The sequence below is a fragment of the Geotrypetes seraphini genome, chromosome 8, assembly GCF_902459505.1.
Source record: "Geotrypetes seraphini chromosome 8, aGeoSer1.1, whole genome shotgun sequence".
NCBI classification, from domain to species: domain Eukaryota; kingdom Metazoa; phylum Chordata; class Amphibia; order Gymnophiona; family Dermophiidae; genus Geotrypetes; species Geotrypetes seraphini.
In genome coordinates, this window is record NC_047091.1 from 47,185,569 (window position 1) to 47,329,747 (window position 144,179).

A 144,179-nucleotide genomic window follows, 5' to 3' on the forward strand; every position below is an offset into this window, starting at 1 on the left:
TCTTTCCCTTTCTCCCGTCCCTCGTGCAGCAGAACCCTTGATCACCTTCCGCTGCCACACAGCCAAACCGCTGATGACCCTCCATCCTTACCTCCCAACCGATCCCTGCTGACCGCGACCATAAATACCTTGCTGCAGAGGAGTGTCAGGCCAGCAGCACTCACAGGCTACTTCGCAGCCTTCTCACACAGTACACAGACAGCCCCAGCGAAAAGGCCGCAAAGCAGCCTGTCAGCGCTGCTGGCCTGACGCTCCTCTGCAGCAAGGTATTTATGGTCGCGGTCAGCGGGGATCGGTTGGGAGGGAAGGACGGAGGGTCAGCTGGGGTTTGGCAGGTCAGCTGTGCAGCGGGGGCGGTGTGGGGGAAGCACAGCTGCCTATGACTAAGGCTTATTTTCAAGGGAAGGGCTTATATTAAGACCTACCCGAAAATCATGCTAGGGCTTATTTTCAGGGGTAGGTCTTATTTTCGGGGAAACACAGTATGTGCTTACAGAAAAAATATTACCTCATAAGGGCTTTTCTGCATCCCTCTAGTTTCAGCTTAGTGATGCCAGGTCTAAGGAAAAAAGAAAACAATTTTGGTACAGAGCCAAGCTTCATATATTGATCTCTCAAAACCATTTTTAAAGTAAAGCATTTATTTTTGACAGTGCAATAGTAAAAGTTGTGACCCCAGCCATAAAGAGAGAAAGGAAAGTGAGGTTACTGAACTGACTGAACAAAATATCAATGCTGAAGATGATCCAAATGCAGCACAGGTCAGTCCTAAAACTGAGATAAAATCTGAAAGGTTTAAGAAAACATATCAACTTACTGAAAAGGCACAAGAAAATTATGAAACTGGAGGAGAGAGATACCTTTTTCTTTTGGACAAGCTTTTGTGAAAGTGGAGCAAGATATGCTTCAGGTTTTAACAAAGTGTAAAGCTGGCAGACTTCATACACCACAATTCCAGTTAAGTTATAAGCAATACCAGAAGAAGTTAGATGAGTGCTGTTGATTCCCAAGTAGAATAAAACACAGAAAAAAAAAGCTCAGCGCAAAGAGACAGGCAACAAGCTACAGATCTGTCACACCAGAGAATTGGAAAACAAAAAGGAAATCCAACACAATCTGCAGTGAGGTAGAAACAGCACAAAGGAAAACAAGAAAAAACTGCAGTCAAACGTACAAGATGCAGGCTATGTTTATTGTATCAATTATTGAATACGGTTAATGTTACCATCTTTTGACAAACCAAGGGACCCGACACGGTCCATGTTTCAGTTAATACGCCTTCATCAGGGGTCCTAACAAATGGAAATAGAGATGGCTAAAGATATGCATGAACAAATATATGAATATTTAGACACCTGAAAGGTAGTGTGCTTGAAGACAAATACAAAATGGTGAAAATAAGCACAAAAAGAAGAAAACAACCCCAAGTGATATAGGTGAAATATAGTGCATATGTGTATGGTATGGATAATAGACATGATAATGGAAAAAAACAGTTAAGTTTGAGTTGAACTACCAAGGGCTCCTTTTACAAAGGTGCGCTAGCGTTTTTAACACACACACCGGATTAGCGCGTGCTACCCAAAAACTACCCCCTGTTCAAGAGGAGGCAGTAGCAGCTAGTGCGTGTGGCATTTTAGCGCGCTATTCCGTGCGTTAAGGCTCTAACGCACCTTTGTAAAAGGAGCTCCAAGTTGTGAAACTACAGGACAAATTGAGACTAACAAGGATATGGACATAAAACATGCTAATGCAGATCGTGAACTTAAAGTGAAAAGAATGTGAGACAGAATCGTAGAGCTTGAGGACCTACCCAGGTTGACTAGATATCAAATTAAACCGCAAACAAAAATAAACTAGAAAAATAAAAGCCAAAAATTCATAAACATATATATACACCAATGTAAAAGATAAAAACAAAAATTGATTACTTTATTGAAAAGAATAAGTTATTATTATATATATATGAAATTCATGTAAAAAGCACAGGGGAACTAACCATACCCGGAAGAGATGTGATAATATAAAAATATAAATATATAAAAAATATGTAAAAAAACGGATCAATGCAAGCTAAATATCTACATAAATCTTAAATAAAACTGACCAGGGAAAAACCTGCATTCAAAATGAAAAATATTATAACATTGCTCGTGGCTAAAAGAAGAGAAAAGAAAAAAAACATAAATATCAAAATTAGGTAGTGACAAGTATGGCACCAGTTGAACAGAAAATGGAGGAAGAGAAAACCTATAATTTGGAAACCAAGCAAACAATCAATAAGTCATACGCGTAGAGAAATACTTGGTCAGAAAGCGCATGCTTAAGGACATGAACAGCACAAACTTAAGGCGGTGTCTCACAGTAAGTTGGTGTATTACAAATGAGGGCCAGCCGAAGACACCAGAGAATTGGAACAGATGCAATTAAAAACACTTTAGCACCTCTAGACATACTTGTAGATCAGGGGTGCCCAATAGGTCGATCGCTAAGGCAAAGTGAGTCAATCGCGGAGCCCATCCCGGGCTTCATGATAGACTCACTTTGCCTTGGCGATCTACCGGGCCGATCAGCCTTCCTCTCCCCGATGTCAATTCTGCCGTCGGAGAGGAAGTTTGGGCCAGCCAATCGCTGCCTGGCTGGGCCGGAACTTCCTCTCTGACGGAAGAATTGACGTCGGGGAGAGGAATGCTGGTCGGCTTGACGCAGGGAAGCAGGGAGAGCTTGGGGCGGTGGCGGCGGCTTTGGAGCCTGTTACTCGATGGCGGCGGTGGCGGCTTGGGGGTCTGTTCCCCGATGTTGGCAGCAGTGGCTTGGTGGAGGGCAGGGAGAAAGAAAGAAAGGGGGCAGGCAGGGAGACAGAAGGAAAGAAGGGAAACAGAAAAAAAGAAAGGGGGTATGAAGAGAGAAAAAAAGAAAGAGAGGCAGGGAATAAATAAAGGGCAGGGAGAGAGGAAGTAAAAGTTGGGGGAGGGAATGAGGTCTGGAAGAGAGGAAGCATACAGGCTGAAAGAAGGGAAGAAAGATTGCATGCACAGTCTGAAGAAGAAAGTGCAACCAGAGACTCATGAAATCACCAGACAACAAAGGTAGGAAAAATGATTTTATTTTCAATTCAGTGATCAAAATGTGTCTGAATTTATATCTGATAAAAGGGATGGAAAGCCTTTCATACGCTGAGAGATTGGAGAAACTGGGTCTCTTTTCCCTGGAGAAGAGGAGACTTAGAGGGGATATGATAGAGACTTATAAGATCATGAGGGGCATAGAGAGAGTAGAGAGGGACAGATTCTTCAAACTTTCAAAAAATAAAAGAACAAGAGGACATTCGGAAAAATCAAAGGGGATAGGTTCAAAACAAATGCTAGGAAGTTCTTCTGTACCCAACATGTGGTGGACACCTGGAATGCGCTTCCAGAGGCCTTAATAGGGCAGAGTACGGTACTGGGGGTTTAAGAAAGGATTGGACAATTTCCTCCTGGAAAAGGGGATAGAAGGGATTACTGCACAGGTCTTGGACCTGTTGGGCCGCCGCGTGAGCGGGCTGCTGGGCACGATGGACCTCAGATCTGATCCAGCAGAGGCATTGCTTATGTTCTTATGTTATCTGCTGTCTATATTTTGCACTATGGCCCCCTTTTACTAAACCGCAATAGCGTTTTTTAGTGCAGGGAGCCTATGAGCATCGAGAGCAGCGCTGGCCATTCAGCGCAGCTTCCTGCGCTAAAAACTGCTATTGTGGTTTAGTAAAAAGGGAGGGGAGTATATTTGTCTATTTTTGTATGGTTGTTACTGAGGTGACAGTGCATAGAGTCATCTGCCTTGACTTCTTTGAAAAAACTCCGGAATAGGAATGATAATTAACATTTTCTCAGCGTATAGTGTGCTTTGTGTTTTTTTTTAATTTTATTGTTGGTAGATCATTTTGACTTGGTCATTTTAAAAGTACAGTGGTGCCTCACACAACGAACTTAATTCGTTCCAGGAGCAAGTTTGTTATGCGAAAAGTTCGTTATGTGAAACGCGTTTTCCCATAACAATACATGTTAAAAAAAATTATTCGTTCTGCAGCATAAAATATGCTAAGATGACATAAAAAAAGATAAATTTGTCAAAATGGTGAAAATGGTGGTCTTGCTGAGGCCAAACTCTTTGACGAGGTCACACTGTTTTACCCCACATTCACTCCTTCTAATTATTTCCCGTTTCATTTCAACAGAAATCACCTTCCTGCTTTTTTTAGAAGCCATGATATATAAAAAATATTGAGTTTATCTTAAAAGGACGACTGCCGTGATACGTGCGTGCGTGCGTGATTTAATTCGTAATGAAGAATGATTGCCGCGATACGTGCTTAAGTTAAGCGCAGTGACTAACGACTGCCTGCAGTGCCTGCGCGGAAGGATGCAATACATCGGCAGCGATCGTGGAAGCTTGGGCGACTTCGTTGTGTGAAACGAAGTTCGTTGTATGAATCATGACATGAAGTTCGTTGTGTGCAGCGTTCGCTGTGCGAGGCGTTCTTTATGCGAGGCACCACTGTAGCTCACAAGCCCAAAAAGCTGTAGATGATTAAACTTGTCAAAATCCTCAACATTACATGTCAAAGCCACTCATACTAATCCAACATAAATTCAGACTGCAGAGAAGACAAGAAGCAGCTCTGAAGCTAGAGAAGCTCAGACCAGAAGAGGTCTGCTCATGTGTCAGGTTCACTGGAGAGCGAACCGTGCAGTCGGTTGGGGCGTGATTCCTGTCGCCCTCATTTGCATGAGGGCACTTCGTGAATCATCCCCCCGGCCGCGGATTAGTTCGGATCGCTCAAAGTACTTAATAAAACCTTAGAATCAACCAAAGATGGCACATCCAATGACACCACACAAAAGGTTTCATTTTTATCCATTGTGGAAATTATCAAAGATTCAACACTATGTCTGGTTCTAAAACCATATTGATGACAATTTAGTAGGCTGTCTTGCTCCACAAAGTCCTGTAATTGTTTCTGTACCACCTTCTCAATGATTTTCCACACAAAAGGCAGCACAGCAATTGATCTGTAATTCCCCCAAATGGACACATCTAAATTATTCTTCTTCAATAATGGTTTAACTAGCTGTTTTCAATACATCAGGCATAATACTGGTCTCCAAAGATCAATTAATAAGTCAGTGAAGGCACAACTCCCTCACCTAACTGTTTCATTATAGATAGAGAGCACGGATCAACTATCGATCTTGTAGGGCATAGAGAATGTAAACATGTCTTTACTTCAGCCTCTGAAACCTTAGCAAATTCACCTCATTTCACATACTTTACCTGGATCTCATCAGTTTTTAAATTTTCAGTTTTTAACAAATTTCTTTGCAACACAGTAATTTTTTGAACCATAAACTGGGCAAACTGTTCTGCGTCTGGTCCAAAATTCTCATTATTAACAGCGGCCCTTCAATCAAATATTTCACAGTTGCAAACAATTATTTTTGTCTATTAACTGCCTGTTTCACTTTCTCACTATAAAATCGATTACTTTCTATTTTACAGAACTCATGATATTCATATAACTGGAAACTAAAATTATCATAGAAACATATAAATATAGAGCACTTGTCTTTGACCTAGGGGTCACCGCGTGAGCGGGCTGCTGGGCACGATGGACCACTGATCTGACCCAGCAGCGGCAATTCTTATGTTTTTATGTTCTTATGATGGCAGATAAAGGTCAAATGGCCTATCCAGTCTGCCCATCCACAGCATCCACTATCTCCTCCTATCCCTAAGAGACCCTACATGACTATCCCATGCTTTCTTGAATTCAGACACAGTTTTTGTCTCCACCACTTCTACCAGGAGCCTATTCCATGCAACTACCACCATTTCTGTGAAAAAAATATTTCCTTAGATTACTCCTGAGCCTGTCACCTTTCAACTTCATACCTTCAATTATTCAGTGTGCCACACACTCATAGGCTGTTGCCAAATTGAAAAATACACTAAATTAATAGACTGTGGAACTCAAGTGTCTGCTGGTATCACCTTTAGAACAAGTCTCGGTGACTGACAATATTGCAGACTATCATCGGTCCAATTGTCTATTTGTTATATTTCTAAAAAGATTTGTATTTTACTTTTGATTTTATAAATATTTTTCTTATATATAAATACATGATATTGGTATTGCTATGCATCCTTAGTTCAGGTCTTATCTATTACTTAATTTAAATGTAACTTCTTGACCATCTGTCCAGGGTTGTTATTACAACTTTCAACTTCATCCATATTCAATGTTTTCCTCCAAATACTTTCACACTTTCTCAGTTTTCTCCTTCATTCTTGTATGTATTCTGCCATCCAAGGACGATGATCCATATTCTTACAAGATTTAACTTTCTTCAAAGGAGCAATATCATCCAAGGTATTATACCACTCACTCATCATACCTGTCACACTAACATCCACATTCAACTTCTACAACAGAGGTAACCATTTATTTCTCCAGGCTTGTATCTCAAACCTTGGATGAATCTCTGCAAAAGCTCTGTCACTCATAGATTTCACTAATCCATCATCCAATAACATTGCAAATTTCACTAAACAGTGATCCAACCAAACTATAGGTTGTACTTCAGGTAATTGACACAGTTTATCTTTTATTTCTAGAAGTAATAAAACTAAATTTAAAATATGCCCTGAACAATGTGTTTTTTCTTTTACTATCTGAACTAAAGGCAATGCTTCTAGCATTTGAAACAGTTCATAATCCCTTTTCCTAAATTGTCTTCTTCTAATCCCAACAGAATATTAAAATCTCCCAAAACACAGGGCACTGCTGTGAACTTTACAAAAAGGGTGCCATGTCTCCTCCTCCCTACAGCTCCCTTATAGGTGATGGTGAGCCCCCCCAAACCACCTCCAGAATCCCCTAGACCCACTTATCTACCACCCTAATAGCCCTTATGGCTTCAGGAGCCACTTATATGCCAGTAAAAAAGAGTTTTGGGGGTTTATAGAGTAGTGCACATGTTTAAGTATCATTGCAGTGATTACTGGGACTTATGGGCATGAGTCCTCCTCTCTATGGGTCTCTAACCCACCCCCAAGATGACTTAAGCTGCCTCTGGGCTGGACAACTAGGCTTTCCTATGCTAGGTGGCCAGGTGATGATGGTCATGGAGGCGGAATTTTAAAGTTGTGAATAAAAGTTTTATGGGGGGGTTGGTGATCACTGGGGTAGTATGTGGGGGTCTGTGTTATGTGTTTTCAGTGCTTATCTGGTGAGTTTAGGTTGGGTTTTGTGACTTAGACCATGTTTTACATGTCACAACGTCCATGTTCCGTCTAGGCTTTGTTGTTAAACTTTCGGTTATACATGCTGTAGGACTAAGTCTGAGCTGGCCCACATCCTGACCAACTCCCGCCCTCGACACGCCTCCCGAAACGCCCCGTTTAGCTTTGGACGTTGAGCGGCACTATGAAGGTTTCATTATCGGTGCTTGGACGTTTTTGAGACATGTTCGTCCAAGTGCTGACTTAGGCTGGTTTTTGGACGTTTTCTCTTTTGATTATGAGCCCCATAAAGTTCTTATATCTACCTGTAGACCCATTAAAAGCTCCATCAAGAGAGAACAATCTGTTTCCAATTTCCCTGGTAAACTATATATAATACAAAAAAAATACAATCCCATTAGAAATCACTACATGCTCTATAAAACTCAAATTACCTTCTGATATTTTTTTTTAAATCCCAAATTCTTTCTAGAAAATACAATAACACCTCCAACCCTTTTCCCTATTCTGCAACCCCACTCCCTACTATAATCCCTGGGACAACCCTGTTGAACAAGTACTAAATCAGACACTAAAAGTCACAATTCTGTAATGCATAAAACATCAAATTTTTCATCTTCTAGCATATCATAAATTATAATGATTTTGTTCTTTATGGATCATACATTAATTAGATGTACTTGAAATAACTTATCTTGTATAACATCTTGACCAAATATATCTATTTCACTTTAAACCCTAGGTAGTCCAGCAATTGCACATTTACAACCAGAAACGCCAGTCAAATCCCCATACCTACACCTTCCAAGAATAACTGGTATACATCTCATATTACTACAAAATTCCCAAAACCAAAAGCCAGATGCAGCAACCTAGGTACTAGAGATAATTTTAATTACAGGTTACAGATCACTAAGTAAGGGCTAAAACCTTGCCTATAGATTTTATACAGAGCTTTATAAGCATGCAGAATTCAAAGACTGTGCCTGAAGCAGAGATGAACTCTGGCCTACATTTGCTCCTCAGCAAGAACTGCCTGTAACTCACTTATGTTATATAACTTGGACTAATATTGCATCATAGCTCTTTTGCACAGAGCATGCACTAAGGGCAAGATGACCCTCCAGCCACTAAAGTGCCAGAACTCTCTGAATGCCTCCTGCAAGGAGCCAAGGTTTCCAGAATTGCAACCTGAGGTGACATCAAGGAGATATTTCTGAAGATGCTCAGGTCAAGAGGTCAGACCAGAGGTTAGAGAAAACATCTCATCTCCAAAGTTAAACCCGCTGACTGAAGGGTATAAAGGAGGGTCTAATTGTTAAGGCTGTCTGACTTATGAGCCTGGTTCCAGAAGCCTGCTCCTCAGGTCTGGCCCTCAAGTCTAATCCATGAGCTTGATTCTTGAGTCCAATACCAGAGGATAGATGCCAGAGGCCAGAACCTGTGGATAGATCTGGGCTGCAACTGTTCCTTGGCTCGCTGCTGAGCTCTTCTCACCAGACTGTGCTAACAGCAGATCAAAAATTTTATGTTTGAGTTCTTTCAGTACCCTGAAGTATATACCAACTGGTCCAGGTGATTTATCATTCTCTAACTTGTCAATTTGACTCAATACATCTTCCAAGTTCACAGAGATTTCTTTCAGTTCCTCCACATTGTCACCCTTGAAAGCCATTTCTGGTTCAGGTAGATTACCTACATTTTCTTCTATAAAAACCGAAGCAGTCTCTCTGCTTTGGTGTTATCCTTTCTCAGTGCCCCTTTTTCTCCTTGATGATCTAATGGTCCTATAAATTCCCTAACAGGCTTTCTGCTTCTAATATGTCTGGAAAGGTTATTACTGTGATTTATGCCTCTGTGGCAAGTTTCTCTCATCACCTTCAGTATCAATGCTTTGTGTCTAACTTGCCAGTGTATATGTTACTTCTTATTTTCTTCATTTGGATCCTTTTCCATTCTTTGAAGAAGTACTTTTGGCTCTAATAGCCTCTTTCATTTCACCTTTTAACCATGCTGGCTGTCGTTTACCTACATAAGAACATAAGAATTGCTGCTGTTGGGTCAGATCAGTGGTCCATCATGCCCAGCAGTCCCTCACGCGGCGGCCCTCTGGTCACAGACTAACGCCCTAACTGACACTAGCCCTACCAGCGTACGTCCTTGTTCAGCAGGAACTTGTCTAACTTAGTCTTGAATCCATGGAGGGTGTGTTCCCCTATGACAGACTCCGGAAGAGTGTTCCAGTTTTCTACCACCCTCTGGGTGAAGTAGAACTTCCTTACGTATGTGTGAAATCTGTCCCCTTTCAACTTTAGAGAGTGCCCTCTCGTTCTCCTTACCTTGGAGAGGGTGAACAACCTGTTTTTATCTACTAAGTCTATCCCCTTCAGTACCTTGAATGTTTCGATCATGTCCCCTCTCAATCTCTTCTATTCGAGGGAGAAGAGGCCCAGTTTCTCTAATCTTTCACTGTACGGCAGCTTCTCCAACCCCTTAACCATCTTAGTCGCTCTTCTCTGGACTCTTTCGAGTAGTACCGTGCCCTTCTTCATGTACCTCGACCAGTGCTGGACGCAGTACTCCAGGTAAGGACGCACCATGGCCCGGTACAGCGGCATGATAACTTCTCCGATCTGTTTGTGATGTCCTTTTTTATTATTCCTAGCATTCTGTTCACCCTTTTCGCTTCCGCCGCACATTGCGCGGATGGCTTCTTTGACTTTTGTTTACATGTTACATGTTAATACATGGTATACATCTGATGAAGTCCTAATCTTTGTGGCTGATCCATTTAGCTTATTTTTAACAGTTTTCCTCATTATATCATAATCTCCTTTCGAAAATTAAATGCTGCTACAGTAGATTTCCTTTTTGACTTCATTCCAGATATTAGCTCAGATTTGATCATGTTGTGATTACTTTTTCTGTTACCTCTTATACTATGCCCTGAATTACCGGTACACTAAGGACTAGATGTAAAATCGCTCCTCTCTTGTTGGTTTCTGGACCAATTGCTTCAAGAAGCAGTCATTTATTGTGTTTCACCGAAGACCAGGGTCTTGCAGACAGTCCAGCTGACATTCAACGTGAGTTAGCCAGCTGGAAACAACCGCTGACTGGCTGGAAAAAAAACACTGACTGGATAACTCACTTATTTGTGGCTATCCAGTCATTTTCAGTGGCACTTAACTGGTCAAGTGCCACTGAAAATGACCACTTAGTGCAGAAGTGCAAGTCAGCTATGTTAGGAGTGTTCTGGAAGAGGGGGTTGGGGTTGGATTCTGGTTAGATCCCGATATTCAGAGCTAATCGGTCAATATTAGTGCATCAATGAGACAGTTGTCCTGTCTTTATACATTAACACTTGTCCAGTTAGCTCTGAATATCAAGTTAACCATTGCCGGCAACTGGATAGGGCCCAGCACTGGATATTCAGGTTCAACGCTGGTGGTGGGACAAAGACATTTTCATTTCATTTATTGTTTTTATATACTGCACTTTGAGTGTGTGTGTGTGTGTGTGGGGGGGGGGGGGGGGGTGACCTAGTGGTTAGAATTGCTGTCTCAGCACCCTGAGGTTGTAAGTTTGATCCCAACCTGCTCCTTGTGACTCTGGGCAAGTCACTTAATCCCTCCATTGTACCGGGTACCACAGTTAGACTGTGAGCCTGCTGGGACAGATAGGGAAAATATTTAATAGTACCTGATTACTATTCAATGTATCATAAAACATTTTGGGTAAATCTTTTCATTAAAAAAGTGGTTAATGAATCCTAATAAATAATAATATAAGGTGTTTACAGCAAATAAGCCACCCAGGAAAAGATAGTGTTGGGAACATAGGGGAGAGTAGGAGGAATATGGAGAGTGTGAAAGAGCAGAGGGGGAATGGATATGGGGAGAGGGGTGGGCTGGATGAAGGAGGCAGTGGCAGGAGGAAACAATGGGAAGTAGAATTACTGCAATGCATCAGATTCTTTTTTTTACCATTTGTACTATACAGTATTCAGTAAACTCCTGCAAATTCGCAGTTCGCGAATCGCAGACTCAGTAATTTGCGGTATTTTCCAACTGCCACTTCCTTATACTAAACTCATGGTTACACCAATCAGGAGATGCTTTGCCACGCTATCTGGCGTGTCAAAGCAGCTCCTGATTGGTGTAGCCTGACTTTAGTAACAGGAAGAGGTGATCGGAGCATACCGCGAGTGATTTTCTGCACCCGCCGGCGCCCCAGCTGCCCTCTCCTGCCTTTTTGCGTTTTTTTTTTAAATTTACGGGGGTTCCTGGAACGGAACCCCCCCGCAAATTTCGGGGGAGTACTGTATATAAAATTCTGCACAAAACCGTTTTATTAAATAAATTTAGCAACAAATTTAAACAAATTTAGCTCTTACTTAGTGGGGTTTCCTGGTATGAGGGCTGCTTCTTTACAATTTGATCATCTGTTCAAAAGACAACCAAAAGCAGGTACATCTATCTACACAGAGAGAGAGAAAAAAAAATAGATTTATTTAAAGATCGTTACTGTGGGAGGAGTGCTGTGGTTTTGGAAATAACTTCAGTTTTAAAATAGTCTTTTTATGTCATTTCAAAGTGCAGCATCGCAGCCATGGAAACTCACTTTGTTGTGCACCTAGAGCATTGCGAGAAGATACTATTGCAGCTTTGTGCTAAAAACCTAAAGAGCACTAAACAGGATAACAGAGTCTCTAAATAGAAGCTGTCTGGAAAAATCACAGCTTCCTACGGGAAGGAACAAACAAATTCACAGTGGTCGCACTTCAAAACTGGAATGTGGGAGGGTCTCGCACAATGGTCTATAGTAAAAGGAATAAAAATGTGCTCTTCTAAAGGATAGCTGTCATACATTAAATATCTTTCCAATTTATTTTCCTCGGTTGTTGAATGGATTAAAGCACTCATCAGTGGAGGCCACTTGAATGTGTAGTGCTAAAAGTCACAAAGCAAGTAAAAAATGATACATTTAGATTGGACTGATTTAATAGGTTTGAGACAAGTTTATGAGAATTCTTTATTCTTCCTTATTCATGTTAGTACAACATACAGTATGTCCAATCCCTGAACCCTCCAGTCCTAGAAGTAACAGGTTCTATACCTAAACTAAACTAAACTAAACCTTAAGTTTATATACCGCGTCATCTTCACAGAAGTGGAGCTCGACACGGTTTACAGGAATTAAAAGCAAAGAAAGGAGCTCCAATGGAAGGAAGGAGGGCTTGGTAAACAGGAAGGGGAGGGGGAAGTTACATTTTGGAGAAAAGCCAGGTTTTCAGATGTTTTCTGAAGTGTTGTAGGGAGGTCGAACTCCGAAGATGGGCAGTAAAGCTGTTCCATAGATCGGTGATCCTGAAGAGGAGGGACGTTCCAAGTTTTCCTGTGTGGGAAATGCCATTTAGAGAAGGGAAGGATAGTTTGAATTTCTGAGTGGATCTGGTGGAATGAGTACTCGAGAGCCAAGATAGAGGAAAGAGGGGAGGAAGGATGCCGTGAAGAGATTTGAAGGTAAGACAGGCGCATTTGTAGCGAACCCTGAGGAAGACTGGGAGCCAGTGAAGCTTAGACAGAAGAGGGGAGACATGGTCGAATTTGCCTTTTGCAAAGATTAGTTTAGCTGCGGTGTTCTGAATCCGTTGAAGTCTGGTGAGGCTTTTCTTTGTTAGGCTTAGGTAGATGGAGTTGCAGTAATCCAGTCTGGAAAGGATGATGGACAGGACAAGGACAGCGAAATGTTGCTGGTGGAAGCAGGATCTGACTTTCCTCAGCATATGAAGATTGAAAAAGCATTTTTTTACTAGAGAGTTGATGTGTTCGTTAAAGGACAATGTAGAGTCAATGATGATGCCCAGAACTTTGCTAGAGTGTTCAAGCTGCAGAGTGGTGCCAGAGGGAAGTGGGATGAGGGAGGGTAGCTGATCCAATTTCGGGCCAAGCCAAAGAAGTTTTGTTTTGGTCTCATTTAGTTTCATTTGAGCCCAGGATTGGAGATTTGTTATGCAAGTTGAGATGTTGTCAGAGAGGTTGGTGAGGTTAGAGTCAGTTTCGAGAAGGACAAGGATGTCGTTGGCGTAGGTGTAAAGTGTCTCAGAGGTAGAAAGGTGGAGGAGTTTCAGGGAGGACATATAAACATTGAAAAGAATCGGGGATAGAGGTGAACCCTGGGGGACTCCGCAGAGTGGTTTCCAAGGGGAGGATGAGGTACCATTCATGTTAACGGAGTAGGAGCGGGAACGTAAGAATTTTGAGAACCAATCTAGGACTGTGGAATTTATGCCATTTTCGGAGAGTTGGAGGATTAGTATGTCGTGGTGGACAATGTCGAAAGCTGCAGAGAGGTCGAATTGAAGAAGGACAGCGAACTTGTTGCAGGAATGGAGTTGTTGGACCTTTGAGATCAAAGAGGCTAAGAGAGATTCAGTGCTGTAGTTGGGTCTGAATCCGTGTTGGTAGGGAAGGAGAATGGAGAATCTCTCAAGATAGGATGAGAGTTGGGTGGCTATGATAGATTCCAGCATTTTGGTCAGGAGAGGAATGTTGGCTATTGGGCGATAGCTGGAAGGAGTGGAGGGGTCCAGATCAGCCTTTTTCAAGAGAGGGGATAAGGAGATGCGTCCCATTTCTGTCGAAAATAGGCCTGAGAGCAGGGCAGAGTTTAAGAGTTTGGTGAGAGATGAGATGGCCTGAGCTGGAATGTTCTCGTATAAGTAGGAGGGGAAAGGATCTAAGGTGCAGTTGCAAGATTTTAACTTGAGGCAGAGTTTAGAGACTTGGGAGTCAGAAACGGGCTCAAAGGCGGTCCAGGATCTATCGGCTGGGATATGGTTGGCCTCGGTTAGATTAGGTGTGGAGGTAGTGAGCACCAGAGAGTTGTAGGCGGGGGTTGGGGGAAAGGAGCATCGTAAGGTAGTCACTTTCTCATTGAAGAATTTTGCAAGATCGTTAGCAGATGGAGAGGAGGGGAGTGAGGAGGAATCGTGTTTAGAGGATATGGAACGCCAAATATTGAACAAAGTATTACTTTGGTTGTTGGAGCTGCAGATTTTGTTGCCGTAGTAGTTCTTCCTTGATTTTTTTAATTTGGTGTTGTAGAACTTAATGGAAGTCCTCCAGGACTGTCTATCCGTGGGGGATTTGGATTTTTTCCATTTTCGTTCTAGTGTACGACATTTCTGCTTTAGTTGTCTGTGGAGAGCAAGGTACCAGGGTGCCTTGCGGGTGTAGGAGACCGTTTTAGTGGATAGTGGGGCAAGGGAGTGGTAGGTGGTCTCAGAGAGGGTGATCCAATTGTGCCAGTTGGATTCAGGGTTTGGAGGGTTGTGGATGGCGGGAGTTAGGTTGAGGAATTTGGCCTAGAACAAATCGCTCGCAATTTTTTTCCGGAAGGTAATAGGATTGGGAGAATGAGGGGGGGGTTCGAGGTGGGACATGAAGATGGGGAGGCAGAAAGTCCCTAGGAAGTGGTCGGACCAGGGGACGGGGTCCCAGCGAGTGTCGTCGATCGAAGTTTTGTATTCGGAGAGGTCGATGAAGCTGATGATGTCTAACGCATGTCCTTTTTCATGGGTTGGGGAAGGAGCCGGGGGGGGGGGGGAAGCCTAAAGAGGTGAGGAAATTGATGAGATCAGATGCATCCTTGTTGGTAGTATCGTTTAAGTGAAGATTAATATCCCCAATGATTAGTAATCTTTGGAATCTGAGGAAGGCGTTTGTAATGGTCTCAAGGATGAGGTCAGAGGATTTGTTCCAGGGGGATGAAGGTGGGCGGTATAAAAGCAAGATACCTAGTGGGTATGGGTGGAGCTCATCATTGACAGAGGCTAGCATGTATTCTAGGGAAGCCTGGCTACCCTTATCAAGAAGCTGGACGTCGAAGAATGATTTATGGAGGAGTGCAAGACCACCTCCTTTCCGGTTAATTCTGGGGGAAAAGAGGCCTTGATAACCGTGGGAGCATAGTTCATTTTGAGAGAAGAAGTCGTCTTTTGCGATCCAAGTTTCGGTGATGAATAAGAAACCGGGATTGAGATCTTCAAGAAGATCCTTCAGAATTTGGGTTTTGTTGCATGGGGATCTGGCGTTGCAGTATAGAGATGGTACTGGGGTGAGAGAGTCTGAGGTGGGGTTGGGGGGGTTGTCAGGGTGAATGGGCTTTAGGGAGGCGTGATTGATTCTTCGGGGTTTTGTTTTGGAGGGTTAGCTTCTGGTGCGCAAAAGCGTGGGGATTTTGGCACCAGAGTAGATAGGACTGACAGTGATGGGGTTCAGTAGGTTAGGGGAGGGAGGGTTCAGGCAGAAGGAGATATTGGAGGATGAGCAGATAAGGAGAAGAAGGATCCATAGGTGAGGCTCTGTACCCAACCTATTCCAGTCCTACAGGAGACATGCTCTGTTTTCCCATGCACCTCAGTCCTAAAGGTGACAGGTTTTCTAGCCCTGTTCTCATCTCCTGACCTTTCCAGTCCTAAAAGTGACAACTCTATCTCTTTTCCCATCCACTAAGCCTTTTTGTCCTAGAGGTGACAGGTTCTATATCCCTTTGCTGTTCTCCTGACTGACCTTGTATCATTCTGTTCCATCCACTGAGCCTTTCAGTCCTAATGTTACAGACTATCTATCTCTTTGTGTCTATCCCTTGTGCCCATCATTCATAGAAGTGACAAGCTCTTTATTTATCTGCCCAACTCCTGAATCCTCCTGTCCTAGAGGTGACAGGCTCTATATTCTTGTATTTATCCCATGAACCTCCAGTCCTAGAGGTGACAGGCTCCGTATCTCTTTGTCCATCCTCTGAGCCTTCCAACTGTAGAGGCTCCTAAGTGGTTATTTCTCTTACACTCTACTTTTATTAACTAAACTTGAGCCTTTCCTTCTCTCTACTCTTCTGTAAAACACATCAATTCTCTGACTTCACTCAATGTCTTGAAGAAAAGGCAAATAAATAAAACACCTTATCAGCTATGCTTAGAGGATCTGACAGCAAGCATTTTACAGCATAGCTGTGAAAAGACAACAGGAATATATTTCTCTGAGAAATAATAATGTTAAATAGAACACGGTAGCAGCTTCTGGTGTTTTAAATTGAAGGTACAGTATTAGTAGAATTTGGAAAAAATAGTCAAATCCCCAGTAATCTGAATCAGTAGGTGCTGTTTTTCTAGGTGTATGAAAAGCAATATAGCATATCTTCTACTTTAATCATATATATATATATATATATATAATTTCTTTAGGGGACGGGGCTGTCATAGAGCTTTAAAACATTGTAATTCAGTATTTATAACCCATACCATAACTCTAGGTGGTTAACCATTAAATATATAATGAACCTTATAGAAAAATGAAATACAACTAACAATCAATAAAATAACAAATCACAATAAAAATACATCACAAACAGCTGTGCAAAAATCTATTACAGCAAATTAGACATTTCATAAAATAAAATATATCAAATCCCCATCCCTTTCATCCAGAAAATCGATTATTATAATTTCATCAAAGCTGGCCCAGAAGACATTCAAAGAGTCATGTTTTCAGCCTCTTTTTAAACAGAAGATGAGATGTCTAAAGTGGTTGATGCACAAAGCTGTTTGTATTCCAGCTTTGCTTCCATTCATCTTACCCAGTTACCATGCAACTTTGACCATTCTATGCTGTTTGAGGTGGGACCATTGTCACATGTGAACAAACTAGAATTATACACATAAAATTCATAAAGAAAGGACCCAACATGGACCTTGTTTCAGTGTGTCTGCCTGTATCAGGGGTCCACTGTTATCCAAATGTACATGTATAGTCAGAAAGCCAATCGCTTAAAATTAAAATTGGCATACATAGAAAAAGCAACAAGAACTTGAGCCATGGTATCAAACAGCACCGCTCCCAAACTGGCTCCAAGTTCCTGTTGCTTTTTCTATGTATGCCAATTTTAATTTTTAAACGTTTGGCTTTTTGACCCCTGATGCAGGCTGACTACTGCTACTATTGTCACTATTTATCATTTCTTTACTGCTGAAAGGCATATGCAGCACTGTATATTTAACATGTAATAGACGGTCCTTGCTCAGAAGAGCTTACAATATAATTTGGACAGAGAGAAATGACATATAGGGGTTGGGGAGTTTCTTGCAGAGAGAATGGTAGGATGAATGGTAGGAGTTAGAAGTTGAAAGAAGCCTCAAAAAAGTGGGCTTTTAGCTTGGATTTGAATATTGCTAGAGATGAAACTTGATGTAGTGACTTAGGCAGTCTGCTCCAGGCATAGGGTGCAGCAAAATAGACGAGACGGAGTATGGAGTTGGCATAAGGGACAGATGGAAAGTTGGGGGGGGTCAAGGTGACCCGGTTCAGAACTCAAGGTAAATATTGATTGGAGGTGATGGCACTTTGAGTAGAGAGTATAGTATGGTAAAGAGATGGCAAGGGTTAGAGCTAAAAGAGTTATTTAAATGGACATAGTATTCTTGTTTGGCAAGAGAGCGGACTGGAAGGATGTCAGCAGGAATTTAAAGTGTATGAAGTCAGCATATGTGCGGGATCCAAGACAAATACGTTCAGCAGATTGAGCACAGGCGCTCAGATAGTGGAAGTTGGAGGTCAGCCAGGGCTAGGGTTTGGCATGCCTTACAGGATGTGAAATGGGAGGAGTGAGGGTATCTAGAGCAAAGGAGAGAATGGCGTTATAGGAGAAGACAGCTTAATTGACAGACTTGTATGGCATTGTAATTGAAAGAAGGGCTGGAGAGGGTGCCAGGGTCATAAGAACATATGAACTGCCATCTCCGGATCAGACCTTCGGTCCATCAAGTCCGGTGATCCGTACACGCGGAGGCCCAGCCAGGTGTACACCTGGGGTAATTTTAGTCACTCATATCCCTCTATGCCTCTCGTAAGGAGATGTGGATCTAGTTTGCTTTTAAATCCTAGAACGGTGGATTCCGCAATAACCTCCTCTGGGAGAGCATTCCAGGTGTCCACCACTCGTTGCGTGAAGCAGAACTTCCTGATATTTGTCCTGGACTTGTCCCACCTTAGCTTCAGTCCATGTCCTCTTGTCCGTGTCACACTGGACATTGTAAATAATTTTTTTTCCTGTTCTATTTTGTCGATTCCTTTCAGTATTTTGAAAGTCTCGATCATATCCCCTCGCAGTCTCCTTTTCTCAAGGGAGAACAATCCCAGTCTCTTAAGTCGTTCCTCGTATTCCAAGTTCTCCATACCTTTTATTAGCTTCGTTGCTCATCTCTGCACCCTCTCCAGCAGTTTTATATCCTTCTTTAGGTTGGGAGACCAATGTTGGACACAGTATTCCAAGTGTGGTCTGACCATTGCCCTATAAAGCGTCATTATAACTTTCTCCGATCTACTCGTGATTCCTTTCTTTATCATGCCTAACATTCTATTTGCTTTCTTTGCCGTTGCCACGCATTGTGCCGATGGTTTCAGGGTCCTATCTATCAGTACACCCAGGTCCTTTTCTTGTTCGCTCTTACCCAGAGTTGCACCTGACATTCTATACTCGTGTTCCTTGTTCTTTCTGCCTAAATCAGGGGTGTCCAATGTCGGTCCTCGAGGGCCGCAGTCCAGTCGGCTTTTCAGGATTTCCCCAATGAATATACATGAGGTCAATTTGCATGCACTGCTTTCATTGTATGCTAATAGATCTCATGCATATTCATTGGGGAAATCCTGAAAACCCGACTGGATTGCGACCCTCGAGGACCGACATTGGACACCCCTGGCCTAAATGCATTACTTTGCACTTTTCCACATTAAACTTCATCTGCCATTTCTCCGCCCATTTCTCTAACTGACACAAGTCACTCTGGATTTCCTCGCTATCCTTCTGCGATCTGATTGCCCGACATAGCTTTGTGTCGTCTGCAAACTTGATGATCTCACTGGAGGTTCCTAAATGTATTGGTAGTGATTGAATGAATTCCCTGCTGCTCTGGAGTCTGAAAACAAGTGGTGGAACTGTATTCTAGGCTGTTCCCACAGAAATTAAGTCCTGCCCCTACTACATTTCTGTCCTGGGCCCCAGTACATTAAACATCAGCCCTGGGTTTATTTTAGGGTTACCATGCGTCCAAGAAAACCCATAACATATCCTCATTTTAGAGGACTGTCTGGGTGTCCAGATGGCTTTCTAAGATCACTCCTGCTCTCTTCTCCCTCCTTTTATACAAGTTTCTCTCTGCCCCTTCCCACTCCCAAGGTCCAGCATCTCTCCCCCATCCCTAGTCTGGCATCTCTTCATCCCTCCCCCATCCCATGAGGGTCAGTCACCTCTTTACTTACCCCATACCATGTGCAGGTCCAGCACCTCTTCATCCCCCCTCCCCGTTAAGTGGGTCAGTCAGCTCTTTATCCCCCCCCTTGCAATCTGGGCTGGCATCACTTCATTCCTTCCCCCTGCAGGTCCAACAGCTCTTTATTATTCTTTCCCCTGCCTGTATGAAAATGCGCGTGGCAGGTTTCCAGAACAAGCAGCACCAAATACAGGCTATTTCCCCTGCCAGGGTCTTTTCTGTGCCATATCCCACCCACGATGGCACTTTCAGTGGGCAGAACTGGCCCAGAGATAGCCTGTATTTAGCACTGCCTGTGCCAGTAACCCACTACGAGTTTATGCATATTAGCAGGAGAAGGGATGATGAAGAGGTGCTGTTGTAACGGAGGCCGGAATGAAGCGGTGCCGGACTCGTCTGTAGAGGTAATGAAATGGATGCCAGAATTTCAGGGAGGACAAGTTTCTTTACTGCCCCTGCAGTAGGGGCAGTTCATTTGAGATGGCAATGTGCCCCAACCCCTCACCCCCCCCAAAAAAAACCCCTATGCCCATGGTTATAGAATAGAACTTTGGCATATATACACATATACATGCATATATCATTATTGTGTATTTATATGCGTAACACACACAAATTTTAAGTGCACAAAGACGCCCCACCCTCCCAGCTAATTTCTGCAATCTAATATAATCAATAGGGTGAAAGGTGGGGGAGTGGGGTGAGGCAGGGGCAAGACTGGTAGGAGGTGGGATGGGGTTGGACTGGGGCCAGGGTGGGGTCATGCGACCTCTTTTTTGACTTCACAAATACGGTAGTCCTAGTTTATCCCACTGTTGCATTTGCAGTTCCAGTTACTCATGAAAATCAAGAACTGCACAGAAGCGCTTGGCTTAGCTCTTTCTCACTGGCTTGGAGCTTCTATAATACGATACTGATCACTGTTTTCATGAAAGGCAAGCCTAAGATGAGAAAAGCCAAGTATCCCGACCAGTAGAAAGAAATATTCTGAGCACACCTTTCTGTGCATTATGCCTCCCTCTGCCCCATTCCTTTTCTCTGTACCTACATGTGCAAATTATTCTGAAACCTATGCACATGCTTTTAGCTACTGAGTGGAGAGCACTTTTCAGCCCAATTTATCTATATTGCCTGCATTCTGTCTCTATCTTTTCAGAGGCTCCAAAGAAATATGTTTATGCTGCTTTTTTCATTTGCAATGTTACATTTGAGTCTTTCTAGTTTATACCCTAGACCAGTGATGGCTAACCTTTTTGAGCCCGAGTGCCCAAACTGCCGCACAAAACCAAAGAATTTCCTCAAAGTGCCAGCACGTCAATTAAACCTTAATAACAAGATTTTAGTATCTAAAAACTCTTTATAAAGTTGCCTGAACTATGTAACATCATTTTTAAAGGTTGGAATCTTTGTATTGTCAGAGAATCAATTTGATTCACAATCCTTTGGTTTTCATTTCAATTTATTGGCAATTTATAATGTTTTAATGATTTCATTCAATTTAATGAATTTAGGAAGAATTTGATTCAGTTACACAATATATTTTAAATGTATTATTCACATAACATGTCAAATGTATCCTGAGTAAAAAAAAAGATAAACTTCTTAAAACTGTTAACTGTGTCAAGACTCGGTGTGTATTCCCAGAGTCTATACATGTTTTTTTGTAAAATTTACAATCAAATTAGAAAATAGTTAAATCATTACATTTCTAATAATATGATGTAAAGAAAACAAAAGAGCTTTCAATTAAACCAACCGTTTTTATTGGAAATTCCAGATTGGAATACAACAGGGCCATGTAAAGTCCCTTTTTTAAATAACATCTTTAAATAATATTTAAATAACTTAGAAAGTGTCTTAACTGCAAACTGAAAACACTGCTTCATGTAAACATATGCATTGGGCATGCTCTGAAAAAAATTAATGTGATTTTTGTTGTTGCATGCATGCTGATAACTTGTCAATCCTTGGCTCATAGTGCGTTAATTTCAGAGCAACACATGCAGCACTCATGTCATCCGTTAATCTGTTTCTAGCATCAGATTTTATATGATTCAAAGCCGAAAACAGCTGCTCACAAGCATAGGATGACCCAAACAAAGTAAGAAGAGCAATCCCAAGTGCTTTCATGGACTTAAAATTGTCTGGCAGAGAATTACAAGCTTTTAGGATTTCATTTTCAAAACTGCTAGCAGTGATTTCATTTGTCACCCTTTCACACTCAATACGTTCAAGAGCCGCACGCAGGTCATTGAATTTACTTTTCCAGATAGAGCTTTCTTGAAATTCCAGTAGCTCCATTTCCAAATTTTGAATATCCAACCACTGTAAGCAGGAAAGATCAAGATCTTCAAATGTGGACTTTTCTGGGGAAGTTATAAATGAAAGGGTTGTCTCCATCTTACAGAACTGAGAAAATCTTTTACTAAAATTCTCCTTTGCTTCAGCTACAATGGTGGAATATGCTTTGTGGATTTCCTGGTGTTTTTTATGACTGTCCACAAATGTTGTAGAATTATCCAAATGTATTTTTAGGTTGGGAAAATATTTTAGCTGTCCACTCTCAAGGTCTTTTTCAAAAACATGCAATTTTCTCTCAAAAGCTTTGATGTCACTAAACATGTTTTCTGCTGTTTTTCCCATGCCTTGTAATTTTTTGTTTAGTACATTAAAGTGGTTAGTAAAATCTGTAAAGAACATGAGGTTGGTAAGCCAGGTCATGTTGGTGAGTTGAGGATAGTCTTCCCCCTTTTCGTTCATAAATAGCCTAACTTCTTCCAAGCAGGCCACAAATCTCTCTAACACTCGTCCTCTGCTCAGCCACCGGACATTATTGTACATCAGTAAAGTGTTATATTGTGCCTGAACCTCATCAAGAAGGGCTTGAAATTGTCGAAAATTAAGAGCACGCGCCATGATGAAGTTCACCATTTTTGTTACATCTTTGAGGACATCGTCAAGTTTTTTGCTGCTTTCTTTGGCGCAGAGAGCCTCTTGATGTATTATGCAGTGAAATTGAATCAGTGGATGTTTTGCTTCCTTAGCAAAGAAATGAATGAATTCTGATGTTGTCCCCACCATGCTAGGTGCTCCATCGCTAGTAACTGAAACCACTTTTTCTGGACTTATGTCTAGTGATGAAAAAGCCTCCATCACAGCATTGTGGTTATCTATCCCTTGTGTTCTTCCAGGCAAAGACAGCAGTTTTACCAGCTCTTCTCTCATGATGTCACCAGTAGCATAACGCAAAATGAGCGCTAGTCTTGCATGGTTAGTAATATCTGTACTTTCATCCAAGCACATGGAGTAGAAGGGTGCTTTTTGTAAGTCGCAAGTAAGCTGTTGACTAACATCAGCAGCCATTCGCAGAACCCTATCTTTTGCAGTATTTCTGCTTAGCGGCATCTCAGAGATGCGCTGCACAATTTTATCCTTGTTTTGGAAATCATGGAAGAGTGAATTACTCCCAGCCAAAATTGCCTTTTTGATAAAATCTCCATCAGAGAGGGGCTTACCATGTTTTGCCATGCACAGTGAAATTTGAAAGCTGGCAACTGTAAGATGATTAGTTTTTGAAAGATAGTTGCTAAAACTAAGAGACTGGGAGTGATATTTCTTTAATTTTCCTACAAGGAACTCTTTTCTTTGAGCTAAACCAAGTTCAGCAACACTGTTATGGTTGGTCTCAAAGTGACGTTTGACACTTGATGTGCGAGACACAACACTTTCATTACACATAATACACAATGCTTTCCCACTGCGTTCAATCACTCCATATGTCTCTGTCCAGGCCTCTTGGAATGGTCTTCCACTATCTGTTTTTGCTTTTTTTGCTGTACTCATTTTCTTTGTTCAAGACTTCAAGTCTACAAAAAGATAAAATTTGTATAATAAAAAAAAATCTAATGAAGTACTGTATACAAATCCGTCCCCATAAAAAAATATGTGATTGGGGAATTTTACTAATTGTAGACATCCGTTTTGGTCAAAAAATATACTGTCTGGGTGAAAACCGGACTTGTGCAACCTGAGTGTATGGGAAAAGGACTTTTATTTTTCATTATTGGAGCCTTTGTTATTTTATTATGATGTTTACAAAAGCACTGTGAAGGGCCACATATACACTTTACTGTTTTTTGCTATATTGAGTTTTCCATAAGGTACAACGCAGAGGATTAGTGTGTTGGTTGTTCACAGAGAGCCCAGCCCTCCTCTCAGCTTACTGAACTTCTCTATGCAATCATCATAAGCAGCTTTTTTATTTCCTCGAATTTAGCATGTCCCCCATGGAAGATACAGAGGTTTTTACAGAGGAGCACATTATTAGACACATTAACATCCCCCCATATCCTCACCTCTCTAGCATGGGAGCACTAGGAACTGTTCCTGATTACAGATGTCACATGTGGAGTCACACTACAGCCTCACTGAGTTCCTGTGACAGACTCAGTGTGAAGCTTCTCTTCCTCCCCCCACTTCTCCCTCACACACTGCCTGGCTCATAGGATACTAAGGGGAAGACAGGCAGGCTAAACATCCACTCACAGGACTGCAGCCAGCACAGGAGGATGGGCCGCGGCCCACCGGGACAATGCCCGGTCCTCCCAATGTCCAGTCCGGCCCTGTTGCCAGGTGAGCTGCAAAGCAGACACCGGCACACTCGCCTCCAGCCGCGCCGCATATCTTAATTGCGGACTAGAGAGTTGCGCGGGGACAGAAATCCCACCCGTCCCCGCCAAAGTCTCACACGTCCCCGTGAGGAATCCCTCCGTCCCAACCCGTCCCCGCGAGGAATGTCCTCCGTCCCCGCCCGTTCCTATAAACTTCAGACATAGTTATTTCATTTAATTATGCTACTGAATTAAAGGCTCTGGTAGAAACCCATTTACAAATAAGCAAAAAGACTTTATTAATTTGCAAATATTAATTGGGAAGAATATACACTTTGTAAACGGGTTTCTACCAGAGCCTCTTTTGTTTATAAATTTTTATCAACACAACTAATATACTGCTTTATCCTGAAGCAAAAAAAAAGAAAAAAAGAAATAGAATTTTTTCCTACCTTTGTTGCCTTGTTTCTGCTTTCCTCATGTTCTCATTCAGTTCCTTCCATCCACTGTCTCTCTTCCTTCTGCATCTTCCATTAGTTCTGTTACTGTGCCTCTCCCTTTCTCCCCCCTTCCAAATTGGTCTGGCACCCATCTTCTTCCCTCCGCTCCCCCCATAGTCTGGCATCTCTGTCTTCTTCCCTGCCAGCGTCTTCTCCCCACTCTCTCTTCCCCATTTCCTTTCAGCGTCCTTCTCCCCCCCATCTTCCCCATGTCCTGTCAGCGTCCTTCTCCCCCCTCTGTCTTCTCCATGGCCTTTCAGCGTCCTTCTCCACCCCCGTCTTCCCCATGGCCTTTCAGCGTCCTTCTCCACCCCCCCATCTTCCCCATGTCCTTTCAGCGTCCTTCTCCACCCCTTTGTCTTCCCCATGTGCTTTCAGCGTCCTTCTCCCCCGTCTTCCCCATGTCCTGTTTCCAAGTTTCCAAGTTTCCAAGTTTATTAAATAGTTTGATTAATCGCCATATCAAAATTCAAGGCGATGTACAAAATAAAACACATAGTTATAAAACATGGGTAAAATATTATATAAATAAATACTGTTACAAACACAAATCACAATATTAAAATAAAAATAGATTATTGGACATTGTTAGAAACAAAAGGAAAGTTCATTAATGGTTACAATGCATATTAAATTCAAAATAAAAAAAAAAAAAAAAGAAGGTAATAACATAGGGGGAGGAAAATTATTAAAAATATGATATTAAAAGATCGTTAATCGCTAAAAGCATCATTAAAAAGGAAACTTTTAAGCTTACTCTTGAATTTATCTAGATTCTTTTCTTCTCTTATATATGTTGGAAGATCATTCCAGGATTGAGGAGCTGTCACCGAGAAAATAGTAAGACGTCTAGTATTGATGATTTTTAAAGAAGGAATGGTTAATAAATGTTGGTCCTGTGATCTCAATGTTCTAATAGTGGAATATGGAATTAAGACTCTATGGATGAAAGCCGGAGTTTGAAAAAGGAGAGTTTTAAATGTAAGTAGACATATCTTGAATAGAATACGGTGTGCTATAGGAAGCCAATGTGATTCTTTAAGTAAGGGAGTGACGTGGTCAAATTTTTTTGCTTTATGTATTAATTTAATAGCGGCATTCTGAACAATTTGTAGACGTCTAATTTCTTTTTGAGGTAAACCTTTGAATAAGGCATTGCAGTAGTCGAGTTTAGAGATGACAAAAGAATGAATCAAGATATTAAGTGATTTTGCACATAAAAATTTAGAAACTGAACGAATTTGTCGTAATCTGAAGAAAGTGGATTTAACGACATTGCTTATGTGGTCGTGGTATGACAATTTATTGTCAAATATAATACCTAAGATCTTTATGTTGTGTTGAATCTGTAATGAATTGCCATTGATAGAGATTGGAGTAGTAAATGAACTGCTATCCTTCCATGGGAAAAGCATAACATTGGTTTTTTGAATATTTAATGATAATTTGTTAGTGTCCAGCCAATGATGAATCTGATCCAGTTTGTTATTTATTGCTGTTATTTCTTGTACATTCTTGGGGTCAATTGGATGTAATAACTGAATATCATCGGCATAAGCGAATACCGAAAAACCAATGGATTGACATAATGTCATAAGTGGAGCCAGAAAAATATTAAATAAAATAGGAGAAAGTATTGATCCTTGTGGAATTCCAAAAGGTAATGTGAAATTATTAGAATTTGTATTGTTAAAGATAACTGTAGAGGAACGGTTTTCAAAGTAGGATTTAAACCAGCTAAGAACTTGATCGGTTACACCTATGGAGTATAGTCTGTGAATTAAGAGGGTATGATCTATGGTATCAAAGGCCAAAGATAGATCAGCGTCCTTCTCCCCCTTCTGTCTTCCACAAATGCTTTCAGTGTCCTTCCCCCCACCCCGTCTTCCCCATGGCCTTTCAGCGTCCTTCTCCACCCCTTTGTCTTCCCCAGTGCTTTCAGCGTCCTTCTCCCCCCTCCTTCACTCCCGTCTCGGGTGCAGCACAGCCGGCCAGGCCCCCTTACTTTTGTGGCGTTTCCCCGACCGACCGACAACAGCCCCAGCCTGACAAACCTCCCTGCCCTTAACCGCGAATCTAAATTTCCTTCTTACAGCTGCTGTAAGAAGGTAATTTAGATTCGCGGTTAAGGGCAGGGAGGTTTGTCGGACCAGGCTGTTGTCGGTCGGTGGGGGAAACGCCACAAAAGTAAGGGGACCTAGCCGGCTGTGCTGCACCTGGGGCGGGGCGGGGCGGACCGCCCCCTCCCTTGATAGCCACTCGAGCCGTGAGGCTACTCCTCCTTACCTACCCTGCCTGCAGCACAGAGCCGAACGGAAGTCTTCCCGACGTCAGCGCTGACGTCGGAGGGAGGGAGGGCTTTGTTTAAGCCCTCCCTCCCCTCCGACGTCAGCGCTGACGTTGGGAAGACTTCCGTTCGGCTCTGTGCTGCAAGCAGAGCAGGTAGGGAGACAAGCCGCGCGACTTAGTACATCCAGCCCCGCAGGAACCCCGCGACCTTCGGAGGCATCCCCATGGGATCCCCGCGACCCTAGGGGGCGTCCCCATGGGATCCCCGTGACCCGTGCAGCTCTCTATTGCGGACCTTCCCGCGTGCCAGCTGCAAGGCCTTTGCGTGCCACAGCTGGCACGCGTGCCATAGGTTCGCCATCGCTGCCCTAGACAGACCGTCTGAAAAATCTCACTTTTTGGCCATCAGTTTCCCTCTTTTAGGTGGTACATCTCCCCCTTTGTGATGGCGCACCCTTGGCATCTGTGGCTTACTTTTGTTTTGTTTCATTTTACATAGCACCTATGGGCCTGACTTTTTTTGTAATAGCTGAGCTCTGTAATTTAGGCTCCTATAATCTTAATTTAGGATCTTAAAAGTTATGCTTATAAATTTAGGCCTGCTATAAATGCCTAGATTTAGGGGACTAATTTATAAGCTTAATACTTAAAATCAGTGATAAACTCATAACTTTTTCCCCCACCCTAAATCAACCTTGTCGCCACCAACTTTTATGCTCCTAAATTTAGTTTTGTCTAGTCGGATTTTGAGTATAAATTTAGGCACTCAGCTCTAGTAAATTTTTCAGAGAGGCCAATTTATGAGCACCACTTAAAAAAGTTATGAGCATAAATCATTTGACTATCTAGCCCTACATTTTCATATCAAGGCAGTTTACAAAACTCCTAAGGCCCACATAATAATGCAAAACAAAAAGAAAACCAGAAAAATAGTCTAGAAACAGAAACAAGGGGAGAGCAGGGGTAATGGAGAAGTGCAGGTCAAGGCTGTTTAAGAAGAGATGATTATTTTTTATATGAAAGGATGGATGGTAAATCAAAAAAGAAGTAGTGAACACCCCAGTGCTAATTAAAGGCCTTGTTCAAGTCTATCTTAGCTTAGGGTTACCAAACATCTGGGAAAACTGAGATATATCCTCTTTTTAGAGGACTGTCCAGAGTCCAGTTTGTCCAGGTTTTAGAAATCCCCGACAAGCTCTGGCTGCATCTGGAGGGCATCTGAGCATGCGTGGATGACTTCACACACATCCGTGCATGTTCCAGGCCCTCCATACATGGCCCGAGCTTGTCGGGGAACAAGAGAGGAGGTTGTGGGGGCATGATTGGAGGCTGAACTGGGAGGGGCTAGGGCAGAATAGGGCCGAGTCGAAGATGGTTTGGGGTAGGGCCAGGGCAGAATGGGGCACGGCCGGAAGCAGAACAGTGTGGGGCCATTTGTCCAGATTTTTGCAGCCTGAAAAATGGCAACCATACCTTAGCTCCTACTTAGTTCAGAAATCCAGAAATACAAGGCCCTGTGCACACTGGGAACAAAGTTGATCCCTCTGATGACTTGGATTTCTCTATTATCCTAGAAAATTAGTCATCATTTTTTGATCTTCCCTTATGCCCATAAGATCTTCAGGTCTAGGCAAAACCAAGTAAAAGACCCATTTCCTCTATCTAAGAGCCAGGAAGTTCCCGAAAATAAATATGATTCCTTTTCTAAAATCTGTGTGTGCAAAATTTGTCACCCAAGATCCCACAAAGGCTACAACTAACTTTCTTTGTAAACCTAACCCAGGGTATTCCCTTCCCCAGTTGGAAAACTTTAAGCAGTACTTGGAAGTAATTGCTGTCCTGAAATGAGGTCAGACAGAGCTAAGAGCCTTGGCAGTTTCTTGAGATGTGCTGAACATTGTCTGGAAATGGTTTCCATAGCAACTGATTCCCATCGCAGGAGGAAGGTTCTGTTTGGAGCAGTGCCTGGGAAGGTGCTTTGACTGTTACATTGATGGAGGGTGCCCCCAGGTCGAGGGTGTGCCATGTAGCCAGACCAGATTTTTTTCCCCTTCTTGGATATATGAACCTGTAGTTCCATGCTTTTCCTAAAGAAATCAGAATGACTTCTGCATGCTTGTACCCAAGGCAAAAGCAGGACTATATTAGCATGTGGATTTGGCAAGAAGCGATTTGCATGGATGGGCACCCCTTGCCCTTGAATGCTACTAACAGGCCTGCTTTTCTGGACTGTAGTAAGAACTGTTTGTGAGATATACTGGATCCTGTAATCAGGGGTTAATCTACATAACTTAGCTATCCTGCACACCAGAGCTATTTATGACATTTGCTGACCCATCTTCTCTGTCCCAGCCTTGAATTAAAAAAACAGTAGGCTCTTAGGAATAATTCAGAATGAAATAGAAAACAATTATCATAAGGCCTCTTTCTCAGTCTATAATATGGCAAACCTGCAGCTCTGGTTGCCTTATCTCTATAAGGAACTTGAAAAGGTTCAGAGAAATGTGACAAAAATAATAAAGAGGATAGAGCCACTCCCTTATAGAGAAAGGCTAAATAGGTTAGGCTGGCTCTTTGGCCTGGAGAAAAGATGACTGAGAGAGGATATGATAGCAGTTTATAAAATCATGAATGGGACGGAGTGGGCAAATAGGGAACAATTATTTATGCTTTCAAATAGTATTAAGACTAGGGGACGCTGCATGAAATTAACTACTAGAAGATTTAAATTTAATTTAAGGAAGAACTTCTTTATATAGACCCTAGTTCTATAAGTGTTGCCTACATCAGGATCACCTAGCCAAGTTCTGTGTGGAACTCAAAATTGTTTATTTAGCTTAATTGGTGTGGTAGTTGACCACACCATTAAAAGCTAATTTAAAAAAATTGTTTTTAGTGAAATGGTGGGTTGGCCGTGTTAGTCCACTTTCCAAAGTAATTAGAAAGAAATGAAACAAAAAACAAAGGAAATAAGGCCGCTACCTTTTATATTGGACTAACTTAATGCATTTTATGATGAGCTTTTGAAGGTAACCCTTCTTCTTCAGATCTGAAAAAAGCAAATTTTGGCAAATATCAGAATATAAGGAAAAAATGAAAGCATTTTGGGGATAGAAAGAGGGAGGGGTGGGTGGATGGACAGGAGACAGAAAGGTGGCAAAGCAGTTTTAAATGTCTTTATAGTGGGAAAGAAAGCCCAGATCTCTGTTAAGTCCTATCTGGTAAGTGCCAAATAGCTTATCATTTTGATTTCAAAGATTTCATGTTCTTGGATTGCCTTAAAGTTCCCTTTTTAGTATTCTCACCATAAAAAAGTGGCATACCAAGGGGGGGTGGGGGGGATATCAAGAAAGCCTGAATAAGAGTATGGAGTGCTGAAAAATTGACAAAACTGTGCAGATAGCACAATCTGCAGTGAAACAGAAAACCATCCGAATCTACTGCAGAGATATATTTTTGAAAGTTTCCACATGGAAGCAACAATAATAATAATAATAATAACTTTATTTTTGTATACCGCAGTACCAGAATAGTTCATGACAAGAGACTGTACATCTACATCTAAGCAGTGCCACTTCCGTGTGTAGATGTCTCATTTTACACGCCTAGGTATGTACGTGCGGCCAATTAAGTAGTGAGGTTGCATTTCTTATTTTTCTTTCATTTAGATGCATTGAGAGGATTAAGGAGAATGGCCAAAAGAAAGCACTTTTTAAAATTGGGATATTTTATTAAGGGGATTTTGTCATGATTAAAACAAGCACTTTTAAAAGAATATTCCTCTCTGAGCTAGCATAGAACCTGATAGGGCAAATTTTCCCCCAAAAATGTGAATTCTCTGTGAAATAGGGAATACATATGTAAATTTTTGTCCCCACTCAAGGCAATCCAAACTGCACCCCACCACACTCCCATGATATCTCTGCATGGTGTGGCTCAGCAAGTATAAGAAGCAGCTTACTGAAATTGCAACTATATACACAAAGAGATACTTCTAAAATAACTCCAAAAGTGTGCATTACTTTTTTAAACCTGGTTCAACTGCCGATGATTGAAATATCCATGGGGAGATGAAGTCCTGATCTCTGCTATGGTGTGCCTTGCCCCCACTCCTATCTGTTTGTCCATTTATTTAGGACTGAGAGTTGCACTGAGTTACATTTCTTTCTAAACCCATCATGTTATCGAGCGAAGTAATACTTCTTCACGCTCTCTGATTTATCACTTGCTGGAATAAATGGCCAGAAGTTGAGACAGACCGCTGAGGTCCTGCAGCCATCAATCAGCATGTAATGGCCAGGAATCCCAAAGGAGCTGGCTGTCTAGAAGCATTTCATGGAAGACGGGCTTTCCGAGTGTCACCATGTCATTCCTGTGCTACTCAGCTGTAGATTCAGGGCAGTGCCATGCCAGAGACTAGCAGCTCAATATCACAGCTTCTGAAGCGATGGCAGGGAACCTGTAAGGAGAGAATGCAGATACTACTCACTCATAGACCAGAGAGGAAAATTCAGGATGCTGTGTGATCTAACAATAACGCCACATTTATGGATTTCGTGTGAATATAAAATCATTACACACAGATTTTAAATTCACACGAATGATTTTATAACTTGTGCAACAGGTGTAATCACAAGGCACCAATTTTCTAAGAGAAAGTAAGGCCCTTATTCTATAAAATACCGCTACAGTTAGGTGCCTAATCGGCGCATCTAGCCAATCTAGGCGCCTAACTTAACCCCCACATACCTTTTACGAAACCACGATAGTTATTAGTGCAGGGAGCCGCGTTGAATGTTCCGCACTGCTCCCGATGCTTATAGAGTTCTTAAGAGCGTCAGAAGCAGTGCAGAACATTCAGCGCGCCTCCCTGCGCTAATAACCACTATCACAGTTTAGTAAAATGGGGGAGGGATTAATTTTTTGTAATTGGCTTAATTAGTGCTGCTAATTTAAAACACCATTAAAAACCATTACAAAATGCATTACCCATTAGGTGCCTAACTCGGAAGTGCCTACCACTTCAAGGTAGGCATCTACATCGAGGCACCTACCGGCAGGTAGACTTGATTTGGGCAATATCTTCTTCACATACCTTCCTTAAAACTCATTAGTACCCATCGGGCATCTTAATTCGCAACTACAGCTCCAATAATCTAGAATTCTTTACCTCCACATATTAGGGCTGAACAAAATTTTGATAAATTTAAGGGAAACCGTAAATGCTTCCTTTATAAAGATGCATATGAATGCTGAATGAACTCAGAGTTTGTCCTGGTCTGTTAATAACTTGATCCCTCAATTTATCAATCCGATCTCCCTCACCGTCCTTCTGTCTTTACCAAATATGCGCTCTTTTTCTATTAAATTGTAGTTCCCCCCACTCTCCTCGTTTCTTTTCTTTTTTATTTTTTTTTAACGTCCATCATGTTTTGGCCCTGTCATTATTTAGGCTGACAAATGTTTCCCTCCTTTTTGAATGTAAAACGCGTGGAGGGGCATAATAAAAAAAAAAATCATCTAAGTCCCCTTTTGGCCTAAGGCCTTAAACGTTGAAAGTAGAAGCAGGGAAAATGTCCATTATAAAAAAAAACGTAATAGCCTGCCTCTACGTTCAGTTGTTTAAACACCCAGACCACAACTACGTCTACATTAACAACATATAATCAACCTAAAAAAAGCCTAACTCTCAAACGCCCAAAACAAGAGCTTTTAGACGAAGGAGGAGCCAGTCCATCGCCTAAAAGCTGGATTCTGTAACCAGTGTCAGTCAAACACATCACCGATTACAGAATCCCTCCCCCCCTACAATGATCGGAGCAAGAGGGAGCCCAAGCCCTCTTGCCCCTGCTAGCCCGATACGATCAGGGCAAGAAGGAGCCCAAGCCCTCTTGCCCCATAGCACCCCCCCCCCCCCCCGGCCAATTATGATTGGGCAGGAGGGAACCTAAGCCCTCCTGCCCAGGCGACTGCCCAACCCCTGACTAAGATCGGGGCACGAGGGAGCCCAAGCCCTCTTGCCCTGCGGCACCCCGAACCCCCCCTCGCCGATTACGATTGGGCAGGAGGGAGCCCAAGCCCTCCTGCCCAGGTGAACCTCCTACCCCCCACCCCCACTGATACGAGCAGGAAGGATCCCAGGACCTCGTGCCCTCGACGCACCACCCTCCCTCGAACACCCCCCGAACCCCTGATCGGCCCCCTCCCGACCCGCAAGACCCCGCTGACCCCTCAACCCCCCACCCCCAATCCCCCTCCCCATACCTTAAATTAGTTGGACGGATGGGCTGACATGACACAGCCCAGCCCCCGACATGGAACGGCTCGACCCAACACCACGTTAAAAGTTGGGAGCAGGAGGGGTGCTCAGTCCCTCCTGCTCTTAGGCCTCCCACCCCCCAGCCCATCCCTGGTCGGCCCAGGCGGTCAGGCCTGGCCCACCTACCCCGGTACCTTGAAAATAGTTGGGAGCAGGAGGGGTGCCCGGTCCCTCCTGCTCCTTACGACAATCCTCCCATCTTCGGGAACAGGAGGGGTTCCTGGACCTAAATGCTCATTCTGACTATCCTCCCTACTTCGGGAGCAGGAGGGGTGCCTGGATCCTCCTGTTCCTTCTGACAATCCTCCCATCTTCGGGAGCAGGAGGTGTGCTTGGACCCTCCTGTTCCTTCTGACAATCCTCCCATCTTCGGGAGCAGGAGGGGTGCCTGGACCCTCCTGTTCCTTCTGACAATCCTCCCATCTTCGGGAGCAGGAGCCCTCCTGCTCCTACGCCGATCTTTGGGAGAAGGACTTTCCTCCTGCTCCTGCTCCCCGGGCCACCACTGCGCAATAGCGGTGTTAAGCCCCACCCCAGCGCATCATCTGATGCACAGGGAGGGTCCTAGGCACTGATTGGCTGAGGCGCCTCGGGCTCTTCTTATATGAAGAAAGACTAAAAAGGTTAGGGCTCTTCAACTTGGAAAAGAGACAGCTGAGGGGAGATATGATTGAAGTCTATAAAATCCTGAGTGGAATAGAACGGGTACGAGTGGATCAATTTTTCACTCCATCAAAAATTACAAAGACTAGGGGGGGACACTCGATGAAGTTACAGGGAAAATTATTTTATAGCTAATAGAAGGAAATATTTTTTCACTCAGAAAATAGTTAAGCTCTAGAATGCAGAGGTTGTAGTAAGAGCAGATAGCGTAGCTGGTTTTAAGAAGGGTTTAGACAATTTCCCGGAGGAAAAATCCATAGTCTATTATTGAGAAAAACATGGGGGAAGCCACTGCTTGCCCTGGATCAGTAGCATGGAATGTTGCTACTCTTTGGATTTTGGCCCGGTACTAGTGACCTGGATTGGCCACCATGAGAATGGGCTACTGGGCTTGATGGACCATTGGTCTGACCCAGTAAGGCTATTCTTATGTTAAAGTTCACATTTATAGTTGAAGCAATAGAGGGTAAAAGGCTTACCTAAGTTCATATGAGGCAACAGTGGGATTTGAACCCAGGCCTAACCATTAGGCTGAATCAACGTGTGCACTAGCCACTAATGCGTCCATAGGATAACATGCACTGTATACCACACCTAGATACAGGCAGAGAAAAATGCCTGTATCTAGGTGTGGTATACAGACCCCCAAGACAACTGGAAGACACGGATGCAGAATTAATTGAAGACATAGAGAATATCACTCTACGAGGAGAAGCTGTACTGCTAGGGGACTTTAATATGCCTGATGTTTGGCTGGATCAGGGCAAAGGGAATGTATATGATGCAGACTGGAACTCATTTTCAGTGACAACCAGCGGTAGCAGGAGGCTCTTAACCTCCATAAAGGGAGCACGTCTCAAACAAATGGTAACGGAGCCCACTAGGGCCCAGGCGATCCTCGACCTGGTACTCACCAACGGGGAAAGCGTCTCAGAGGTCTCAGTAGGAGATACACTAGCCTCCAGCGACCACAACATAGTATGGTTCAACCTTAGGAAAGGCTTCCCTAGATCAAACACGAAAACAAAGGTACTCAATTTCCGGGGCACAGACTTCGCACGCATGGGAGATTTCCTCCATCAGACGCTGCAGGATCAAGCGGAGACCGATGATGTAGAAGCTAAGTGGTTAACACTGAAATCAACCATACATGAAGCAACTAGCCGCTTCATAAAATCAGTAAATAAACGACAAAGAAACAATAAACCCCAATGGTTCACCGCGGAGATCTCGCACCTCATTAAGGAGAAGAAAAAAGCGTTTCTCTCCTACAAGCGCACGGAGAAAAGAGAGGCAAAAGTAGAATATAGGACCAGGTCTACAGCGGTCAAAATGGCAGTTAGGGAGGCAAAACTTCGAGTGGAAGAAATTCTGGCAAAAAACATTAAAAAGGGGGACAAATCCTTCTTCAGGTATATTAGTGACAGAAAAAGGAACACAGGCGGGATAGTACGCCTTAGAAGACCGGACGGAAGTTATGTGGAAGCAGATTCTGATAAAGCCGAACTACTGAATGAATACTTCTGCTCAGTCTTCACCTGTGAGGCACCGGGACACGGTCCGCAGTTGAAGGCAACACAAAGCACAGAAGACCCGTTTCAGAATTTTGAGTTCACACCAGGTGAAGTTTACAGTAAACTGGCAAGACTCAAGGTGAACAAAGCCATGGGACCAGACAATTTGCACCCAAGAGTGCTCAGAGAATTGAGCGATGTCCTGGCGAAACCGTTGGCTGAGCTATTCAATCTCTCCCTAAGTAAGGGGAAAGTTCCCCTGGACTGGAAATTAGCTAATGTCGTTCCTCTGCATAAAAAGGGTTGCAGGGCAGAGGCTGCGAATTATAGACCGGTGAGTCTCACATCAATAGTGTGCAAACTCATGGAAACACTAATTAAAAGCAAATTGGACACGATCTTGAATGAAGGGAATCTTCGGGATCCCAGTCAGCATGGATTCACCAAGGGTAGGTCCTGCCAATCCAATCTCATCAGCTTCTTTGACTGGGTAACAAGAAAGTTGGACTTGGGAGAGTCTTTGGACATCGTGTACCTGGACTTCAGTAAAGCTTTTGACAGTGTCCCACACCGCAGGCTGCTAAGCAAGATGGAATCGATGGGGTTAGGAGAGACACTAACTGCATGGGTCAATGATTGGCTGAGTGGCAGACTTCAGAGGGTGGTGGTTAATGGTACCCTCTCTAAAACATCGGAGGTGACCAGTGGAGTGCCGCAGGGCTCGGTCCTGGGTCCACTCCTTTTCAACATATTCATAGGGGATCTGACTCAAGGGCTTCAAGGTAAAATAACATTATTCGCCGATGACGCCAAACTATGTAATATAGTAAGTGAATGCAGTTTACAGAATTATATGGTGCAGGACCTGCTTACATTGGAAAGTTGGTCCTCAACATGGCAGCTAGGCTTCAATGCTAAGAAATGGAAGGTCATGCACCTTGAAGCGGAAATCCATGCAGGACGTACTTCTTGAACGGAGAAACTTTAACTAGGACTTCAGCAGAACGAGATTTAGGAGTAATCATCAGTGCAGACATAAAAACTGCCAATCAAGTGGAGAAGGCTTCATCTAAGGCAAGGCAGATATTGGGTTGTATCAATAGAAGTTTCGTCAGCCGAAAGCCTGAAGTCATAATGCCTTTGTACAGGGCCATGGTGAGATCTCATCTGGAGTACTGTGTGCAATTCTGGAGGCCACATTACAGTAAAGATGTGCGCAGAATTGAATCGGTTCAACGGACGGCCACCAGGATGATCTTGGGGCTCAAGGGTCTCTCGTACGAAGAGAGACTGAACAAATTGCAGCTCTACACTCTTGAGGAACGTAGGGAGAGGGGAGACATGATCGAAACATTTAAGTACCTCACGGGACGTGTCGAAGTGGAAGATGATATTTTCTTTCTCAAGGGACCCTCGGCCACAAGAGGGCACCTGCTCAAACTCAGGGGCGGAAAATTTCATGGCGACACCAGAAAGTATTTCTTCACAGAGAGAGTGGTTGATCATTGGAACAAGCTTCCAATGCAGGTGATCAAGGCAGACAGCGTGCCAGACTTTAAGAATAAATGGGATACCCATGTGGGATCCCTACGAGGGTCAAGATAAGGAAATTGGGTCATTAGGGCATAGACAGGGGGTGGGTAAGCAGAGTGGGCAGACTTGATGGGCTGTAGCCCTTTTCTGCCGTCATCTTCTATGTTTCTATGTTAGCATTTAGTTTGTGTTTAGCGTGCAATAATATTTAGCATGCTAGAAAGTATAGCGCACCTTTACAACATTGCAACCTTGAAAATTCTGAAAGTTTGCATCCAATTAATTTCTGAAACTATCCAACCTATCAGTTTCTATTTGTGTAAAGTTATTTAAAGTACAGTATTATAAGTATTGAAGGCATCCCTGCTGCCTTGCATTTCTACTTATTATTTACCATTCATAAATACAGAATCTCCTGGTAATGAGACAAATGTTAATTTTTTTTTAATGTTCTGACATGGGTCTTTATTTAGACAAAGCCTCTTTAGGTCTCTTATCAGAATCTTTAGATAAATCCTTATTGTTAATAATGCTAATTTTTGAATCAGATTGAGAATGGGATTTTAAATTGTTTTATTTTTTATAGGTTAGGAAAAAGGTTTCTTGGTGCTATTATAAGAATTTTCTGAGATGTAACTAGAGATATGTAGATTTGTGACATATATTTCTTTCATTAAGACAGCAGGTGCTTGCCACTGGAGTTAACTTTTTCCTGAGTTAGGCTTTGCATATATGATGTGAAATGTAGCAAAAATGGTTACTTAAACCAAATCATTTGGCTGATTTTCTGAAAAGTTATTAGCAGAAGCCAAGACAGAGGGATATAATAATAATAAAAAAAAGTCTAAGTCCCTTTTTGGCCTAAGGTCCATGGCGCCCAAAGTAGGCAGCAGGGAATTGTCCATTCTCGAAAAAAAACATCCAAAATGTGTTATTTTCCAAGAATGACCTATCTGTACTTTCAGGAGTTTAATCGGCTAGACTAATCGGCATCTGTCATAAGCACCAGTTAGAAAATCATGGAACTGCCCCGCCCCCCTGCAATGATCATGGCATGAGGGATGCCCAGTCCCTCTTGCCTGGCAGTCGCCGTAACCCCCCCCCCCTCTTTCACCTGCAATGATTGCTGCAGGAGAGATGTTCAATCTCTCCTGCTGTGATCCCCCAAACCCTTCCGCAAGTATCGGCAGCAGGAGAGATACACAATACCTCCTGCCGTGATCCCCTGAACCCTCCTGCAGTCTTCCCCAGCAGAAGAGATGCCCAATCCCTCCTGCCATGATCTCCCGAACCCTCCCACAATCATCAGCAGAAGGAGGGATGCCCAATCACTCCTGCAGCAATCCTCCACGAATCCCCCCCTCCCCCTCCGCAAGCATCACGGCAAGAGGGATGTCCAGTCCCTCCTGCCAACACTCCCCTCACCCACACCCGAAAGTTTACCCCACCCCCACCAGGACCCTCTAAACCCACCTGGATCCCACCCCCACCAGGACCACCCCTAACCCCTGATGTGCCTAGAGCTATGAAACTACATTGTTTCTGAAGTTGAAGGCACAGACGCATGCAATAGAGGCTGCTTTTTCTTTTTTCTTTCCCTCAGTTCCTCTTCAAGTCTCTTGTGAATTTTTCTAATAATCATTGTGCCTGATATTCAAAATGATTTAAACGGCCAGGAAACCCGTTAGGTGCCTAGTGCAAAGTATATAGCTAAAAGTAGGCATGGTTAGGAGCGAATTGTGGGCATGTTTTTGAGTTAGGAGCCATGGATGCCTAGCTAGGTGCAGTCATTTAGGCCAAGAAAATCCTGGCATAAATAGGATATGTCTAAATCTTAGGACGTTTAGCACTGCCCAAGCAAGTTTAGGCGATGCTAACCGTGAATCTATAATGGGCTCCTAACTTTCATAGAATCTCGCTTTAGTGCCACACTAGTTGGTGCCAATGTTTTAGGTGACATATATAGAATAGGGCCCAAAATGCTTTCTTTTTGTATCAAGGGGGTACGTTTAACCCATTCAGCCTAGCACAAAGAGGAGAGGCCAAAGAGTATGGAGCTCCTGACCAGAAGACCTGCAAATCCAGAAGTGTTCTGCAGGAAGACGCATCTTCTGAGGAGAATTAATCACAATTATCTTCACACATTAGTGGAACAGCAGATTTAGAAGCCCTGAGATGAAGTCATTCTCCATGATGTAGAGCTTCTGAAGATCAAAACTTGAATTCATAAATACTTGTGCGTAGTGGAAGTGTCATCTCATGCAACAGAGTAGTAGTAATAGCAGTAGTAGTATCTATCTTGTAAATGAGATGTATGTCATTTTATAGTCCAAATGACCTAATACTACAAAAATATTGGCTATCTTTTGAATTATACTCAACTTGACATTTAAGTAAACCTTTCATTCAATGTTGCAGTCAAGGGAGGAAAAGACGACATAATTCTCAAGGAAGCAAGGCTTTAGAATAAGGATTCTTAACCTGGGGTCTTTGGACCCCTAGGGGGTCCATGGATGGTTATCAGGGAATCCGTGAGGGTCAGATAAAAATTAACATTTATATTCAGTCCGGTACTGTTGATTTTTCTCGCAGATAAAAAAGAGTAGATGTCGTAGTAGTAATGGTAGTAGAAAACTTAGTAGTAGTAGTAGATCCTTTTTTTTTTGGCGCCTGCCACAGTGGTAACCGCTCCTATGCTCACAGGAATTCTATGAGCGTCGGAGCTGTTGCTGCCACAGCCATTGTTATGAACCGTGCATGCATTGATAACTAGTTGATTAGACTATTGTAATTCTTTGTATAATGGGATGAGTAAAAACTGTTTAGCTAGATTGCAGTTAGTACAAAATACTGCTGCAAAATTGATAACAGGTAACAAAAAAATATCAGACCATGTAACAACTATATTGGTCGACTTGTATTGGTTGCCCATTGCAGAACAAATTACTTTCAGAGTTTTATGTCTGATCTTTAAAGCCTTGCAGTGGAAGGTTCTAAAGTATTTACTAAAGTATTTTCTAAAGCATTTACTTCAACTACCATCTCTGGATAAAGTGAAATTAAGACATGAAAAAGGCATTTTGATTTAAAGACTGTTGAATTTTCCTAAATCTCCAGTTTTATCTCCAATTGAAATGGTGCGGAAATACTTCAGGGAAAATTTACCACCTATAACTGGGGCTCAATATTTATCTACAGGGAAGAAGCAAGATAGTTCAACCCCTATTGAAATTGAAGCAACAGAAAAAGGAGAAATGAACTTAACAGAATTTTTGGAAAGTTCTCTGGAAGTGGTCACAGAGAGAACTACTCTCTTGGTGACATATGCCTTGGAGCATGACAGAGATTTACTTTTTAGACTATATTTTAGACATATGAACGATAAGTTCTTTGGTTCGACAATTTGGTTTTTTCCTGACGTTGCTCAAGTGACACAGAAAAGGAGAAAGGACTTTCTGCTTTTTTAAACCCAGAGTTTTGGCACTGGGGTATCTTTTATTTTGAAATTTCTGGCAAAGTGCTGTGTTTCACTACAAGGGAAAATGTTTTTATTCTTTGAACCAAAGCAACTGTTGGAATTTATTGTGGCCAAAGAAGGGGGTAGAGTGGTGATAGGTCCAATAATCCCTCTGGTAGTTTAAGTCCAGGCTATTGGTGTTTTCGATCAATATCTCCTGAACTGTTCTTAAGATGAATGAAAAATTTCCTTGACATGTAATTCTAAAACTTGGAGCTTTACTTAATGTAGTGGACTAAATAATTAATAATTATTTTCTTTCCAACCACTACTGATTTAAGTAGTGCTTGGTAATATTACATTACATTACATTACTGGCTTATATTCCACCTGATATAATTTTGTGTGTTTTTTTAATTACATATCTGAATTCAAGTATTGATTTGCTTGTCTATAATTTGAAAAGTTGAATAAATAAACAAATTTTAAAAAAAGAAAAAGGCATTTTGTTATCCGAGTTCTAGTTTGTTGAATAGATTGTCAATTGAAATACATTGTATGCAAAGTTATTTATGTTTTCAGAAATTATTGAAAACTTGGCTTTTTACTGAGAGTTTTGCGATGTAAATTGAACCTGATTGTTACAAAGTTATAAACTGAATGCCATGATGATAAGTGGAGATTTACTGATAATGGGTGGTTGATATTGAATATTGTACTGAAAGTGTTTATTTTTGAGGAATTGTATAATTGTGATAGTTTTTATTATTGTAATAATTTTATTGTATTGTGCAATGTTTTTAGTATTGTAAACCGCTCTAGCACTTCAGTTTGAGCGGTTTATCAAGAATTAAATCAAAATCTGTTTTAATTTGCACAAAAGGATTGTATTTCATAATTATAATGAGTGGCCATTACTTTTTGCATAAAAAAGGAGTGTTTATTTTAGATTGTTTACTTTAAAGTTTAATCATACTTTGTGTGTCATATATGTATGAGACGATCAAATCTTGATAAATAAAGTACAGGCAGTCCCCGGGTTAAGAACGAGTTATGTTTTTAAAGTTGTATGTAACTCAGAACTTGTAGATTCTAAAATTTTTAATGCTTACCTTGTCAGCCCTGCCTTAACTTGCTGGACTTACCAATGTCAGCAAAGGCCTATGGGACATTATATCAATCTGACTCTGGAATGTTGATGCAGATAGACCCTAAGGCCCTGATTCTCTAAAAGTGCGTCCCGATTTTAGGCAGCTGTAGACGTCCTACAGCTGTCTAATCAGCCAATCGGGATGCACGTTTTAAAAAAAAAAATGCTCCCCAGGCAGGCCTGAAGGCGCCTCCGGGAGCCTAGGGAGACCCGCAAGATGCCTAAGCTCGTCTAAGGGCCTTAGGCAGGCCTTAGGCTGAACCTAGGCGGCCCTACGCGTCTCCCTAGTAGATGAGAAGCTTAAAAATGTAGGCCAGCAAAATGCTGGTCTACATTGTAAGTAGACGCGGCCACTATACTTATCGCGGCAAGGGATCTCTCTGCCGCTATAAGTATAGCGAGCCGTGGCCCCTGACCGATCACTGGCAGGAGGGTGCCCAAACCTTCCTGCCCGAAGACGCACCCCCCTCCCCGACACTACCGACCGCCCCCCCCCCCGACACTACCGACCGCCCCCCCCAACATTACCGATCCCCCCCCCGACAATATCGGTTGCTGGCAGGAGGGTGCCCAATCCCTCCTGCCCGAAGACGCACCCCCCCGGCGCTAACAACCCCCACTCCACCAAACCTGTTGTTACAGATGGGTCTTGCACGTCGAGCAAGCAGGCACGCCTCGTCGAAATGAGGTGGGCCCGCCCCTTCCCGGCCCATCCCGCCGAAGACTAAGGCCTGATTGGCCCAGGCTCTAGAAGCCTGGACCAATCAGGCCTTAGGCATAGCGGGTCCGCCCATCCCCACTTAATCTAAGGCCTGATTGGCCAATCAGACCTTAGACTTAGTAGGGATGGGCGGACCCGCTATTCCTAAGGCCTGATTGGTCCAGGCTTCTAGAGCCTGGGCCAATCAGGCCTTAGGCTTCGGCGGGATGGGCCGGGAAGGGGCGGGCCCACCTCATTTCGACGAGGCGTGCCTGCTTGCTCGACGTGCAAAACCCATCTGTAAGAACAGGTTTGGTGGAGTGGGGGTTGTTAGCGCCGGGGGGGGTGCGTCTTCGGGCAGGAGGGATTGGGCACCCTCCTGCCAGCGACCGATATTGTCGGGGGGGGGGGCGATCGGTAGTGTCGGGGGGGGGCGGTCGGTAGTGTCGGGGAGGGGGGTGCGTCTTTGGGCAGGAGGGTTTGGGCACCTTCCTGCCAGTGATCGGTCAGGGGGCCTCGGCCCACTATACTTATAGCGGCAGAGAGATCCCTTGCCGCGATAAGTGTAGTGGGCCGTGTCTAATCTAACCCGATTCTCTAACCCGCGTCTGTAACATGGACGCCGGTTACAGAATCGGGGTTTAGTTTAGGCCGATTCTGAATAGGACGCCTCTCCCGGGCGTCCTATACAGAATCAGGGCCTAGGTGTCTTGCGGGCCTCGCCTTCAATATAGGCGGCCTGCCTGGGGAGCATTTTTTAAAAAAAAATATGCATCCCGATTGGCTGATTAGACAGCTGTAGGACGCCTACAGCTGCCTAAAATCGGGACGCACTTTTAGAGAATCAGGGCCTAAATGCTCCTGCATAGAATTTGCATACATTAAGCATCCAGCCAGACTGGATTGTTTATCAAGAGGATAGTCTACTTGAATGGGACAAAGAAGCCAGAGACTAATCCCATCTACCATGCCTGCAAGTATCACACCTTCCTTATCAATTAAACTAACCATTGTTTCAAACAGTTTACAAATTATGAACAAAAAGATACTGGAAAATACAATAGTTTCTACCTATAAAAGCCTCCTCTCTGCAACTCCCCCCCCCTCTTTGTCTGGAACATCACCCCTCCCCTCTCTCTCTTTCCTCTGGACTCTGTAAGGCAGGTAAACTGTCTTTTCTCTCTCATTAATTATAATGTTTGATGTATCTTTATAAATCTTGCTTTTCTGTAATATTAAGCTTATTTCTGCACAGTATATATATTCTTTATACAAGCACCCTTAGTGGTCTTTGTCAGTAATTTTTCTTCCTACTGAATCTTCAACGAGGGTATCAAACCCGGCACCTGGCGGATTGTAAGGCCACTTCAACATTACCCCTCCAAACCTTACATTTGGGGGGCTAGACCTTACATACCTCTGCTCCCAGCTGACAAAAGGGCCAACTGCCCCTCTAAGGTACAGCATGCACAACCACACACTGTTCTTAATGTGGCCATGCATCATTCCTGAATCTGCTGCAGAAGTGTAGGAGTCTATGCTACTGGAAATACTGCTCAGTGAAATCAAATGAAGCCGCGACCACATTCTTAAGTATGGGTCATACTTAAATTGAGTGTCTGTAACTCAGGGGCTGCCTGTACATTATATTCATTGTATGCAAAATTGTGTTTATGTGAATATTTCTGGGGAAGGGGGTCCATAGCTTTCATCAGATTCTTAAAGAGGTCTGTGACATACAAAAAGGTTAAGAATCACTGCTTTAGAACATTCTGACCTTGCACGAGTATACCATCTGCAAATTCGAGCTATAATGTATCATGTGTAAGCTCGGCTGGATGTTTAGCGGCAAAGTATACCATTGAAGATTGCCTTATTTATGAAGTGAACACATTCATAACAATCTTCCTATCCGTGATTACTCAAACAGCAGTCACACACTCTCAGTCACAGAGTCAGCAATAATATATGGTGCAGTTTTATAATAATTTTTATCAGAGGTCCTTGGGGATATCAGATTGCCTTACAAACAACATAGTTTGAAAGGGTTATTTCCTCATATTACCCCGTGGTACCTCCTCCTCCTCTTGTTCTTTTACTTTTTCTATTTTACTTTTCCTATTTACTTTTTTCTTTTAATTATTCATGATTCTATGATAAAGTATACTTAGCTTTCAGCCTTGCTATATATCCCCTCAATGCCAACGCGTTTCGGTCTCTTTTTCAAGGTGAAATGGGGAAACTACTACATAGGGCAAACCTAATACAGCCGACGGTTCTCAGTACATAGGTGTGCCCTATGTAGTAGTTTCCCCATTTCGCTTTGAAAAAGAGACGCGTTGGCGTTGAGGGGATATATAGCAAGGCTGAAAGCTAAGTATACTCTATCATAGAATCATGAATAATTAATAGAAAAAAGAAAAAAGTAAATAGAAAAAGTAAAAGAACAAGAGGAGGAGGAGGTACCACAGGGTAATATGAGAAAATAACCCTTTCAAACTATGTTGTTTGTAAGGCAATCTGATATCCCCAAGGACCTCTGATAAAAATTATTATAAAACTACACGTTCATAACAGCCAGTTCAAAGCTAAGTAAAATATTTATTGTTGGACATAAAATCATGAAAAAGAATTGAAGCCTTAGAATTGTTGTTGAAAATATGGGAGGTTTTTCTAATGATAGCTCACAAAGTTGGAAACAAGGTCAGAATGTTCTAAAGCCTTGCTTCCTTGAACATTTGAAGTCTTTTCCTCCCTTGACTGCAACATTGAATGAAAGGTTTACTTAAATGTCAAGTTGAGTATAATTCAACAGATAGCCAATATTTTTGTAGAATTAGGTCATTTGTAGACATTGGATTTAGAGTGTTTTCTTTATTATTTAGTCCAAGCCACCAATCAGGAAGTTTTTGATATTTCAGATGTGACTTACTACCATGTTTCCCTGAAAATAAGCCATACCCCGAAAATAAGCCCTAGCATGATTTTCGGGGTATGTCTTAATATAAGCCCTACCCTTGGAAATAAGCCCTAGTTGCTGGCAGCAGCGCTTCCCCACCCCTCCCCGCCGCCCCTCTCCCCCCCGGCTGACCCTTCCATTTTTCCCCCGCCAATCGCAAGACCGAAATACCTTGTAACAAACGGCAACATTGGCAGCAATCTAGACAGGCTGCTTTGCAGCCTTCTATCGGGTGTTCCGTATGCTGCATTGCTGATGACATCATCAGTGATGCTTCAGATGAACGCCCAGGTGGGAGAAAGCCGGGAAGCAGCCTGTCTAGATGTTGCCGTTTGTTACAAGGTATTTCAATCTCTCGGTTGGTGGGGAGAGATGGAAGGGTCAGTGGGGGAGGGGGTGCATGCAGCAGGGGGATGGGAGGGAGGGATAGAAGCTGCAAGGGTTCTGCTGCACAAGGGATGGGAGGGAGGGATAGAAAGATACTGCACAAGGGTGAAAGGGGAGGAAAGATGCTGTACATATGGGGGAGAGAAAGGAAATAGGAAGAATTGGGGTGGAGGAGAGGAAGGGAGAGATGATCATTGTACATGAAAAAATAAGACCTACCCTGAAAATAAGACACTGTCATATTAATTTTGGGCGCAAAAAAGGCACTAGGTCTTATTTTCGGAGAAACACGGTAGGTGCACAGACGTTAATCCAGCTTGATTTTGAGTGTTAATCAGAAATAAGGATTCCTGAAGCAGGCCTTTATTTGCCAAAACACAGCATCTCTTCTATTACACTGTATTGGACCTCTGGATGATATATTTAATAAAATTTCAACTGTAAAAGCCACATTTTTAAATTTCAGCTGTATTTGCTTCTTGGTTAAAGCCCACTGGTCCACCCTACTGTGGTTTTCCTCAAAAAGGAGAGCTTCCAAGTTACCAGGAATAGCAGAATACAATACTGAAAAAATTAGGTGGTCACTTGTATAGCTGCTTAAGAGTTTGTAAGTGAGAGAGACTTTTCACTGTAAAATACAAAAATCCCAAGCCAAATAAGGAATCACAATATGCATTCAAAACTCCCATCCTTCCACAACTTTCAATATTTTCAGCTCCTCTATCCTTTGCATTTTGCTGTTATCTCCTTCTATTGTTGTTGGTAGCAATGTACATGGCCAAAATCTTTTCAGTTCACTTTTTGGGTTTTTTCTGAAATTTTTCTCAATTTGGGGTGTTTTTCAGTTCATTTCATGTTTGTTTTAATATCTTTTTTTTTTCATGTGACAGGGAACCCTCAAAGACAATATGCTAAGACCAGCTGGGTTTGATTGGGCCACTTACAGCAAAGTGGAGAATCCTAATTTGCATGTCATTTACATAGGATGTAAAACAAGGGAAAGATGTGAATGGAGAAGAGAAAAGCAACTTATATGGACTCAAGCCTTTGTCCAGTGAAGAAAGGAAGGGGTCCTTGAATGTATCCCAGCCAGGAGAGTGTCCACCAGAGTAATCTCACCCTAAGCCATTTGGGAACTCTTCATGAGACCTCCAGAACAAGGAAGAACAGAAGGGAAGTTCTTAGTAACATTGTGGACAGAGCATGACCAAAGGCTCAAATTTTATCATTGTGTCCACAGAGTGATTGGAACTTAAGTGACCACAGTGTGACCAGAAGTGATCGAAGGCCAGAAGTGATCCCAAAGTGACCAGAGGCTACCAAAGATTAGAAGAGTACAAGAGGAACCCAAAGGAATGGGAAGAATCACCCAAAAAGCAAAGTACACTAAAACTTTTTAACACACACAAATTGATTATACTGTACAGTATGTGCAGTATTAATCCATAAATGTACCTTTGAAGAATTGAGCTTCCATGTACTAACATTTTTAAGGTGCCCAAGCAAACTTCACCCTCTGCATTTTGCCAGGAACCCTTCTAGTGTTTTTTGTCTCTGCATGTTCTACCTTCTGCTGGATGCTCTAGTCCTTGTTATCTCTCTACCTTTTTGGGAATCTCCTATACTCTGTATTTTTCTGAGTTTCCATCAGCAGTCTGAGTCTCTGTTGTGTGCTGATGTGGTACATTTTAGTGGCCTTTCTGGCATTTTCAGCCCTTGTGCTCTCTGCAGTTTGCTGATAGCTCCTTCAATAGTTTTCAGTCCTATACTTTGTTTACTGAAGTCACAAGAGCACATTTTGCAGAAGCATTAATCAGAGACGCCAGGATTATGAAGTGTGTGGGTCTGCTGCTGCTTTCAATGCAAAGACAATGACGCAGCAAGGCTGTGTGTGGTCTGTAGATCTCACTGTGGTGGAGCCACTGCCAATATTCTCCTGGTATTTGGCAAACTTCTACTGCTGCTAAGACAATTATAGCAGTGTTTTTGCTGGAAAGGATAATTATGGATCATTTCACAGCTAGAGAAAAGGATAACATATAGGGAGGAGAGACTTCGAGACCCTTGGCAGATGGGGGGGAGGGGAGAGAAACAAGTTAAGTGTTTTATGTGAAGCTCTTGCTGCACATCTTTTCTGTTTCTTTGTGTTGCTGAAATGTTATTGTCTGATGTTTTAAATGAAAAGACACAGAATGATTTTTCCATGTCATACCCTGCAGAGTGATAAGGCAACAGATAATGAGAGAGTGGGTGTTAGTTTTGTTATGTGTGTGCAATATCTGATTATATATCTTTGTTCTCTCCTTTTTTTTTTTTTTTCTTTTAATTTAATATTGTGTTCCTTCCCCACCCTTCCCCCGCTCCTGACCTGGTGAGACTTTAGTGCAGTATGAGGCAGGGCTGCCTGGTAGTGCCACTCTGTGATTGGCTGCAGTCAGTTACTGACTGCAGCCAATCACAGAGCGGCGCTGGACCAGGCAGGAAGTGCACAGGTCATACTCCTGCGTTATACGTCACTCTTCTAAAGACCATGGCAGCCGTCCTGGAGACCGCGCTGGCCCACCACCACTAAAAAAAGGTACCGGGGGGCCTTCGGACGGCTGCGGGCTTTGAGTGGTTGTGGGCTTCCCAGCACCAGACCACCAGACGCACCTACAAGTAGAGGAGGAAAAACCAAGAAGAAAAAAATTCTGAACAAAAAATATTTTTCTTTGTTTTTCCTCCTCTACAGGTGGGTGCGTCTTATGGGCTGGTGCATCTTATGGTCCAAAAATCTCTATACTTGTACAGAAACCCCAAATGGGTTGAGAACAAAAATAAAAATATAGGCTTAACATGACACATCATCATCTACTTACTATATAGAGTCAGTTGTAGAACAAAGTACAGTAAAACCTTGGTTTGCAAGTAACTTGGTTTGCATGTGTTTTGCAAGACAAGCAAAATATTTTATTCAATTTTAACTTGATATACAAGCAATGTCTTGCAATACAAATATATATAGTATACACACATCACAACTGAGCTGATGGTTCTCTCTCTGACGCTGCAGGAGTGTAGTGACTGTTCTAAATGAGCGAGGTCTTGCAATACAAGTATGTATAGTATTAAAGTTTTGGGGTTGTGGAACAAATCGTCTGAGTTTCCATTATTTCCTATGGGGAAATTTGGTTTGATATTTGAGTGCTTTGGATAACAATCATGCCTCTGGAATGAATAATGCTCGCAAACCAAGGTTTGACTGTAATTTGAAACACTTACGATCTTTAGTAGGTTGCAGGGAGGAAGACTCAGGAGCAATGTTAGGAAATTCTTTTTCACGGAGAGAGTGGTAAATGCTTGTTATCCCAGGACAAGCAGGCATGATATTCTCACATGTGGGTGACGTCATCTACGGAGCCCCAGCGCGGACAGCTTTTCAAGCAAACTTGATTGAAATTTCAAGTTTGCTACACTGCACCACGCATGTGCATGCCTTCTTGCCCACTACAGGGCGCATCCCCACCTCGTGGTCCTCAGTTCAGTTTCTTCCGTGGAGCCAGAAGCCCTGTGGAATTTGTGCTCTTCGAATTTAGCCTTCTGACACCGCGGCTGTGTGTTTATTTCACGGTCGCTGTGCTTAATTTGCTTTTCTTTCTTTTATTTCAGTTTTCGTCAAAAAAAAAAAAATTTGTTCGGCTCCGGGGGCTCCCGGTAGCCGCGGCCGCGGGACCTCGTTCGTTCCCGGCCGGTTTTTGTGTCCATGTCCCGTCCCTTGAGGGGCTTTAAAAAGTGCACCCGGTGCGATCGGTTGCTCTTGATTACCGATCCTCACCGGTGGTACTTGGTTTGTTTGGGTCCTGAGCATCCTTCCGAGTCCTGTGATAGGTGCTCAACTTTTCAGACTAGAGCTCTCCGCCGACGCCGTGCCCGGATGGCGGAGCTCTTCTCTGCGGACCCCGCAGCGGGGAAGGCCTCGACGTCGGCCTCGGCTTCGGCCCCGGCCTCGACCTCGGCCTCCGGTCCCTCGACCTCACCTCGACCCTCGACTTCCTCCAAGCCTGCTGCCTCGACCAATCCTGCTTCGGGTAAGTCCTCCCTTCCATCCTCGACTCCAGGGTCAGGGAAGAAGCCATCCTCGGGCTCCTCGACTGCGGGTGGGTCGTCCTCTGCCCCGCCCCTAGTAGCAAAGCCTAGTGCCCCGAGGGAATACTCGAGACCGAGGTCACCCTCCAGGGAGCACTCCTCGGCCCCGGACCTGCCAGCCATGATGGGAGTTCCGGTCTTCCAGGACTTGCTCCGAGCGCTGATTGCCTCGGAGCTGTCCGGGGCCCTCGCGCACATGCAGCAGGCTTCGGCCTCGACTGCTCCGGCCTCGACTGCCCCGGCGTCGGCGGCCTCGGTCTCGGTGCCTTCGGCTTCGGCCCCCGGGGGTCGGCCGACCTCGACCCCGACCTTGCCCTCGAACTCGACCTCGGTTGACCAGCCTGAGAGGAGTGTCAGGCCTCGGGACAAGGTGCGTCGGGTTAGGAGGATCTCTTCCACGTCCTCTTCCTCGAGGTCCTCCCGGGGCTCCTCGCCCTCGGGTCGGCCTTGGGCGAGGCGTCGGCCGAGGAAACCCAAGCGTTCTCGTGCTTCCCCTCGGAGACGCGGTCGCTCCTCGCCGACCGGGGGTGAGACATTACGTGTCTCGGATCTCCGCCTCGATAATCTGAGGCTCTTCCGCACCCCCGGGGGAAGGGGTTCGAGAGACTCCTCGCCGAGACGGAGGGGACGGGCCTCGGTTCCTCATACCCCGGGGACTTCCCCCAAGGGCTCCTCGGGGCATAGGCGGTCCCCGACCCCTTCGAGGTCGCTCGGTACGGCCTCCTGGGGATCGGGGTCTGGTAGGGAGCCTCGGTATTCCCGCGAGGCCTCCCCCTCTTTCTTGGCAGCTCGGACCTCGCGTACTCCTTCCCCGTCTGCTAGGCCCTCTTCCTTCTCAAAATTTGTGCAGGATATGGCGCGGGCCTTGGACCTGGACTTGCTTGCTGGGTCTCAGTTTACGAAGGAGTTTTTGGAGGAAGAAGACCTGCCCACTCCCCTGAGAGAAACTCCTCATCTGCCTCTCAATAAGGTCCTCCACCAGACCTTCCTGAGAAATTTGGACTCCCCTCTTACAGTCACAGCGGTGCCTTCTAAGATGGAGTCCAAGTACCGGACTATACCATGTAAGGGCTTCGAGAAAGCACAACTGTCTCACCAGTCGTTGCTGGTGGAGTCGGCGCTAAAAAAGTCGCAGTCCGCTAAGGTTTCGGCGGCGGTCCTGCCTGGACGGGAGGGACGGACCCTGGACAAGTTTGGTCGTCGCCTCTATTCCAACTCATTGATGGCTACCAGGGTCCTTAATTATGCCTTTACATTCTCCTCTTATCTTCGAAGCATGGTCAAAGACTTGCCTCGTTATCATGGGGTCCTGCCGGATTCCCACAAGGAGAGGTTTGCCACTTTCATGTCCAACTTATCTCAGCTGCGTCTGTACCTGTTTTACGCTGTCTACGACGCATTTGAACTGGCCTCCAGGGTATCCGCCTTTGCAGTGGCCATGCGCCGGCTGGCATGGCTACGTACCCTGGACATGGACCCGAATTTGCAGGAACGTTTGGCCAATCTATCCTGTGTGGGCTCTGAATTATTTGATGAGTCCCTGGAGGTGGCGACCAAACGTCTGTCGGAACAGGAGCGCTCCCTTGCCTCCTTGGTCCGTCCTAAACCTCGGGCCCCGCCGCAGAAACTGTTTCGGCTCCCCCAAGGCGATACCCCCAGAAATCTACACCGGCCTTCTCTAGACCTCCGCCCCGGCGCCCGCCGCAACAGGATAGGGGAGGCCAACAAAAACCTCAGGCGCAGGGGACATCCAAGCCGGCGCCGTCTTTTTGACGGGATGTGCGGATGGGGGCGGGCCCCCTCCGCACTCTCGCCGAACCCCCTTCCTATAGGGGGTCGACTCTGAGCCTTTTATGCGGCCTGGACCGGGATCACATCAGATGCTTGGGTGCTCCGGATTATCTCTGAGTGCTACTCGCTCAATTTCTCAGCCACGCCGCCGGAACATCCGCCGGGTGCTTACCCATTCAGTCAAGCCCAACTTCCCCTTCTTCTCGCGGAAGCGGGGGCCTTGTTGAGCCTTCGGGCGGTGGAGCCTGTACCCCCCGACCAACGGGGGCGGGGGTTTTACTCCCATTATTTTTTGGTCCCAAAGAAGACCGGGGACTTACGCCCCATTTTGGACCTCCGGAAGCTCAACAAGTTCCTGGTCCGGGAGAAGTTCCGTATGTTGTCGCTTCCGGTGTTGTATCCTCTTTTGGAGGAAGGGGATTGGATGTGCTCCCTAGACTTAAAGGAAGCATATACTCATGTTCTGGTGCATCCCGCCTTCCGCAAATTCTTACGGTTTCAGGTGGGGGAGTTGCACCTTCAATATCGGGTCCTCCCCTTCGGACTGACTTCGTCCCCTCGAGTCTTCATGAAGTGTATGGTGGTGGTCGCGGCAGCCCTGAGATCTCGGGGGCTACAGGTCTTTCCCTACCTGGACGATTGGCTGATCAAGGCGTCGACCAGGGAGGGGGTTATCTCAGCGACCCGACAGACTATCATCTTCCTTCAACGTCTGGGGTTCGAAGTGAACTTTCCCAAGTCTCAATTGTGCCCGACTCAATCCCTTCAGTTTATCGGAGCCGTGCTGGACACGGTTCGCCTCCGTTCGTTCCTCCCCCCACCCCTCGGTTGGAGGCCCTGCTTCGATTGAGTCGCCAGGCCTCGCTGATGCCTGTAGTATCGGCTCAGCGCATGATGGTTCTTCTGGGCCACAAGGCATCGACGGTCCACGTCACTCCGTTCGCCCGCTTGCATCTGAGGCTTCCTCAGTGGACCTTGGCCTCGCAGTGGCGTCAGGATCGCGACCCAGTCTCATGTCCAATAACGGTGACTCCTTCTTTGAGACGCTCGCTCCGTTGGTGGACCAACTCTTCCAATCTTTCCGGAGGTTTGCTCTTTCTCGTTCCTCCGTATCGCAAGGTCCTGACCACGGACTCCTTGGAGTACGCGTGGGGGGCTCATCTCGACGGTCTGCGGACTCAGGGTCTATGGTCGGCAGAGGACCGTCTTTGTCACATCAATGTGTTGGAGCTTTGGGCCATTTTTCTGGCGGCTCGAGCGTTCTGCCACTTGCTACACGATCAGGTAGTCCTCGTGCGGACGGACAACCAGGTGGCAATGTATTATGTGAACAAACAGGGCGAGACGGGCTCTTGGTCCCTGTGCCGGGAAGCCCTGCGCCTTTGGGAATGGGCGGTCTCCCAGAACATCTGCCTGCGGGCGGTTTACATTCAGGGAGAGAGGAACTGTCTGGCAGACAAACTCAGTCGTCTTCTCCAGCCGCACGAGTGGTCGCTGAACTCCCGGGTTCTACGCGAGGTCTTCGACCGCTGGGGGACTCCTCAGGTGGATCTGTTTGCCTCCCCGGAGACTCACAAACTGCCGCACTATTGTTCTCGGATGTACTCCCGGGACCGTCTCGAGGCCGATGCCTTCCTTCTCGACTGGGGGGGGGAGGTTCCTTTATGCGTTCCCTCCCTTTCCTCTGATCTTGAGAACGCTGGTACATCTCAAATCTACAAGAGCCACTATGATTCTCATTGCGCCTCGTTGGCCCAGACAGCACTGGTTCTCCCTGCTCCTTCAACTCAGTGTCAGGGAACCTCTGCTTCTGCCTGTTTTTCCCTCTCTGCTGTCTCAGAGTCGGGGTTCGCTGTTACATCCCAATCTTCAGTCTTTACATCTGACCGCTTGGTTCCTTTCCCCTTGACTTCGGTTCCTGTTTCTCAGGCTGTGAGGGAGATTTTGGACGCCTCGTGCAAGGTCTCGACTAGGCTTTGTTATTCCCAGAAGTGGACCAGATTTTCATCCTGGTGTTCCTCGAACTATCTGGACCCGAGTTCAGTTCCAGTGTCTTCGGTGCTGGAATATTTGTTACATCTGTCTAAGTCTGGGCTGAAGACGACTTCCATTCGGGTGCATCTCAGTGCCATTGCAGCGTTCCATCGGCATATCGAGGGTCGGTCTCTTTCTCTTCATCCTCTGGTAACTCGTTTCATGAGGGGTCTCGTGAATGTCCATCCTCCACTGAAACCTCCTCCTGTAGTTTGGGATCTTAATGTGGTCTTAGCTCAACTGATGAAGCCTCCTTTTGAGCCTATCGACAAATCTCATCTTAAGTTTCTCACTTGGAAGGTGATCTTTTTGCTCACGCTCACGTCCGCTCGTCGGATTAGTGAGCTGCAGGCTTTGGTTGCGGATCCACCTTTTACTGTGTTTCATCATGAAAAGGTGGTTCTTCGCACCCATCCTAAATTTTTGCCTAAGATTGTGTCTGATTTCCACCTCAATCAGTCCATTGTTCTTCCGGTGTTCTTCCCGAAGCCCCACTCTCATCCTGGTGAGGCAGCGCTTCACACGCTTGACTGTAAGAGGGCGTTGGCCTTTTATCTCCAATGTACCAAGTCTCATCGGAAGGTTCCTCAATTGTTTTTGTCCTTTGATCCTATTCGGTTGGGACATCCTGTTTCCAAGCGCACCCTGTTCAACTGGTTGGCTGCTTGTATTTCTTTTTGCTACGCTCAGGCTGGCCTCACGCTCCATGGTCGAGTCACGGGGCATAAGGTCCGGGCTATGGCAGCTTCTGTTGCTTTCCTCCGGTCTACTCCTGTGGAGGACATATGTAAAGCTGCCACTTGGTCTTCGGTTCATACGTTCACCTCCCACTACTGTCTGGACACTTTGTCCAGAAGCGGCGGCCGGTTTGGCCAGTCGGTGTTACGTAACCTGTTCTCCTAAATTGCCATCCTCCCACCTGCCCTTTTTTGGTTGGCTTGGAGGTCACCCACATGTGAGAATATCATGCCTGCTTGTCCTGGGATAAAGCACAGTTACTTACCGTAACAGGTGTTATCCAGGGACAGCAGGCATATATTCTCACAACCCGCCCGCCTCCCCGGGGATGGCTTCTTTGCTGGTTATGGAACTGAGGACCACGAGGTAGGGATGCGCCCTCTAGTGGGCAAGAAGGCATGCACATGCGTGGTGCAGTGTAGCAAACTTGAAACTTCAATCAAGTTTGCTTGAAAAGCTGTCCGCGCTGGGGCTCCGTAGATGACATCACCCACATGTGAGAATATATGTCTGCTGTCCCTGGATAACACCTGTTACGGTAAGTAACTGTGCTGAATGACCTCCTGAGGGAAGTGGTGGAGAAGAAAATGGTGATGGAATTCAAAAAAGCGTGGGATAAATATAGAGGATTTCTAATTAGAAAATGAAGGATATAAATTAAAGAGCTAAGGCCAATACTGACAGACTTTCACAGTCGGTGTCCCATATGTGGTAATTTGGTGTAGAATCGGCAGGGGAGGGCATCAATGGGAACTCCACTAACTTGGAACATGAGGATGTTACTAGACAGACTTTATGGTAAATATCCTGGCTTGGGAGGGGCTTAGGCAAAAGTGGGTTGGTGTGGGCTGGGTATGGGCAGGGTTGGGTAACAGTAGGCAGGGAGTAGGCGGGTTTGGGCAGAGGATGGGCATGGTGTGGGCGGAGAGTGGATGTGGCTTAACCCGGAAGTGAACGCTGATTGGTCGATCCTTATCTTGACAGCTGTCAATCATTTTGACATGAGGCGTACCCATTATATTACTATCCTGCAAACAGGATGGTTGGATAGGCTGGAGATAGTTTGGATGGCAACTTCAGCATTTGGACTTTACAGTCTATGACCCAGAAATATCAATGAAGATACAAGTTAATTTAATCATGTATTTTTAATGAGTATAACTAATGGGCAGAATGGATGGACCGTTCAGGTCTTTATCTGCCGTCATTTACTATGTTTCCTTATAAATACTGCCTTGATAGATATTCCTGGTAAAAGTCCTGTACATCTGTACTCTCTTAAGTCCTATTCCAGAGAAGAGTTGCTCTGTGGTAAGATGAATGAGGGCAGTCCTGGAGCCCAATAATGCCCACTCAAAAAATCCACCTTGAAGAGTGCAGGAACTCTTATCTTTTACATCAAGGGGCCCCAGTGGTGGAACCAGCTCCCAGTACAAACTAGATTGATAACTGACCTCTAGACATTCAAATCATCACTAAAAACACATCTGTTTAAATATGCCTATTCCACCTTCTAATCTGTGATCAGTGGCGTAGCAAGGGTGAGTGGCTCTTGTCCCCCACCCTCTTCTCTGCCCCTGCTCCTTCCTAACCCCCCTGCCTTGCACACGCCCCCTTCCCTTCCCCCGTATCTCTTTAATGATTCTAACAAGAGCAGCATCGCGAACTTGCTGCCTGCATTGTCAGCTTTCCCTCTGACATCACTTCCTAGGCCTGGGACCCAGAAGTGGCGTCAGAGAGAGCCGACACCGATGCAGGCAGCACGCTCTTGAGATTCTGCTTGCGCCGGGAAGTTTAAAGAGGTACAAGGGAAGGGGCGCACGTGCGCAGCAGAGGGGGTGGAGAAGGAGTGGGGGGGTGGAGAGGAGGATGGGTGCCAGCATCTCCACCAAGACAGCGCCTGGGGTGGACCGCCCCTCCCACACCCTTACTAAGCCACTGTCTGTGATGGAATATCACTAAGCAAATGGACAGGCTAAAGAGCTAGATGTTTTTTTAAAATAATTGTTTAAATGCACCTTGTCTCGTTTCTATCATGATTGTATAGCTAAAAATCTCACCACACCCTGCATTTTTTACCCCTTAGCATTATGTTGTGCCAAATCTTAAATTATAATGTAGAGCTGTAATCCGCCTAGAAACCGACTGATACTGTACATTTCCTAAAGCTAACATATTTCAGTCAATAAATACCTTTTTTACCTTTGTTGTCTGGAGATTTATTTTTCCATAAAATTGATCCCAGTTTCTTTTTCCGCTTTCCCATCTTCTGCAAATTCTTCTGTTGCTGTCCCTTGGTTCCCCCTACCATGGTCCAGCATTTCTCCCTCTTTCTTCCCTTTCTCCCAAGCATCCTCACAACAATTCTCCCTTTCTATTTCCACCATCACCTCAGCATCTTTCCCTTCTTCTATCCATCCTATGTCCCAAGTTTGTGCCCCCTTCCTCTCTCCCTTTTATGTCTGAAGTTCATGCCTCCTCCCTTTCTTCAGTATCCCAAGTTCATGCCCCCTTCCCTCCTTCCAGCCTTTGTCCCAAGTTCATGCCCCTCCCATGTCCCAACGTGTGCCATCCTCTATCCCAAGTTCATAACTCTCTTTCTCTCCCTTCCTTGGTCCAACGCACGCACACGTTCTGTGGCCCAACTACTTTGGTGCTCCCCTCTCGCAAGACTGTACCAGAACCATCCAGGTCAGTTGCCTCCTTCCTGCCTTCCAACCACACTTCTTCACAGGGCCCTGCATGCTGCAGGTGGCTGACCAGAAGCCTTCTTTCTGACGTTAGCTCTGATGTCAGAGGGAAGGCTTCCGGGTCAGCTATGAAAGGTGTGCTTGGAGCGCTGTATGCTGCTTGGTGGAGGGGCGAATGCAGCTGGAGGGCAGGAAAAGGAGTTGCACAGGTATTGGAGCCCCTCGAGGTGCCTCCAATCCTGCCGGCTCCCACCTTCTCTGAGATTCTCCTTAACAATGAATTTCCTGTCTAATTACTTCTCTTTCTTCTTCCCCTCTTGAAGTCAATCAATTTGTACCTTTGCTTAATCTTTTGTAAACCGCATAGAACTTCACGGTATTGCGGTATATAAGCTGTTATTATTATTATTATTATTATCAGAGCTTTAGCATGTGCAGATGCTCAAGGCCCTGCATTGGCCCAGGACAGAGCATTGATTTTGGTGGAGAGAGGTCTTAGCTGAACAGCTACTGGAGGTCTTTATTTAGCACAGGAGCTTATAAAGGGAAAGCTGCAATGGTGGCAGGGTAGAGTGGAGGATAGTTAGCAGCGCTGGTCATTGGGGGATGTACAGAAAATTAATGTCAGTCACTGGGGGAGGAGATTGCAGGAGAGCAGCTCTGGTCGCCGGGGACATGCAGGAGAGCAGCACCAGTCATTGTAAAGAGGGTACAAAAGCGTCGGCTTTCTGGTGGACTCGAATATAAACTGAGACCCCCATTTTGGGCCATTTTTTGGCCCAAAAATCTTGGTTTATATTCGAGTACATATGGTACTATCTCCTTCTCTCCCTAAGAGATCCCAGGTGCCTGTCCTACACTTTCTTGAATTCAGACAACAGTCCTTGTCACCACCATCTCTACCAAAAGCCTATTCCGCACATCTACCACTCTTTCTGTAAAAAAAGTATTTTCTTAGATTACTCCTGAGCTTACCACATTTTAAATTTATCCTATACCCTCTCATTCCAGAGCTTCCTTTCAAAGGCTGGAGCTTCCTTTCAAATGAAAGAGACTCACCTCATGTGCATTTATGTCATATAGGTATTTAAATGTCTCTATCATATCTCCTCTCCCTCCTTTCCTCCTAAAGATCTTTAAGACTGTCCACATATGTGTTATGGTGAAGACCACTGACCATTTTAGTAGCTTTCCTCTGGACCAACTCCATCCTGTTTATATCTTTTTGAAGGTGTGGCCTCCAGAATTGTACACAATATTCTAAATGAGGTCTCACCAGAGTCTTATTCAGGGGCATCAATGTTTCATTTCTCCTACTGGCCATACCTCTCCCTATGCACCCTAGCATCCTTCTAACTTTCACCGTAACCTTTTCAATCTGTTTGATCACCTTAAGATCATCACATACTATCACTCCCAAGTCCCGCTCCTCTTTCGTGCTTAAAAGTTCTTCACTCCCTAAACTGTACTGTTTCCTTGGGTTTTTTGCAGCCCAAATGCATAACCTTACATTTCTTAATATTAATTCTTAGCTGTCAAATTTCAAACCATTCTTCAAGCTTCACTAGGTCCTTCCTCGTGTTATTCACACCATCAGGGATGTCTACTCTATTGAAGATGTTGGTATCATCCGCAAAGAGGCAAATCTTACCTGACAGCCCTTCAGCAATAACGCTTACAAAAATGTTAAAAAGAACAAGTCCAAGAACTGAACCTTGAATTAACACCACTGGTAACATCCCTTTCCTCAGAGAGATTTCCATTGACCACTACCCTCTGTTGCCTTCCACTTAACCAGTTCCTAATGCAATCTGTGACTTTAAGACCCATCCCAAGGGCACCCGGGTTATTTTATGCCTGTGTAGAACACTGTCAAGGCTTTGCTAAAATCTAAATACATAGTAACATAACATAGTAACATAGTAGATGACAGCAAATAAAGACCCGAATGGTCCATCCAGTCTGCCCAACCTGATTCAATTTAAATTTTTTCTAGCGCACACCCACTATCTAATTCTCTGTGCACCCAGTCAAAGAAATTGATCAGATTTGTCTGACAAGACCTGCCTCAAGTGAATCAATGTTGCCTCAGGTCCTGTAATCCACTGGATTCCAGAAACATCACTATTCTCTGTTTTAAAAGCATTCCCATTAATTTACTTACCACAGAATTCAGACTTATCAGCCTGTAGTTCCCTACCTCTTTTTTATTTCCACTTTTGTGGAGAGGGACCACATCCGCCCTTCTCCAGTCCTCCAGTACCTCTCCCGATTCTAGAGAAGCATTGAAAAGGTCAGCCAGGGGAGCTGCCAGAACTTCCCTATGTTCCTTCAGTACCCTCTGGTGTATACCATCCAGCTCCATTGCTCTGTCCACCTTTGGTTTAGCTAGCTCCTTACAAACACAATCTTCTGAAAATCGATCAGGGTCGACCACACTTCTATTACCATTTGCATTTGTCTTCTGCGGTCCTCCTCCCAGCGCTTCAGCTGTGAACACAGAAGTATTTGTTAAGCAATTCAGCCTTATCTTTATCAGCTTCTACTTTTGTACTTCTTCCTATCATTAATATACCTAAAAAATGTCTTGTTTCCTCTGTTTTACCATGTTAACTATTTTTTTCTTCCATTTCTGTCTTTGCTTACCTGACTACTCAACCAACTTCTCTTAATTACTCTTAATAAAAAGGCTAGTCTTTGGAAGTAGTAATCTCCTCTCTGCTCCTATGATGGTATTACTGTCTCTTGGAAAGAAGTAGAGGTGGACTACAAGACTCCCAGCAGCCAGGCGTGAATAAATCAAGTTAATTTCACCTTGGTCAAAATTAAAAATTGAAAAGACCTGACATGAGGCTGTGAATCAGTAGTAAGCTGCCTGCTTCAGGGGTCAAAATGTTCTGTAAAACTGTAAAGGGATAGAGAGCCACAGAGAAATACTAGAAAAAACACAACAGCTTCTAGCTTTAACAGGTAAGAGCTCAAAGCTGTTGGCTTTTCTAGTATTCTTCTGTGACTTTCAATCATTGGAACTGTATGTTTCCTCAGCACTTCCCTTTACAGATTTACAGAGCAACTTGACCCCTAAAGAAAGTGGCATACTGCTTTTGAAATTAAATTTTGATTTTTTCATGCCTGGCTGCTGGAAGTCTTTTGATCCACCTCGACTTCTTCTTTCCAAGCTTTTTCACATAGGGGTTTTATCTTCCTACCTCTCAGGTTGTTCAGAGTAATTCACCACTGTTTCTCAGCAATGCAACACCCACCATGTGACTCTGGTCTGGGTGACTTGAGAAACCAATCCTTTCTCTAGTAAATAACATTCACTGGTTGGCCTCCAGCCCTCTAACCTGTTCATGGATACAGTTCTGCAAGGTCCCAAGTTGACTTGGCCTACCTGACATTTGCAGCTGAAGTTTCCACTTATGTGGTAGATATGTATGAAGTGGGGCTTTGATGCTTGCCTCTGGGCCTTCTCAACCTAGCTTGTCCCTGAGCTTTTATACTCCCTGGACCATATGGCTCCTCCCTCCCCCCCCCATCCCCTTGAGTGGGAATGTGAGGTTTAAGGTGATTCTGCCACTATGAAGTAGTGTCATTAAAGGGGAGTGGTAGCAGTGGCGTAGGGAGATTGAGAGGCCCCTGGGGTGGTGGCACCCCTCCACCCACCTTCACACACTCCTGCCGCATGTGCGCTGCTTCCCTTCCCCGTACCTCTGTAATGTTACTGGCATGAGCAGCAACCCCCAAGCTGCTGTCACACTAGTGTCGGCTCTTCCTCTGACATAACTTCCTAAGCGCAGGTCCAGGAAGTGATGTCAGAGGAAGAGGCAATGCTGATGCAACAGCAGCTTGGGGTTGCTCCTCGTGCCAGGAATGTTACAGAGGTATGGGAGAAGGGAAGCAGTGCGCACACACAGCAGTGGGGGGGGACAGGAAAGGAGCTGGGGGCAGAGAGGAGGATGGATGCCTGTGCCCTCACCAAGATGGCACCTGGGGCAGAACTCCTCCCGCACCCCCCTTACTACGCCACTGAGTGGTAGATTCTTATAGACTCCATCACAGGCCCTCTGAGCCTTAAGGAACAAAGTTCTTGTAAGTGGTCCCTTCCCCAGCAGGCACTGCTACTGAGGTTTTCTGTCCTATTGCTTTTCCTAGGATCCTCCTTTGGTCCCCTCCAGGTTTATTCAGGCTTTGTCTTGTTACTTTTTCTTCCCTTACTCAGAGCTGCCAAGGGGTCCACCCCTTGTGTGAATTCAAGAGAGCCTAGAATAGGCACGTGGAATCTCTCGGATAGAGAAAGAGACAGTGGTTACTGTGGATGGGCAGACTAGATGGGCTATCTGGCCATTATCTGCCAACATGTTTCTATGTTTCTAACTGTGTGGAACACTGTCAAAGGCTTTGCTAAAATCTAAACAACATCTAGCATACTCCCTCTATATAATTCTCTGGTCACTTAGTCAAAGAAATTGATCAGATTTGTCTGACAAGACCTGGCATTAGTGAATCCATATTGTCTTGGGTTCTGTCCAAAATCGGCATTATTCTCTGTTTTAAAAGCATTTCCATTAATAATAATAATAATAATAATTTTATTCTTATATACCGCCAAAGCCATAGTAGTTTGAGGCAGTTTACAACAAGAAGAGCTGGACAATCAGCGAAAATAATTACAATGAAGTCGTCGGATACATGTAGAGAGGGAGGATATAAGTAGAAAGGGAGGAAGTCAGAGTAATAGACACAGTGTAGAGACATCGAGTACATGTAGGTAGAGTACAAGGATAAGGCATTAAGAGTTCTTGGTTACAAATCGGTTGAACAGGTTTGTTTTAACTAGTTTTCTAAAGCTAAGATAGGATGAGGAGTGCTTAATGATGTTACCCAGCCAACCGTTCCGTTGGCCTGCCTGGAAAGCAAGAGTTCTGCCTAGGTATCTCTTGAATTGGCAGGCCTTTATTGTTGGGTGGTTAAACATATGTACTTTGCGTGTAGGCCTGGTGGAACAGTCCAGGTTAAAATGGGAAACCAGGTATATGTGGGCCAAACCTTGAATGGATTTGAAACATAGACAGGCAAATTTGAACAACACTCTTGCTTCTAGGGACAGCCAGTGAAGTTTTTGATATTCAAACTTCTGAATTTTGTATGATTCAGAGTCTTTGAATGGTTTTCTTGAAAGACCCCAGATAAATGATGTTACAATAGTCGAGCAGGCTTAAAATGGAAGATTGCACCAGTAAGCGGATAATGCTGCATCAAAGTACTTTCTGATGGTTCTTAGTTTCCATAATGTCGAGAAGCCTTTTCTAACCAGTAACTCTGTGTGGACATCTAGAGTGAGGTGGCAGTCCAGCGTCCACTCCCAGAATTTTTATGGAATTTACAATAGGAAAGATCTGACCGTTCAAGGAAATTGAAGTATCTTTGATTTTGTCATTCGGACTTGCCAGGAAGAATTTGTTTTTTTCTGAGTTGAGTTTGAGTTTGAATTTGGCCATCCATGATTCGATTTGCTTTAAAGTTGATGCCAGGTGATACTTGGTCTCAGAGGTCAGGCTTGTTAGGGGAAGAACTATGGTGATGTTGTCAGCATAGATGTAAAATTTGATTTTTAAGCTTTGCAGTAGATTAATTTACTTACCACAGAAGTCAGACTTACAGGCTGTAGTTCCCTACTTCTACCTTCCACTTTTGTGGTAAGGGACCACATCTGCTCTTCTCCAGTCCACCGGTACCTTTCCTGATTCTAGAGAAGCATTGAAAAGGTCAACCAGCAGAACCGCTAGAACTTCCCTAGGTTCCTTCAGTACCCTCAGATGTACATCATGCTCATTCCACTAGAGCGATAGCTGCTTCATGGGCTGAGTCTAGGGGATTTTCATTGGAGGAAATTTGTCATGCGGCTACTTGGTCTTCGAAGAATACCTTTTCTAAACATTACAGGTTGGATGTGGAAGCGCGTGCGTAGACTGCTTTCGGTGCTTCAGTCATCTCAGAGGCGGCTTTTGCTTCCCACCCTGTTTGAGGATTGCTTTGATACATCATGCCTCTGTACCGGGACATGGTAAGCCCTCACCTGGAATACTGCGACCAGCACTGGTCGCCGTACATGAAGAAGGACATAGTACTACTCAAAAGGGTCCAGAGAAGAGCGACTAAAATGGTTAAGGGGCTGGAGGAGATTGCCGTACAGTGAGAGATTAGAGAAACTGGGCCTCTTCTCCATTGAAAAGAGGAGAGGGAAAATGATTGAAACATTCAAGATAATGAAGGGAATAGACTTAGTAGATAAAGAGAGGTTGTTCACTCTCTCCAAGGTAGAGAGAACGAGAGGGCACTTTCTAAAGTTAAAAGGGGATAGATTCCGTTCTTCACCCAAAAAGTGATAGAAAACTGCAATGCTCTTCCGGAGGCTGTTATAGGGGAAAACGCCCTCCAGCGATTCAAGACAAAATTAGACAAGTTCCTGCTGAACCAGAACGTAAGCAGGTAAGGCTAGTCTCAGGGCACTGGTCTTTGACCTAAAGGCCGCCGCATGAGTGGACTGCTGAGTACGATGGACCACTGGTCTGACCCAGCAGTGGCAATTCTTATGTTCTTATGTTCTTTGTCCACCTTTAGTTTAGTTAATTCCTCCTGAAGACAATCCTGTGAAAATCAATCATTGTCTACCACACCTCCAGCCCTATATACATGTATCTTTTGCGGTCCCATTCCCGGTATTTCAGCTGTGAACACAGAATAGAAATATTTGTTAAGCAATTCAGCCTTATTTTTATCAGCTTCTATATATTTCTCCCCTTTATCTTTGTCATGAATCGTGCCTATGTAGGCACTTTAAGTCGCCTAATGCCACGTCCAGCATTAACCGTGCCCACAGTAGCAATAGGCGGCTTAAAGCACCTATGGAGGCGCGATTCCAGCACAGATTTTGTAGGCCCCAGTAGGTGCTTTAACGTTAATGTTTTTTTGCTTTTTTAAATGGTGCTTCTTCATTAACAGGCGCTGGTAGAATTTCCCCCTAGCTGCATAATAATGTGCACACAAATCTGGTACCTACTGCTTTTTTTTATTTTTTTTTTTAACCTTTGTTTAACATCAAATGAAAATTCTTTGATAAAGAAACATAACAATATCCAATAAGAAATAAAACATTAATTGCATATACAATATCATGATAGTAGCCCACAACTAAGGAGAGAGAATCAAGCACAAATCAAGGGTAGCTGATTTTCAAAGAAATATATCAATATATCATAAGTACAGAGCACATCGGTTGTATCTTTACTATACGGTCTGGACGGTGACTTCAGTGGGCATCTGAGGAGTTACAGAAGCCACTTTACCCTCCAGAAAAAATTGTAATTGATCGAGTTCATAAAAAACATATCTATTTGCTTGGTAATTGATACAACATTTACATGGAAAGCGCAGCTGAAAGGTAGCTCCTAAAACCAAAACTGATTGACGTAACATTAGAAATTTTTAATGATGCAATTGCGTCCATTTCGAAACATCAGGAAATATAGCTATTTTTAAACCATAAAATTCAACATTCTCAGTCTTAAAGAATAGACGAAGAACTGCCTCTTTGTCTTGTAAAAAAACAAAGGTCACAAGCAATGTGGCCCTTACAGAAGTTTCAGGTTGTGAGGACTCAAGAATATCTGTTATATCTAATTCAGTCAATTGATTTTCCAAGTCCTGATTCGTTGCCTTAGGAATATTTACATAGTATAATTTCTGTAAGGGAGGTATTAATATCTCTGGATACTTTAAGACCGAAGTTAGAAACTGGTGAAAAAGTTCCTTGGGTGAATGTAATCTGGTGACTGGAAAATTAATTAATCTTAAGTTTAAGTTCCTATTTGCATTCTCCAGATTTTCAATCTTCCTAGACAACATTGCTTTGTCTTTAGCATGAAGATTAGAAGAATTCTGTAAATCAGAGACCTGTTTTTCATTTTTGTCTAGTCTCTGGTCTTGATGTTGAATTTACCCTTTAATATTTTTCAACTGTAATGAGGAAGTTTGCAAGACTGAAATAGAATAGGAGCATACCTTATGAAGGCTTCCGATAGCCTTCCAGAGTGCTTCCAAGTCTATCACCAGTGATTTCTTCAGCGGGCTCAGGAGGGAGGCAGGAAACGTCAAAGAAAGTAGTCATTGAGTCAGGATTTAAAGTTCCACTTCCCGAGCCATAACTACTGCTTTTTAACACTGGTGTTAGTATTGAGCATCAGCCCTTAGCAGGTAACAATTCTTGAACTGTGTAAGAGAAGTAAATGTTAAAATCTGGTGATATTGAACAAAAAAGACACATCATTCTGCTTGTGTGACCTCTTGTATTAATGTGTCATTAGGATAAATTAGTAAACACGAATGTGCTCTAACCTCTGAAATCGGTCCTCGGATTATAGGTTTTATCTCAGTTTAAGATTCCTGCCTTTTGCTTTTCCTGCTGCATGTCTTTTTTAATTATGCAAACACCAATCCGTACCCAGAACAAAGTGCAACCAGTGTAATGCACCATAGAGTCATCAGTAGAGCTTTCCCCCACTCCCTCTCCAAAATGTATTAAATTATACCTGAGTTAACACTGGAAGATGCTCGCCCAGCTGAAATTGGTTTTGACAGATCCTTAAAATGTTTACCAGTTGTTCCAAGTGCAGAAAGGATTCATCTAAACACACCGCCTTGATAATTAACAGCCTTTTTTTGGTGCTCACTTACAGTGAATGCCTGAGGTTGGGGGATGGGGAACCTTGCTTTGCATTTCGGAGAGATTGTCATACGTAAGTTGGACCTACATTTTGGGTGGACAGAGCAGTGTTCTGGTTATGAGTTCCCATGTGTTGGTGGTGCTATTCCTTCAGTGCTTTATTATTGGACTGCATTTTGGTAACTCAGGATATATGACAAAAACTATTTGTATGAGGGACAAACGAATATGTTTGACAGTGCTGCAGCTGTAGTATTTGGGAATAATTTTGCCTGGTATGAGAGTCTTATGGGTCTGAAGGCTCATTATGGTATTGGATAATTGGAAAATGAGTGGGTTATGCTTATTATTATTACTAGTATTTTAGCTTGTTAGATTAACGGGTGCTAGAAGTCTGGTCGGCTCTCGTAGTCCCTTGCCACCGCCCCCCCCTTCCCTTTCCGTGGTCCCGACAAACCTGCCGACTCCAGCAGTGTCTGCAGCACTGTACACACGCTGCTTCGGGGCCTTCTACGGCCCCGAAGCAGCGTGTGTAGAGTGATGCAGATGCTGCTGGAGTCGGCAGGTTTGGAGTCGGGACCGCGGGAAGGGAAGGGAAGGGGGGGGCCGGCAAGGCGAAGAACTTACTTTTACCAGAGCAGGGAATCCAGCGCTAGCGGCTAGTCCTGCCGGCGAGTGTAGTTAGGTGATGTAAGGCTGGGGACCCACGCATGCGCACTCCTGCCACCACGGACCTGCATCTCACGGAACAGGGAAAATGGAACACGCAGCTAGGAGTGCGCATGCGCGGCTAGGGTTTTATTATAAAGGATTATCATTGTTGTTATTAATAAATCACCCAATGGCACCCTTTAATTTAAAAAAAATGCAGTCATCTGTAAAGCTTCTATTGGCAGAGTAGAAGCAGGACTATAACCAGGCAAATTGTGAGGATCCCCTTGTACCATGTCTTAGCTGAGGGGTGAGGGGGATGATCAACGATGCAGCTGGCTGTGCAAGCCACTCTAATTACAGTGGTGAAGATCTAGTGCCAGGCTGAAATCCCAAGTGGCCACCTATCTTGCTCATCCTTCTGACGGCTCTGCTCAGGAGTAACATCAGGAATCAAAGGGCGCACAAGTGGCTGACTCCCCCATGGCTCCTTGAAAGCAGGGGTGTAGACACAGGGTGGGCCTGGATGGGTCAGGCCCACCCATTTTGGGCTCAGGCCCATCCACCCAGCATCCACAGGCCGCTGGCAGAGGGAAGGCTTCTGGGTCAGCCGCAGGCAGCATTTAGGAACTACTACGTATGCTGGGGGGGTTGGGAAGGGAGGGAAAGAGAGGCTGCTGAACAGACTGGGAGGATGGGAAAGGGGGAAATGAGAGGCTGCACGGGCTGGGCAGGAAAGAGAGAGGCTGCTGCATAGGCTGGGTGGGAGGGTTGAAAGAGAGAAGCCCACCCATTTGGGACTCAAGCCCGCCATAAATTGGCAATCTGGCTACCCCAGTGCTCCAAAGTTTACCATCATCTGGTCTCTCCCATAGTCTCTGTTTCCAAGTTGAAAGTTGTTTATAAGGGTTCTTGATACAAAACCATGTTTAATCATTTCTCAGTACTGCTGTTGTTGGATTTCTCAGAAAACCACAAGAGACTTTTGCAAGCTCTAAACGGGGGTACGATCTTGCACATTAAACACAGGATTCCACATAAAACATTTTTTTTTAATAACATGATTTGATGCTGACTCATGACTGCTTCGTCTTCCATAAGTATCCTCCTCTGTTTTGAAATATGTCCTTAATAAAAACCTGAGATGCATATTCTCCCGGAGGGGATGCATTTGAAATAGAAGATAAAAAAAATTGCTAATATTGGACGTAATAAATGTTGCATATGGTAGAGCATTAATAAAAATACTATGTAATCTCTCTGGGGAAATGTGATGAGTACAGATGAAATTACTTGGCTATGAAATAGAAGTTCTCAAGCAAAGCAGCTAGAGTATTTCTACAGCAGTTCATGAAAATAGATTAACATGCGAATGGTCAGCTCTGTGGAAGCTCATTGTCTTACATAAGGTTCCCAGTTCAGTCCCTGAATTGGATTTTTTGCTCCCAAGGGGCTGAGGTTGGAGACAGCGTTTAGTGTGTAGCCTGGGAGAAGTGGGGTCATTACCTGAGTGTGACACCCCCCCGTCCCCTAGTGGCAGGATTTAGAACCCATGATTGCAGAGCACCAGGAGAACTAGTATCCCATCCAAGGACTTCATTGCAATAATTACACTAGATATTCAAATAATTTTGTTATCAAGGAACTAACCCCCTCTTCTATTACACTGCGCTAGCAGTTTGTAGTGCAGAGAGCCGCGCTGAATGGCCCACGCTGCTCCCGACACTCATAGGAACTCTGTAAGCGTTGGGAGCAGCGTGGGCCATTCAGTGCGGTTCTCTGCGCTATAAACTGCTAGTGCAGTTTAATAGAAGAGGGCCTAACTAGTTACTCAGGTAAAATCCGTAGTCAAAAATTGCTTTTCCCCTCTTTCGTTACATTTACTCAGACTGCAAAAGGGCAAGGTGAGGGCACAGCTAGAAGACAACATGGGAGTAAATGGAATAAAGTGGCAGTAACAACACTTAGAGGGGGTAACCCTACGTAAAATAAAACAAAATATGAATGCGAAAAAATCAGTGAGTAGGATTTCTAGTGTGGCAGCATTTGTATGAAAATATCCATACAGATGTCCCTGTTCTGCCCCCATGATGCAGAGCAGAAGGGCAGCCTAGTGGTCACTGATGTGGATTGTAATCCAGGGTGCCCAGGTTTATATTCCACTGCAACCCTGTTATTTTAAATGGTGAGCCCCCCAGATACAAGAAAATACCTGTTCTACCTGAATGTACACTATCAAAGCTGACTTAACCTAAGGACCTGGTGAGACTTTGGCCCAGGGCATTGGTGGAAAATAGTACTCCAAATGACTGGGCCAGTAACATCACTGGCTCTATAATTTAACCCAGTGTTTCTTTCCCCTCCTGCTACAGATCCAGAACCTCTTCCCCTCCTCCTGCTATGAGTCCAGCGCCTCTTGCTCAGCCTCCTTCAGCACCCCCCAGACAAGCATAACTGTACCAAATTGTCTCCCTATCCTCCCCCATACCCCTTGCCCCAATGCAAAATATAAATACCTAAACTGATGGAGAATCCCAAAGCCCAACAGGTGAAGATCTCTTCCTCCAGTCCATTAGCCAGAACTCTCTAAGGTCTGCAGCTGGTGGCAGTTCAGATACACTTCTGCTAGTTGCAGAGCTTGGAGAGTTCTGGCATGGCTTTGAGATCTCCACCAGCAAGATAGGTAGATCCTAGTCCCAGGACCTCTGTGTGTTCAGTACAAAAAGTGCATATCTGTTTTTATTTCTCTTGCTGAGTTTAATTTCTTGGGGTTCCCAGTTCTATATTTGGTATATGTCTGTCTGTGTTTTATGTGTGAAGATGTAATTTATAGTTGTTTTTATGTGTAGTAGTAATGGTAGGAGGGGAGATTAGAGCGAGGGAGCAGGAAGGGGGATCAGGGGCCCCCCTCCTTAATTTCTGCCCTGGGCTCTAGCATGTCTAAAACCGGCCCTGCTCACAATGCCACTTTGGCACTTCCTCCTTATTCCCCATTTTACTAAGTCAGCTATTTTTTTTTTCTTCCATTTGCATTTTTATTTTCCTGACTACTTGACCAGCCTCTCTTAACTTTTCCAGATATTTTTGCCTGCCTTCCTCTTTCTGTGACCTTTTGTAGTTTATGAAAGTTAAACTTTTTTTCCTTACCTTCTCAGCTACTACTTTTGAGAAGCAAAGCGGCCTTCTTTTCCTCTTACTTCTTAACTTTCCTTACAAAATGGTTTGTTGCCCTTACAATAGCTCCTTTAATTTTTGCCCACTGCTTTCCTATTTCTTCTAGAATTCAGATAATTCCTTAACATAATCCCCCATCTGAACAAAGTTCATATTTTTAAAGTCTAAAATCTTCACTTTTGAATCAGCCTTCTCTACATATGTCTCAATATTAAATCACACCATGTGGTGATCACTGAAAGCCCAAAAGATCACCTTCTACGAGAGCATCACAAACTCTTTCCTCATTTGTAAGCACTCAGTCCAGTATGGCTTCATCTCAGGTGGGTATCATTACCAACTGCTAGAACAGTTCTCATTGTAAAGAATACAGGATCTCTCTACTTCTAGGAGATCCCGCAATTGGGATAACCCAATCAAAATCTGGCATATTAAAATCACCTATTAGTACTTCCCCTTTTACAGCTACATTTTCAATTTATTCTATTAAATCTCTGTCCACTTCTTTTGTCTGTGAAGAAGACCTGTGTATCAAACCAATGCAAATACATTTTCCATTCTCTCTTTTCAGTATGACCCACGAGTACACCATGAGTAACATCCATTTCCTCAGAGCGATCTCCATTGATCACTACCCTCTGTCACCTTCCACTCAACTAGTTCTTGACCCAGTCCATCACTTTAGGACCCATCCTGAGGGCACTCTGTTTTGTGATTACGATATGTCAGATTTGAAATGCATATCCTGCCAGAGTTGGTGTTAGAAAGCAAACTTGAGCTGGGACCTAACAGAGATAGGAAAAGTATGTTTTGTTTATTTTGTATTTTTTTATTTATTTCATTGTGAATGTTAAACTGTAACCCGTTCTGAGCTCTCTGGGGAGGATGGGATATAAAACTAACTACCAACCGGCCCTGGGTTTCACATATCCTAGGTATGATAAGATAAACACTTTCAATATTAAGTATGGTACTGTCCAGTGATATAAAACTAGTGCAGCATAGGCCAGTTCAATCAAAAAATGAAGGAAAAAGCCTTAGAATGGGCCCTCCCACCTCACCAAAATGGCTCAAAGAGGTGGTTGAGCAATTACCTAGGTATGCCACTGAATGTGGAAATTTCTTGCGGTTTCATTATCACCGTTGAATGTCCTAATTTTCGGCCCACCCAAAATATTCCCATAACATGCCCCCTTGCTATTTGGACATGCTGAAGTGTAGGATGTCTAAATTTGGGTGTTCAAAAATCACAATTTGGATGCTTGGGGGACATTTTGAGACATTCATCTGCTGTGAAAATGAGTGTCTTAGTGAAGGAATGGAGTAGGCTATGTGGAACAACAGTTATAACATAACACTTTACTGTATTTTTATCCTGTAAATACCTTACAGTTCTATGCAGTTCACATAAGAAAAACTGTACATTTACAGCAAAATGCATATTTAAATAAATAAATGCATATTTAAATAAATGAATAAATAAATGCATATTTAAATACAGTAAATGCATATTTCAATAAATAAATAAATGGAGTGAGGATAACAACAAAAAAATATATGAATATCAATACCAGGTTTGAGGTTTGAGGAGACGTGACAGCGCTGGAGCCTAAGTCGTCCCTTTCTAGCTGTCCTTGAGCGTGCCTCCTGGGGAGCAGTTCTCAATTTTAAACCTAAGCTGTTCTTGAGGGAGTTTTTTTTTGCCTGTGACAGTATTTAAGGCAGGTTACTCTGTACCTTTGTGTCTGTACTGCTACTTTAATCTGAGGCTTTTTTTCTCTCTCGTATATTGGGTGCATGCTGGGTTTGAATTGGGGTGCCCTCAGTGGCCACGACTGTTCAACAAGATTTTTGGTATTGATATAATACAAATTAACATTCAATCAATAACTGTCTAAAAAAATAGGTTGAAAAAAAACCCCCCAAAACTGTGGATACAGATGTTCTGGAGATAATTTATTAAACACTAATATATAAAACCATGAAAACCATGAAAATTCAATTTAAAAAGTACAATTATAAAAAATACTGTGAAAAAAATCCAACCGGACCCTACACGGTCCTTGTTTCAGCGAACACGCCTTCCTCAGGGATCCTAAAAGGAAGAGGTAATAATGAATAATGATAAAGAAAAAGATAAAAAATGAAAAGATAGAAAGATAAGGAGTGACTGTGATGCCTTTTAGGACCCCTGAGGAAGGCGTGTTCACCGAAACACGGACCGGGTAGGGTCCGGTTGGATTTTTATCACAGTATTTTTTATCATTGTACTTTTTTAATTGAATTTTCATGGTTTTATATGTCAGTGTTTAATAAATTATCTCCAGAACATCTGTATCCACAGTTTTTGTTTTTGTTTTCATCGGTGGATTATTTTCACTGTGGATCATTGGGTCTCCCCATTTTTCTTTGTTGTGCTAAACAAATAGGTTTTCAAAAGTTTCCTGTAATATTGATAAGATTGGGAAACCCATATCAGGGGGCCAGGCTTTCCTTCCCACTTAGCAGCCTGATAATATCTTTGCCACATATTTTGATTTCAGACATCCCCTTATTGTAGGAAACACAAAAAGAAAAGTGGGATTTTGGGAAGAATGTGTTAAAACATTAAAAGAAAATTGTTCAAACAGATAGCTAGGTAATAAGCCATGAAGTGTTTCATAACAAAAACAGCCAAATTTAAAAATTGTCCTGACTTTCATAGGAAGCCAGTACAATTTCAAAAGATAAGGTGTGACATGATCAGTTTTTGGGTTTTTTTTAGTTTAAAAATTAACCGAACCCCCTGCAATCTGGATTAATTGCAATCTTTGAAACTGCTTTTGATAACCAGTAAAATAAACGATGTTGACTATAATACAAATCACCTTACTGGTCAAAACAGATGGGCCTTTTCTGTCTTATCTGCCATCATCTTTGAAATCCCTATTTATGAATTTTAATGCACATTTTGCATCTACTATGCAAGACCTCAGGAACAAAAGTAGATGCCCTTCAAATTAGCACAGGGTTTTAAAACTACCCTCATGAATTCCTAGGCAGTCTCTGCCAACCATGATTTATCAATCATGATCATAGTATTGACTAGGGATGGGCTGTCATTTGCACTGATATGCAACATGTCGATGGCATATCCCATGCCACTATATGTCATTGGCCAATGAAATCGAGCAGAAAAAAAACAGATATTTTTAGGGGGAGGTTTTGTTTGCTGATAATAGTGTAACCCTGGGGTTCTAGGCAGTTGCCTAAATCCTTCATGAATGCTGGATGATGGGGCATACAAAATTATTTGTTTAGGACCAAGGACGGGACCAACTTCCAAACTGGGGGCCTACTGCAAGCATAAGAACATAAGAATAGCCTTACTGGATCAGACTAGCTGGTCTGCACACTGTATGAACTTCTTTTGATCTCCCTATCTTCACAGGTACAGATAGTTCATATCTTAAACAGTCAACACAGACAGCTCTAATTACTAGGGCTGCTACAATCAAGGCTGCAAAAAATCCACTGCATTAATGATGAATTAAACAAACCAGTCATTGGAAACACATGCACCCATAATATAGTGCCTGTTTTCATAAGGCTACAATAGTGTACACTATTTGTAAAATGTAAAGCTAAGAAATAGCACCAGTTTACTAAGTAGTAGTGAAAACTAAAAATATTGAACAGAGATAGAGATTTGAAAATTTTACTTATTTTTAAGAAATATATATATATAGCTCAAATAGCAATGATCCATATCTTCAAAAGCTATACTTCTAATACAGTTCAATTCAATTTAAATCTTCAGATAGCTCATCTGTCATGTGACATATGTTACACTGCTTTAAATATGTGGAGAAATGCAGCAGCCATATTAGATAAAACTTCCGGGACCAAATGGCCTGGAAACGAAGCTCGGCATCTACTACCGACCCCCAGGGCAGTCCGAAGAAATTGACGGAGAAATGACGGACGAGATTAAACGCAACTGCAAGGGAGTCAACACAGTTATTCAACTATCCAGGAATAGACTGGAACCTAGGCACCTCCGACTGCGTTAGAGAGACCAAGTTCTTGAATGCTGTAGGCGATTGCTTCCTGGAACAACTTGTCAAGGAAAATACTAGAGGAAATGCAATTCTGGACTTAATTCTAAATGACCTGCGACGACTGGCACAAGATGTAGAAGTAGAAGGGACGCTGGCAAACAGTGATCACAATATGATCCGCTTTGATCTGGATGCAGGAGAGAAACATCGGTCCAAACAGACAGCCACGGCACTGAACTTCTGAAAAGGGAATTCCGAAGGGATGAGACTCATGATAGGGAAGAAGATTAAGAAGAGGATAAGCACTGTAAAAACGCTAGAACAAGCTTGGTCCCTTTTCAAAAGACTAAACTAAACTAAACCTTAGGTTTGTATATCGCGCCATCTCCACAAGCGTAGAGCTCGGCACGGTTTACAGGGTTAGGTTGAAAAGGAGCTACAATGAAGGGTTATAGGAAAGGAGCTAGGAAGATAAAGAGGGACAGGGAACCAAAAAGCGGGAAGTGTTAGATTTTTGAAAAGAGCCAAGTTTTCAGGTGTTTGCGGAAGGATTGGAGGGAACTTGAAACTCTGAGCGGGGATGTGAGGTTATTCCAGAGTTCTGTGGTTCTAAAGGGGAGGGATGTTCCTAGTTTTCCTACTCGGGATATACCTTTTGTAGAGGGGAATGATAGTTTCAGTTTTTGGGAGGATCTAGTGGAATTAGGGTTAGAGGAATTCCAGAAGAGTGAGATAACGGGAGGGAGGATGCCATGTAGGATCTTGAAGGCTAAACAGGCACATTTAAAGAGGACTCTGGAGTGAACTGGGAGCCAGTGAAGTTTGGACAGGAGTGGGGACACGGTCACCGAGGCGCAAAATCTGTATATTGTGGCGTTGCCGGCGCCCGTTTGTATGCTTGGCTCCGGTCAGCGCTCAGAACAGACCGCGTCCTATGTGCTTCCAGAAGATGCTGGAAGTCCTGCTGGTTCCTCAGTGCAATACAGAAGCACAAAACAGGTCAAAAAACAGTCAGTTTTATGTGAAAATAAAGGCCCACTTTATTGTGGTTATTAATCCTGAACAGGGTTCAGTCCATTCTTTTCATAAACACAAGAAAACATGGAAAAATAAAACTGAGTTGTAAAAAAAACCAACAACTCACACCTTTCTTGCAAGTATCACAGGTAAGTATAAGAGTTCAGTCCAACTAGTTCTGCCTTTGGCAAACAGGCAGTAACAAGCTATATCACTTCTTTTAAATAAAGACAGTGCTGTGCCCAAGCCTAGATGGAAGCAGGCTTGGCCCCAACCAACTTAACAGTAGTTGGTGGGGGAGGGGAGTAGCCGAATCCACTTAATTAAACTCTGTGAAACACAGAATGCCACAAATGGCCCCCACAATCCCAACCAAGGATATTATGTGGATTCTTCCCCAAAAACTACCATCCCAGGCACACATTCAAAATTGAAGCTTTTCTTGCTTTCAAAAAAAAAAACATAAACCAAACAGTCCAGCAAAAAAAATAAACCTGGCAAAAGGTTTTCAGTTCCAGGCACCTTGCAGTGAGCTCTGCACTGTTCACTTGCTTCACACAGGTGCAAACGAGTTCCAATAAACAAACTCAAACAGTTCACAAACTTAAGCACAACTAAGCAAAACCAATGTACTTAGCTTTCATCCATGGCACAAGGTTCTGTATCCATGCTAGTCTCCATGCAGTCCATGGGCTCTGGTTCAGCTAGCTGGTTGGCTTCAGAGACAGGGGCTGTATCCACCATCTCAACATCCTCAATGCTCTGAGGTTCAGGAGAGCTGTCCTGTGGACCTCCCTCCTGGGCTGACCCAGGGTAGACTGACTGGTTTCTCCTCAGTGCTGCCTCTAAAGCACTGAGGCGACCACGCCCTGTTCTATGAGGGGGCAGGGCAGCCTGTAACTTGGGCTGAGATTTCCCTGAGCTTCTCATTAAACTCTGCAGCTATGGGTTAGCTGAACTGGTGGATTTGCTCTGAGGCTGTTCTAGGCTGTTCCCTCCAGATTCCTCACCTCCCCAGGGTTTTGTGAGCTGGGTTTTGAATGGGAAATCAGAACTTTCTTTACCACTGATGTCTAGCCTGTCACAATGATCAGCCTTCTTCAAGGCCAGGCCAGGGTTAGGAATAGCCTTTCCTAGCACAAGCCTAGCTTTAGGGTTAGGGTTGTGACAATATACTGCGTATCAACAAGGGATCAAAGAGGAAAAAGAACCAGTGTGGCTCACTGTAGAGGTGAAGGAAGCGATCAGAGACATGAAAACTTCATTTAAGGAATGGGAAAGGTCAAAAACAGATAAAAACTGGAACAAGCACAAACAACATCAACGCAGGTGCCATAAGGCGGTACAAGGGGCCAAAAGAGACTACGAGGAAAAAATAGCCAAAGAGGCAAAGAACTTCAAGCTGTTCTTTTGATATATTAAGGGGAAACCCACGAAGGAAGCGGTGGGAACATTGGATGACCATGGAATAAAGGGAGCGCTAAAGGAGGGCAAAGCAATAGCCGACAAACTGAACACATTTTTTGCATCTGTATTTACCGAAGATTTGCACAGCATATCGGAACCTATCAGGCTACATGCTGGAAATGAAGACGGAAAGCTGACAGGATTGACGGTCAGTTTAGAGGAGGTGTTTAGGCAGATTGATAAGCTTAAGAGCGATAAATCCCCAGGACCGGATGGCATCCATCTGAGGGTCATCAAGGAACTGAAAGGACCATAGCTGAACTGCTTCAACTAATAGCCAATCTGTCAATCAAATCGGGAAAGATTTCGGAAGACTGGAAGGTGGCAAATGTTACACTGATCTTCAAGAAAGGTTTGAGGGGAGATCCGGGAGACTACAGACCTGTGAGTCTGACCTCGGTACCAAGAAAGATGGTAGAGTCATCATCATTAATCACCTTGACGGACACGGGCTGATAAGGACCAGTCAGCACGGTTTTAGCAAAGGCAGATCATGTTTGACGAACTTGCTGCACTTCTTTGAGGGAGTAAACAGACAGATAGACAAGGGCGATCCGGTTGACATTGTATATCTGGATTTTCAGAAGGCGTTCGACAAGGTTCCGCATGAATGACTACATCGGAAAATTGCGAGCCATGGAATCAAGGATGAAATACGTGGATTAAAAACTGGCTGGAGCATAGGAAACAGAGAAGGGGTAAATAGACAATACTTGGACTGGAAGAGCATCACCAGTGGGGTGCCGCAGAGCTCGGTGCTTGGACTCGTACTCTTCAACATCTTTATAAATGAACTGGACATCGGTACAACGAGTGAGGTGATTAAATTTGCGGATGATATGAAGTTATTCAGCCACAGGGGGATTGTGAAGATCTGCAACGTGACATAATCAAGCTTAAGAAATGGGCATCGACATGGCAAATGAGGTTCAATGTAGATAAGTGTAAAGTGATGCATGTTGGTAACAAAAATCTCATGCACAAATACAGGATGTCCGGGGCGGTACTTGGAGAGACCTCCCAGGAAAGAGACTTGGGAGTTCTGATCAACAAGTAGATGAAGCCGTGGTGGCAAAACGCATGAACAGAATGCTAGAAATTATTAAGAAAGGGATCACAAACAGATCGGAGAGGGTTATCATGCCGCTGTACCGAGCCATGGTGCGACCTCACCTGGAGTACTGCGTCCAACACTGGTCGCGTACACGAAGAAGGACACAGTACTACTCAAAAGGGTCCAGAAAAGAGCGACTAAAATGATTTAAGGGGCTGAAGTAGTTGCCATACATTGAGAGATTGGAGAAACTGGGCCTCTTCTCCCTTGAAAAGAGGAGACTGAGAGGGGACTTGATCGAAACATTCAAAATACTGAAGGGACTTAGTAGATAAAGACAGACTATTCACCCTCTCCAAGGTAGGGAGAACGAGAGGGCACTCTCTAAAGTTAAAAGGGGATAGATTCCGTACAAACGTAAGGAAATTCTTCTTCACTCAGAGAGTGGTAGAAAACTGGAATGCTCTTCTGGAGTCTGTCATAGGGGAAAACACCCTCCAGGGATTCAAGACAAAGTTAGACAAGTTCCTGCTCAACCTGAACATACTCGGGTAGGGCTAGTCTCAGTTAAGGCGCTGGTCTTTGACCAGAGGGCCGTTGGGTGAGCGGATTGCTGGGCACGATGGACCACTGGTCTGAACCAGCATCGGCAATTCTTATGTTCTTAGAGGAACAACTGAGTTGTCCTTTAAGATATTGTCAAATATATTGGATTATGGTTATATTTTTTGGGTTGGAGACTTTATAATGTCTTGTTATAATGTGTTTTCCAAGCAGACACATCCTTGATAGAGCCTCAGGGTGAAACATGATATCATATTGGCGATTCTGTCTCCTGGCTTTATGCTCTTTTTAAAAAGATACTCGTAAGTTATTTGAAGATTTAAATTGAATTGAACTGTGTCAAAATTACAACTTTTGAAGATATGGATTATTGCTGTGTGAGTTATCTATAAATTTTTCTTAAAAATAAGAAAAAATTTCAGATCGATGACAATTGCTGAGGTTACCATATAAGTCATGCACTTTGCATAGGAATATTGAGGGAAATTCTAAAACTGGGCAGACCTTCCCCTTCCCAGTGCATCCTGAGATGCACTGGGAGGGGTCTAAGACTCTGATTACCCCGGTTGCTTAAGGTCCATCCCCTGGGAAGGGCCTTATAAACTAATATATCCCAGGATGCACTAGGAAAAGGAAGGCCCACCATTTTGAAGAGGTGGGCCTGCTGGCAGAAGGGAGTGGGCATCCTTTCTGCCATCCTTTTACTTTAAGGAAAGGGGGCCTGTCAGGTATTGTCAGGGGCCAGAGGTTGTTGGGAAACCGCAGCAGCCTGCTGGCAGGAGGAAGTGCCATTCTTCTACTGTCGGGGGTTATAAGGAACCGGGGGGGAGGGGGGGAGGAGGAATGTCGGGAGATTCTGGCAAAGAAATTAAAAAATAATGAAATGTACAAATATTTCCGGGGAGGAATACTGACTATTCTCTTGACAAATTCAAGATTAAACTAAAAGCGTTTTTATTCAAAGACGCATACCACACCATCTAAATATTTTTCTTCTCCAACAGCCAGCAAATTAAATACGAACCACTTTTAAGAAGTGACCCCTCCCCTGATGTTATATCCTCCCCCCATCTTCCCTCCCTTTTAAATTGTTTTCTTTTTATCATTGTATTTATCAACTTTCCTTTTCCCCTTATCCTCAAGTTCACGTTTGTACTTGTAATTTGTCTAATTAATGTTTATACGTTCCCCTTTTTATTATGATTTATTTTTAACCTTTCAATTTAACATTGTAAACCGGCCAGGTGTCCTTCGATGGTCGGTATATTAAAACTTAATAAACTTGAAACTACTTTTTAAAATTATTATTAACAGCTTTATTGAATGTTCCAACAGATACAAACACCTCAAAATACTTTTTCAACTCATAATGCAAGCATTATGCACTCACTGTAAACAAGAAATATCCATCAGACTACTCTGCTAATGCAAAAAAGCCTAATACTACTCGCCACCCCATCCACCCCCACTTACGACCTATCAACTATCCTACTGAGGTGTGGTGCTGTTGAGTGGGAACAGCAAATAGAGCAAGTAACAGAGACCTTTTCAAGTTATGTAAGCAAACATAATAAAAAAAATACATATAAGGATGATTAACAAAAGACCAGGAAAGAGAGAGAGAAAAAATGGGAATAATAAAATTAAATAAAATTGTGTGATTTGCTGATTAAGCAGAACTTAAGGAACTACGGTAATGGGTGCATAAAACCTCTGTAGAGGTAAAATTCTGAGTTTTTTTCCTTCTCTTTGTTCAGTTGAAACAAATTTCAGTTTCCCACCTGAAGCCTTGTTTTCTTCTGTATTCTATGTCTAAACTACTATGCCCAGGGGACTAACAAGAGCCTCTGGCTTCTGGTAGTTGTAAGGAATATATATGATCTTGCATTCCATTACTTGGTAGAGAAGGAAGTCTATATCTTAAAATATCCTATATGTGCTTTAATAATTATTGAATATGGGAAATGTGAATGTATATAGAAACATAGAAAATGATGGCAGAAAAGGGCCAAGGCCCATCAAGTCTGCCCACTTTAATGACCCACCCCCTAACTTCCTCCATGAAGAGATCCCACATGCCTATCCCATTTTTTCTTAAAATCTGGCATGCTGCTGGCCTCAATTACCTGTAGTGGAAGATCATCCCAGTGATCAACCACCCTTTCAGTGAAGAAGTACTTCCTGTTGTCGCCATGAAATTTCCCACCCCTGATTTTCAACGGATGCCCTCTTGTTGCCGTGGGTCCTATAAGAGAAAAGATATCTTCTTCCACCTCGATACGGCCCATGACATATTTGAACGTCTCAATCATGGAGGCTTGTGGCGGAGAGAGGTAGCCGGGAGGAAGGAGGGCTGAGGAAGAGAAGGTAGCGGCGGCGAGGGCGGGCAGCGGCGAGAGTAAGTTCCGCCCACCCGCACCGAGTCACCAGCGGAGCCAGAGGCCGGACCACCCCTTAAGAGGAGGGGAGCTGCGGCACGAAAGCAGCACAAGCCGCGTGGAGGCTTGTGGCGGAGAGAGGTAGCCGGGAGGAAGGAGGGCTGAGGAAGAGAAGGTAGCGGCGGCGAGGGTGGGCAGCGGCGAGAGTAAGCTCCGCCCACCCGCACCGCGTCACCAGCGGAGCCAGAGGCCGGACCACCCCTTAAGAGGAGGGGAGCTGCGGCGCGAAAGCAGCACAAGCCGCGTGGAGGCTTGTGGCGGAGAGAGGTAGCCGGGAGGAAGGAGGGCTGAGGAAGAGAAGGTAGCGGCGGCGAGGGCGGGCAGCGGCGAGAGTAAGCTCCGCCCACCCGCACCGCGTCACCAGTGGAGCCAGAGGCCGGACCACCCCTTAAGAAGAGGGGAGCTGCGGCGCGAAAGCAGCACAAGCCGCGTGGAGGCTTGTGGCGGAGAGAGGTAGCCGGGAGGAAGGAGGGCTGAGGAAGAGAAGGTAGCGGCGGCGAGGGCGGGCAGCGGTGAGAGTAAGCTCCGCCCACCCGCACCGCGTCACCAGCGGAGCCAGAGGCCGGACCACCCCTTAAGAGGAGGGGAGCCAACGGCGCCCAGCCGTTCGGCGCACGGCGAAGGCGAGCGGAAAAGGCGCTCGCCTTAGCGAGAGCGCCTTTGCGAAGGGCCTTAAGAAGGGCAGGCCAGGTCACTACATCCAAGGACTCCAAGAAAGGAAGACAGCAAGGTAAGGAAGTAAACACATACACGCACACACACAAGTAAAAGGGAAGCAAACACAGAACAGAAGGAAGGAGTAGGCCCAGGAAGGACCACACATCAAAGGAACGACAGGCAAGGAAGGCACTGAAGAACAGTAGCAAGGGCAAAAGACAAGGTAGAAGCAGGCTAAGAAGGTAGCGCACACACATACACAGAGACAGCAGTAACAAGCTCAGCAGGACAAGAAAAGGCGGATTCAAGAGAGAACACGAGCTAAAGGAGAAGGCAGCCACAGAGGGTAAGCAAGGGGCAAATAGCACAAGCGCATAAGTAAAAGGAAGCGAAAGACGAAGAAGGTAAGCAAGAGCCAGGCACAGGAGTGAACACACTAGCAAAGAGCAACAGGACTCCTAGAGAGCGGACAAATATGGAAGCGGAAGGAACCCGAAGGATGTGCTTCCCAGTGTACTGCACGGACTGCCACATGTATGACTACCTCCCCTCCGTGCAGCAGTCATATGTGTGCGGACGATGCCAGGAACTGGAGAGCTTGAAGAGCGAAGTCAGCCGACTGAAGATCAGGATCCAAGAGCTGGAGGGACTCTACATCTCCGAAGCCCCCTTCCAGACAGCCGAAGACCCCATGCGAGAGGGGTGCATCGAGGAACAAGTCAGGGAGCTCGAGAGGTTCATCGAGGATGCCTACAGGAGAGTGGAAGAACATGAGCACGGAAATGAGGAAGACACACAGAGCAGAGGACAAGAAACATCTGACACCAAGGTAGAGGATACCCACGGAGGAACCTTGCTGGAAGAAACAAAGAACACCAAGGACACAGACCTGCGACCGACACGGAGGCTGAAAGAAGGGAAATCTGCAATCCTAGTGGGAGACTCAATCCTGAGGCACGTTGACAGTCACATAGCAGGAGGGAGAGAGGATCGGCTAGTGACCTGTCTCCCAGGAGCAAGAACAAAGGACATCGTTGACAAGATTGAGAGAATCCTGGAAGGAGCAGAGACGGAAGAGACAGCAGTGATAGTCCATGTCGGGACGAACGATGTCACCAGGAGGGACTACAGCAAGAATGCACTGACTGAACAATTCAAGATCTTAGGAAGGAAACTGAAGATGAGGACCCAGAGGATAGCCTTCTCAGAGATCCTTCCAGTACCGAGGGCAGAAACGAAGCGGCAGACAGAGCTACAATCAATTAACGCATGGATGAGAAAATGGTGTGAGGAAGAGGGATTTCTCTTCGTGAGGAACTGGACAACGTTCTGGGGAAAGAACAAGCTTTTCAAGAATGATGGTCTACACCTGAGCAAGGCGGGAACTAGACAACTAGCAAATAACGTCAGAAGAGCGATAGAGCAAGCTTTAAACTAAGTAGTAGGGGAAAGCCGACAGTCGACCTGGTATCGACGGTTCGGGAAACAGTACCCAGTGAGGGTACTGAGGGGAAAGATTTTGGGGAAGACACAAGTGGCAAGCAACAGACTATAAACAAACAAGGGAGTCAGATGAAGCGAGAGGAGGAAAGGATGAACATACTGGAAGGGGAAGTCAAAACGGGACTGGATGATGAGAAAGAACAAGAGGAGGACAGTAGGAACACGCCACAAGGGGAAGGCAATAGGAATCTACCACAAAGAGAGGACAAAAGAGACAATACTCAGGAGTTGGCAGGCCAGGAAGGGGACAAAATGAAGCAGGAAATGCAAGGGAAAATAGAAAGGAAGGGAAAATGCCAGGACTTGAACTGCATGTATACTAATGCAAGGAGCCTAAAGAACAAAATGGGGGAACTAGAAGTCATGGCCAAAAATGAGAGACTAGACATCATAGGGATCACGGAAACATGGTGGAACGAGGAAAACAAATGGGACATAGTACTGCCAGGATACAAACTCTACCGAAAAGACAGGACTTACCAGAAGGGGGAAGGAATGCACTGACTGAACAATTCAAGATCTTAGGAAGGAAACTGAAGATGAGGACCCAGAGGATAGCCTTCTCAGAGATCCTTCCAGTACCGAGGGCAGAAACGAAGCGGCAGACAGAGCTACAATCAATTAACGCATGGATGAGAAAATGGTGTGAGGAAGAGGGATTTCTCTTCGTGAGGAACTGGACAACGTTCTGGGGAAAGAACAAGCTTTTCAAGAATGATGGTCTACACCTGAGCAAGGCGGGAACTAGACAACTAGCAAATAACGTCAGAAGAGCGATAGAGCAAGCTTTAAACTAAGTAGTAGGGGAAAGCCGACAGTCGACCTGGTATCGACGGTTCGGGAAACAGTACCCAGTGAGGGTACTGAGGGGAAAGATTTTGGGGAAGACACAAGTGGCAAGCAACAGACTATAAACAAACAAGGGAGTCAGATGAAGCGAGAGGAGGAAAGGATGAACATACTGGAAGGGGAAGTCAAAACGGGACTGGATGATGAGAAAGAACAAGAGGAGGACAGTAGGAACACGCCACAAGGGGAAGGCAATAGGAATCTACCACAAAGAGAGGACAAAAGAGACAATACTCAGGAGTTGGCAGGCCAGGAAGGGGACAAAATGAAGCAGGAAATGCAAGGGAAAATAGAAAGGAAGGGAAAATGCCAGGACTTGAACTGCATGTATACTAATGCAAGGAGCCTAAAGAACAAAATGGGGGAACTAGAAGTCATGGCCAAAAATGAGAGACTAGACATCATAGGGATCACGGAAACATGGTGGAACGAGGAAAACAAATGGGACATAGTACTGCCAGGATACAAACTCTACCGAAAAGACAGGACTTACCAGAAGGGGGGAGGAATAGCACTATACATAAGGGATACCATTCACTCAACCACTGTGGACACAGCAGAGACAAATGCCCAACTGGAGTCATTGTGGATCAAAGTACCAGGAAGCAACGGATCTGAGATAAAGATGGGATTGTTCTACCGTCCACCTGGGCAAACTGAAGCTGAAGATACAGAAATGGTAGCCGAGCTGAGAAGGGAATGCAAGAACCCAAACACCATAGTTATGGGAGATTTCAACTACCCTGGGATAGACTGGTGTCTTGGAAATTCAAAATGTGCAAAGGAAATGGAGTTCCTGGAAGCAATCCAGGACTGCTTCATGGAACAACTAGTCGAGGCACCAACGAGAGGATCAGCGACTCTGGATCTGATCCTCAATGGGCTGAAAGGCCCCGCGAAGGATGTGGAGATCATAGGACCACTAGGAACCAGTGACCACAACATGATTCAGTTCAAAGTGCAAGTAGGACTACCTATGGGAAAGAGAACCAAGGCAATAACATTTAACTTCAAGAAAGGGAACTATGATGCCATGAGACAAATGGTGAGAAAGAAGCTCAGAAACAGCTCTAAGGAAACTCGGACTGTGGAGCAAGCCTGGTCCCTATTCAAGGACACAGTAAACAAGGCGCAAAACCTATATATACCAAGATTTAGGAAAGGTTCCAAGAAGAATCAGACAAAGGACCCTGTATGGATAACCAGTGAAGTAAAGAAAGTGATAGGAGACAAGAAAAAATCATTTCGGAAGTGGAAAAAGGACAAAACTGAAGGAAACTGGAGAGAGCACAGGAAGCAACAAAAAGAATGTCACCGAGTAGTCAGGAAAGCCAAGAAAGAGTATGAGGAGAGACTAGCCAAGGAAGCAAGAAATTTCAAACCATTTTTCCGATATGTGAAAGGGAAACAGCCAGCGAGGGAGGAGGTGGGGCCCCTGGATGAGGGTGACCGGAAGGGAGTGGTGAAAGAGGAAAAAGAGGTGGCTGGTAGGCTAAACAAGTTCTTCTCGTCGGTCTTTACAATAGAGGACACATCCAGTGTGCCAGAACCGGAAAAAATCTTCAGGGGAGATCAAGAGGGGAAATTATCATGCATGGAGGTAAGCCTCGAAGATGTTCTTAGGCAGGTAGATAGATTAAGAACGGACAAAGCTCCGGGCCCAGACGGGATCCACCCGAGAATACTGAAAGAGCTCAGAGATGAAACAGCAGAGTTACTGCAGCATATTTGCAACCTGTCCTTGAGAACAGGGGTAATCCCGGAGGACTGGAAGATAGCGAATGTTACACCGATCTTCAAAAAAGGATCGAGAGGCGACCCGGGAAACTACAGACCGGTGAGCTTAACCTCCGTTCCGGGGAAGATGGTCGAATCAATGATCAGGGAAGGTATCAATGAGCATATAGAAAAAAATAATCTGATGAGATCGAGCCAGCATGGTTTCTGTAAAGGCCGATCATGCCAGACAAATCTACTGCATTTCTTTGAGGGGATAAGTAAGCAATTGGACCAAGGTGACCCAGTAGACATTATATATCTAGATTTCCAAAAAGCCTTTGACAAGGTGCCCCACGAACGCTTACTGAAGAAACTGTGGAGTCACGGGGTGGAAGGGGACGTGTACAGATGGATCAAAAATTGGCTGGCGGACAGGAAACAGAGGGTAGGAGTAAAGGGGCACTACTCTGACTGGATAGGGGTCACAAGTGGTGTTCCGCAAGGGTCAGTGCTGGGACCATTGCTGTTCAATATATTTATTAATGATCTAGAAACGGGGACAAAGTGCGAAGTTATCAAGTTCGCGGATGACACAAAACTCTCCAGCAGGGCCAGAACTGTTGAGGAATGCAAAGAATTGCAAAGCGACCTGAACAAACTGAGTGAGTGGGCAAAAAAAATGGCAGATGAGCTTCAATGTGGAGAAATGTAAGGTCTTGCACATAGGGAAGGGGAACTCCATGTACAGCTATACGATGGGAGGGAGGGTACTCGGGGAAGGCAGCCAAGAAAAAGATCTGGGGGTATTGGTAGATAACACAATGAAGCCGGCGGCACAATGTGCAGCGGCCTCAAAAAAAGCGAACAGAATGTTGGGCATTATCAAAAAAGGTATCACTACCAGAACAAAAGAAGTTATCCTGCCACTGTATCGAGCAATGGTGCGCCCACATCTGGAATACTGCATCCAATACTGGTCGCCATACCTCAAGAAGGACATGGCAATACTCGAAAGGGTCCAGAGGAGGGCAACGAGGATGATAAAGGGTATGGAGAACCTTTCATATGCCGAACGGTTAGACAGGCTGGGGCTCTTTACCCTGGAGAAGCGGAGACTGAGAGGGGACATGATAGAAACTTATAAAATCATGAAAGGCATAGAGAAGGTGGAGAGGGACAGATTCTTTAGACTAGCAGGGACAACTAAAACAAGAGGTCATTCAGAAAAACTGAGAGGAAACAGATTCATAACGAATGCAAGGAGGTTCTTCTTCACTCAGAGGGTGGTGGACACCTGGAACGCGCTTCCCGGAGAGGTAATAAGACAGAGTACAATTCTGGGGTTCAAAAAGGGACTGGATGACTTCCTGGAAGCGAAGGGGATAACAGGGTACAGATAGAGGTTTACCGTACAGGACATTGAGCGAATAGGGTATGGATATTTTAGGTTAGGTAGGGAACACTTTCAGGTCATGGACCTGGGGGGCCGCCGCGGGAGCGGACTGCCGGGCACGATGGACCCCTGGTCTGACCCGGCAGAGGCAACGCTTATGTTCTTATGTTCTTATGTCTCCCCTCTCTCTGCGTTCCTCAAGTGAGTATAGCTGCAACTTATCCAGTCGTTCCTCATACGGAAGATCCTTGAGTCCTGAGACCATCCTGGTGGCCATTCGCTGAACCGACTCAACTCTCAGCACATCTTTTTGGTAATGTGGCCTCCAGAATTGTACACAATATTCCAGATGAGGTCTCACCATGGATCTGTACAACGGCATTATGACTTCGGGCTTTCGGCTGACGAAACTTCTACAGATACAACCCATGATTTGTCTAGCCTTGGATGAAGCTTTCTCCACTTGATTGGCAGCCTTCATGTCTTCACTAATGATCACTCCCAAGTCTCGTTCTGCTGCAGTCCTTGCTAAGATCTCACTGTTTAGGGTGTAAGTTCTGCATGGATTTCTGCTGCCAAGGTGCATGACCTTATATTTTTTGGCATTGAAACTTAGTTGCCAAGTTTTTGACCAATGTTCCAGTAAGAGTAGGTCCTGCGTCGTACTGTCGGGCACTGTGCTTTTGCCTACTATGTTGTATAGTTTGGCGTCATCAGCGAATAATGTAATTTTACCTCGAAGCCCCTCAGCCAACTCTCTTACGCAGATGTTAAATAGGATCGGACCCAAGACCAAGCCTTGCGGCACTCCACTAATCACCTCCGACGTTTCGGAGAGGGTACCGTTCACCACCACCCTCGAAGTCTACCTCTAAGCCATGGATGTATGTTTTGGGATCCCAAAAGAAAGAATGGAAAATGTCCAATTGTATGACTGTATAGTGTATATTCAAATATAAAAATGTTTTACAAAATTAATAAAAACTGTAAAATTTAGATTTTGGAAAACCCAAATGCAACATGTGTGGATTGACCATAGCTGACCTTTAGCTAAGGCTAGGCAGCATTGTCATAGAGACTATCTGTGGAATGTGGAAGGGGTTGGACTGCAGAAATTTTATTCTTATCCTAAATAGGGAATATTGCCAGTGGTGTACCAAGGGGTGGGGGGGGCGGTCCGCCCCAGGTGCACGCCTTGGGGGGGGTGCACAGCCGACCAGGTCCGGGTCCTCCTGCCCTACTGTGCAACTGGAGCTGCACCTCCTTCCTTTCCCCTGGTCTGCGTCACTGCAGTCTTACCTTCCCGCTGCTGCTGCTAATCGCCAACAAGTCTTCTTTCCAACGTCGGAGAGGATGTTCCGGGCCAGCCAGTCACTGCCTGACTGGCCCAGAACGTCCTCTCCAACGTCAGAATTGATGTCAGAAAGAAGACTTCTTGTCGGCGATTAGCAGCAGCAGCGGGGAGGTAAGACTACAGCGGCGTGGACCGGGGGGAAGGAGAGAGGCTCTTCTTTTTCTGCGGCATGGAGGGAAGGATGTAAGCAGGCAAGCTGGCTGGCTTTAGTGCAGCAGGGAGGGAGGGAGATAGGTAGGCAGGCTGGCTTTGGGGGTGGACAAAATCTGGAAGGCAGTGGGGGACATAAGGAGGCACTGGGGGCATTAAGGACACAGGAAGGAGACACTAAGGGCACTAAGGACACGGGAAGGAGGAACTGGGGGCACTATGGACACAGCACGGAGCCACTGGGGGTACTAAGGACACGGGAAGGAGGCACTGAGGGCACTATGGACACAGGACGGAGGCACTAGGGGCACTAAGGAGATGGGACGGAGGCACTGGTGGCACTAAGGACACAGGACGGAGGCACTTGGGGTACTAAGGACACGGTAAGGAGACACTGGGGCACTAAGGACACAGGACGGAGGCACTGGGGCACTAAGGACACAGGACAGAGGCACTGTGGGCACTAAGGACACAGGACAGAGGCTCTGGGGGGGACTAAGGACACAGGAAGGAGGCACTGGAGGCACTATGGACACAGGACGAAGGCACTGGGGGCACTAAGGACATGGGAAGGAAGGAGGGAGGGAATAGAAAGGGACAATTGTTGGGCCTGAGTGCAAAAAGAAAGAAATGAAAGAAAGGATACACAGTCAATTAATAGATGTCCCCTTTTGATGAAAAAAATAAATGGTCACGTTATCTCTGACTTACTTTCTCTGCAGCAGAGTTGGCAGCCGTGCTGAGGTGCAGGAAGGTCCCACGATGACTCGTCTGCTGGCTCTATTCCGGAAGAAGTAAGTTACGTCGGAGGAGGTGGACCCGGCAGATGCAGTCATTACAGGACTTTGCCACAAACTCCCTGTGTCTGCCGGGTTCACCCCCTCCGACGTAACTTACTTCTTCCGGAGCAGAGCCAGCAGACGAGTCATCGCGGGACCTTCCAGCATGCGGCTGCCGAGTCCGCTCCAGAGAAAGTACGTCGGAGTGGGGTGGACTGGCAGCCGGCAGCTACAGTCATCGTGGGACCTTGCTGCATGAATGTAGAGAAAGGAGCAGGACTGCTGGAATGGAAGAGTGGAGAGGGAAAGAAAGGGGGCAGGGTGGTATGTAAGGGTGGTGCTGATGGAATTGATGTACAGAGAAAGGGGAGAGACATAAGGGGGAAGGATATTGGAGAGAAAGAAAGGGAGCAGATGCTGATTGAAGAGGGGTGGATGGAGAGAGAAAGGGCAGACATTGGATGGTAGTGAGGAGCCTATGCTGGATGGAAGTGCAGATGGGAGAGATAAGGAAGGAAATGGGAGGAGAGAAAGTGGGGAGCAGACACTGGATGGAAGTGGACAGAGAGAGAAGACGGTACTAGATGGAAGGGTTAGAGAAAGAGGGTACATGATGGAAGGAGGAGATAAATAAAAGGAGGACACATGATGGGGAGAAAAGGACTGAGTTAGGGAAACACTGGAGGGGTGAGGGAAAGAGGTGGCAAGCTTTAGGTAGACAGTAAAAAAGGAAGTTGATGAGAGGGTAGTAAGAATGTAATCTAGACAGATGCAGAAAATAAATTGAAAAGGAAAATGAGGGAAAAATGGAAAGGGATTGTAGAGGAGAAGTGTGGGAGAGGGAAGGAGAGGAGAGAGATGCCAGACCAATGGGGGTGAAAGGAGAGATGGAAGGGGGAGGCATACAGTTTTTGGAAGGGGCATAGAAGGAGAGAAGATGGCATATAGGGGAAGAGAGATGGCAGACAGTGGATGGAAGGAAGAGAGTTACAAGAAGATGAGGAAAGCAGAAACCACAGAAGACAAAGGTAGAAAAAACATTTCTATTTATTTATTGCTTTAGGAGACATGTGTCACTGTTTCTGTGGTGCACTGTATGCAGAGTCCAGCTTCTTGCTGGTTCAATTTAACCTTTGCCTATGTATTTCTATTTTATCCCCCTTTTTACAAAACTGTGGAGCATTTTTTAGCGCCAGCCGTGGTGGTAGCAGCTCTGATGTTCAGAATTCTATGAGCGTCAGAGCTGTTACGTCCGTGGCTAAAATCCACACTACAGTTTTGTAAAAGAGGGAGGGGCTAGTTTGTGATTCATATTCCATACTAGGTAAAGGTGTTTTGTGTGTTCGAAAGACATGGTTTTTTCTTAGGATTGACTGCAAGATTGATCTGTACTAGTCTGGCTTGTTTAGTTTTACAATGGGTGTATTGATGTTGTACTGCTCATTGGAGTATGTAAGATACTGCCTTTTCCTAGGTACTCATGTGTGATGTGTGGCTTGTTACTAAAAATCATGTTTTTTGTGCAGATGGGGGGGCTGCCAAAAAATGATGGGTCCCGGGTCTCACATATGCTAGGTACGCCACTGAATATTGCCATTTTCTTTTCTTTTAATATTGTATTAGATTTTAGGAAGAATGATCCTTATTTCTCTTCACAATAATTAAGCATAAATAATGCAAGAAGTCTCTATAGATTAGATCAGGGGTGCCCAATACGTCAATCGCGATCAACCAGTAGATCGGGAAGGCATCGCAAGTTGATTGCAGAGCCCATCTCGGGCTCCATGATAGACTTGTGTTGCCATCCCGATCTACCGGGCCAATCAGTCTTCCTCTCCCCGATGTCCCCCACCGCTGCCCCAAGCTCTCCCTGCAGAAGCATCGGACCGACCAGCATTCCACTCCCCGACGTCAATTCTGACATCGGAGAGGAAGTTCTGGGTCAGCAATTGGTCAGCACTACGCTTCTGCAGGGAGAGCTTGGGGCAGCGGTGGCTTGGGGGCCTGTTACCAATGGCGGCGGCAAACCTAGTGGCTTAGGAGAGGGCAGGGAGAAAGAAAGGGGAATAGGCAGACAGAAAGAAAGAAGGAGGCAGGGAGAAAGAAAAAAAAAGTTGGGGGAGAGAATGAGGTCTGGAGGAGAGAAAGCATACAGGAGGCTGAAAGAAGGGAAGAAATATTGGATGCACAGTCAGAAGAATAAAATGCAACCAGAGACTGATTAAATTACCAGACAACAAAGGTAGGAAAATGATTTTATTTTCAATGTAGTGATCAAAATGTGTCCGTTTTGAAAATTTATATCTGCTGTCTATAAGAACATAAGAACATAAGAAGTTGCCTCCACTGGGTCAGACCGAGGTCCATCTCGCCCAGCGGTCCGCTCACGCGGCGGCCCATCAGGTCTGCGACCTGTGAAGTGGTTTCTGTCCACTTCTATAACCTACCTCAAGTTATATCTGTACCCTTCAATCCCCCTATCCTCCAGGAACCTATCTAAACCCTCCTTGAACCCCTGTACAGAGTTCTGGCCTATCACATCCTCCGGAAGCGCATTCCATGTGTCCACCACCCTCTGAGTAAAAAAGAACTTCCTAGCATTTGTTCTAAACCTGTCCCCTTTCAATTTCTCCGAGTGACCCCTAGTTCTTGTGGCTCCCCACAGTTTGAAGAATCTATCCTTATTCACTTTCTCTATGCCCTTAAGGATCTTGAAGGTTTCTATCATGTCCCCTCTAAGTCTCCTCTTCTCCAGGGAGAACTTAGAGGGGACATGATAGAAACCTTCAAGATCCTTAAGGGCATAGAGAAAGTGAATAAGGATAGATTCTTCAAACTGTGGGGAGCCACAAGAACTAGGGGTCACTCGGAGAAATTGAAAGGGGACAGGTTTAGAACAAATGCTAGGAAGTTCTTTTTTACTCAGAGGGTGGTGGACACATGGAATGCGCTTCCGGAGGATGTGATAGGCCAGAACTCTGTACAGGGGTTCAAGGAGGGTTTAGATAGGTTCCTGGAGGATAGGGGGATTGAAGGGTACAGATATAACTTGAGGTAGGTTATAGAAGTGGACAGAAACCACTTCACAGGTCGCAGACCTGATGGGCCGCCGCGTGAGCGGACCGCTGGGCGAGATGGACCTCGGTCTGACCCAGTGGAGGCAACTATGGCTCCCTTTTACTAAACCGCAATAGTGGATTTTAACGCAGGGAGCCTATGAGCATCAAGAGCAGCGTGGGGCATTTAGCACAGCTTCCTGCACTAAAAACTGCTATCGCAGTTTAGTAATAAGGGAGGGAGTATAATTGTCTTTTTTGTATGGTTGTTACTGAGGTGACATTGCATAGAGTCATCTGCCTTGACCTCTTTGAAAAAACCCTGGAATATGAATGATAATTAATATTTTCTCTGCCTTTCAGTGTGCTTTATGTTTTTTTATTTTATTTTATTGTTGGTAGATCATTTTGACTTGGTCATTTTAAAAGTAGCTCGAAAGCCAAAAAAGTGTGGGCACCCCTGGATTAGATTGCATTGTTTTAAACAGCTTGGATCTCAAGCTACCTACTAATGTAGACACAGCAAGGGATGCGAGTAGCCCTTTGTCTGTGTACACGGTCGGCTCTTTTTCTGGAGAGAAGTATTTTGGTCAGACAGAGCTTTTTGATTCATTTTTGAAGACTGTAGAAAAACATGTGGAGCTTATGAAAAAGGGTACTAGGCAAGGAAATAGTATATCTTTTCTTTCTAAAAACAGGTTTTGCACTTCCTTGGTAAATTGGCAGCTTAAGTGGTGATAAGGAGTTCTTTTAAGAATATATGCATTATATAATTTTATGTAATATAAATACATATTTAGAAATTATAATAGAAATATATATATTTAAGGTTCATACTTTGTAAAACTTTTTTCTGTTCAGAACCTAAACTAGCCACTATCAGCAACATTTTGCACAAGAAGAAATACTTTCCTCCATCTCAGACTCATACAAATTTAGAAATACCCATTTCTTCCAGGGAGCAACCCTCTGCCCCAAAATTTGGGAAAGCATCCAAACCACTCCCTCCCAGAAAGTAAACATCCCTGCACACTCCCACCACCACATTTGAATATAAGTCCCCTCATGCCCACAGTCCCGCCAACAGAGTCCCAAAGCCTCCCCCTTAATCTTTGCCCACCAGCTAGCGTGCGATACCATCGCATCAAAGTTTTATACCCATTCTCTATTTGAAGAGTGGCCATACCCAAGGATCTAGTGTGGTGCCATGCCAACTCCCACTCTTGAAGAACATAAGAATTGCCGCTGCTGGGTCAGGCCAGTGGGCCATCATGCCCAGCAGCCCGCTCACGCAGCGGCCCTTAGGTCAAAGACCAGTGCCCTAACTGAGTCTAGCTTTACCTGTAAACGTTCTGGTTTAGCAGGAACTTGTCTAACTTTGTCTTGAATCCCTGGAGGGTGTTTTCCCCTATAACAGCCTACAGAACAGCATTCCAGTTTTCTACCACTCTCTGGGTGAAGAAGAACTTCCTTACATTTGTATGGAATCTATCCCCTTTCAACTTTAGAGAGTGCCCTCTCGTTCTCTCTACCTTGGAGAGGGTGAACAACCTGTCTTTATCTACTAAGTCTCTTCCCTTCATTATCTTGAATGTTTCAATCATGTCCCCTCTCAGTCTCCTCTTTTCAAGGGAGAAGAGGCCCAGTTTCTGTAATCTCTCACTGTACGGCAACTTTTCCAGCCCCTTAACCATTTTAGTCGCTCTTCTCTGGACCCTTTCAAGTAGTACTGTGTCCTTCTTCATGTAAGGCAACCAGTGCTGGACGCAGAGAAATTGGGCACCCAAAGTCAACCTCCCAAGCCCGCATATAACCTAAGCCTGTCTTCCCCTGGTGTTAAGACATTTATAAATGGCAGAAATAATCCACTTGGACACGGAGGGACCCAACAACTTCTCAGACTCAGTCTTACCCCAACGCAGGTCCTGCAACATACCAGAACTCTGTACATAGTGCTTAAGTTGAATGTATGGAAAAAGATCTTGTGGAGTAAGACTATACTGCTCATGGAGCACTTCAAAAACCCTGACCTCACTCTGGGGGGAGATACAACAGCTGTCCAGCACAGCCCAGACCCTACCCATTGTGCAAACACCCCACTACCTCTTTCCGGGTGAAATTCAGGATTAAATTGGAAAATAGTAAACCATGAATACCTCTGGCCCTGCAACAGCTTAGCCCTTGTCCCCCGCCACAGCCGCATAGCCACACGTACCGACTTTGGGCAGGTCTCAGACCCAGGTCTCCAAGGGAGATGCAACAATGGAACAGAAGTAACCCTTGCTTGCTCAAGGTCTACCTTATGGGTGACTGGACTTGCCACTCCAGTAAAGCCTGCAACTGGGCCACTTGATAGTAGTGGGTCAAATGTGGGACCAAATGTGGGACCTCACATTTACTAAAGCAAAGAACCGGCCACCAAATTCAGGGCCTCTGCCCCCCCCCCCCCCGCCTCCGCCCAATAAAATGTGAAAGCTGATGTTGAACAAAGTCTAGAGTCACCTTTCCCACCCAAATGGGTAGCATTTGGAAAAGAAACCAGAGCTGTGGTAAAATCATCATCTGAACAATTTCACTCTTCCCCAACTATGAAAAACACAGTCCCTGCCACTCATCCAATACCCTAGATATCCACCGAAACACCGAGGAATAGTTCAGATACCCCATGGATACCCCAACCTGCCCCAGAAAATTCCCATAATAAAGCATCAAAAGTGGAACCCAGCAGAATGGAAACGCTGCTCACAACTCTTCCTCCCTTTCTCCGGGTAAGTTCTTGGCAAGAATCTCAGCCTTGCTCATATTCACCTTAAAGCCCGATACCTGGACTATCTCATGAAGCGAGCTGTCTGGATCAGTCAAAGTAAACAGCAAGTCATCAGTGAAAAGGCTCACCTTGTATTCCTGACCAGGCATCCCCACTCCCCTGATTTGTGCGTTATCCTTCACCTTCTATGCTAGGGGTTCAATCACCAAAGCAAACAATATGGGTGAGAGGGGGTAGCCCTGCCTGGTGCCCTGAAATAGCTGAATGGCAGAGTAACTCCCATTAACCTTAATATAACTCAGGGGGTTAGTATATAGAGTCCTAATCCAGTTAAGCATTCAAGGGCCTAGCCCGATACGCTCCAAGACCTTAAACAGAAAAGGCCAATGTACATGGTCAAACACCTTTTCGGCATCCACCAAGAAAAAGAGTAACTCTTGACCTGATTTAATTGCTCGCTGTCTCAAATTAACTACCCTCCAGATGTTATCTACCACTTACCTGGGGTAAGATTTTGAGGGTGGGGGAATGTGACAGGAATCCTGCTAGCCCTACCAGAAACAGGGAGGAAGATCCTGTAGGCCGCACTAGAAACCCTGTCAGCAGGTCTGTGAAACATCCTGAAGTTCATAAAAATCCTGTGCACAGCTTTAAGCAGAAGCCTGCCCCTTTAAGAATGCTCAAGCTGATAGCCAGCGTGCAGGGCCCTTTTAGATCTTGCCTTTCCCTGCTAGGAGGGGGCATGGCTGGGTGCCGAAGTTTCCATTTCCTGAGCATTCCTCGACAGACAAGGAAGGAAGACAGCAGAAACAAGCTGCTGAACTTAGGCTGGGAAGGATGCCAGTCCTTCCAGCTGAGCAGGAGCCAGCACAAGCCAGTTCCCCTGCGGAGACTGCTGATTGGGAAATGGAGGAACTTGCTGAAAGCCATGCTGAGCCAGTTACAGAAACCCAGTCAGAGGACTATGCAATGGATTACCAGGAGGACTATGTTTTGTCTGATCTTAATGAGGAACGAATGGTCTTTGAATAGGCTGTGAAGCCAAACAGCTTGTTTTTCATTGAAGTTTTCATTTTGATATTTTTTGTTCAAGCTTGCCTAGGGGCTAGATTCACTAAGCCCACCTTACCTTTCCGGTCCTTGTCCGATCCTATCCGATCAGTGGCCAGTCGACTGATTCACCATGAATCTCCATGCAAATGGACCTTATCAGAGGCACGCCCCACACCGACCCCCCAGAGCGATCAGGGAGAGCGATCCTGATGCATGCGCAGACCATCTTCTTTGCCTGTAGATGGTCTGTGCATGCGCTTGCTCTTCTGACTTCCCTCTTGCTGGCTGCCTTTTCAACCAGTTTTGATTACAAGTGTTTATTTATGGAAAACTCAGCAGTCAGAGCCAGGGGATCAGCTTGGTATAAGGTGCAGAGTTGATGCCCAATATCACTAATAATGGCCAGATTGCCCTGCTGGCACTGGGGAGCAGAAAATGGGAGATGAAGAAACCAGTGGGCCGCATTCTATTAGCTCAGCCTGGGTAGCCGAAATTGTGCAGGAGGTGAAAGCCGCTTTGGATGTCTAAATACTAAACTGCAGTCCATCATGGATAAATTAGATACAGTGGATACATACCAACAACGTCTCTCGAATCTGGAAGACTACGTGCAGTAACAGGAGGTTGACTCTTGACACCTCCAGACCATCACAAGCCTGTGGTTTTAACCCGCGGGTTTAAAGCGGGGCTGCACTGCAGCGTGTTCTGGAACAAAACAGAACACGCCGTAGTGCAGACCCTCTTTAAACTCGTGGGTTAAAACCACGGGCTCGAAGGATGGCAGGGCAGCAGAGAGCAGGGCGGCAGAGAGCAGGTTTGCTTCTTTCAGAGCACCTATTACCCAGTTCCCCCTATGTGTGCATCGCTTTTCTGGTATGGAGAATGGGTGGGTGTAAGTTGTGCGTTGTCAGTCAGTATCCAGAGAGGCAGGTAGGGCGGCAGAGAGCAGGGTTTCTTCAGGGCTGCAGGGCGGCAGAGAGCAGGAAAGGACATGAGCGACTGGTCCTCAGCAGTCGCTTGTTTTTGGATCGGCCAGCCCAGTCGGTGTGCCTGAATTTTGTTAGTGAATGGAGGCCCGTCTTACTTTGTATGCCATTTCCCCTCATTTGCATGCGCGGATCGGATCAGGTGCGGATATGCTCGGGAGGAAGGTTAGTGAATCGGGTCGGGGTCGCAAAGTGGTTGGGACACAATCGGTGGGCTTAGTGAATCTAGCCCTAAGTGTTTGTGCTGGTGACATGGTGGGGGGGTCAAGCCACCCCCAAAGAACTGTGAAGCAGAGACTGCATTTTTATTTATGTTTGGGTGAAAGTACCCTAGAAAAGGACTTGAAGTAATAGTGGACAAGACAATGAAGCCGTCGGCACAGTGCGCAGCGGCCTTTAAGAAGGCGAATAGAATGCTAGGTATTATCAAGAAAGGTATTACAACCAGAACAAAAGAAGTTATCCTGCCATTGTATCGGGTGATGGTGCGCCCACATCTGGAGTACTGTGTCCAATATTGGTCGCCGTACCTTAAGAAGGATATGGCGATACTCGAGAGGGTCCAGAAAAGAGTGACACGATTGATAAAAGGTATGGAAAACCTTTCATATGCTGAAAGATTAGAGAAACTGGGGCTCTTTTCCCTAGAAAAGCGGAGACTTAGAGGGGATATGATAGAGACTTATAAGATCATGAAGGGCATAGAGAAAGTGGAGAGGGACAGATTCTTCAAACTTTCAAAAACTACAAGAACGAGAGGGCATTCGGAAAAATTGAGAGGGGACAGATTCAGAACAAATGCTAGGAAGTTCTTCTTCATCTAAAGGTTGGTGGCCACCTGGAATGAGCTTCCAGAGGGTGTGATAGGACAGAGGACAGTATTGGGGTTCAAGAAGGAATTAGACAATTTCTTGAATGAAAAGGGGATAGAAGGGTATGGATAGAGGATTACTATACAGATCGTGTGCCATAATTTAAATTACCGTAGTATGTATTATTTATTATTTGTGCTCTGTGGAAAAATACTCTCCCTGTGAATATCATACAAAAATGTATATATATGTGTGAGTAGCTAGATAAGTCAAGTTAAATTAAGAAAAGTGTCGGCTAAACTTTGCTTTGATGATTGGCGTTATTCTGGCAGCGTTCCATACGCCAGAGTCCCTTTACTCGGGTGGTTCCTGAAGAAGTGGTCTTGTTCCTTGAAACAGAACTCTGTAGAGCAAGCGCAGGTGGAGCTGAAATGTATGCATACAAGCTGTGTTCCACATTGACGCACTGCCCGGACTATCAAAGCTATGTTTAGCCGACACTTTTCTTAATTTAACTTGACTTATCTGGCTACTCAGACATACATTTACATTTTTGCATGATATTTATGGGGAGATTATTTTCCCACAGAGCACAATTATTTTATTAAGTGCCCAAATAGTACATACTAATTAAAATTATGGCACACGAGGGATATCCGATGATGGTGGACAACAAGTCATTCTGCTATCTGAACTACGGACAAAATCTAAGCGGTAGAGCTTTTTGCTCCTTCAGAGTATTTCCTTTTCAGTTATACTGTCACACTGAGGATACCCCAATTAAACAAATATTATTATAAAAATAGTCAATATTCCTCCTTGGAAATATTTTTATATTTCATTCTTTTTTAATTTTGAAAAAGGATTTGTTTATTTGGCCTTGGGTTTGTGACTGGAGATTCTGGCAGCATGCTGGCAGAAGGGAGTGGGCATCCCTCTTGCAGTCCTATTTATACGTAATGAACCTTCTTTAGAAAAATTTAAGCGTTCCCTTAAAAGCTTTCTGTTCAAGGACGCATTCAATATATAGAAAATATTACCTACAAATATTAAATCCCAGTTTTTAATGAGTGTTATGTGTAAGTCGCCATAATACTCTTTATTTCACTTTATATCTTGGATTTGAGATCCTACCATATATGTTTTCCATGACCCCTCCATATATGTTTTTTTTCCTTAAATGTTTCTTTTTCTTTTCTTAAAACAAATTTGTAGTTCACCCCTTTTGCCTTTTGTACCAGTTTGTAATAGAATGCCAAAATTTGTCTATATTATCTTGTTTTGTCCTCCCCAATTTGTTAATTGTTATTTTAAAAACAATTGTTATACACATTGAAATATATGATATTGCGTAGATAACAAGTCCCAATAAAACTTGAAACTTGACTAGTCATTCCAAACCATTGTCAGAACCATGGACACAGTGTTGTCACACAGCAGTCAATCTTTGTGAGCAGCTAATTATGGTCATAAGAACATAAGAATTGCCATCTCCGGATCTAACCCTGGGTCCATCAAGTCCGGTGATCCGTACACGCGGAGGCCCCGCCAGGTGTACCCTGGCATAGTTTTAGTCCCCATATCACTGTATGCTTCTGAAGGGAGATGTGCATCTAATTTACACTTAAATCCTAGAATGGTGGATTCTGCAATTACTTCCTCTGGGAGAGCATTCCAGGTGTCCACCACTCGCTGCATGAAACAGAACTTCCTGATATTCGTCCCCTCAGCTTCAATCTATGTCCTCTTGTCCGTGTCACATTGGACATTGTAAATAACTGCTTTCCCTGCTCCATTTTGTCGAATCCTTTCAGTATTTTGAATGTCTCGATCAGATCCCCTCGTAGTCTCCTCTTCTCAAGGGAGAACAACCCCACTCTCCTAAGTCGTTCCTCGTAGTCCAGGTTCTCCACACCTTTCACTAGCTTCATTTCTCATCTCTACATACTCTCTAGCAGTTTTATATCCTTCTTTAGGTATGGAGACCAATGCTGGACGCAGTATTCCAGGTGCGGTCTGACCATGGCTCTGTAGAGCGGTATTATAACTTTCTCTGATCTACTCGTAATTCCCTTCTTTATCATGCCTAGCATTCTATTTGCTTTCTTCGCCGCCGCCGCCGCCGCACATTGCGCCGAAGGTTTCAGGGTCCTATCTATCAGTACACCCAAGGTCCTTTTCCTGTTCGGTCTTTCCCAGAGTTACACCTGACATACTATACTTGTGATCTTTATTTTTTCTGCCTAAATGCATCACTTTGCATTTTTCCACATTAAAATTCATCTTCCATTTATCTGCCCACTTCTCCAATTGATTCAAGTCGCTCTGGAGTTCCTTGCTGTCCTTCTGCGATCTGATTGCCCGGCATAGCTTTGTGTCGTCTACAAACTTGATGATTTCACTGGATGTTCCTTCTAACAGGTCATTTATGAAAATATTAAATAAGATGGGTCCAAGTACCGAGCCCTGGGGTACACCGCTAATCACTTTTTCCCATTCTGAGAACTTCCCATTTATGCCCACTCTCTGTTTTCTGTTCTCTAGCCATTTGCCTATCCATCTTAGTATATCTCCCTCTATTCCATGGCCTTGTAATTTCCTGAGAAGTCTTACATGTGGAACCTTGTCAAATGCTTTCTGAAAGTCCAAGTATACAATATCCACCAGTTCTCCATTATCAATTTGTCTGTTCACTGTCTCAAAAAATTGAAGTAGGTTCGTCAAACATGATTTCCCTTTCCTGAACCCATGTTGACTGGCTCTCATCAGGTCATGTGTGTCTAGGTCAGGGGTCTGCAACCTTTAAGACATAAAGAGCCACTTGGACCCGTTTTCGAAAAGAAAAAAAAACTTGGAGCCGCAAAACCATTATAAAACAAATCTAACACTGCATATATTGTTTCTTATCTTAATGCTATATACAGGATCACTAAATTGAAAATAAAATCATTTTTCCTACCTTTGCTATTTGGTGATTTCATGAGTCTCTGGTTGCACTTTCTTCTTCTGACTGTGCATCCAATCTTTCTTCCTTTCTTTCAGCCTCCTGTATGTTTCCTCTCCTCCAGACCTCATTCTCTCCCCCAACTTTTTCTTTCTGTCTCCCTGTTCCCCCTTCTTTCTGTCTCCGTGCCCTCCCCCAAGCCACTCGGTTTGCTGCCACCGCAATCGGGGAACAGCCCCCAAGCCACCGCCGTCCCAAGCTTTCCCTGCAGAAGTGTTGCGCTGACCAGCATTCCGCTCCCTGACGTCAATTCTGACGTAGGAGAGGAAGTTCCGGGCCAACAAGGCATTTCTCCTCATTCCATCCAGTCTGAGCCCCATCTCTCCTTGATCCCTTCTGTGTCTGTCAGAATTACCATTCCACCTATTTTCCAGCATCACCCTTCTTTGTGTCCATCTCACCTATATCCCTATCTCACCACTTTTTCAGAATCTTCATTTGTCTCTGTCCTTATCTTTACACCATGTTCACCATTTGCCCTTTCAATGTCTTTATTTCCCCCCACACACTTTTTCAGCATTACTTCTATGTCTCTATTTCACCTCCTCTTCATGTCCCCTCTGTATCTCTATCCTTATTCAGTAGGTCCTGCTTACCCTTTCTCTTCTTTGTGTCACTATCTCCATTTTCAGCTTTCCCCCCTTTTCCTTTGTTAATGCACCCTGTAGCCAGAATCTTTCTACCCTCCCTCCACTCCGGCCCAGCCCAGTATGAAAGATTTCCTTTTGTTTCCCTCCCCTCTCTCTTTCTCTCTCTCTTCTCCTCCCTCACCCACGAGTCCTGCATCTGGCCCTCTCCCTTCTACCTGCACCTGGCAACACCCCCCTGCTCCGCGGCTCTCTTCAGCAACTCGTCAGCAGCAGTGATCAAGACAAGCTGCCGACATCGAGGCCTTCCCTCTACGAGTCCCGCCTTTGTGGAAAAAGGAAGTTGAAACAAGCGGGACTCGCAGAGGGTAGGCCCCGACGTCAGAAGCTGCTGCTGAGTTGCCGAAGAGAGCCGCGGAGCAGGGGATGTGGCCGGAAGCAGGTAGAAGGGAGAGGGAGATAGGAAGGCTGTAGATCTCCGGAGCATGACACCGACCCCGGCCAGGATGATTTCTTTTTCAGGCGTGCATCTTACAAGTCCGGCGTCGCGGCGGGAAATAGCCATGCTGAGTGAGCTCAGCACGTACACAGATGAAAGCCTTGCTTGCTGATTGGTCCGGCGGCACGGCGGGACGGGGCCGCCGGACCAATCAGCAAGCAAGGCTTTCATCTGTGTATGTGCTGAGCTCACTGCTCAGCGTGGCTATTTCCCGCCGCGACGCCGGACTTGTAACTGCATGCCTGCGTGACACACTACCGGAGCCGCAGCAAAGGTGGAAAAGAGCCGCATGCGGCTCTGGAGCCGCAGGTTGCCGACCCCCGGTCTAGGTGCTGGACTATGCTATCTTTGATCAGCACCTCAACCATCTTTCCAGGGACAGACGTGAGACTCACAGGTCTATAGTTGCCTGGCACTCCTCTCGATCCTTTTTTAAATATCGGCATGACGTTCGCTATCTTCCAGTTGTCCGGTATCTGTCCTGTTTTGATTGACAGGTTGTCAAGTTTTTGCAATAGTTCTCCGATTTCAAATTTCAGTTCTTTTAGGACTCTCAGATGAATTCTGTCCGGTCCAGGAGATTTATCACTTTTAAGTTTGTCGATCTGGTGATAAATCTGGTCCAAGTCCACTTCTACTGTGGTGAGGCTGTCCTGTACGACTCCCTTGAACACTTTGAACAGCAACCAAAAAATAGTCAAAACCATGCTCAAACCATTCCAAGTCTGGTCAACTTTCATCTCTTGTGAAGCAACAACATCCAAGCCAAAGTCAGAGTTGTGACCCATCTTTAGATACTACAAAGAATGACCAGAATGTGGTCAACCTTTCCCAACTATGATTGAACTAGGTAGCCTTTAGCCAGTGCCCATAAACGAGTGTGATGAACCTGACTAGTATGACAGACATTTCTCTAATCTTGGGAAGTTCTCTGGTCCAGTAAGCTTTGTTTGTTCCATAGTAAAGAATAACCCCAGATAACCTGACAGCTTGCATTCTTCTCAGTCTGATTCACATTAAAGGATGCTTTGCCACAGTTCTGCTAATGGAGTGGAAATTTCATTCCCTCAGTACCTGTGGGTAGAAAGAAGTGGCAAGTGGCAGATGTTAGGCTGTTAGCACCTCTTCCATCTGATATGTTTTTGAAAAAATCCAGCATCTTAAATGAAATAATACAGGCAAACTGTCTTTCTGAATAAAAATGAAAAGGGACTGCAAACCTCCCGAATTCAGAGGAGGGAAAAGAGAGTTTTCTTTGACCTTCCTGCTTTGTGAAAGACACAGCCTGTCTAAGGTAAGATTTTTATTCTGAAATAAAGGAAGGAGCCCCTGACTCTTACATGCTAATACATTCCTCTGCCAGTGCCTGAAAGAAATGTTGTTAGCAAAAGTGACATGCTCAGAGATAAAATCATTTCTGTGTGACTTCCATGCTCAAGAGTGAAGGCTGCATCCATTGACAGACCTGAATGATGCCATAAAGAGAAGATCTAGGGGCTTCCAGTTATAAATAAATATTTGAAGGAAAAAATATTGCCGATAATATGCTTCAAAAAATACAGTAAACTCTGGGCCAGATGTATGCATGACTTGAGTTGTTTTAATCACAAAAACTGCTACTTCTACTACTACTACTATTTATCGTTTCTATAGCGCTGAAAGGCATATGCAGTGCTGTACATTTGATGTGTAATAGGCAGTCCCTGCTCTGAAGAGCTTACAATCTAATTTGAATATACAGACAGGACATATAGGGGTTGGGGAGTTTCTTGAAGAAAGAATGATAGGATGGACATAGGTAATTTTACGGTGAGTGGGAGTCGAAAGCTGCCTCAAAAAAGTGGGCTTTTAGCTTGGATTTGAATACTACTAGAGACGGAGCCTGATATAATGACTCGAGCAATCTGTTCCATGCATACGGCACAGCAAGATAGAAGGGATGGAGTCTGGAGTTGGCAATGGAGGAGAAGGGTACAATAGGAGGGACTGCCCAATGAACAGAGTTTACTGTGGGGATCATAGGGGAGATAAGTGAGGAAAGATATTGAGGGCTGAAGAGTGAATGCACTTGTAGGTCAGTATGAGGAGTATGAATTGTATTTGGAAATAGATGGAGAGCCAATGACATGACTTGAGAAAAGGGGTAATGTGAGTTTGGTGTCTCTCACAGAATATAAGTCATGCAGCAGAATTTTGCATGGATTGGAGGGGAGAGAGATGGTTGAGCGGAAGATCTGAGAGAAGCAAGTTACAGTAATATAAGTGAGAGGTGATGAGAGTATGGGAGGCATTTGCAAGATAGACCTTTCCTCCCATGCTGGCTGCTAGGTAAAGGCTACAGGAGGCACAAGAGAGAGAGATGCTGCATGAGGGAAGCAAGAAAGGCAAGAGAGAGAGAGATGCTGCACAGGGAGGGGGTGAGAGAGAGGAGAGATTCTGTAGGGGGAAGAGAGGCAAGAAAGAGATGCTGCTCGAAGGGGAGAAGGGAAAGAAAATGAGAAAGTGAGATTCTGCTTGTGTGAGAGAGGAGCAAGAGAGAGAGAGAGAGATGCTGCCCTGGGAGGGGGGAGTATGGAGAGGGGCAAGAGAGAGAGAGACACAGAGAGATGAGAGATGTTGCATGGGGAAAGAAGGGAAAGAAAGAGAGATGCTGCTTGAGGGGGAGAGGAGCAATTGGGAGACAGAAAGAGATGCTGTACCACAGGGAGAGAGACAAGAGAGGGGGAGAAAAAGATATGCTGCATAGAGGGGAGGGGGAGAGGCGAGTTGCTGCTCAAGGGGGAGAGAGGAAAGACAGAGAGAGAGATGCTGCATGGTGGGGAGAGGAGCAAGAATAATAGAGATGTTGCAGGGTGGGGGAGTGAGTCAAGAAACAGATGCTGTACAGGGGGGAGAGGGGCAAGGGGGGTGGGGCAGGACATGGGAGGCAGGGTATTGTTGGGGAGGTAGGGGTGCAAAACAAAGGTTGGTCCAGGGCACAACAACCTCTTGAGTCAGCCCTGGTTGGAGGGGTCATGCCTTCATCCCTCCAGTGCTCATCTGGGCAACATTTTGGCACTTATTCATTGTTAAAATAGGTCTAACCCCCCTAACGTCCAAATTGTGCCCTGGACATTTTCTAAAATGTTCGATTATTGCAGAAAAATGTCCATAATCATAAGCCTGCCCTAGTTTCACAAAACCATGCCTCTAACATGCCCCTTGAGATTTAGATGCACTGCAGACAACCACCATATAAATTCTTATAGAACATGGGTTTCAAAAATAGCAAATTGGAAGGGTTTGGTGCGATAGATGTCCATCTGCCCTTTTATGATCCATTTTGGAGGTTTTTCTTTTTTTGAAAATGTGCCCCAAAGTGATTCAACCCAAGGCCATGCTCAGTGGTGGTAAAGGGGCTGATATTCAGACCATTGGCAGACAGCAGTGAGTCCAGATATTCAATGCTGGGCCATTTCTGGTGACCGGCAATGACTATTCAAGTTTTTTTGGCTGGCATTAACTGGATAAATCAATATTGAGCACTGGCCAGTTAAGTTAATCATGGCCAAAGATAGAACTGTTATTTATATGGCCCAATTTGGCTGCTAAATGTGGCCAGCCAGCACTCAATATTGCCAGCAATCATGTGATTAGCCAGTTAATATTTAGCCACTAGAGTAGGGAGAAAATTCAAGATGGTGTCTTAGTAGGACAGATTCTGTGAGGCTCCAAGTTCGGGCAACTTTTCCACATTTAAATTTTTGTTTTGCAACAGCGATTAGATAGGTAAGAGGAAGGGGAAAGTCAGGACTTACCCATCTGAATCATCTCCAATTCCCCTTTCCACTATCGACCGATTCGTGACCCGCACAGTACATCCCTCCGGATCGGATGCTGGCGAAGAGGCCACCCTACCTGTGCTCGATACTACACTGAGCCCGGAGAAGAGACTTCCGCCCATGGATCCAGGCAGTGAGCTGCGCTCCGAGCTCTCGATGAGCCTGCAGGGAGAGGGAAACCCTGAGGATTTTTCATCACCAGAGGGGAGTGCTTGAGGCTAGAGAAGAGATGCTGTTGCACGGAGTACCAGTATGGGAGCCGAGTTTGAGCTCCCCTTGGAGACCGAAGATGCTGTGGGTGGTGCACGTCCCCGAGAGGATACCAGGTCTGTGGAACATGGTCAGCAGCAGAATACTGGTGAGTACAGTATGTCTCTTATGGTAAAACCTGTTCATGTCACTCTTGATTCCATCTGGGATGCTGTTGCGCGCTTGGAGAAGATTTTCACTGGTAACAAAGTTTTGGTAGATAATTATTTGCAAGATATCAAAACCAGAATTACCACCCAGAAAGTGAAACACTTTGAGTTAGAGAAAAAAATGGAGGACACCCAGCAAGATTTTAAAGAATGTAAGACTAACACACTGATTTTTAGTTAAGGGTTAGTGGGACTGAGAAACAAAGTTGAAAAAATGGAGAATTATACCCATCGGTTAAATCTGTTTTGTTAACTTTCCTCAGTCCAAGAATATAGCTCCCACTGAACTGCTTAAGAGATATCTAATGGAAGTTCTGGGGGTTCTTAAGGAAGCAGTGCCTCCATTCTCCAAAGTTTACTTTGTTCTGACGAAAAAACGAAAACCTCAGACCCAGGGAGATTTGTCCCTGGATAGTTTGAATGTCACTTAGTTATTGGAAACATCCTTAGAGGAAGAGAGCATGAGATCTACACTCCTGGTGACATTTGTTTTTGAGTCTGATAAAGACTGGGTGATGAGGCTCTATTTTCGAAATAATGAAAAAATGTTTTTTGGGAGGAAAAGTGTGGGTATTTCCCGATGTCTGTGTAGATATACAGGAAAGAAGAAAGCAGTTTTTGTTGTTACGCCCTCAGGTATTATCCCTGGGAGCTCATTTCTTCTTACGTTTTCCCTTGCAAATGTTTAATTTTGTATGAATAAAATAGGTATCTTTTCTTTGATCCCAACCAATTAAAGGCTTTTCTTGAAAATAAGCGCAAGATACAGGTCCAGACTAGGGATCCACAGAAAGAAATGGGAGATTAGCCTAAAGAGGAAGGATGTTTAATTTAACTTTAGTCCTATCTACAATGCCATCAATTACTTGTATTATTTCTTAATTTCGTTGTGCCTATTTTTCCTAATAATTTTCCCCCCCTCCACTTGAGGACTTATAGGGGATTTAGCTATATGACTATTTTTAATACATATCTTTCATGATTTTCTGTTTGTAATATAATTTGTATGTAATAGCTATTTTCTGTTTCCTGAGGCATGTAATATGTTATAATTCAATTAAAATTGAATAAATAAAGAATTAAAGAAAAAAACATTTAGCCACTAACTGCAAATATTCAGCGGAGATAACCAGCTATCATGTATTGAATATTTGCAGTTATCTGGTTAAATGCTATTGAACCGGTCAGCAGTAGTTTATGGCCAGTTAAATAGTTTTGAATATCGAGGGGGGAAAATGTCTACCATTTATTTCCCTAGTACTAATAGGCCCAGTGGCATACCAAGGGGGGGGAGGTCTGCCCCGGGTGCAGCCTTAGGGAGGGGTGCACAGCCAGCCTGGTCCCTATCGCGCTCTCTCCCTCCTTACTGCCGCCCTCCTTACTGTCGCCGCCGAGTTGAATCAGCTCCCTTTCTCTCTCCCTGCCCCTTACCTTAGTGGCGCTTTCACACACTCCCTTACCTTCGTGGCACTTTCACCCCCCCCCCCCCAACAGGCCCGGTCCGACAAACCTCCCTGTCCTGTGGCTGGTGATGTCTAAACTGCTTTCTTACAGCAGCCGGAGCGTTGTAGTTGCATATGGCTGCCGTAAAGGTTGCTTCTGACACAACTGAAAGTTGCATCAGAGACGACCTTTACGGCAGCCATATGGAACTACAATGCTCCGGCTGCTGTAACAAGGCAGTTTAGACATCGCCGGCCACAGGGCAGGGAGGTTTGTCGGACCGGGCCTGTTGTGGGGGGGGTGAAAGCGCCACGAAGGTAGGGAGGGGTGAAAGCGCCATGAAGGTAAGGGGCAGGGAGGGAGAAAGGGAGGAAAGGTGGGGTGGAGAGGAAAAGGGCTGAAGGGAAATGGGTAAAACAGAGGGGGAGAAAGACGCTGAAAGGACATGGGGAAGACAGAGGGGGAGAAGGATGCTGAAAGGACATGGGGAAGACAGAGGGGGGAGAAGGACGCTGAAAGCACATGGGGAAGACAGCGGGGGGAGAAGGATGCTGAAAGGACATGGGGAAGACAGAGGGGGGAGAAGGACGCTGAAAGCACATGGGGAAGACAGCGGGGGGAGAAGGACGCTGAAAGGACATGGGGAAGACAGAGGGGGAGAAGGATGCTGAAAGTTTCATTATTAACATTTTATCTATCTCACTCATGCATGTTTTTACCATAGTGGACCTACTCTGGATCACATCTTGGCTATCTTCCAATAACTCTGTCAAATTTATTTCATTTGTGACCAGGTGGTCCACCTCCTGGTCGGATTGTATTTTCTTTTGCGGAATATAATAATAATCATTAATTGGGAAATTTTCCGCATTGGGTAATCCCAGTATTTCTTTAAAAAATTTCCTTAACAAAATTTCAGGAGATAATAAGTGTCACTGGGAAATTAACCAAGCAGAGATTCCTCGCTCTATTCATATTTTCCATCATTTCCATTTTAGAGTGTAACACCGTAGAATCCTTAACAGCAGATACTGAGAAAGCTTGCAGTGTATTACTTTGAGTTTCTACCAAACAACTTTACTTTGAGTTTTATCCAAACAACTTAAATTAGAATCCACATTCTCAAACTTTTGAGACACAGACTGTGAATAGTCCAATGTTTGTTTCACTGATTCTCTGAGAAACCCTTCAACTCTAGAAATACCTAACCACAAATCTTTAAGGGTAATATCTTGGTTTTCCACTGCTAGTGGTTGATCCTCTACTACACCTGAAAATTCAAGTGGTTTAAGTATATCAGTAAAAGCTAATTTACTTATTTGAGTAGAGGGTACCACATATTCAGTAGAAATAGCGGGGGTAATCTTCCCGCTATCACTAGATACTGGGTGAAGGGGAGGTCCTTTCGAGGGGGCTCATCGATGCACCCGACATGGGAGAGTTCATATCAAGTAAAGGTTGTGGTGGATTATCTGTAGAAAAAGTCAAGTCCATGGGACCAGAAACAGCAGGTGTTGAGCTCTTAGGCTTAATTTTCCTTTTCCCCATGATATGACAGATTAAAGTTATATGACCTGAGTTCCCGCACCCCGGCTCCTCGTTGCTCCAAGGGGCTTCCAAGGGGCGGCCGTGCAGCTGCGGCCGCAACCGTGGCAGCGGTCTTGAATTTAAAGAGGATCAATCAGCAGAGACGGACCCAATGACGTCAGGGGTCTGTCTCTTACAGTGCCTGCCCGATTCCACCACCGAGCCCTGCCGCTGCTGTGGGAGACACAGGGCAGCGAAAAGAAATCTCCTCCGACGTCCCAGCAGGAAAAGAAGCAACTCCCAACAAACTGCGGCAGCGGTCTGGAATTTAAAGAGGATCAATCAGCAGAGACGGACCCAATGACGTCAGGAGTCCGTCTTTTATAATGCCTGCCTGATTCCACCACCGAGCCCTGCCGCTGCTGCGGGAGACACAGGGCAGCACAAAGAAGTCTCCTCCGACGTCCCAGCAGGAAAAGAAGCAACTCCCCTATTTCTTTTTCTGGATTGTAGAGACAGGGCAGACGCTGGAAGGAAAAGAGTGAAAAGAAGATAAAAGCAGAAACCAGAGAGGTAGAAAAAGGTACAAAAAAATTATTTTTTTTCTATTTTGTCATTAGAATATATCAGATTTGAAATATATATCCTGCTAGAGACATAACTGGGGACTTCAAAACCCAGCCAGTGCTTCTTTAGCTTCTATCTGGCTTAGGGCTCTCTCGGACCAGGGGGCAGTTGCCCTAGTTGCACTCCCCTAACACTATTCCTGTCATGTGTGACTGCAGTATTCTGTTAGCATGATATTTCTGTGTAGCATTCTATAATAATTTGGCTTGTTCAGTTTTCTTGATAGTAGAGGGGATATATGTGAAGGGGAGGGGAGACAGGGGTTTTATTGGTCTTTGTTCTGTATATTTATATTTATAAAATGACAATTGTACAGAATATTGTTTCTTTTTATACTTTAATAAAATATGTTCAATATAAAATCATAACAGACTTGAGCGGATGGGATCAGATGGTTTGCGGGGACTGAGCTTGCGGAGATGGGGCGGAAATGTGTTTTTTAAATTTCAGTCTTAGTAGTTTGCTGGTCCACAAAATAATTCTTTTATTTCTGCTGGTCCACGAGTATAAAAAGGTTGAAAAATACTGCTCTAGAGCAGAGTCGGCAGCTGCGCTGAGGTGCAGGAAGGTCTCCTGATGACTCGTCTGCCGGCTTTGCTCCGGAAAAAGTAAGTTATGTCGTAGGGGGTGGAGACCTTCCTGCACCTCAGCGCAGCTGCCGACTCTTACTTCATACAGAGCAAAAAGGAAAAGAATGGTGAATTTCATTTATTCAGAATACGTATGGTTATAATGGGTAAATTTATGATGGATGGGACAATCTCTCACAGCTGCCTCAAAGTTCTGTTATTTATTTGTTATGGATGAATGCCTATAATTGTAAGGATGTGAGGCTTTCCTATCAATTTTATGGAATTCTTTTTTATCTTTTTCTATGGGCTCAATGTTCAGCTGGGAGGTAGCCCAGATAACTCTGCGGTCAGTACTGACTGCGCATATTCAATGTTGGGCTATTTCCAGTGGCCGGTTTGAATATCCAGGGGATTATTTTTGGCCACTAACAAGATAATTGTCTAAGTCAGTTCTCAATGCTGGCCAGTTAAGTTTACAGTGGTCAAAGATAGGACTACTATTTATGTGGCCCAATTTGGCTGCTAAACTTGGCCCGTTAATGCTGAAAATTGCCGGTTATTGCATGGTATAGCTGGTTAACTTTTAACCATTGACCACAAATATTCAACAGAGATAACCGGTTATCTCTTGCTAGATTATCACATTTAACAAGTTAAACACAATTTAACAAATCAGTGCCCTTTCTGGCTGGTTAAATATTGGCTGATATGCATTTCTATATATGGTACACCACTGTGACCTGCATGTGCCGAATATCAGATATTCATAAATATAAAACAGAATACCAGATATTCATAAATATAAACTTAAGTTTATGATCAGGAAATATGGGAGTTAGCAACCTCAAATATATGGGGATGTTAACAGAGAGGTCAGTTTGTTCCTGACGCAGCAAAATCTATAGCGAAACAAGGTCTCTTGGGTTGTTAACAGCCTACACCGGGTTTTTTTTTTTCCTACCAAGGACCATGGCCAGACTTTCACGGCACTGCCCTGGACTGTGGTTGGAGAGCCGCGTACTGAGATACATCAGACAGCAATGTGAAAACTGCAGTCAAGCTAAGTGGTATGCTTTTGCGTTTATCAGTTGCTTCACATTTGTATTTGTAAAATGCTGTTGATAAGCTGTTTCCCTGGGCTTTTTTAAGCTTACCTTCTGATACTACTCCCCTTAATGGCAGGAGTTCCTGAGCCTTTTCTTGGTTTGAATTTAGCCCGGTGATTTGAAGTCTAGGGAGGTTCCCCCCCTCCCCCCTTTTGTGGTTTTCTCTCTAGCTAATTGTTTCTCCCATGTGGACCAGTGATAATCCGTAAGTCTCCCTTTTCCAAGTCTTGCTACTTGAAGACCCTAGGCCTTCACAGATAAACCACTCAACTCTCTTTATGCTGATACAAATAATATGAGTTTTAATAATCAAATAGTAATAGCTTACAGGAACAAATCACACAACATACAGAGTGATAGAGCATACACCAGGCTGGCCAGGCTGATGGAGAACTTCCGATGAGTTCTGAAACCATGGTTCAGGGAGCTTTCTTTTATATGATTCTGACAGCTCTGGCCCACATTGGTGCATGTTACATTTCACATTTTCATTGGTTAATCATATTCATTATTTCATATATTAAGCTATGGATTGGTTAATATAAATTGAGTGATTCTGTGTCACGCCTTTTTCCATACACTTCTCCCTCACTACCCCATAAATGTTCTCTTAATATATCAAGAACCTCCCTCGAGCACCTGGGCCTAACGGTTTTCCAGCTCTGTGGTTAGCCTTCTTGTATACTTATGTCCGTGGTTCATCTTTCCTCTGGTGAAAGTTATCATGTTGCTTGTCTTTCTTCTGGTGAAAGTTATCATGTTGCTTATGTTTTTCATCAGAACTGTTTTTCTCTATAACTACGCTTGCTGTTTCTAGGAAAAAGCAGAAGTCTTTCACAGTTCACGGCTGCTCTCAGAGCTGACAATTTCTAGTCAGAGAGTCAGAGAGTCCATTTGCTTTTTCAGCAGCCATTTTAGGTCTTAGCTGTACTGGCCTTACTTTGGCCTGCTATTGCTGTGACAGGAAAATTCTTGGGGGTCTTCACCTGAGCTTACAGGACTTTCCCCTCCCCTTCTCATACTTCAGGGAGCAATATCTTGTGGATTTTGAGGTCTATTTAATAAATACTGATTAACTTTTTAGGCTCTGGCACTCATGACATTAAGTGTGACACTCAATTCTTTTGCTTGATTACTGAATAGTAAGAGTGTCTTTAGCTCTCGATTGTATATTAACATCTTGAGAAAGCCAGAGAGAGGGTATGATGCATGGCTTGAGGAAAAGGCCACAGTGCATGCATCCGTGCATTGTATACGTGCATGTGCAGATGCCCTCCCAATTCAGTTCTGAGAACAGGTTGAGGGGACAGGGCTGGGGGAGAGGCTAGGGCAGAATGGGGCATGACTTGGGCAGAATGGGGCGGGGCTGGGCGGGCCTAGGACCGGGGCTATGGGTCCAGATTATATAGGAGTAAAATCTGGTAACCCTAGGTATGAAAAGTCTTAATAAGCATAAATTTATCATGGCCACTCCAGTATCACCCCTTAAACCTTTGTAACTGGGCAGTTTGAAAACTATTAACCCTCCCTTCCAGTAAAAATACAGGCATTTGTTTCTTTCACTTTGTTCAGTTGTCAGAACCTATTGTTTTGTTTTGACTGCAGATGCCCACTGGCATCCTTCTCCCACCTCTTACTGCCCTAGGTGACTGCCTAATCCTGCTTAATGGTTGGGCTGGCCCTGGACATATAGCCCAGCCAGTATCTCGAACAGGAATAAGAAGTTTTACGTATGATCATGTCTGATTGACTAATGCTCACAGTCTTGCCATTTTTTTCCCAACGTGCAGAGGTAATGTAGCATGTAGAGGTGTGAATTGTTCAGAGACTTATCTTGACAGGTCTGATTCTAGCTTTTCAGCCGCTCTTCTGTTCAATTAATTTTCCTGTCCATAGTAGCCTGAATGGAGCACCGGAGCTGCTGTTGCAATGCAGAACACCGTTTGTATTCACTTTTTGTCTAGTAGATCTGTTTGCAGTGGCAAAGATACTCGGAAGCAATTTGCTCTGTGTGAGAAACGAGCATTATTTGGAGAAATTTTATATTCTGTGAAATGTGTCCCCCATCCTTTTGAACAAAAAAAATAATCAACTCTTCTTGCTATGACTTGTTTTCCAATGAAATATTATAGAAAGGGTCTAAATGAAAAGTGGAGATTCTGTACAGATATATTTATTTATTTGAAAAAATGGTATCGTGAAGAGCAGATGTAACGGGAATTAGGAAATGTTAAAATGATCCAGTATTGTATAACAGACAATTGGGAAATCAACAATGAAATTCTTTGCCGTACAGATGCTGAGAAACCGGCTGTTTGGCGCCTGAGATAGAATAATCCACTATTCTGTTCTACAACGCAGATATGTTGAGAACCACTCTGACTGATGCCTGGGACAGAAAAATCTGCACAGATGCTGTGAGAAATTTCCTGAGTGACACTCTGATGAACACAGGGGCAGCAAAGCATATTTTTCTTGGGGTGGGGACATGTTCCATCCTCTAGTTCCCACATGTATTCTTAGTCACTCTTACATGCACATTTTTAATGTAAATCGTAGGGGGGATAAATTTTTAATAGTTTGCCTATATTTAGGTACTTAGGCCAGATTCGGTAAAAGGCGCTCAGACCTCCCCCCCCTTTACAAAACTGTAGTGGTGTTTTTAGTACCGACTGTGGCGGTAACAGCACCAATGCTCATAGAATTCTATGGACGGCGCTAAAAACACTAGCGCAGTTTTGTAAAAGGGGGAGAAAGTTAGGTGGTGTTAAGATCCATACTAAGGGGTAAATTCTCTATATGGCACTGTAACAGAACCTTGGAATGCGAAAAGGAGAATCTGTCTTCACACCAGTGAATCGTAAGGAACAGCAACAAAGGTGACCTATTTGTGTTCAGTCTCTTTATATTGTAACTAATGTTTAAGCCCGTTAGATTAATGGGTGCTAGATGTGAATTGTTAACATTTAATCGGAGAGACAATCTGGACTCTTTAAAGAAACTCATTACACAGTCTCGATCTAGGGAGCAGAAAGGAAAAAAAAAAAGGGGGGGGGGGGCTCAGGGCGATGAAGGCTGTCTAATGTAACTCTTGAGCCCGTCCACGATTTAGGAGCGAGAGAGAGAGAGGGAGTGCAAGCTGACCGCCTCTCCTGCTTTTGAACCTAGGCAGAGGCAGAGCCGGGGGAGGGAGGGAGTGACATCATCATCCCGAGTGAATAAGGTGGTAGAGCAATTTCAAAGCCTCCGGCAGCGGCGGCTCCTCGACCAATCCGCGCTTACAACGGCCCCACACTCGCGGTCTGGCTGGCTCCCCCACCAAAGCCCTTCATGGCGGCAGCCCCTCCCGCATCCGTCCCCGCGTCCCAAGCCTCTCCGAAGGCCGGCTCCCACAAAAATTCTACCCCTCTGTCGGAAGCCTTGTCTCTGCCGTTGTGACGTCAGAGAGGTCTCCGACGCTGGTGCGGCTCCTGAAGAAGCTGCCGCCGCAGCCCCAAACAGAAAAACAACATCTCCATGGGATCCAGCCCCTGGAGAAGCCCCGGACACAGGGCCAGACGCAAGAGGAGCCGCCACCGCGATAAACCCCAGCAAGGGAGCCAGCAAGACCGCGAGTGCGGGGCCGTTGCAAATAGCTGACTTCTTCGGCTTCCCCTATTTTCTCAACCGTCGTAGTCTCTTTTTTAATCTCGGGAAACCGCCGTGCAGAAAATGCCATTGCTGGAGAGCAGGGAGTGCCGCATTTTAAAATTTCTCTGCCGCGCGTGGGGCCATAGTAAGCGCACATGCGCACTCTTGCCAGCCACGGACCTACTGATCATGGAAGCACGCCGATAAGAGTGTGCATGCGCCGCTTAGGGTTTTATTATAAGAGATTGACTCGACACGATCGTGTTTGGGCATGGACAGCAGCACATACTGGTTCTCCAAGCTAGCAGTTCAGCCACATATGCAGATTTCACATGAAGTGGTACTTCTCAAGATGAGGAAAAGAATATTGTGATATTATCTATCACAATTAAACCACAAGACTCCTGAGGCAGGCCCCTCTTGGACAAACACGATCATGTCGTGTCAATTACAATAAAAAGAATCTGAACACCAGTTGGTCACCTTTGTTGTTGTTCCTTACTGTAACAGAACCTACATGTTAGCAGAATCCTCACCTTCATTACACAGGCAAAACACAGAACAACACTTGGTAAAGAACAAAGAGATTACAATTCAGAAAAAAAACATTAAATGGAAAATCCAAGAAAACAGATTCTGAATACTGTTACATTGAAGAAACAGAAATGAATTTCCTCTTGTGTGGAGCAAAACACAAGTGCACATTCTCAAAGCACAAATATTTCATTCTCTAAAAACTAAAAAAAACATGTTTTGTATCTTTGTCTGATTATTTCATTTTTCCAGTTGAGTTGGTCCTGAACTCTCTTAGGCAAAACAAAAAAAGAACCCAACAAAACTGCAGTGAAGATACAACGACAAAACCAAAAAAGAACTGCAGGAAATGTACAAGGTACAGGAATTTTATTCAAGTCAATAAAAAGTATAATATCCAAAATTAGTCCTTGTTGTAAAATGATGTGGACCCAACACGGTCCGTGTTTCGAAAAACACTTCTTCCTCAGGGTTTTTCTAAGCAGCATTTTCAAGAGGAGATTTTTTATCACCTGTGTTCAAAAATCTTTTGTTCAATTGTTGTTATCCATAAAGTTCTTATATAGAAATGTACTGAACATCATGGGCCCCTGAGGAAGAAGTGATTTTTGAAACCTGAACTCTCTTAATCAATTCTTCTAGTTGTTATTTTTTGCCCCCTAGGTCCCTTTCCATAATCTGATTTCCATTTTTTTTCTTCACTCTCCCTGTCTTCTTCTTCTCCCCTCCCCCCCCCCCCACACTTCTCTGACCTCAGTCCTTCTGTTTCATCTTCTTTTTTCTCCATTTATGGCCTTTCTATGAACCCACTAGATTTAATCCATCCTATCCCCTTCAATTCTCAGCCCCTCTTTACTCCTTTCACCGTTATGTGGGCATGGAACGAGACAGATTGAGGCATGAGTGCAAGGGTCTCAGAAATGAGTGGTGCAGGATGTCTGCACTTCTGGTGATGTGCCCTGCTCCTTCTGACTTACACCACCTCCAGTGCTTCTGTCCCTCACTTTACCCTAAATCCAGGGCAACATGGCACCCTTCCTTACCCCCCTCCCAAAAAAAAGAGAAAATGGCACCTTGTTCCAGCTTGGTAAAATTCAGCCAAGAAAACAAATCCAATACTCTGAGCTTTTCTTAATAATATGGGCCTTTATAAATAACTATATATTAATGCAAAATGTTATACTACTTTTATGTATTTGAATTGCTCCTTGTATTTTTTAAAATACTGAATAAAAATTTATTGAATTAAAAGAAAAAAAAAAAAAAAGGAAGGTAGAGGGGGGCAAGGTTGAGAGAAGAAAAGAGACAAAGGAGAAGGGAAGAGAGATGCTTGGCTGAGATCAAGGAAAGGTGAAAACTTGAACTGTGGAGAAAGTGCAATTCGGGGAAGATGGGCTGAGATGGGTGAGAATATAAGGGAAGCAATCAGGCCAGATTGGAGGGAGGGGAAAGCAGGCTGGGGGTGAGTTTAAAGAAATGAGAGAGATGGGCTGAGCTGGGGCAAATCTGGTTGAGTTCCTTTACCTACCCAAGATCTGGCCGTGCCATTGACTTTCTGTGAGTGACTTATATGAGGGGCTGCTGAGAAGTTTTCACGAAGAGAAATGGTGTGGAGCCATGAAACTTACAAGTTATTCCACACTTTCTTGACACTTTTCATTTCATATCATTGAAACAAAAAGGGTCAAGAAAAATGTGAAATAACTTGTAAGTTTTATGGCTACACATCATTCTCTTCGTGGTTGGGCTGAGAACTGTTCAGCAGCCCCTCATAATCACATTAGGTAATTGTCTATTTAATTAATGGATATGCTGTGTCACCATATGTCCTTCACTTCAGACCTGGTACGCCACCTCTGCGCACAGCTGCCAAACTACCTTTCCAAGAGGGGGATTAAAGGGCAGTTCTAAGTTTCTGATAGTGCTATCCTGTTGGGACTTGCAGCCCTGATTTTAATAGTTAGAATCAGGGACTACAAATGTAAGTTCAAACCAGAACTGACTGCAAAGTATTCCTCCAGGAACAAGGCAAATGTGTATTCTGACTCCTCCAGATTTTAAACCTAGCCGATAAACCTTTTTAGTTTTAAATGCTTTCTAACATTTCACTCACAATTTGCCTGAAGAGAGTAAATGCATTGGAACGTCTTGGCCTTCTGAAAAAATGTCTTCTTTTGTGGAAACCCTTTTATCATCCATCTTTTTACACTGCATTCAGGACATTATCAGTGCTCACATCTTATGCTGGGCTCTGTAGCTGAAGGAGTACATAAACCATATATCTTTATTTAAACTGCATAGGGGATGGGCTCAAATGTTACTTTCATCAGTGCCTTAACTCTACGATGCCAGATTCCTTCCTAAGAAGTTGAAGAACATCTCGGCAGTGCTAGAAAATTAATTTTTAGATAAACCAGTTACCAGAACAAATATATATATTAATAACTACTCTTTGTATTATACATGACATTTAAACTCTCTGTGCCTCCATTCTGGTCCTCCTGGGGCTAAATCATTTCAACATTCAAGTTTTATTTTATTTAATACGAGTCACACCATGAGTATATCATTCGGGTGATTCACAATATTATAGCCTAAGAAAAGGAATGGAACAAGAAGCCCCTGGAGACACACCTTTGGTGCAAGAGGACATTGCATCCCTTGGTGGGCAGGTCCTGGCTACAGAATTGCCTCCTACTTCACCAGGATGATGCTCTCCTTTAAGAAGACTTCCCTCCTCAGAGGCAGCACAGAGGCTGCCAGACTAGAGGTAGGACTTCTCTACAACGTCCCTATAGGTCTCCTCTATGTACCTCTCTGTCTCCCTTAACTTCTCCAAGTCTGCTACTCTAGTCTCATGAGATCAGACTCATTCCCTGAGTGCTAGGAGCTCTTTGCACCAAGCACACACATAAGACCTCTCACCAAATGGGAAATAATCAAACATGTGACACTCAGTACAAAAGGCTGGATAGCTCCCATCTTGCTGCTGGACTTATGCCTGCATCATAATATTGGTGATTTCTTTCTTACCTTTCTACGAGAGTTGGGATATGTACTCCAAGTTCCCCTAAGATTATTTAAAAATACCATTCTGGAAGCCCAGACTAGATATATTCCATGTATTAAAAAAGGAGGAAGGAAGAACAAATGGCAGCCAGCATGGTTAACGAGTGAGGTGAAGGAAGCTATTACAGCTAAAAGAGAATCCTTTAGAAAGTAGGAAAAAGGATCTGACTGAAAATAATTGTAAATAGCACAAGGAATGTCAAGTCAAATGCAAGGTGCTAATAAGGAAGGCGAAGAGAGACCTTGAAAAGAAGATCGCACTGTAGATAAAAACGCACAGTGAAAACTTTTTAGGTATATTAAAAACAAGAAGCCTTGAAGAGAATCAGTTGGACTGCTAGACGACTGAGGGATAAAAGGGGCTCCTAGGGAAGACAAGGCCATAGCAGAGAGATTAAATGAATTTTTTGCTTTGGTCTTCACCGAGGAAGATGTGAGGGTGTTATCAGTAGAAAACAAAGAAAAAACGCAGACAGTGTACAAGGATGCAGGCTATATTTATTATACCAAATAATTGAGTGCGGTTAAAATCACAACCTTTAAACAAACCAAAGGACCCGACACGGTCCATGTTTCAGTTAACACACCTTCATCAAGGGTCCTAACAAATCAAAATAAAGATAACTAAGGATATGCATTAAAAAAAAAATATATATATATATATGTGTGTGTGTGGACACTGAAGGTTGTGATTTTAACCGCACTCAATTATTTGGTATAATAAATATAGCCAACATCCTTGTATACTTGCCTGCGTTTTTTCTTTGTTTTCCCTTGTGCCATTTTCCTCACTGCAGACTTTGTTGGATTTTTTTTGTTGTTTGTTAGGGAGTTATCAGTGCCAGAAATGTATTCAATTCTGATGAATCAGAGAAACTCACACAAATCTCTGTAACACTGGATGATGTAATGACAAATAGAGTAGTAGCAAATTGCCTGGACCAGATGGTATACATTCCAGAGTGCTGATAGAATTGAAAATGAACTTGCAGAGCTAATGTTAGTAATCTGTATTTTTTCTTTAAAATCCAGCATAGTACCAGAAGACCGGAGGGTGGGCAATATGAAACCAATTTTTAAAAAGGGTTCCAGAGAAGATCCAGGAAATTATAGACCGATCAGTCTGATGTCAGTGCCGGGCAAAATGGTAGAGACTATTATAAAGAACAAAATGATAGAACATATACATAAGCATGGATTGATGAGAGAAAGCCAACATGAATTTAGTCAAGGGAAATCTTGCCTCACCAATCTACTGCATTTCTTAGAAGGGGTGAATAAACAAATGGATAAAGGTGAACCAGTTGATATTATGTATCTGGATTTTCAAAAGACATTTGACAAAGCACCTCTTGAGAGACTTCTGAGGAAGTCAGAAAGTCATGGGATAGGAGGTAATGTCCCATTATGGATTAAGAACTGATTGAAAGAAAACAGAGTGGGTTTAAATGGTCAATATTCTCAATGGAGAAAGGTAAATAGTGGGGTTCTCCAGGAGTCTGTGCTTGGACCACTGTTTTTTAAACATTTTTATCAATGATCTAGAGATGGGAATAACTAGTGAGATAATTAAATTTGCTGATGACACAAAGTTGTTCAAAGTTGTTAAATTGCAAGAGGATTGTGAAAAATTGCAAGAGGACCTTGTGAGATTGGAAGACTGGGCATCAAAATGGCATATTATGTTTAATGTGAGCATGTGTAAAGTGATACATGTGGGAAAGAGGAACCCAAACTATAGCTATGTGATGCAGGGTTCCATGTTAGGAGTCACTGCCCAGGAAAAGGATCTAGGTGTTATTGTTGAGGATACGTTGAAACCCTCAGCTCAATGTACGACAGCAGCTAAGAAAGCAAATAAAATGTTAGGAATTATCAGGAAAAGAATGGAAAACAAAGATGAAAATGTTATGAATTATCAGGAAAAGAATGGAAAACAAAGATGAAAATGTTATAATACCCTTGTATCTCTCTATGGTACAACCGCAAATTGAATACTGTGTGCAGCTCTGATCGCTGTATCTCAAAAAAGATATAGCAGAATTAGAAAAGGTATAGAGAAGGGTGACAAAATTGATTAAAGGTTTGGGACGACTTTCCTTTGAGAAAAGGCTAAAGCGGCTAGGGATCTTCAGCCTGAAGAAGATATGGCTCAGTGGTGATATGATAGAGGTCTATAAAATACTGAGTGGAAAGAGTAGATGTGAATCGCTTGTTCACTCTTTCCAAAAATTCCAAGACTAGGGGGCATGCGATGAAGCTACTAAGTAGTAGATTTAAAAGAAGCCAGAGAAAATATTTCTTCACACAACATGTAATTAAAGCATTGGAATTCGTTGCCGGAGAAAGTGGTGAAATCAGTTAGCTTAGAGGGGTTTACATAAGGCTTAGATAATTTCCTAAAAGAGAAGTCCATAGGCCATTGAGATGGCCTGGGAAATCCAATGCTTATTCCTAGGATAAGCAGCATAAAATCTGCTTTACTACTTGGGATCTTGCTAGGTACTTGGGACCTGGGTTGGCCACTATTGCAAACAGGATATTGGGCTTGATGGATCTTCGGTCTATCCCAGTATGGCAATTTTTATGTTCTTAAAGAGGATTAGAAAATAGAAAAAGGGGTTAATTAGATGGAAGGGGAAAGGGACAGAAAGCTACAAAAACTGAACACTAAAACACACATCACTGCAGTCAGAACCAGATACAAGGGTAGATTAGGGTCTAGGGCAGGGGTGGGCAACTCCGTTCCTCGAGGGCTGGAATCCAGTTAGGTTTTCAGGATTTCCCCAATGAATATGCATTGAAAGCAGTGCATGCAAATAGATCTCATGCATATTCATTGGGGAAATCCTGAAAACTCAACTGGATTCAGGCCCTCGAGGACCGGAGTTGCCCACCCCTGGTCTAGGGTCAGTGTGGCCAGTTCAGCACGGCTGTTTCAGCCAGCCTGAATCAGCATGGCTATTTAACCATGACTGTTTCATGGCGACCATTATAATGGTGTGCGCTTATCTTGCTGAAGCTGTGAGGTTTGAAAGGCACCTCGCTCCATTGGTGCTTCTTTCCTTTCTCTTCACCCACCTGTGGTCTTCTTCTCCTGCATCCACATCATCTGGTGACTTCAAGGTTTGAAAGAGGGGGCATAGCCCCCCCCCTCACTCATTCCCCCTTCTGGTGCTTCTTTCCTTTCCCTTCACCCACCTACAGTCTTCTTCTCCTGCCTCCCATCATCACGTGGCTTCAATGTTTGAAAGAGGTGGGCATAGCCCCCCTTCCCCTCCCTCAACAGATGCTTCTTTCCTTTTCCTTCACCCACCTGTGGTCTTCTTTTCCTGCCTCTGCATCATCTGGTTTCTTCAAGGTTTGAAAAGTGTGTGTATGGGAGAGGAGGGACATCATCCCAGGTCAATCACGTGCATCGTATGTTTTCTTTTTATACTGGAACATAAAGGTGTCCAGAAGGATGACTTCCAGGGTTGACTTTGAGAAGGTGTTTTAATATTAAGAGATGACACAGCCAGCACTGAAAGGGAAATTATGAAACAGCTGCATTGAACTGTCCCGTGTTGAAAGATCCGCGCTGAACTGGTTATACTGAACTGTCCATGCTGAATCATCCCATTCCTTGTAGATTACTAGTCCATGGAGCCATAAGCATCTTGTAAAACAAATGCTTTTAGACACAATTTAAACTTGTTAAGTTTACATTCCAATAGAAGACAGAAGATGTATTATGCAGTATTGGTTACAGACAGAGCCTCCAAGTTTTTGGCATTGGAAGAATCAATTACATCATTTACTACTCTTTGAGGTTTAGGAGGTTTGCAAATCTCCTAGATGTACTCGTCTTTTTATGAAAACTTAGGATCCATATATTCAAAAACTTTCACCTAAAGCAAGAAGTTTAATTCTTAATGATTTACATTGAAGCTATGGTTTTCTTAATTGCAATCCAAAACTTGTCTGTTTTTGTCACCTTTCATCCTGGGATGGTTTAGGAGAATGAGTTGGAGGGTTTGGGTAATAGGATAGAGGGGGGAAAATAGGGATTGGGTTGGGAGGGGGGTAGGGGAGGGAGGGAGAGGGAAAATGGAGAGGGGGGTGATAATGGGGGATTATGGTTTATAATATAAAATGTTTGGAGGAACGATAATATTATTTGATAATATACAAATGTATATATTATATGGAGTGGAATTTTTAGATATATGAATTTATTTGTAAGAAATATCTTTATAAATTATATGTATGTATTTTCTTTTTGTTCCTTCAATAAAATGTTTGAACATAGAAGATAACGTGGTAATGAATTCCAAAGTTTGAGTTCATTAACACTGAATAATTTTGAACAAATGATGGCATAAGAATAAGTTCTGGGCAGAGGAGCAAAGGCTTCTAGTTGGCTTATACAATGTTGCTGACCTCAATTTTTGTTCGAATTCAAAATTGTTCGAGTACTGGGGCATTCGGATTCCAAGGTATCACTATCTTAAAAGGCAAAAGAATGAGCTTATATGTAATCTGATGGGTAACTGGCAGCCAGCGCTCATACCTAAAATGAGGTGTATCAGGATTTTGACAGTGGAAGCACAGCAGAGTTTATATGAGCTGAAGACGAGAATTCTGGACTGTTATCCCTTGAAGAATAGCATTACACTAGAGATAACTAGTGAGTGAATGATGATCCTAATAATGTTTTAAATAAATAAAATAAGTGCAGAAATAATGAAAAGATGACAGGATACATTATAGGGAATTTATAGTAGCAGGATCTTATAAACATTTGAGATGTGTGAAGTAAAAGGAGGACGGTGAAACTCAGCCTGAGTCAAGAAATGGCAGTAGAGAACGTTATGAACATTTATTTTATGTTATTTTAGTAACTTTTGTGTTGTTTGGAATGTAACACATTGCTGCACTAAGGGTGGACCAGATATGGATGACCAACAAACTGCGCCACAGAAGAAGAAACCATTAACAAACTGCTGCCTAAGATAATTAATGAGCAACTCGGTGGTATTACCATCTTAAGCTACACATTATTATAGCTATTTTGGTTAAGGGAACTAACCCCCTCTTTTACTAAGGTGCGCTAACCGATTAGTGTGCGCTAAATCAATTAGCGCGCGCTAATCAGTTAGCAAACCTTAGTAAAAGAGGGCCTAAGTGACGCGATGATGGTTCCCCAGACATTGGCCTAATGTTAAGTTGACCAGTGAGAAGGAGCACTGAGCGCACTTCACTCTTCATATAATATTTTTAAAAACTCAATTGTGTTTCAGTGATGGACAGTTGTATTATTTTAAACCATTATTAATCCATGAATGACACTATTTATGTAAGTAGGGTATTGTAGAGTGTCATGATATAAAATATCTCCCAAATTGATTCTGATATATTGCCATCTAAGGTCACCCCTACAAGCGTGAGTTTATCTGTCTTGTTAATTGGCGCACTTAGTATCATGATTGGCCCTGCAAGTATGGGTGTAGCTGAATGACCAAAAATGAAAAATGTAGACTTTTCTGAATTGAGTTTATCACCATATCCATTTGTGCCAATCTGCAGCCAAATTTATTTATTTGGATTTAGCGCGAGTCTTTTCTCAGTAGTTCAGGACAAGTTACATTCAGATCCAATAAGCATTTTCCTGTCCCTGAAGGGCTACAATGCAGAAAATTACTGCAGGTAGTAGCACTCATGCTGAGGAGACTGTAGGTAGGGCCATAGAATCGCTGCTATGCCGGTGACCCCTTTTCGAACCCCCAAATTCATTATAAAAGGTGAGGGGGCTTTGGAACAGGGTGGGGAGAAGGGAAAGACATCCCAGCCCACAGAGGCCCCCTGGAGCTGTGAGACCCAGGACAGCTGCCCTGTTTGCCCTCCCCCCCTCCCTTAATACTAGCCCTGGTGCTACTGATTAAGGTGCACTGAATGCGGAGAAGTCCTTTAGTGCACCAATCAGTAACGCTGCGTTGTAAAAGGAGCCCTTTTTTTGCTGACTTAACAGGACACGAGTCTGAATGCCGACCAGTGCACGGTGAACTTCCAGGCCGCTGCATTTACCCAGTCATTCAACGCCAGAAACTGTGGGTGCTTTTTCAGCCTACGGCTGTGAGTGGCTTACAAACTGCTTAAGGTTGCAGGCTTGATGTTGCGCTGCCAATTGGCATGCACTGTGCTAGAAGTTGTAAGTTTACATCCGTCTGCTTCTTATGGCTTTGTAACTTTACATATCAGCAGAGCAGTGAACAGTCTCAGTCAGAGTTTTCCAGCACGTCTTTTATGAAAGATACACTAGCAGCGACTCTGTTTTACTGTACACGGTGACAGCTTGTTCTTTAAAAGGGGTAGCCATGTTAGTCTTCTGTATCAAAACTGACAAAGGCAGGTGGCATCTTATAGACTAACCAGTTTATTGAGGCATGACAAAGTGGACTGTGCTCCTTGAAAGCTCAGGCCTCAATGCTTTGTCAAGCTTGCTTTTGTCTCTCTCTGCATAAAGGTGATAGCCTGGTACACAGAACAGCACAGCGGTAGAAAACTCACAGGCCAATATTCAAATGTTGCCATGGCACTGAGATCTCTTTGTATATTCAACACTGCTATCCAAATAGAGAGCAGTGATCACTGCTGGCTCCATGAAAAATGGCAATATTCAGCTGATATTCACATCGTTCCTGCCTGGATACTCTCCAGTGGACCAGCAGGGATATAGGTAGGCCCTGTGGTAATGGTAATGGGGGTGGGGGGTCTTGTCTTTGGAAGGGGGTGATCTTGATGCTGGGGTGTCTTGTCTCGGGGAGGGGGTCTTATCTCCGGAGCATCTTGATTAGGGGAGGTTAGGTTGTGAAGTAGGGCTGCATCAAAAGCAGAGTATCAATGGGTTGAATATCAGTTGGGATCTGCTTAAGTGTGGCCAGCAGCAGTCCAAAGGCAGATATTCAGTGCTGCTGTCTGGACATGGTCCAGCATTGAATATTCAGTTCTAACTTAGCCAACAACAGACAGCAGTTAAAAAGCATACTGACCAGAAAGAAAATGATGGCAGATGAAGACAGTATGGTCTATCCCCTCCAGTCTGCTCACCCATACCAATAACTATCCCTTCCTCTCACTTAAGGATCCTATCTGCTTATCCCAATCTTTCTTGAATTCAGATACAGTCTTCATCTCTACTGGCAGGCCATGCCATGCCATACCATACTTCCATCATCTTTTCCATAAACAAGTATTCCCTTAGATTACTCCTAAGTCTATCCCTTTGGAACTGGATGGCACCGAATATTGGCCAGCATCCGCATAATATTTTTAACTTTTAAAGCACACACCCCCCCGCCCCCCGCCTGAACCACTCCTGACAAAGTTCATTACATTTCCGCTCTCCCTCCATCAAGGTAGGCCCCTCTGGCCCTACCTAATATTCCTTGTCTGTGGGGAGCCATTTTGTTACTGAACATAAGAATTGCCGCTGCTGGGTAAGACCGGTGGTCCATTGTGCCCAGCAGTCCACTCACGCAGCAGCCCTTAGGTCAAAGACAAGTGCCCTAACTGTGTCTAGCTTTACCTGTGTATGTTCTGGTTCAGCAGGAACTTGTCTAACTTTGTCTTGAAACCCTGGAGGGTGTTTTCCCCTATAACAGCCTCCGGAAGAGCGTTCCAGTTTTCCACCACTCTCTGGGTGAAGAAGAACTTCCTTACATTTGTATGGAATCTATCCCCTTTTAACTTTAGAGAGTGCCCTCTCGTTCTCTCTACCTTGGAGAGGGTGAACAACCTGTCTTTATCTACTAAGTCTATTCCCTTCATTATCTTGAATGTTTCGATCATGTCCCCTCGCAGTCGCCTCTTTTCAAGGGAGAAGAGGCCCAGTTTCTCTAATCTCTTGCTGTACGGCAACTCCTCCAGCCCCTTAACCATTTTAGTTGCCCTTTTCTGGACCCTTTCGAGTAGTACCATATCCTTCTTCATGTACGGCGACTAGTGCTGGACACAGTACTCCAGGTGAGGGCGCACCATGGCCCGGTACAGCGGCATGATAACCTTCTCCGATCTGTTCGTGATCCCCTTCTTGATCATTCCTAGCATTCTGTTCACCCTTTTTGCCACCGCAGCACATTGTGCAGATGGATTCATGAACTTGACAATCAGAACTCCCAAGTCCCTTTCCTGGGAGGTCTCTCCAAATACCGCTCTGGACATCCTGTGTTCGTGCATGAGATTTTTGTTCCGACATGCATCACTTTGCACTTATCCACATTGAACCTCATTTGCCATGTCGATGCCCATTTTTCGAGCTTGATTATGTCCCGTTGCAGATCTTCGCAATCCCCCTGTGTCTTCACTACTTTGAATAACTTCGTATCATCTGAAAATTTAATCACCTCGCTCATCGTACCAATTTCCAGGTCGTTTATGTTCAAATATATTTTATTGAGCTCATGAAAAAACAGCAAACAAAGATGCAAAGCAAACTTCAAACATGCTCAACGTTTTGATATTACAAAACTGAAATCCTACCCCCCCTCCAAACCGCCCCACCCCACCCCCCAACCAACACCCCCAGAACCCCCCCCTTGGGTCCTCCTCCGAAATACAACAATAACATAAAGAAAATTATCAGAGAAACAGGCATATCAGTTACAACAAATGTAACAAAAACAGTGAGTCAACATTTGAGCAAACGGCTGCGAGCCACAGGAGTCATAGTAGTCCAAAATGGTTCCCAAACACGTTGAAATGTATGGCCCAGGAGAGAGGAAAAGTCCTGCACATCTCGCCGCTCCCACATCAAGAGAGTAATCATCCGGCAACACCAAATGGAGTAATCCAGTGCATCACCCTCCAGCCATTTCAGCAAAATACATTTCAGGGCAATGAGGACAGTCCACTTAAGGAAAGCAGCCGCTCCCTTTTTCCAGGTTGTTTATAAAATGTTGAAGAGAACGGATCCAAGCACTGAACCCTGCGGCCCTCCACTTGTGATGCTTTTCCATTCCGAGTATTGTCCATTTACCCCCACTCTCTGTTTCCTATCTGCCAACCAGTTTTTAATCCACGTGAAGCAAGGGGGCTAATAACCCCCATGGACTACCGGACCACCAGTGGCATCAGGTAGGCCAAAAGGGACATACCTAGATTGTGGGGAGATTGGGGTAGGGGCATAGGCAACGGAACATTTTTTTGTATGGGTTTGTTCAAAAGCTCCACCCTAGACCCTGCCCAAGCTCTGCCCCAGATCCACCCAAACTCCACTTCTGACTCCGCCCCAATAATAATAGTACTTTGTAATGCCATTTCTTCCATTTCATATATACACAATATAATATTACTGTGGCACGCTAGATAGATTGTGAGCCCACCGGGACAGATAGGGAAAAATGCTTGAGTACTTGATTGTAAAACCGCTTAGCTAAAACCTTGATAGGCGGTATATAAACACCTAATAAACTTGAATAAACTTGGCAAGCAAGCCAATGTTGCTTGTCACTACATTAAAGATAATTCAGCACAATGAAATATTAACCTATCTTAGCACTTTATAAAGGTGAAATAGAAGCTTGTTTGGGTGAACTACATGTCCCAAAATGCACTGGGTTCTGCAGCTCAAAACTGAGACAGCCTTAGGGAGAGGCTGAGTGAATAGCTGAAATGCAAACAGTCAGAGAGAGGCAGTTTAAGACAAAATCCCCTGCTGACAGAGAGAGAGAGAGAGAGAAAAAAAAGAAGATATAAGCTGCATCAGTCTGTAGGTTTTCTGTTTAAAGATGTTTGTATATATATCCATTGTTGATGGAAACAGTGATGTCTAGAAAATTGACTTTCTCTGAGGAGTAGTCCATTTTTTAATTTGATTGTAGGATGGTATGTATTGAAAGAATTGTAAAACCATTTGAGAGTTTCTGCTCCCTCAATCCAAATCATAAAAATTTGAGCAATTAAAAAAAAACAATTAACAATTGAGGATGAAAGAAAACTACGATTTCCAACACACATTGTTATCAGATGCTATTTAAACATGGTAGATTAAATTTAAATATAAATAAATAGCAAAACTAATTTACCATTCACGTGTGATCAAGTTTACATTGATAAAACCATTATAGTTAGTGATAATATTCAAACCTTAAATTTTGTTCTAGGATATTCAAAACCACAAGTAAGTATTTGACTAGGTGACTCTTTTAAAACCAGTGTGTGTTTCTCAGTTCCAAAGTACCTACAAAGTCTACGCTGGACACATGCATTTGTTCATTGGCTGTGTGTCCTTGGCATCAGAGGTAGGTGGTGGATAGGCAGCACACTTTTTTGTTTGGGGGGCCAAAAGCTTCGCCCTAGACCCCACCCCAGACCTGGTCAAGCTCCACCCCAGACCCACCCAAGCTCAGCCTCAGACCCCGCCTCCATAATAATAGTACTAATTGTAAATGCCATTTCTTCCATTCAGTTTTCATATACACACACAATATAATCTTATTAATAATACATAATGGTAACCATAAAATTAAACTACATAAAGCAGAACATAACATAACAATCAACTTATATACCGCAGGACCATGAAGTTCTATGCGGTTAACAAAAGTTTATAATAGTGTATATAATTGAATAAATTGAAAATTACGTAAGTTAAAGACTCACAGAATAGATTACTAAAGTATAATGTCTATATAGATGAAAATTAATTACCCAATTATTTAAGAAATAAGTATGTCTTTAAATTTCTTCTAAATTTCACATAAGAACTCGAAGACATGATTAGATTTTCCAAATCCTTGCCTCATAATGCTGCCTAATATGACAAAAGATAATGCTGATGTTTTTTAAAGTTGCAATCTTTAACAGGCGGGAAGACAAAGTTCAGGTGCGAATTTCTCCTATGTTTCTTATTTGCAAAAGTAAAGAGGTCAATCAGGTATTTGGGAGAAAGTCCAAACAGAACTTTGAAACAAAAACAACCAAATCTAAACTTCACACACGCCTCCACTAGCAACCAGTGTAATTTCCGGTAAAATGGCGTGATATGATCATGCTTCTTCAACCCAAAAATCAATCTAACAGCCACATTCTGAACCATCTGCAGTCGCTGCATATTTCTTTGAGACATTCCTAGATAAACAATACTGCAGTAATCAAGCTGACTAAGCACAAGAGACTGCACCAAAATTCTAAATGATTCTACGTCAAAATAGGCCCTAATAGATCGCAATTTCCAAAGGGTGAAAAAACTTTTTCTAACCAGGGAATCCAACTGAGTCTTCATAGTTAAACCCTGATCCAATATTACACTCAGGATCTTTATAGTTGTTTGAACAGGGTATCTGTGATTGTTTAATATCAAACAGGGCAGGATTAATTCTTCGAGGGCCCCTAGGCACACAAGTACACTGGACCTCCCTGGCCCTGCCCCACCCCTAACCTGCCCCTGCCTCACCCATGTCCCACCCTACCTCACCCATGTCTCGGAAGTGATTCAGAGGGGAACCAGGCTGACGTGAGCAACAGGCAGGAGAAGTTGCTCGCACTAGCAAAGATTTACAGAGGAACAAGGTTGGGGGGAGGGATGGTGTGGCAGGGCAAAGAGATGACGGTGCCCCACCAACACGGCATCCGGGGCTGTCCATACCCCCTGCTTCCCTCTTACTACACTATTGGTTGGTTGTGTGAATATGAACCAATGAGGTCCATTGGGGAACGTCAAAGCTTGCAATTGGTAGCCCTCTAATAAACCTACAGGAGATGTTTATTAAAAGTTTTAAAACTATAAATATAAAGGAGTATAGATTTCTAAATTGCCAGTAGTGCTATAAAATTGCTATTCCGATGAGATTTGGTGAATAAAGATGTCCAAATTGTGCAAAAAGTGATAATGTGCAAACTATTGAGTGTTCTCAACTCCCTGTTTACTCAAATGTGTTGTGCATTCCCTGACCAGAAACGCCAGCTATTCACTTCATTTAGCCGTTAAAAAACTTTTTGCACAATTTGGACATCTTTATTCACCAAATCTCATCGGAATAGCAAGCCTGCAGAGCCACAAGATTTGACCATCCAAGATAAACATGATAAGTGCAATAATAGTGTATAAGAGACAGTACTGGCACTTGTTGGATGATCTTGCACTATAAGATCAGTAATAATGTTTAAAAAGGGACCTAAAAGTGCGATGATGGTCCCTAAATGATCTCATTGTGGCTTGTATGCAAGAGATAAGACACTGAACACTTTTTATATGTTTAAATATTTATCTAATATAATAAAGCCCTAAGCTGCGCATGCGCACTCCCACCTGCGTGCTCCTGTTTTCCGTGCGCTGTAGGGACCTGCAGGTAGGACTGCGCATGCGCGAAAGTCTTGCCATACAAAGAAAATCACACAGCTTCATACTTATTTGATGGCCCTACAGTACTCTCTCCCTCCCTTCCTGTAAGTTTGTCATCGCCGCCGCCGCCATCGTCGTTCCCTGTAAGAACACTTGCGTGCACCAAAAGGTAATGTTTTCACACTCGCGCACCAGTGCTCTCTTAATGTATAGACGCTGCACCCGTCGTAGATTTCGTGCACTAGACCAGAAGTGATCCCTCCCCCCATCTATAGCAAAGAGGAGGAAAATAAATGGCTGACGGTGAAGAAGCAGATGGCGTAGGCTAGCGCTGTTTAGTGCTTGCAATTGGGACGGCGAGGACGGCAACAAGCATGGTTTTTTTTTACATTCAAAGGCAGTGTGTACTGAATTGGCACCGCCGCGGTAGAACATCCTGAGGTTAGATCGGATGATAATCTCTTCAAGTGCCAGGGTTAGCGAGGAGATAGATCGGCATCTGCCAAATGGAGAAATGCCGGGACAGTAAGGACGGAGACCTGCACCTGTTGCGACAGATCCTGCACGTAGTGAGGTAGAGAGGTGATTTACGTGGCCGCTGAAGACAAGAGAAACGGCGCAGGGTATACTGTATTTCGGAACCCGGGCAATAGCTGTATTAAATGAAACCTAAAACAACACATATACTAAATGCAAACCACTTTGATTGAACTTTTTTTTTTTAAGCTTTTTTCTTTACTGCCCTCTTTATCCCAACTTTCACCCCGTTTGCAGCCACCCTTCTAGGACCAGCCTAAAGGTATCTGATCTCTTAAGTGAACTTTCAGCCATGGGCCCACACTCAGGGATAGCGCCAACCTCTTCCTTTCCTTATTCTCTCCTTCAAGCTCAACCACTACCTTATCCCACCCCTCCCCAGGTATCAAGCATATCTCCTTCTTCACCCTTTTCATCATGGCATGATTTGGGATGCAGCACTGGCATGGCAGAACACCATCTCTAAACAAAACTCAACATAGCTGGCATGGGACCTTGCATATGTTCGATGCTGGTTACATCCCATCCTTTCCAAACTTCCTGTTGGAGGGAGGGCACCAACTTGAGCCATGCAGTTCATCAAACGCATCATGCTGACCATGCTAAGTTGTTTAGACTTTAGAGCTGATGGCTGCCCCACCAGTGCCAAACTTGGTGGACACGTGGTCAACCTGATGGTAGGGCTAGCTCTGCACCACTATTGCCCTTACACAGCCTTACCCCCTTACATTGTAGAAATTTTTATCTTATTCCACAATCTAAAGTTGTTTAGGAAATTTCAACTTAAAATGTGCCTTGACCCAAATTGGAGTCTCATCTTACTATTTGGGATCTTTAAGTTGTTTTCTCATTTTCCTCTAAAGTTGGGTAATGATTCCTCACTAATTTAGTTTTCCATTACAAAACACAGATGCTCACAGGAACTTGAGTGGATTTTAAATTTTTAAGATCTGTGGGTCTATGTAGAAAGTTCTATGCTAAAGCTCAGTACATGGTTCCTTAACACTCATAAAACAATTTTGTGTCTGGTGCAGTAACTAAATAGTATGTGAAAAAAAGATGCCTTACATACAAAAATATGCCTTAAGATGGAAGAGCATGGCAAAACTATATTTTGTGCAAAGAAATGCATCAGCACTCAGTTACATGTACATAAATATATGCATGAGCTAGAACAGAGGTCTCAAAGTCCCTCCTTGAGGGCCACAATCCAGTTGGGTTTTCAGGATTTCCCCAATGAATATGCATGAGATCTATGTGTATGCTATGCTTTCAATGCATATTCATTGGGGAAATCCTGAAAACCCAACTGGAAGACAGACACACACACATATATGTAGTAATGTAACGGGCTATAAGACTAGTTTATATATATATATATATATATAAGATGAGAATATATAAGCAAATTAAATTCACAATATTGTAGGTATAAACTGAAGAAGCTGGTAATCAATTTGAATCAATATTAAAAGTTTTAACCACACTTTGGTTTGTCAACAGCACGGTGTACAAAATATATAAAAACAAGAAACGAAAAGAACGCCATAAAAAAATAAGAAAGCAAAGAAAAAAAAACCCAATAGAGAAAGAACAGGAATTGCAAGCACAGTCTGACAACTGGGAGAACCATTTTGACAAGGACTTCTTAACAAGTCTGGCACATTTAGGTTTCCAAGTCAATGCCGATGTAGTTAAATATTCTTTCATAAAAGAACTTACTGAGAACATGTAAAAAATGTTACCATTACCAGCTTTTTATGCTTATACAAACTGTGCACAAATAACAAGAGAAAGTAGCATTGGGAAGTTTCCCATTTTGTATTTAGTTATAAAACTGATTAAGGACAAGAGTGAGATAAACTATTCTTACTAATAATATAGGGAGAAGGAGCCCAGTCACATCCACAGTACACTCTGGACATTATGCATAATCCAGATCTAAAAAAACACACATTGATGTTGCTTAGGGTTATCAGGGAAAACCCGGACATTCTTTTTGGAGGATTGTCAGGGGTCATGGATGGACTTTCCAAAACCCGTCAGTTTGGGTTTTGGAAAGCCCCGACAGCTCCAGCTGCATCTGAAGGGCATCTGAGCATGCACGGATGACATCACACACATGCTCCAGTCCCTCCAGAACTGCTTGCCTGCTCATATCTCATCTGTTAAAAAGCACATTCTGTGATTCAGTGGAAAAACTCTATGTATTAGCATACAGAGAATCTGAGTTTGATTCTCAAGACAATTTTTCCATATACCTGGGCTAAGGATGAGGCCCCACAGGCTCTAGGGGGAAGAAGTCTCAGCCTCAACATAACACCAACATCCACTGACTGTGTTCATGGGTGTACATGTTCTGGGGCACAGTCCCTATCTAAGAAATGATTATGCAATGATTGAGCTGTGAGTAAGGAGAGAATACAAATCTATAGAAATAATCACTGGGTACTTGTTCCTAATGGCTCAAGGTACCATAGCCCAACAGAAGCAAATTCTAATTGAACTAGAAGCCCAAAGGAGAAGAAGGAAGCTAATGCTCAACACCCCTCCCCCCAGCTTACATTTGAACATGATGGGGTACTGCACAGGGGAAATGGAATGGAAATCTCAGAGTGTGTTCTGTCCTTGAGTGACTGCAGTAAGAACATGTATAAAATGATTCCTTTAGCATGAGACATTGCAACACAGAATATTGGGTTAATGTTTCTTGATTTGGTTAAAGCTTTCAGATATCTTAGTGCCTCTCCTACTGTTCAATGAGCAATCAGCCATGGCACAAACACATCCTTAGCTATGGAATCATTTGTAGCTCACGCAAGCTGCTTACAGGCTGCTATGCCAATTGCCTTGATGGCAGGTTCCTAAAGATGAAGAGGAGGGGGGTGAGTGGAATTTCTTATTTGCAACGCATGAGAAGGTCCAGTGGCTGCATCGCTGTGCCATACATTCAGATGCCACTTATCTGGGTCCCCTGCACCACTGCATTCTACTGCATCCTAATGCCTGCCTGTCCCTGTATATCACACCTGAATAGCAAGCTTTGAACTCTGTAACAAGATGCTAGCATAACAAGGGATGCATAAAGTCTCACTACATCAAGGACAGAAAATAGGAGATAATTTATAGCCTGTCCTCTAGATTCTCTTGGGCACACAGCACAATAAGCAGCAGTAGTATAATTTAAAAGCACGTAACCTTAGAAATCCTCGTTGTCAGCCCTTGCCCTTCTAAAAGCAATTTCCTTAAACATGTTTTGTCTTTCTTTTTAATCATTTACCAGTTCCACAACTCATCCAGATTTTATTTTGTCACCACAAAATAACAGATTAACACAGAAACAATCTTTCTTTTCCCCCCATCCTCACCTTTTTATACATTCGTCCCTCCCCTTAACAATCTTGCAATTCAGTTTTGCAAATGATGTTCAAGCTTTGAATTACCACATCTCGTTAGCCTTTGCCACCACAGTTTGTGCTGTGTTTTCTGTTAGTGAGTTTGATTTTGTTCTTTTATTATACAGTGGGTGAAATATGCAGAATTAAAGCTGTTCTGACAGTATTACATGATCCTCTCTGTACCTCCTAGTGAAGAAAAGTGTTCAGTAGCTCCAGATCCTCAGATGAGCTGGACCAATTCTAGTTGTAGCCTCAGGCCCTGATTCTGTAAATAGCTTAACTAAATTGTTTTAATTGCTTTTAATTAGTGCGGTAGGTGGGGTAGGTGCCCTACTACTGCTTAACTTAATTGTTTTAATTGCTTTTAATTAGTGCGGTAATTGGCTGCAATGTTAAAAAATAATTAAAAACTCATTATAAAAAGTAGGCGCCATAATGGCATCTATAGGAAGCCGCCTTACAGCGCCTAAGGTCAAAATAGAGGTGGTTAGGAGTGGAGATGACCTTAGGCACTGTTAGACGCGATTTGCTAAAGAACTTAGGTTTTGTTAGCCATGGTTCTTTAAATAGTACCTACCGTATATACTAGAATATAAACCAAGATTTTTGGGCCAAACAAATGGCCTAAAAATGGGGGTCTCGGTACAGCTGGTGACTAAAGTCAAAGAGTACAAAAGAATGCTTAAAGAAAAGCGTTGCAAACATTACTCCCAAACAATCAATTCTCCTTCGCTGAACAGCAAAGAACTCTTCAAAACAGTCAATTCCTTATTTGATATTGATCTACATCAACGTTTCCTCACAGATCTCCCACCCTCTGCTGCAAACCTAGCCAACTACTTCGCCAAAAAAGTTTGCACTCTGAAAACGTCTCTTGTAACTACAAGCACTGACCCTTCAATCAATCTATCTGCCCCAGAAAATGAAGGCTCAACTACTAACATGATCTGGAATCATTTCAAAAACCCAGATTGGAACCAATTCCTCAAGCTCTACAATAACTGCCTATTAGATAATTGTCCACTGACTATCATGAAAACTGCCCCCTTCCCATTCAAAGCTGAACTTTTCAACTGGGTCTCTCTTTGCCTGTCCACTGGCTACTTCCCGTTGGAACTCAGCCATATTCTTGTGACTCCTTTCATCAAAAACCCCAAAGAACCAGTCTCTTCGGCTGCCAACTACAGACCCATTGCCAATATTCCTCTCTTCCTTAAACTAATGGAAGGTCTAATTAATCTTGACCTTATGAAACACCTAGAGAAGTTCAACATCCTACACAACTCTCATTCAGGATTTTGCACAAATTACAGCACGGAAACTGTCTTAGCATCATTGACTGATCTGTTCTCTCTGGGAAAAAGCGCACTGGTACTTCAATTCGACCTAAGCAGTGCCTTAGACCTTGTCGACCATGACATTCTGATCAGATGCCTCGATTCTATTGGCATCTCAGGACAGGTTCACAGGCTTCTTAAAAAACCACACTTACCAAGTCCACAGCGATGAAACCTTTTCCCAATCCTGGAGCAACCACCGTGGAGTCCCACAGGGCTCCCCTCTCTCTCCTTCTCTGTTCAACATCTACATGGCATCATTGGGCCATATGCTATCTGATTTTAAACTGAAATCATACATTTATTCAGATGACATTATAATCATCATCCCCATAACCTCACTAACACAAGAGACTGAACAACTCACTTCTTCAATTCTCACCAAGGTAGAACAATGGACCACTCAATTCAAACTAAAAAAAAAATCCAGAAAAAACTAAGCTTTTCCTGGCAAGTCCCAATCACAAGCTAACGAATACCTCTCTGAAATTAAACGGGCTAACCTACCCAATCAATTCTACCATCAAAATCCTAGGAGTCATCCTGGACCGATGCCTGACGTTTGAAGAACATACCAATGCCCAGATATAAAAAATGCTTCTGCACTCTCTGGAAACTCTTTACCATCAAACACTATTTTGACTTCCTCTCCTATCGATTGCTGGTTCAGTCACTAATCTTAAGCACCTTAGACTACTGTAATATCATATACTTGGGATCCTTTAAGAAAACCATCAAACGTCTGAGAATCATACAGAATACTGCTGTCCGCCTCATTTATGGTCTCAAAAAGTAGGACCATGTAAGCCCATTCTACAGAAAACTTCACTGGTTGCCAATGGAGGCAAGGGTCATTTTCAAGTTTGCCTGCCTGTGCTTCAAAACCATAACAGGTTCATCCCCGATCTACCTATCGCACCATTTTGTATTTCCAGGCACCTCCCGTACACGTAATACTTACCTATTTGCTTTTCCCTCCCTGAAAGGCTGTATCTACAAGAGATTCCTTGATAGAACACTGTCATTCCAAGCCGGCAAATGGAATAAATATCTAACCACTTTCATTTCTAACACACCCTCCTACCAAGCCTTCAAGAAATCAATCAAAACCTATCCTTTTGACAAATTTATCTGACTCCTCCCTGCCTTGTTGTTCTCTGATATACTTATTGCATGTCCGACTACTCTACCAATGTAATTGACAATATTATCTGTAACATCGCTGACTGTGTACAGTCTCTTCCTCTGTAAACCGCTCTGAACTGCTTCTGGTATTGCGGTATACAAAAATAAAGCTATTATTATTATTATTATTATATTCAAGCTAATCCAATCCTGCACCTACCATGGGCCTCCAGTACTGCTCTGGTGGTCCAGCGATGCGGGGAGCCAGAGCTGCTGTCAATCCCTTCTTCCCGGCAACTTTGTGCAACTAGGCCACTCTTCCCCTCCTGGTCAAGTTTCAAGTTTATTTATAGTTTGGTATACCGCCCATCACAGGTATCTGGCCAGTTTACAATATTAAAATATCTTTAGAAAATAAAATAGAAATAAAAATAGGGCAGGTTAGGACCAAGACAAGGACAAAATTGTGACAGGTTGGATACACGAGGAGCAAGGGGGGGAGAGAAATTTTAATTCCATTAAGAAATTAAAAATAAAAGGAAGGGAAGAGGGAGAGGATAAAACAGGAGGAAAAATGGAGTGGTCCAGCAATGAGGCAGGGCAGGAGTGATCCCTGACCGGCAGTCTCCATAGTGGTTAGTTATTAGGTTTTTATATACCGCCTATCAAGATTATCTAAGCGGTTTTACAATCAGGTACTCAAGTATTTTCCCTATCTGTCTTGGTGGGCTCACAATCTCTCTAATGTACCTGAAGCTATGGAGGACTGAGTGACTTGCCCAGGGTCACAAGGAGCAGTGTGGGGTTTGAACCCACAGCCCCAGGGTGCTGAGGCTGTAGCTCCAACCACTGCACCACACACTCTGTGACTGACATGAGATCCCAGGCATCTGCTCACCAGTCATTGCTGTTGCTGCTGCTGCTTTAGGAGGCCTAGGAGATATGTCAGCCCTCACCAGGGGGAGGGTTGGTCACTGAATCAGTAAGTCCAATTTGTGGGGGGGAGGAAGCAAATTGATTCATCGAAGTGAATCGGTGAATTGGGCAGCACTAGTTCAAATCCCACTGGCTCCCTGTGACCCTGGGCAAGTCACTTAATCTTCTATTGCCCCAGGTACATTAGTTTCAAGTTTATTATTTTTCTTGATTAATCGCTTAATCCAAATTCTAAGCGATAGATAGATTGTGAGCTCATCAGGACAGATAGGGAAAAATGTATGAAGTACCTGTATATAAACCACTTTGAGTGTGGTTGTATAACTACAAAAAGGCAGTATACAAGTCCCTCTCCCCATACTCCACCCCAGGAACTCCATTCATCAAGTAAGTTTCTCTTGTCTGTACCCTTCTCCTCTACTGCGAGCTTCTAACTCCACCCCTTCTACTTTGCTGCACCGTATGCCTGGAACACACTGTCTGACTCGGTATGCCAGGCTTCCTTTCCTGGCAGAATTCAAATCCATGCTAAAAGTTCACTTTTTTGAAGCTGCTCTTAAGTCCTAACTCCAACCCATTTGTAAAGCACCCATATCGGTGCCATTTCCTCTGTAGTCCCCTACCCTATCTGCCTTCTCATTCCCTGAGCAGCATGTACAGATTCACCCTTTTTGTCCTGTTTGTCTGTCATATTAGATTGTAAGCTCTTTCGAGAAGAGACTGTCTCTTGCATGCTTAAAGTACAGTGCCAAAATTAAACCACATCTATACTCTGCCCCTAACCATGCCTACTTTTCAGTTTGGCATGACTAGGCACCTGGTTTTAAGCGTCACCAAGCTCTTAGTGATACCTCACTGAAATTTGTGTGATACTTCAATTAATGGTTTTAATTGTGCTTTCAATTAAAATGCCAATTAAGTTCAATTAAAAAAATTAAGTTCCACGTGAATTTCCCAAGGAGTAAAACAGATTTTATGCTGCTTATCCTAGGAATAAGCAGTGGATTTCCCAAGCTATCTCAATAATGGCCTACGGGCTTCTCTTTTAGGAAATTATTTAAACATTTTTTAAATCCTGCTACGCTAATTGATTTCACCACATTCTCCAGCAACAAATTCTAGAGTTTAATTACATGTTGTGTGAAGAATTATTTTCTCTGGTTTGTTTTAAATCTACCACTTAGTAGCTTCATTACCTGCCCCCCTAGTCCTAGTATTTTTGGAAACAGTAAACAAGCGATTTACATCTACCCTTTCCACTCCACTCATTATTTTATACACTTCTATCATATTTCCCCTGTGCCATCTCTCCTTCAAGCTGAAGAGCCATAAGTCACTTTAGCCTTTCCTCATAGGGAAATCCACCCATTCCTTTTATCATTTTTGTCACCCTCTTCCTTACCTTTTCTAAACCTGCTATCAGGGATGTATTAAAGCAGGCGTGCCCAACGCGTCGATCGCGATCGACCAGTAGCTCAGGAAGGCAACTCGAGTCGATCGCACTCGTGTTGCCATCCTGATCTACGGGCCGATCAGCCTTCCTCCCCAGTGTTCTCCCTAGGGCCTTTTAGCTGGGCGGTCCGCCCAGCTGTCATCTGCCGCTGTTGAACATTAAACCCCCCCCCAAAAAAAAACCGGCTTGGAAATTTCAGCCCCTAGCGAACTTATGCTCCGGGCTCTAACGTGTGCGTGCAGGCTTCTCTTCTCTTCCCTCCAAAACAGGAAGTTATGTCCGGGGAGGGGGAGGGGGGAAGAAGGGAAGCCTGCACGCACATGTTGAGAGCCCTGAAGCAAGCGTTCGCTACGGGCTAATGCGGGAGACAGGTTAGTGAAGCATTTGTTCTTGTTCCTGCCGGGTCCTGCCTACTTTCTGTTTCCGCGAAGGCAGGACCCGGCAGCATTTCCCCCAATAGGTTGATCACGATCTTGGGCTGATCAGCCTTCCTCTTCCCGACGGCAGAATTGACGTCGGGGAGAGGAATGCTGGTTGGCCGAAGCAGGGAGAGCTTGGGGCCTGTTATTGGTGGCGTTTGGGTCCTGGTCCCCGATGGTAATGGCAGTGGCAGTGGCTTGGGGGAGGGCAGGGAGAAAGAAAGAAAAAGGGCAGGCAGGGAGACAGAAGGAAAGAAGAGAAACAGAAAAAAATGAAAGGGAGGCAGAGAGAAAGAAAGGGCAGGGAAGAGGAAGGAAAAGTTGGGGGGAAGGAATGAGGTCTGGAGGAGAAGAAGCATACAGGCTAAAAGAAGGGAAGAAAGATTGTATGCACAGTCAGAAGAAGAAAGTGCAACCAGAGACTCATGAAATCACCAGACAAGGTAGGGAAAATTATTTTATTTTAAATTTAGTGATCAAAATGTGTCTGAATTTATATCTGCTGTCTATATTTTACACTAAGGTCCCCTTTTACTAAACCGCAATAGAGGTTTTTAGCGCAGGGAGCCTATGAGTGTCGAGAGCAGCCCTGGGCATTCAGCGCAGCTCCCTGCGCTAAAAACTGCTATCATGGTTTAGTAAAAAGGGAGGGGGGTATATTTGTCTATTTTTGTATGGTTGTTACTGAGGTGATAGTGCTTAGAGTCATCTGCTTTGACCTCTTTAAAAAACCCTGGAATAGGAATGATGATTAACATTTTCTATGCATACAGTGTGCTTTGTGTTTTTTTTTTTATTTTATTGTTGGTAGATCATTTTGACTTGGTCATTTAAAAAGTAGCTCGCAAGCCCAAAAAGTGTGGGCACCCCTGTATTAAAGGATAGGCCCAGTAGGCACGTGCCTAAGGCCCAAAATGGTCAGGGGGGCCCACTGAAGGAGACCACTCAAAAAAAAAAAAGTTTTCAGACGGCGTTGGGCCCCCCCCCAGCGATTGGCAACACTGCCCCCCCCTCAATCAGCAACACCGGACCCCCCCCCCTCGATTGGCAATGCCTAAACAGGGCCGGCGACTGCTCTCTTTCTTTCTCCCGCTGCTGCCGAAGCCTGTAAACAACTTTAACACACGCCGCAGGGCTCTAACAGTGCGCGTGACGCTGCCAGATTCCCTCCTCCTCTATCATCAACCAAATGGGAAGTTACGTCATGAGGGGGGAGGAAGGAGGAGGGAAGCCGTCAGCGGCATGTGCACTGTTAGAGCCCCGCAGTGTGTGTTAAAGTTGTTTACAGGCTTCAGCAGGGGCAGGGGAGAGCAGTAAATGAGTGGAAGTCGGCAGGCCTGGGGAGGGGAAGATGGAAAGGCAGTCGAAATACGGTATGTTGGAGCAGGGGATGAGAGGGGAAATGTTGGACAAGGGCAGGAGGGTCGCTGGATCATAGGGTGACAGGGGAGAGAACAGCAGGAAAGAGAGCGGAAACAATCTTCGACCCTGAGGGGGAGGGAAGAGAGAGGTGGTGAGATGATTGATTATGGGGAGAGGGACAGGAAGGAAGAGAGATGGGATAGGAAGATAGTGAAGGAAAAAGGACAGGGAGATGTCAGGCCAAGAGAGACGGAGAGGAGATGTTGGGCTACAAGAATGGAGGGAGGGGATATGCTGGAAAATGTGAAATCGTGGGACTGACCAAGGTACGGGGGTGGCAAGGACATGAATGAGAGGAAGATAACCTCTAGCCCCTCACCGCTGCTGCTTTCCCGCATGCGCCTGACACTAACGGCACAAGTTCTTCCCACTTCCATCATCTGCCCTCTTCTCTCTCTCCCTCCACCCCAGGCAATTCACTGAGGGGGGCAAGATAACTGATGGAATTGCCTGGGGTAGAGAGAGTGTGGGGGAGTCCCTGGACATCGTATACCTGGACTTCAGCAAAGCATTCAATAGCGTACCACACCGCAGGTTGCTGAGCTAGATGAACTCTATAGGATTGGGCGACACATTGACGAAATGGGTTGGGAACTGGCTTGGAGGTAGGCATCAGAGGGTAGTGGTGAACGGCACCCCCTCTGAAACGACGGAGGTGATCAGTGGAGTGCCGCAGGGCTCGGTCTTGGGCCCGATCCTATTCAACATATTTATAAGAGACTTGGCAGAGGGGCTCAGAGGTAAAATAACATTATTCACCGATGACACCAAACTATACAATGTAGTGGACAAAAGCACAACAGACAAAAACTCAGTGCCTGACAACATGATGCATGACCTACTCCTACTAGAGCACTGGTCTAGGACCTGGCAACTCAGCTTCAATGCCAAAAAAATGCAAAGTCATGCACCTGGGCAGCCAAAATCCATGCAAGACTTACACCCTTAATGGCGAGATCCTAACAAGAACTCTAGCAGAACGAGACTTAGGAGTGATCGTCAGTGAGGACATGAAGACTGCCAATCAAGTGGAGCAAGCTTCATCCAAGGCTAGACAAATCATAGGTTGCATACGCAGGAGTTTCATCAGCCGTAAGCCTGAAGTCATTATGCCATTGTATAGATCCATGGTGAGACCCCATCTGGAATACTGCGTACAATTCTGGAGGCCACATTACCGCAAAGATGTGCTGAGACTCGAGTCGGTCCAGAGAATGGCCACCCGGATGGTCTCGGGACTCAAGGATCTAGAACGGCTAGATAAATTACAGCTATACTCACTCGAGGAACGCAGAGAGAGGGGAGACATGATCGAGTCGTTCAAGTATCTCACGGACCGCATCGAAGTGGAAGAAGATATCTTCTTTTTCAAGGGTCCCATGGCAACAAGAGGGCATCCGTGGAAAATCAGGGGCGGGAAACTGCATGGTGACACCAGGAAATTCTTTTTCACTGAAAGGGTGGTTGATCGCTGGAATAGTCTTCCACTTCAGGTGATTGAGGCCAGCAGCGTGCCTGATTTTAAGGCCAAATGGGATTGTCACGTGGGATCTTTTAACAGAGAAAAAGAAGGGGAAGGTCATTAGGATGGGCAGACTAGATGGGCCGTGGCCCTTATCTGCCACCTATTTCTATGTTAGAGAGAGAGAAGGGGGCAGATGATGGAAGTGGGGAGAACTTGTGCCATCAGCTTCAGGCGCATATGGGAAAGCAGCAGCACCTCCTCACCACTGCTGCTGCTTTCCCACATGCTGGATGGGGGGGAGGGGGGGAAGAAGATTGAGACAGTGGAGGGAAGAAGAAAAGAGGTGACAAGCTGTGAGTAGACACAGTGAAAAGAGGGAAACTGAGGACTGAATAGTAAGAAAGAATTTAATTTAGATGGAGGCAAGAAATAGAGAAGGAAGAACAGAGAAGAAAAGGGAAGAGAGAGGAGAGTTCCCAGAAACGGGGAGACAGATATCAGATCTGAGTGGAGGAAATGAGAAGAGAGAGACGCTAAAAACCACAGGGGGGAGAGAAGGAGAGATGGAATGAAAAAGATGCCAGATCATGGGGGGAACAGAGAGAAGATGATTGATTCTAAACCAAAGGGGGGTGGGGGAGCAGAAGGAGAGATGGCAGAAGGAGGTAGAGATTTTCTGGAAGGGGCAGACACTGGATAGAAGGAAGCGAATGACAAGAAAATGAGGAAAGCAGAAACCACATGACAAAGGTAGAAAAAAATTCTATTTTTTTTTTTTAAATTGCTTTAGGATAAAGTAGTATTGTAGCTGTGTTGATAAATGTTTAGAAATAGAAATGGTGATCCTTTTATTGGACTAATTTAATATATTTTTGGCTAACTTTCAGAGACAAAATTCTCCTTCCTCAGGTCAGGACAGAATACTGTAATAGCAGTATACTTTAGTGACCTAAGGAAAGAGGGTTAGGGGGCCCAGTGTACTTGTGTGCCTAGGGGCCCTCAAAGAATTAATCCTGCCCTTCCTGTTATATCTTTTTTGAGATACAGCGCTCAGAATTGCACACAGGCATTATACCATTTTCATCTTTGTTTTCCATTCCTTTTCTGATAATTCCTAACATTCTATTTGCTTTCTTAGCTGCTGCCAAACATTGAACTGAGGGTTTCCATGTATCCTCAACAATGACACCTAGATCATTTGTCTGGGTGGTGACTCCTGACGTGGAACCCTGCATCACATTGCTATAGTTCAAGTTCTTCTCCACATGCATCACTTTGCACTTGCTCATATAAAATGTTATCTACCATTTTGATGCCCAGTCTCCAATGGTCCTCTTGAAATTATTCACAATCCTCTTGCAATTTAACAACTTTGTCTCATCATCAAATTTAATTATCTCACTAGTTATTCCCATTTCTAGATCAATGATAAATATGTTAAAAAGCAGCGGTCCCGGCACAGACCCAAGGGAACTCCACTATTTACCCTTCTCCAATGAGAATATTGACCATTGAAACCTACTCTCTGTTTTCTGTCTTTCAACCAGTTTTTAGACCATAATAGGACATTATCTCTTATCCCATGACTTTCTAATTTCCTCAGAATTCTTTCATGAGGTACTTGTCTAATACCTTATGAAAAGTC

At 44.1% G+C, this 144,179-nt stretch overlaps 1 long non-coding RNA gene across 1 annotated transcript; it reads right to left on the minus strand.

Moving 5' to 3' along the window:
* Positions 1 to 30,745: 30,745 nt before the first annotated feature.
* Positions 30,746 to 65,556, minus strand: LOC117365890. The gene is made up of 3 exons (XR_004540465.1): positions 65,472 to 65,556; positions 65,139 to 65,345; positions 30,746 to 31,473 (listed from the first exon to the last, which is right to left on the minus strand). It is a non-coding gene; the product is annotated as an uncharacterized LOC117365890 (long non-coding RNA).
* Between the last annotated feature and the right edge of the window lie 78,623 nt (positions 65,557 to 144,179).